At 41.4% G+C, this 142,721-nt stretch overlaps 11 protein-coding genes across 15 annotated transcripts; 6 read left to right on the top strand and 5 right to left on the bottom strand.

Moving 5' to 3' along the window:
- Positions 1-44,920: 44,920 nt before the first annotated feature.
- LOC122028226 (BTB/POZ domain-containing protein At3g50780-like) lies at positions 44,921-47,388 on the bottom strand. The gene is made up of 3 exons (XM_042587256.1): positions 46,982-47,388; positions 46,106-46,869; positions 44,921-46,043 (listed from the first exon to the last, which is right to left on the bottom strand). Exons 2-3 carry the CDS (start codon positions 46,745-46,747, stop codon positions 45,096-45,098), a joined length of 1,590 nt encoding a protein of 529 aa, XP_042443190.1. The 5' UTR covers positions 46,748-46,869; positions 46,982-47,388; the 3' UTR covers positions 44,921-45,095.
- Positions 47,389-49,040: 1,652 nt separating this feature from the next.
- Positions 49,041-50,618, top strand: LOC122026936 (pentatricopeptide repeat-containing protein At2g15980-like). Its single transcript, XM_042585691.1, has one exon. It carries the CDS (start codon positions 49,070-49,072, stop codon positions 50,603-50,605), a length of 1,536 nt encoding a protein of 511 aa, XP_042441625.1. The 5' UTR covers positions 49,041-49,069; the 3' UTR covers positions 50,606-50,618.
- Positions 50,601-53,342, bottom strand: LOC122026935 (BTB/POZ domain-containing protein At5g66560-like). The gene is made up of 3 exons (XM_042585690.1): positions 52,757-53,342; positions 51,360-52,676; positions 50,601-51,292 (listed from the first exon to the last, which is right to left on the bottom strand). The coding sequence occupies exons 1-3, from the start codon at positions 52,862-52,864 to the stop codon at positions 50,792-50,794; spliced, it is 1,926 nt and encodes a 641-aa protein (XP_042441624.1). The 5' UTR covers positions 52,865-53,342; the 3' UTR covers positions 50,601-50,791.
- Positions 53,343-57,229: 3,887 nt separating this feature from the next.
- On the bottom strand, positions 57,230-60,200 carry LOC122028206 (wall-associated receptor kinase-like 14). Of its 2 annotated transcripts, none has more exons than XM_042587235.1 (3): positions 59,206-60,200; positions 58,680-58,739; positions 57,230-58,586 (listed from the first exon to the last, which is right to left on the bottom strand). In XM_042587235.1, exons 1-3 carry the CDS (start codon positions 59,948-59,950, stop codon positions 57,397-57,399), a joined length of 1,995 nt encoding a protein of 664 aa, XP_042443169.1. In that variant the 5' UTR covers positions 59,951-60,200; the 3' UTR covers positions 57,230-57,396. The 2 variants fall into 2 exon arrangements, with proteins under 2 accessions (XP_042443169.1, XP_042443168.1); XM_042587234.1 differs by having other exon boundaries at positions 58,680-58,742; positions 59,206-60,198.
- An 8,113-nt stretch (positions 60,201-68,313) lies between these two features.
- Positions 68,314-70,017, bottom strand: LOC122026114 (protein JINGUBANG-like). The gene has a single exon (XM_042584757.1). The coding sequence runs from the start codon at positions 69,890-69,892 to the stop codon at positions 68,420-68,422; it is 1,473 nt and encodes a 490-aa protein (XP_042440691.1). The 5' UTR covers positions 69,893-70,017; the 3' UTR covers positions 68,314-68,419.
- Positions 70,018-77,818: 7,801 nt separating this feature from the next.
- LOC122026316 (nuclear pore complex protein NUP58-like) lies at positions 77,819-90,017 on the top strand. 4 transcript variants are annotated; one of them, XM_042584988.1, is made up of 5 exons: positions 77,819-78,274; positions 78,714-78,828; positions 88,682-89,095; positions 89,442-89,725; positions 89,854-90,017. In XM_042584988.1, the coding sequence occupies exons 1-4, from the start codon at positions 77,856-77,858 to the stop codon at positions 89,469-89,471; spliced, it is 978 nt and encodes a 325-aa protein (XP_042440922.1). In that variant the 5' UTR covers positions 77,819-77,855; the 3' UTR covers positions 89,472-89,725; positions 89,854-90,017. The 4 variants fall into 4 exon arrangements, with proteins under 4 accessions (XP_042440922.1, XP_042440921.1, XP_042440920.1 ...); XM_042584987.1 differs by having other exon boundaries at positions 89,438-89,725; positions 89,859-90,017; XM_042584986.1 differs by having other exon boundaries at positions 89,438-89,725.
- A 1,827-nt stretch (positions 90,018-91,844) lies between these two features.
- On the top strand, positions 91,845-94,742 carry LOC122026315 (probable thylakoidal processing peptidase 2, chloroplastic). Its single transcript, XM_042584984.1, has 6 exons — positions 91,845-92,908; positions 93,059-93,127; positions 93,239-93,307; positions 93,415-93,501; positions 94,166-94,233; positions 94,357-94,742. Exons 1-6 carry the CDS (start codon positions 91,976-91,978, stop codon positions 94,460-94,462), a joined length of 1,332 nt encoding a protein of 443 aa, XP_042440918.1. The 5' UTR covers positions 91,845-91,975; the 3' UTR covers positions 94,463-94,742.
- A 5,753-nt stretch (positions 94,743-100,495) lies between these two features.
- On the top strand, positions 100,496-102,092 carry LOC122028058 (dof zinc finger protein DOF1.4-like). The gene has a single exon (XM_042587079.1). The coding sequence runs from the start codon at positions 100,814-100,816 to the stop codon at positions 101,909-101,911; it is 1,098 nt and encodes a 365-aa protein (XP_042443013.1). The 5' UTR covers positions 100,496-100,813; the 3' UTR covers positions 101,912-102,092.
- Positions 102,093-116,923: 14,831 nt separating this feature from the next.
- Positions 116,924-118,767, top strand: LOC122027442 (myb family transcription factor EFM-like). Its single transcript, XM_042586407.1, has 5 exons — positions 116,924-117,245; positions 117,359-117,576; positions 117,674-118,070; positions 118,170-118,246; positions 118,357-118,767. Exons 1-5 carry the CDS (start codon positions 117,032-117,034, stop codon positions 118,600-118,602), a joined length of 1,152 nt encoding a protein of 383 aa, XP_042442341.1. The 5' UTR covers positions 116,924-117,031; the 3' UTR covers positions 118,603-118,767.
- A 7,782-nt stretch (positions 118,768-126,549) lies between these two features.
- On the top strand, positions 126,550-127,822 carry LOC122028128 (zinc finger protein AZF3-like). Its single transcript, XM_042587144.1, has one exon. It carries the CDS (start codon positions 126,936-126,938, stop codon positions 127,644-127,646), a length of 711 nt encoding a protein of 236 aa, XP_042443078.1. The 5' UTR covers positions 126,550-126,935; the 3' UTR covers positions 127,647-127,822.
- Positions 127,823-128,210: 388 nt separating this feature from the next.
- Positions 128,211-135,136, bottom strand: LOC122026141 (QWRF motif-containing protein 2-like). Its single transcript, XM_042584783.1, has 6 exons — positions 133,306-135,136; positions 131,395-131,514; positions 129,641-129,757; positions 129,464-129,553; positions 128,599-128,706; positions 128,211-128,521 (listed from the first exon to the last, which is right to left on the bottom strand). The coding sequence occupies exons 1-6, from the start codon at positions 134,764-134,766 to the stop codon at positions 128,456-128,458; spliced, it is 1,962 nt and encodes a 653-aa protein (XP_042440717.1). The 5' UTR covers positions 134,767-135,136; the 3' UTR covers positions 128,211-128,455.
- Positions 135,137-142,721: the final 7,585 nt, after the last annotated feature.

The following is a 142,721-nucleotide window of genomic DNA, read 5'->3' as shown; positions in this document are numbered from 1 at the left end:
AAAAAGGAAAGTTTTCTTAAAATTTAAAATCCTCCTTTAATCAACAAATAAGGAAAGATTTCAAATTTTAAACTCTCTTTTAAACATGTAGATGATTTACAAATAAGGAAAGTTTTTACCAAAAATTAAAACCATCCTTTTAATCTACAAATAAGGAAAGAGATTAATCTCTTCTCTTAATCTTTTGTAGAAAGTTATAAAAGGAAATTTTTAATTTTTAAACTCTCTTTTAAAATCATGATATCCACATAAGAAATAATTTTAATAAAAATCCTTTTAATATTCTAGTGGTCGGCCACCTAAGCTTGGGACCCAAGCTTTGGCCGACCACCTACATGACTCATCCACTTGGTCTTGGCGCCCTAGCTTGGGTTCCAAGCTAGCTTGGCCGACCCCATTGGATGGGTAAGAAGGTGGGTATGCGGTGGGTATAAATCTCTATATACTAGAGGCTACGATAGGACCGAGAGGAGGAATTGGTTTTGGTCTCCGATGAAATTAATCCCGTGTTCGCCTTGAACACACAACTTAATTTCATCAATAATAATTCATTCTACTAAAGAACTATTATTGAACTATCGCACCAATCCCAAATTATATTTTGGGCTCCTTCTTATTATGAGTGTGTTAGTCTCCTGTGTTTAAGATAACAAATGTCCACTAATTAAATAAGTTACGACAACTCACTTAATTAATATCTAGCTCCAAGAGTAGTACCACTCAACTTCATCGTCATGTCGGACTAAGTCCACCTGCAGGGTTTAACATGACAATCCTTATGAGCTCCTCTTGGGGCATTCTCAACCTAGATCACTAGGACACGCTTCCTTCTATAATCAACAACACACTATAAGTGATATCATTTCACAACTTATCGGGCTTATTGATTCATCGAACTAAATCTCACCCATTGATAAATTAAAGAAATAAATATCAAATATATGTGCTTGTTATTATATTAGGATTAAGAGCACACACTTCCATAATAACTGAGGTCTTTGTTTCTTTATAAAGTCAGTATAAAAGAAACGACCTCTAATGGTCCTACTCAATACACTCTAAGTGTACTAGTGTAATTATATAGTTAAGATAAACTAATACCTAATTACACTACGACCTTCCAATGGTTTGTTCCTTTCCATCATGGTCGTGAGCTACTTTTTATAATTTATAAGGTACTAATAACATGATCCTCTGTGTGTGACACCACACACCATGTTATCTACAATATAAATTAATTGAACAACTACATTTATCATAAATGTAAACATTTGACCAATGTAATTCTTATTTCTAGATAAATGATTATACCAAAAGCTAGGCTTTTAGTATACACTCTAACAGCATGGACTTGTCTGGGCGCCCGAACTGTGACGTATCCTGACCAATCACAGTGTGCTACCTAAGCTCCACTGGTTGCCCTGTTCAGCCCTATCCCGGGTGCTTCGACCAACTTCGGGCACTTGGACTATGTCTGAATGTCTGGACACCCTTTTTCTAGACTTTTCATTTCCTGCATCACAAGGTTAGCACAAAAAGCAATGGAAAGAAGACTAGTAATATTTGACAGTCTCCAGACTGTCCGATCCTAATTTTGAGTTTCGCTAAAACTCTTGGTCGGATCGGCACATACTGTTCCCTCAATCGGGAACGCGTCCTCACTGGATCTCTCCTACAGTTACTTATCTTCACTTACCAATTACAAACTTCCTTGATGTAAGGTCCCTTGACCCACCAGGACTTCCTGTCACTTGTCAAGTCCATAGACCAAACTAGACTTCAGCCAACTGTTAGATCCCTCAAACTCAGCTGGACTTCCTGCCAGATATTAGGTCACTCCTTGACCTATCTAGATTTTGTGTCAATTATCATGTCCTCATACCTAAATAGGCTTTAGCCTGATGGTAGGTCCTCTAGACCCATCTGTTGGGGTTGTAAAGTTGTAAATATAGTCTTACATTGAAAACACATGGGAATGATCATAGGTTTATAAGAAAAATATATCTTCATTGGCATAAGGCCTTTTGGGTAGAGCCCAAGAGCAAACCCATGAGGGCTTAGGGCCAAAATGGATAATATTATACCATTGTGGGGATATCTAAATTCTTTTCAATCCTTCAATTAGTATCAGAGTGAGGTTGCTTTCTCTGGACTATTTGCTAAAAAAAGCACGAGCCAAATCCATGATCCAAGATTGAACCATGTAGGTGAAACCTTGAACAAAGTAGGGGAGGCTTTGAGCAGGTCAGTGACATGATGCTTGAGGGGAGTCCCTGAGCAAGTTAAGAGTGACCCGATACTTGAAGGGGATCCTATGGTCCTTTGTTTGAGGGGGATTATGGGGTTGCAAGGTTGAAAATATAGTCTCACATTGAAAACACATGAGAAAGATCATGTATTTATAAGAAAAAGATATCTTTATTGGTATGAGGCCTTTTAAGTATATCCCAAGAGCAAAACTATAAAGGCTTAGAGCCAAAGTGAATAATATCATACCATTGTGGAGATATCTAAATTCTTTTCGATCATTCACCATCAAGTCCTACATACTCGGTACAAAGGTTAGATAACCTAACACCTAATTTTAATCCATTTGTGTGTTGTATTCATTTCGAGCTCAAGGGATCCTTTTATAGCTCTGATCAAAATTGACTATTGGCTGACGTGACAACTATGGTGCCTCAGTTATAATGGAAGTGCCTCAATTGTGCTGAATCTGATTCACACGTAACGACACTTTTTTGATTTGGTAGCATCGGAGGTGCCTTGATTGTGTTGAGATGGATTCTGCGCTTATCTCTGCGGCAATGACTCCTGCTCTTTGGGGGTGCCTCAGTTTAGTTGAGGCGCCTCGGCTCCTATTAATTCGAGGTGTCTCTAATCAAATGGGACATCGTAGGTCTTCATATCAACATGACACCTCCAGTTAATGGAGCGTCTCGAATGGTCAACTTTCAAATTGACCATTTTTTATTTCTCTCTCTGAGCTTGTTGGAGCAATCGGTGTGACCATAGGTTTTGATATTTGGGTAAAGATCTAAGTTAGGTTATTTGTTGTATTTGATATGCGTTGTTAAGTGTGCAGGTGACATGTACAATAAGTGAAGTCTAAGTATGATTTTGGCAAAGAAAAAGTCCAAGTGTGATTTCGACAACATAAGTCCAAGTGTGACTTGGTAAGGATAAAGTCCTAGAGTGAGGAGCTCTTAGTAAGGTTGAAGTCCCGGAGGTGAGGAGCTCTTGGCAAGATTGAAGTCCCGGAGGTGAGGAGCTCTTGGCAAGGTTGAAGTCCCAGAGGTAAGGAGTCTCTTGGCAATAGAAACCTCGACAATAAGGACAAGGTCGAAGGAACCTCTTAAAGGCAAAGCGTGAGGGATGGGGAAGCATATGAGGGATGCAAGACAGATGGAGGAGGTTAGAAGGCAAGGTCAAGTTGTGTGGGTGAGGATTAGTACTGAATGATTGTACTCGGAATAAAAACCTTAGTATTAGGATTTACCAATCGACTATTATATGTCCCAGTCGTTGGTGGTTGAGAAACAACAAGTGTGAGCTTCTATTTGCTCAGCTTAGGGTGATCGGTCGACTGGTATGTTCTTTAGTTGATTGGTCCCAGTCGACTAGGAGAGAACAAAAACCAAAGTGGACCAATTAAATGGTATCGAGCCATTGGGGTGTAACGGTCAAGTTTCCACATAAGTCAGTCGACTAGTGACTTTACCAGTTGACTGGTAGCGAGAAAATAGCTTGAATATTTTTTCCCAAACTCTATATAATAGAGACTGGGATAGCTAGTCCAGGTGACGAAATTAGAGGTGGCTAACCCCTAATAAGAATATCCAAAGCTCTCATTGCAATTCAAGATCTTGATTGAGTTTGTGGTGATGTTTCTCCACCGACAAGGAGGATTGTGCTAGTCGAAGTTCTGGGGATTGATCCACCGATAGATTAAGGGATCATCCATCTTATGGATACGTCATGGAGTAGGAACATCATCTCCGAACCACATTAAATGAGCGTGTTAGAGTTTGTTTATTTTCACCATATCTTTATTGTTTCTAGGGTTAGCTTTCTACTTATTGTTTTGTATTCTACTATGCTAACAAGTGTAAAAAAGCGAACGACGTGGATGACTGTCTATTTATTCCCTTCTAACAAGTGATCAAGGTCCCAACAGAGCTCTCCCGAACCTAACTCTGGTCTTCTCCTTGAGCAGGCTTCCTCTCAACTTCTCATCCCTCAGATGCACCGCGTGAATCCTTCATGCTCAACCGATGTACTATTTCGTAGCTCATTGATAACCATCATTTTATCATGACATTTTGATTCATATAAGCATATCATTTGATCTTCTTAGGTGTTAATTCTATGTTTATATTACATTTCATGAGTTGTATTCATTTGTAGACTTAATTATAAATTATCTTATATTTATGGTATTTGATGCTAATATTTGGATATATTCTTGGTAGGTATCGAAGGGTCATGGACTCGATTAGATCAAACCAAATTTGGGCTCAAATCTAAGCTTAAATGAAGAGATCAAGCTCTGGAGTAATTTGGATCGTCCATCCAAGACTTGAGGAGATCTGAGCCATTTATCATGATCCGGGCCATCCAACTTAAGGAGGAGTAGATCTAGACCTTTGATGAAGATTGACACCTTTGGATAGGATTTAAAGCAACTTCCCACCGTTTATCAAGATCTGAGTTGTATACAGTCGTCTGATCAGTCCACATCTGATTTAAATATCAGATGCTACAGTGAAATGGGACTTCACTTCTTTGTTCGTTAACTTCTACAGATGGAGCACGATCGCGCAAAGTAGAAGAGAGCAATCTCTTTATGATATTCCACTGCCGGTGATCTTCTGAGATCAAGAGCACTTCCCTTCCTCCAGTCATCATCCTATCTGTTAGTGCAACCTTAGGTCAAGGTTGACCTGGTTAACCCGACTCGAGTTGACCTGACTCGAGGTATATTTTGATGTTTGAAAAAAATAGGAAAGTTCTATTCTGATGTTTGACGAGAGTAGAAAAGTTGTATTCTGATGTTTGACAGAATACAAACTTGGGAGATTGTGGGTGCAATCTTTGGTCAAGGTTGACCTGGTTGACCCGAGGTGAGTCGACCTGATTCGGGAAATCCTGGTAAGTGAAGCCAGGTGAAAGTCCTGGTGAGTGAAGCCAAGCAAGGGAAAGTCCTGGTGAGTGAAGCCAGGCAAGGGAAAGTCCTGGTGAGTGAAGCCAGGCAAGGGAAAGTCCTGGTGAGTGAAGCCAGGCAAGGGAAATCCAGATAGGTCAAGGTTGACCAGACATCTGGTGAAAAGTCCAAGCAGGGTGCTTGGCACGAGAAAAGTCCAAGTATGGAAACTTGGCACGAGAAAAGTCCAAGCAGGGAGCTTGGCACGAGAAAAGTCCAAGTATGGAGACTTGGCACGGAAAAATCCAAGCAGGGAGCTTGGCACGAGAAAAGTCCAAGTATGGAGACTTGGCATGGAAAAGTCCAAGCAGAGAGCTTGGCACGAGAGAAGTCCAAGTATGGAAGCTTGGCATGGGAAGTCGGAGAGCGCTCGACAGCTCGTTCTCCGGACTAGGTCAGAGAGGGCTCGGGAGCTCGTTCTCTGGACCGGACGAAGTCGGAGAGAGCTCAGTAGCTCGTTCTCCGGACTAGGTCAGAGAGGGCTCGGGAGCTCGTTCTCTGGATCGGACATGGAAGTCGGAGAGGGCTCGGTAGCTCGCTCCCGGACCAGGACGAGGCTCGGAGCTCGTTCTCAAGACCGGGAAGGCCTTAGGATTTAGGGATGGGAAGCTCTAAATCCACATGGGCATGGATCGGTCGCCAGACCGATCCAGGTGATACTATTTTCGATCGGTCCGGTGACCGATCAAGAACCAAACAGTGGCTCATCAGTAATCGATCGGTCACCGCACCGATCGTGAAACGATCGAGGTCGAGAAGGTAGGGGATCGTGGACCGATCCATTTATAGATCGGTCCACGCATCGATCGAGCCGTAACCGACACTCACAGAGTTGGGGATTGGTCCGGGACCGATCGATAGGGCCTGATCGGTCCACAGACCGATCAGGGACCTCCTGGACCGATCAGGATGGAGCCTGATTGGTCCAGGCTTAGCCGTTGTGACTCAACGGCTAGATTTCTGTGTTGTTCTTTGTCTTCTTCTTCGCAGATGCAGATATAAATCAGAGGCTGAGCGCCTCTACAGTAACTCTTCTTCCTCCTAACTGCGATTTGAGCTTTGCTGAGCTCCTCCTTGCTGAAGCTTCGTGTAAACTTCCCTCGACTGGTTGATCAGCTGCTGTTGGCATCATCCGTGAAGTTGCTGCTTCATCAACGGACTCCAGTCGACGAGAAGAAGGCAAGCAAACTTGGTAGAGTGTATTTACATACATATTATCCATTGTTTCTTGCTTTATTTCTTGTACTCCTTTATTGTTGTTGCAAAAGAGTTTGTGGCAAGGTTTCTCCACCCAGAAGGAGTTGTTGTTAGCCGGTTCTCCGGGGTCTCATCCACCGACGGATTGATAGGCTTCGTCTACCTTACGGACACGCCGAGGAGTAGGAGTATCATCTCCGAACCTTGTTACATCATCATGTTTGAGGTTTGATCTTCTCCATTTTCGTTTCTATCTTTTATTTACGCTGCGCTAACTCAAATTGTAGGAAGAAACGATAATTTGAGGTCGGCTATTCACACCCCCCTCTCTAGCCATCCGAAGGTCCTAACAAGTGGTATCAGAGCAAGGTTGCTCTTCGTCGGATTAACACCCAAGGGAGCACAAGCTAGAGAATGGATGGATTTGGAGAAGACGTCACGATTCCACCCTTCTACGATCGCGACGAATTCACGTTTTGGAAGGTAAGAATGAAGTACTTTCTTATGACTAACTTAGTTAATTGGAATTGTGTACAAGTAGGTTTTGTTCCTCCAGGGGATGAAGAAGGAGAAATTCTCGAGAAGAAGAAGTGGACGAAGGAACAAATCCACCAATCCACAATCAACGACGAGGTAACGAAAATCCTTGAATTTTCATTACCTAATGATGTCTTGCATAAGATAGGTGGATACAACAATGCCAAGGAGTTGTGGAACAACTTGGCCAAGTACCATGAGGAGGAGAGTTCTTCATCAAGATTGGTGCAAGAACAAGTCTCTACCTCCGGAAGGGATGAAGAAGAGAGTTTATGTTCATCCTCAACCCTAGGTAACTCAAGCAACTTAATTTCAAGTAAATTACATATAATGTGCTTTGAGTGTAGGGAATATGGGCATTACAAGAGTAAATGTCCAAAGAGGATTAGGAAGACTCCACCGACACCAAAAGTCAAGGAAGTCAGAGGCCCGATACGCAAGGGCAAGGAGCACGTGGTGTGCTTCCAATGCAAGCGAAGGGGACATTATAGGAGTCAATGTCCAAGGGGGAAGCAACCTCACAAGGACAAGAGACCAAGCACATCTATGGGGGGAGCTAAGGCAAACCCTAAGGTATCTTTTAAGGCACATTATCGCAATTCTAATAAGAAACATGCTAGTAGCCTTATTGCAATTGCCAATGATGATAAGCATGATAACCATAGAAACCGATACATGTGCTTAGGTGCCAAACATGTTAGTCTAGATAAGAACAATACTAGAAGTACCAATCCTAGAATTAACCCATCTAAGGTTAAGGAAAACCTAGGTAGGAATCCCAAAACAACAAGACATATGCCTAGGAATACCTCAAAGAAAAATGACAAATTAAAACTTGAGGTATTAGAGAAGGAAAATCAAGTCTTGAGGTCAAGACTTGACACCTTAGAAAAGACTCTTAAGAATTTGGAGAAGTCAACTCTAGGGTCTAAGGGTCAAAAGAAAAAGCCCAGGAACATGAAAGATTTGGGTCACAAACCTAAGACTCAAGTGGTCAAGCCCACTTATCATAATGTTCCATTCGATTATGGAACAAGACCTAGGGCTAGAAAGACCATCACCAAGGTCACAAGGGGAGTCACCCCTAGAGTTGATCTTGATGAGTCCCAAATGACCAAGGCTTTAAAGCCTAGGAGGGTCATTAGGAGGGTTGCTAGGGAAGCCATCCCTAGTGAATATTTAGTGAACCCAATGAGCTCCAATAGGTATTGGGTTCCTAAGAGCGTGATTCCATCACGCTAGATGGTTTAGGGTGTGCCAACCTTACTTGAATAGGTAGTTAACCTAATCATGGCAAAAGGTGGCACTTCAGGAATTTTCAAGGTGTAATCAAGCCTTGAAAATGAAATGGAAAGTTATTCCTAAGGTGATTAGGATGTGCCAAACACATTTGAGGAGTTTTCTAGAGTCAATCTAATTGGCACATAGTGATCTAAAAATCTTTGGTATATGATTTTAGGTCTATTACACTTAGGAATATAGAACCTATGACAAAATGATCAAAACTATCAAAAATGGCAACTAAGGCTAGAATTAGGTATCTTCTATACCTTTACATGTTATTTGCCATACATTGTTTGCCATATGCCATGTCATGACATCATATTTAATTTATTATCATTTGAAATGTCATGATAATGCTTAGGTTAGTTATATGTCATGCTTTATTTAAGTTTCATACTTTATGACATGACATCATGACATTGACACATGTTTTCACTTATGATATTATTTTATGCCATATCATCATCTCTTGCATTAATGATCAATTAAATTGATTTAAGGATAAAAACTCAATTTGATATGGAGATCAAATTGTTGTCTAGAAAATGCATGAGAACTTAGCTTAAGATGACCTAAACCCATATCTCACATCAAATTTGACTTGGATGTGTTTGATACACCTTAGATGTGTGTGAGATATTAGGATTATGAGTTATGATCAAGGTGCATAGCTCTTGTACCTAGATGAGCCTAATTCTAAATTGAGGATCATAGGGAAAGCTTGTGTACAAGTCATGTACATTTAGCCCTAAGATTGTGGTCCTAAATTGAATGGTTTAAAATCATTTCAAAATTGATTTGAAAAACCTTGATGAAGCTTTTCTAGTTATAGCATTCATCATTGAGCAAGTTGATACAAAGTTGAGGTAAACTTGGACTATTTCAAAGTTTTTAAACTTTGTATCAAGATTTGAAAATGGAAGTTATTTTCATAGAAAACTATTTTTCCATGATAGTATATGTTATGAGGAATGTATCCTCAAAATTTTATAATTTTTAGAATTTCCTGTAATTTTGTAGGGGTTTCTAAATTTCGGGAGGAAGAAATTCAGAAACCAGACATGTGTGACCGATCAGGAGGTTCCCTGATCGGTCCAGGGGATGCTGGATCGGTCACTGGACCGATCCAGGGAGATCCTGATCGGTCTGGTGACCGATCGGGCGTGCCAAATTCTGTCTGAAATTTCTGAAATTTCAGCTGAAAGTTAAAACACAGTTTGTGTTTTGGATTTCTAAAGGTTTGACACTCTCCGAGACATTGTTGGTGCAATGGTCAAGGGGGAGTTGACCTTTAAGGGGAGTTTTACCTATTGGTCAGGCGGGAGTTGACTTTTAGGGGGAGTTTTTACTCGTCATGATTAGTGATATGGGGATTATCACTAAGTTGATTGTTTACTTTAGTATCAAGGGGGAAATTAAGGGTTTCAATGAAAGGTATGAGACTTTCATTAGGAAGAAACTCTTGACCTTGAATCACTCTTTTTGATGTGTGTCAAAAAGGGGGAGAATGGGAGAATGTCCAAAGAATGTTCAAGGAAGAACATTAGAGTTTGGGGAGAATGTTCAAGGAAGAACATTGGAAAACCTAAGTTAGGTTATCGGGTTAACCTAACTTGATTATGGTTTTTGTCAAACATCAAAAAGGGGGAGATTGTTGGTGCAACCTTAGGTCAAGGTTGACCTGGTTGACCCGACTCGAGTTGACCTGACTCGAGGTATATTTTGATGTTTGACAAAAATAGGAAAGTTCTATTCTGATGTTTGACGAGAATAGAAAAGTTGTATTATGATGTTTGACAGAATACAAACTTGGGAGATTGTGGGTGCAATCTTTGGTCAAGGTTGACCCGAGGTGAGTCGACCTGATTCGGGAAATCCTGGTAAGTGAAGCCAGGTGAAAGTCCTTGTGAGTGAAGCCAGGCAAGGGAAAGTCCTGGTAAGTGAAGCCAGGCAGTTGGAAAGTCCTGGTGAGTGAAGCCAGGCAAGGGAAAGTCCTGGTGAGTGAAGCCAGGCAGTTGGAAAGTCCTGGTGAGTGAAGCCAGGCAAGGGAAATCCAGATAGGTCAAGGTTGACCAGGCATCTGGTGAAAAGTCCAAGCAGGGTGCTTGGCACGAGAAAAGTCCAAGTATGGAGACTTGACACGAGAAAAGTCCAAGTATGGAGACTTGGCACGGAAAAGTCCAAGCAGGGAGCTTGGCACGAGAAAAGTCCAAGTATGGAGACTTGGCACGGAAAAGTCCAAGCAGAGAGCTTGGCACGAGAAAAGTCCAAGTATGGAGACTTGGCATGGAAAAGTCCAAGCAGGGAGCTTGGCACGAGAGAAGTCCAAGTATGGAAGCTTGGCATGGGAAGTCGGAGAGGGCTCGACAGCTCGTTCTCCGGACTAGGTCAGAGAGGGCTCGGGAGCTCGTTCTCTAGACCGGACGAAGTCGGAGAGGGCTCGGTAGCTCGTTCTCCGGACTAGGTCAGAGAGGGCTCGGGAGCTCGTTCTCTGGATCGGACATGGAAGTCGGAGAGGGCTCGGTAGCTCGCCTCCGCACTAGGTCGAGAGGGCTCGTGAGCTCGCTCAAAACCGGGAAGGCCTTAGGATTTAGGGATGGGAAGCTCTAAATCACATGGGCATTGGATCGGTCAGACCGATCCGGATACTATGGGTTTTCTGATCGGTCCGTGACCGATCAAGAACCAAACAAAGGGCTCATCAGAGTAATCGATCGGTCACCGACCGATCGTGAAACGATCGAGGTCGAGAAGGTAGGGATCGGTGCGTGGACCGATCCACTGATCGGTCCACGACCGATCAGGCTTTGGAACCGACACTCATAGAGAGTTGGGGATCGGTCTGGGGACCGATCAGACTATGGCCTGATCGGTCCACAGACCGATCAGGGACCTCCTGGACCGATCAGGATGGAGCCTGATCGGTCCAGGCTTAGCCGTTGTGACTCAACGGCTAGATTTCTGTGTTGTTCTTTGTCTTCTTCTTCGCAGATGCAGATATAAATCAGAGGCTGAGTGCCTCTACAGTAACTCTTCTTCCTCCTAACTGCGATTTGAGCTTTGCTGAGCTCCTCCTTGCTGAAGCTTCGTGTGAGCTTCCCTCGACTGGTTGATCAGCTGCTGTTGGCATCATCCGTGAAGTTGCTGCTTCATCAACGGACTCCAGTCGACGAGAAGAAGGCAAGCAAACTTGGTAGAGTGTATTTACATTCATATTATCCATTGTTTCTTGCTTTATTTCTTGTACTCCTTTATTGCTGTTGCAAAAGAGTTTGTGGCGAGGTTTCTCCACCCAGAAGGAGTTGTTGTTAGCCGGTTCTCCGGGGTCTTATCCACCGACGGATTGATAGGTTTCGTCCACCTTACGGACACGCCGAGGAGTAGGAGTATCATCTCCGAACCTCGTTACATCATCGTGTTTGAGGTTTGATCTTCTCCATTTTCGTTTCTATCTTTTATTTCCGCTGCGCTAACTCAAATTGTAGGAAGAAACGATAATTTGAGGTCGGCTATTCACACCCCCCCTCTCTAGCCATCCGAAGGTCCTAACACTATCAACCGCCGACAACGCCACTTCATCCCTCTAATCTAGATTTGGAAACCAATTTTGTCACGACTTTAGGAGAAGAAGAAGAAGCGGAGAAGAGAATAAGCAAACAGATTCGACCTAGTTTCTTCGCCTTCTAGCCGGTGATCTTCTTCCTTTGAAACTCTGACCACAACCCAATGGCGAGAGGCACTCCTTCCTGTTTCCTCCTCTGATTTACTGCTGTATTTTACTGAATCTGCCATATTAGAGTTCTTCCGATCAGTTTTTCTCCGATTGCAATATCTTGACATCTTTGTCAAAATCAATGAGTGCTTGGGGTTCCCTCAACTTACTTGGGTCTATCTCCTTCCCTAGATTGTGATTGTCTCTGTTCTTTCTGATTTCTAGCTGAGTTGTCTGCTTTCTTTACTGTTCAGTTTCATAGGCTTGAATTAATTGAGTTAGATAGAGTTTTAGATATGTTTTCTTGTCTTTAAATCATCTGAATGTTTGCTGATTCCTTGAGTAGAGATCTGATCCAATGTTTGTGCTTGGTTCTTAAGATGAATTCAGTCACTGTTATCTGAATTTGAGTTCTGTTTTCAGTAATGGATTGAGTTCGATTGTTCTTGTTATGCCTTTATTTAGTTTCCAATATGCTTAGAACTGTTAATGGTGTAATCCATATTATAGAGTGATAATATGTTATGGGTTCATGATTAATAGATAGTTAGGATTTCTTTTATTGCATTAGATTTACTTTCATTAAATGCTTTATTATTTCATTCCTTAGTTTAGCTCCATTTATGGTGAAATTATAGTGTAGAGTGACAATACGTTGTGGGATCACTATTAATAGGTAGATAAGATGTTGTTCATTTCATTAGATTAAATTTTATATGTATTTTGCTATCTCATTTGTTAGGTTTACAATCAAAACCCCAAACCCAAATTTCTTATCAAAAATCTTAAAGCAATAACAAATCAATCCTAAAATACCATCATTGTTACATTCATTGGGAGATGACCCGAGTCATCTCTATGCTACATTAGTGTAGAATGAATTCGGTCACTTAATTCTTTTGATACCCATTTCACGACAAAAATAGGTATTATCACTCATCGTTCCTCAGATGCACCGAACCCGTCAACTTTCTGAAGGTGCTGGAATTTCGTTCTGTTTAAATTTCCCTGTACAAAAACTATATAAGTACAGAACTTTTCCTAGTAACCCGCATGTTCGATCAGACATGTGTTTGATCAATCAAGCAAGTTCTTGAAGGATCAAAGCACACCTTGATCAAAGTACAAGATCGTTGGCATATTGTGTTGGTATTCAAAATCGATACAAAGAAAACTAAATTACGCAGCAGAATTAAAGAACTAGTTGTATCTTTCATTTGTAGCTAAAGACCTCTTGATCTTCTGATGTATTCCTCTCCTCTTCTTGGACGTCGTGTATGCGACGATCTACCAAGAAAACAACCACCCTTCCCTTCTTTTCTTCCAAACCGCCGGCCATCAAGGAGAGCAAGAGCCGCCGGCCCCTTGCAAAGAGAAGATGCGCCGCCTACTCCCTCTTTCAGCCCTTGTCGCCGGCCCTAGCAAGGAAGAGAAGTCGTCGACCCTTAGTAAGGAGAAGAGGACCGCCGACCCTAAGCAAGAAGAAGAGGACCGCCGACCCTAAGCAAGAAGAAGATGCGCCGCCTACTCCCTCTTTCAACTCTTGCCGCCGACCCTATGAAAGCAAAGAGGCGCCAAAACACACAACTACTACTGCTTGGATGGGTGGATGTGAGGCTTTATATAGAAGCTACAACAGGGACTTAGAGGAGGAATTGATTTAAATCTCTTGATGGACTTGAGCTTCCTGTGTTCGGCCCGAACACCCAACTCAAGTCCATCAATAATAACACATACCACTAAAGGATTATTATTGAACTGCCACACCAATCCCATATTATAATATGAGCTCATTCTTATCATGAGTGTGTTAATCTCCATGTGTTAAAAAAATTTCATGCATATAAACTAATTAAGAGTATTATAAATTATATATATCATGAATAAAATTTATATAACTATGTAAAATATATGGAATTATATAACCATGGATATAGATTGCTATTTAGATTTAGTATTAAGTTTTACAAAAATAATATATTACGTGATATATAAGGTATAATTACAAAGAATAAATAGAATTAAATAAGGAGAATATAAGAGAAATATATAAAGAAAGTGCACTTTGTAGGTGCAGCGGAGACCGGCAAGAGGGGGGTGAATTGCCTGCACAAATTAAAACTACCCTCCTCGGATCTTTCAACTCGAAAGTGCAATAGCAATAATAAAAAGTAACTAAAAACAATAAAGCTAAACAGAAGGACAGAGAAGACCGGAAGTTAACCTGGTTACAACCAAGAAGGTTGTTAATCCAGGGCGATGAAAAGCGCGCAGTAGAAAAATCTCCTGCTCTAAAGGCGGAGAAGCCTTTTACACTCTTACAGCTCAGAACTATTGCTAGGAATTGATTACAGAGTTGATGGAACAGTTTATATCTAATTCCTAGTTCCAGAGGCCTTTATATAGCCTCTAGAAATCCTATCTCGGATGTCCGAGGCGCCTCCATCGAGAGAGTGGATAAAACTTTATCCAAAAGCCCAACGTTCACTTCTGCCAGGTCCGAGGTGTCTCCAACAGGCATTGAAGGCGCCTTCAAGCTGGAGGCGCCTCCAAGCTGGAGGCGCCTCCAAGCTGGCTGGCAGCTTTTTCCAGCTTGCTTGCTTCTTTGCTTCGTCTTCCGAAGTCCCGTTCTTTTGGGTGATTCTGGCCAACCGAAATAGGACTCACCCGAATCTAATTTTCGATCTTCTCCTCGAGCAGCCTTCCTCCCGGCTTAACATCCCTCGAACGTCGTGCACGTTCTTCTCGCCTACCGGTGTACTTTTCCGTAGCTCTCTCATCCTTCGGACGCACCGAACCCATCGGCTCTCTTCCCGTGCCGTCCTTCTCGTTAGCTGTGTCTTCCGCTCGACTTGCTGTGCTCCTGCACACTCAGATACAGGGGTCAAATACAAAGCAGAACCTAACCAACTTGGTTGATCACATCAAAATATCCGCGGGGTCCAACAATCTCCCGCTTTTTGATGTGCATCAACCCAAGTTCAAGTTAGGGTAAAAAATAATCAAATAGTAATTTTAAAGAGAATTACTAAACTAACATTTTAAGCATTAATTTGTAATAAGTAAAATTGCAACTAATTAAAAGTTTAAGAGAAAATTTTTTTTGAAAAAATTATCTCCTCCTAGACTTGTACTAATCTCTCCCCCTTTGATCACAACAAAACGGGGTAAGAGTATGATATTTAAAAATATTTAGAAGATTTTTAAGTTAGAAGAATTTTGAGTAGGATGAATTTTCCAAAATTTTCTAAACAAAATAGAATTTCAAAATAATTTCTAAGTCAAAATTATTTTTTTGAATTTTCAAAAAAAAATTCTAAGTAAACTGAATTTTTAGAATTTTTCAAAAATGTTAAAAAAACATTTTATAACATTTTATTTCTAATACTAATGCCTTTTCAGAAAGTTAATTAAACATTTTATTTCAATATTTCAGCTTCCAGGTCGTGGCGAGGCACTAGACCTTCTTGGTTATTGGAGGAACAATCACTTCCTTAGACAAAGCTCCATAAAGAAATTCTTTGTTTAATTTTCTCTCTTGAAAGCCTTAATTAAATAAATCAATTTAGCACAGATTTCGGAACCCAGTAGAGGTTCCTTCCTACAGGATTATTCAAAAATTTAGGGGTACATATTTCTTGGGCACTCTTCTAAGTTGACCCTAATGGTTTCTAATGTACCAATTCAATTTTCCATAAATTTTAATTTTTTATTTTGGAAATTTATTTAAACATGCATTATTTTTTAATTTTTCAACTTCAATTTTTCATTTTTTGATTTTAGATTATCATACATCTCAAGTGGGCATGCTTTTTCTAATTTCATTTTCAATTCAGTATTTTATTTTTCTAATTTAAACAAATCTTTAGAAGGAGATTTGATAAATTTAAACGACTGAGTAGGGGTTAGAGCACGTACCTTACTTACCTGATTTGGTGATGCTCCCACTACAAGAAAAAAGTCAAACAACAACAGTTTTTCATCATTGTCGTAGCCTCTTTCGGACTGTTGTTAAAGGCCGTGTTGTTAAAAGGGGTACCCAAAGACAACAGTTTTTAACCGTTGTCTTTGAAGGCAAAGACAACAGTTTTACAACGGTGAAAAACCGTTGTCTTTTCCTTCAAAGACAACAGTTTTTCACCGTTGTCTTTGAGCGTCTACCTTTAATAACAGGGTCTTCAACAACAGTTTTAAACTATCTACGACAACGGTGAAAAATCGTTGTCTTTTTTAGATAAAAAATAAAAAAAAATTAATACATAATTTTTTAATATTATAAATCATTCAAAATACTAAATTTCAAAATAAAATTTAATATACAATTTTCTAACTTTCAAAAATAATATCTATAACATTCTGAAGAAATTTCATAAGCAACCAACAAAATTTCATAAGTAACCAACAAAATGATAACACTATTAAAACAAAGGTAGAACAATATAACACGAGATTTTCTAATCTGTTTTGACTGTTGAACTTTTGCTCCTAATTTGTTTCAAGGACCGCAGCGCTGCTACGGTGCTCTTCATGTATAAGCTATGCATATATTTAATCTCCTCCAACTCCGGAACCCTCCCACCTGATTGTGCCGGCTTTGGCACTCCATTTTGTCCGTCGCATTCTGCTGAAATTGACAGGTTGTTGCTGGGGAAGAGGTGGTCGAGCATAGCCACACACTCCTTCACGAGTTTGTATAGGAGATCAGTTGTAAAGAATGGCTGCTGCAGCACCTTTTCGATGAAGGGATGCCTGATAAGTGCTCCTGTTCTCTTGTCATACTTCTTCAGTATTTTCACTAGACCTGAATTCATCACAACAAGAATAATAAACCATCTAAATGAGTGCACAAATTTAAAAAAAAAAAGAACCAGAAGAAAGGACAGGAAACTAGAAACTGAATTATAATTCGATACTGCTCATGCTATTCGAATACTACAAGTGTATCTAACAAGTAGAGAATTGCAACTAGCTGAGCATGCTATAAAAATAAAGCAAGGAAATTAAACTACAAGATAAGCTTAATAGCTGTTCATGTTCAAGAAATTCAAGAAACTAACACTACATACTTTAAATGAAGGTTGTTCTTGCCTTTCTAAGTAGCAGGGAAAATGCTAAACCCATTCTAACTAAATAAAGGGATGTTCTTGCTCTTTGAATTGCAAGGAAAATACTAAACTTATTCTAACTAAATAAAAGGGTTGTTCTTGGATAAGAAATTACTCAAGCTTACTTATGAAACTTTCATGCTTAAAAACAAAGCCGTGAAATTCTGAATTTCAGATTGAAATGCTAAGGAACTAAGCAACTGAAATGCCAAGCAACCAAATACTAGAATGCTAGAAAAATAGCACAACAAGCTAACTCCAAATGATAAAAACAAGGCTATTCATGTTAAACTAAAACTAAACAAGGTTGTTCATGTTAAACTAAAACTAAACTTGACATGAAACAAATTCTAAAGGAATAGAGTACTGCCCGATATATGAAATCTGCACTTAATAGGTCTACACTCCTAAGTTATTTCCAACAAAGCAAAAACATAAAGAAAGGATGATTTCTACTGTAATCAAAAGTTAACACATGATATACTAAAGCATATGCTGTTCATGTCCAGTTAATAGCATAGATCAACCAATTCCTAATGGTCACTGTAAAGAGCTTCTACTGTAAACCCAAGCCACAATTGCTCTTCACGCAATGTGCCACGACAACAGAAGGAAACAGGAAGAACAATGCTAGCTTCCATACAACCCAAACATGCCAACTAAAATACTAAGTGCAAGCCTGAGGAACAATTCCTCATGCTCTACACGAAGCTTTACATGGACTGTAAAACTTAAACTGTAAAAATTTGAAACCATAACACTCTACACGAAACAGAGCATCATCATCAAGGTCACAACCTAAAAACAAATACTTCTTAAACATGATGTGCTTAGCAAAGAAACCCAACCGTAATGCTTAAACGAGTCAATGAGAATCTGTTCACGCTCGGCAAGGAAAAGAAGGAAGTAAAATTTCGGAACTACTCCTACCACAGGTGAGTAGTACTTACCGGGATTTGCTTGGACTTACAACCGAGAAGAGAAGAGGCTTCTAGGGTTCCGACGAGACTCGAAATCGCAGCGCCTTCTTCACGTCTATGTGCTCTCCACGTCGAGAAGATCACGAGAATGTGAAGGATTCTTGGAGACAACCCTCCGCCGACCGCCGGAGAAGAAACTAGGGTTTCTTCGGTTTCACCCGAGAAGAAACGGCGCACTCGAGGAGGAGAAGAAATGAGATTTTCCGGATTCGGGAAAAAATTGATCTTCTTAAACTAGGGTTTCCATTATACTATACCTTAAATATATTTCTCCTCATACTTGGTTAACAAAGCGTGCGCAGCCCAGTTGGTTGGTTGTGTCCGGTTAGGTCGGGTTCGGCCGGAGGTCTTGGGTTCAAGTCTCATTTTTAATGATTTTTTGGTCAAAACTTCTTTCTTTTTTGTAAACATACTAAACGACCTCTAAAAATTACGTAAAAATACTCTAAAAATTTCTAAAAATCTCTAGAATATTTTAAAAGTATTTCTAAATATTTTTAAAGACATTTAGTACTCGAAATAGGGAAAATTGGGTCGTTACAGGCAGCATAAAGACTGTTGAAGAGTCACAGAGAAGTGGAGGGGATCGTCTTCGCCGTCGGCGGAGGAGGCGTCAGGGTGCTTCTCGGTGAGGGCGCGGTGGGGGAGTTGCGGCTGGCGGTTGAGAAGGCGGCATATGTTTTTTGGCCGGACGGATCTGTAATAAATGATCACACAACCAAACTCAACATCCCAAACAATGTATACAATCAAGTCCACACAAATCTAGCACTAAAAATAACTTACCCTCGAGCCATATCTGATATCTCTCTCGGAGGGCTCGGGAGGTTATTGTGGCGGTGAGCTGGGATAGAGGAATAGGGCAATGCCAACACTAGAGTAAAGATCGGTTAGAGCAAACCTGGTTCGATCGTCGAAGCTGCGATGTGTAGAGAGGCGCCGCAGGAGGTTAGATCTAGGGTTCAAACCCCTCTTAATCGGAGATCCACCAATGCAGGGTCGGCGACTCTAGGAGAAGAGAAATCTCTGGATGGACTCCAGTGATCAGTGGAGAAGAGCCTTAGCCGGCGGTGGACGCTTGGTGCTAGCGCGATCGATTTCCTGGTGGCTCCAGCATCGGGGAAGAGTTAGGGCTCGGCGACGGCAGCTATGGCGTTGATCGGAGCAAGGCACGACTCAATGAGGCTTCAGCCGGCGTTGAGTAACTCTTGGCTGGTGGTTATGTATGTGGGGAGAAGAAGTATCGGCGTCGATAGGCGGCGAGGATCAGCGTCGGGTTGGGAAGGAGGGGAAAGGGGAATCGGCAGTGGTGACCTAGCCTCACGCGAACAAAAAAACTCTTTGTTCGTGAGTTTTTTTTCGTGAAGTTAAAAAAAACTATTATTTTTTTGGATTCAACAACATTCAATAGACAACAGTTTAATAAAACTGTTGTATATTATTATGTAAGCAACGCTAAAAGATAATAGTTTTTTAAAACCTTGTCTTTGACATACATTAGACAACAGTTTTTTAAAAATCGTTGTCTTTGACATACATTAGACAACAGTTTTTTAAAAACCGTTGTCATTTAAAAAAAATTATGGTGAACAACAACGGTTTTCAATAAAACTGTTGTTAAATGGCAAAAAGACAACAGTTTCTCGAAAAACTGTTGTCTATTAGGTGTGGTTAAATCTAAAATTTCTTGTAGTGTCCCCCTTCATCGCTACTTTCTTCTTCTAAGGTTTCTCCTCCTTCATCTATGCTCATCTCTGAGCTTGAGTCGTCTTAGAAGAGATGGTTGGCCATTAGCGCTAACCCTGAGAATTCTTCGAGGTCTGATTCGGAGGATGAGTCTGACCATGTCGCTTTCAGGTTTTTGTATTTGGAGGATTCTGGCTTCTTGTACTTTACCTTTTCCTTCTCTTTCTGTTTGCTCTTCAATTTCGGGCAGTCATCCTTGATGTGCCCTTCTTCGTTGCAATTGCAGCAACGTACTGTCCTTGTCTTTTGTTGACGTTTACTCGATTGCGATCTAAATTTGTTAGATTTTAAAAACTTATTAAAACGTCTTACCATTAACGTAGCTTTGTTTTCGTCAATCGATGCGTCAGAGTCAGAAGCGTTTGTTTTTTACTTTAAGGCAATGTTCTGACTAGTCTTCTCTACTCCATTGGGCTTTACAACTCGAGATTCGTGAAGTTCAAAAGTAGAAAACAAATTTTCTAAAGTACTTACTTCGAAGTCCTTAGAGATGTAGTACACATCTACTAAGGAGGCCCACTCTGGAGTTCTGGGTAGAACTTACTTCGAAGTTCTAAAGTAGAACTTAGAGATGTAGTTCAAAAGTTCTTACTTTTGAAGTTCAAAAGTAGTACACATCTACTAAGGAGGCCCACTCTGTAGTACAAAAGTATAAAACAAATTTTCTAAAGTACTTACTTCGAAGTCCTTAAAGATGTAGTACACATCTACTAAGGAGGCACACTCTGTCTTACCATTAACGTAGCTTTGTTTTCGTCAATCGATGCGTCAGAGTCAGAAGCGTTTGTTTTTTCCTTTAAGGCAATGTTCTGACTAGTCTTCTCTACTCCATTGGGCTTTACAACTCGAGATTCGTGAAGTTCAAAAGTAGAAAACAAATTTTCTAAAGTACTTACTTCGAAGTCCTTAGAGATGTAGTACACATCTACTAAGGAGGCCCACTCTGGAGTTCTGGGGAAGGCGTTGAGCGCGTACCGGATTGAGTCCCGGTTCATTACTTCTTCTCCAAGGTTGGTTAGTTGAGTTATTAACTCCTTGATCCTTGCTTGGAGCTGCGCTACCTTCTCGTCGTTGTTCATCCGAAGGTTCGTTAACTGGGTCCGGAGAATGTCGCGCCTCGCTAGCTTAGCTTTCGAGGTACCTTCGTGAAGCTCTAGGAATTTTTCCCAGAGATCTTTCACGGAGTCGTAGCTTCCGATTCGACTTACCTCTTGTGATGGCAGCACACTAAGCAGGTGGAATTCTGTCTTTCCGTTGGCGACAAAATCGGCTTGCTCCTTCTTGCTCAACGTGTTTTTTTCTTTATCTTTTGGAACTGCATAGCCATATTTCATAATTAAGTAAATGTCAAATTTTGTCTTGAAAAATACCTCCATCCGGTGTTTCCACGTCGCGAAGTCTCCGTCGAACTTCGGGGGATGAATATTCGCTCTGACCATCGTCTTGATCGTTGTGCTTCAGTCGGCGGTTAGTCCTTCTGAGGCAACCTCGCTCTGATACCACTTGTAGGTGCAGCGGAGGCCGACAAGAGGGGGGTGAATTGCCTGCACAAATTAAAACTACCCTCCTGAGATCTTTCAACTCGAAAGCGCAATAGCAATAATAAAAAGTAACTAAAAACAATAAAGCTAAACAGAAGGACAGAGAAAACCGGTAGTTAACCTGGTTACAACCAAGAAGGTTGTTAATCCAGGACGATGAAAAGCGCGCAGTAGAAAAATCTCCTTCTCTGAAGGCGGAGAAGCCTTTTACACTCTTACAGCTCAGAACTATTGCTAGGAATTGATTACAGAGTTGATGGAACAGTTTATATCTAATTCCTAGTTCCAGAGGCCTTTATATAGCCTCTGGAAATCCTATCTCGAATGTCCGAGGCGCCTCCAATAGGGGTCCAAGGCGCCTCCATCGAGAGAGTGGATAAAACTTTATCCAAAAGCCCAATGTTCACTTCTACCAGGTCCGAGGCGCCTCCAACAGGTATTGAAGACGCCTTCAAGGTGGAGGCGCCTCCAAGCCTGATGGAGGCGCCTCCAAGCTGGCTAGTAGCTTTTTCCAGCTTCTTTGCTTTGTCTTCCGAAGTCCCGTTCTTTTGGGTGATTCCGGCCAACCGAAATAGGGCTCACCTGAACCCAATTTTTGGCCTTCTCCTCGAGCAGCCTTCCTCCCGGCTTAACGTTCCTCGAACGCCGCGCACGTTCTTCTCGACCACCGGTGTACTTTTCCGCAGCTCTCTCATCCTTCGGACACACTGAGCCCGTCGGCTCCCTTCCCGTGTCGTCCTTCTCGCTAGCTGTGTCTTCCGCTCGACTTCCTGCGCTCCTAAGCTCCTGCACACTCAGACACATGGGTCAAACACAAAGCAGGACCTAACCAACTTGGTTGATCACATCAAAACACCCGCGGGGTCCAACACACTTGGTAACCAATTAAGAAATTATAGTATTATAAATTATATATCATGAATAAAATTTATATGACTAAGTAAAATATATATGGAATTATATAATCATGGGTTTCTATCTAGACTTGGTATTATGTTTTATAAAATAAAATAAAATAAATGACTTAGCATTTATATAAGTTACGAATTTATATGTGGATAGATATGGAAATAGAAATTGAGACCAATTCCTAGTTCTCTCTTTTATTTAAACCCTCAACTCCCCTTTGTCTTCTTGTTGCCACCGGCCTAAGGAGGTTTCCCTCACCTTTTGTTTTCGCCACCGGTGCTAGAGTTTCAAGGGAAGACAAGGAGTAATAGCTAAGTACTTAAGGCATGTTCTCAACCATGTTATTGTTTAATTAGGCTCTATGTTTGGTGTAGTTTCAGATTTTTATAGCTTGTAAGGTTGTCTTGTTTCCTTGCTATGATATCATGTTTCAGACCATATGAATTGGGCATGTTTTCAATTATGATAATCCTTTATATTAGCTTCTATGGCCTTGTGAAGTTTTAGATTTGTATAGCTTGTATGGTTGGCTTGTTTCCTTGTTGTGATATCATGTTTCAAACCGTATGAATTGGGGATGTTTTCAATTATGATAATCCTTTAGATTAGCTTCTATAGCCTTGTGAAGTTTTGGATTTTTATAGCTTGTAAGGTTGGCTTGTTTCCTTGCTATGATATCATGTTTTGGACCATATGAATTGGGCATGTTTTCAATTATGATAATCCTTTAGATTAGCTTCTAGAGTCTTGTGAAGTTTTAGATTTTTTATAGATTGTAAGGTTAGCTTGTTTTCCTTGCTAAGAATAACATGTTTCGGCCTAGATAAATTGTGCAAGTTCCCTACCTTGATTCAAGCTCTGGCTAGTATGGATTTCATATTCTAAAGATTTAAATTTAGTCGTTGATTTTAGGGGATAGTTCATCCTAATGTTACCTCCAGAATGGCTCCATTTTTTTCTATGCATTTACCCTAGAAGGGGGAGTACCTTGTATGATCAAATTATAGAGTAGGACTCCCATGTTTCGGGTGGTTTGTGGTGAGTTTTAAATTCTGTCTAGAACCTTAGTCATCATGATCTTGCTCTACAAGTTGTTCCACATTCTTTCTATTTGCATACTCTTGGGAACTAGGGAATTGTGCATGCTCGAAACAAGTTATAAACCTTGCAAGTTCGGACATGATAAAAGTAGGTTTAAGTTTTGCTCTCAAGAGGTATGTATATGGATGTTGCATTACAATATGAGCCATACTTTTAGTTGCTTTCCATTAGAAGATAGGAAACTTTCCCATGCTTAATTTGACTTACAAAATCAGTAAATTTCAAATTCATAAAGGTAGGTTTAAATACTGTTTTCAAGAGTTATGTATATGAATGTTGCATTACAATATGGGTCATACTTTTGGTTGCTTTCCAGTAGAAGATAGGAAGCTTTTTTATGCTTATTTCAACTTATAAAGATTGTAAATTTTAGATTTATTGGAGTAGATTAAATTCTGTTGTTGGAAGTTATATAGTTTGAGGTTGCATTTCATGTTTGTTCCATGCTTCTAGTTGTTTTCCTTTAGAAGATAGAAGATCATTTGATGCTCAATTCGAAGTACAAAACTTGTAAATTTCAGATTTATAGGAGTAGATTAAATTCTATTTTTAGAAGTTATATAGTTTGATGTTGCACTTCATGTTTGTTCCATGTTTCTAGTTGTTTTCCTTTAGAAGATAGAAGACCATTCCATGCTCAATTCGAATTGTAAAACTTATAAGTTTTAGATTTATAGGGGTAGACTAAATTGTGTTTTAAGGGTTTAATCATCATGAGGTTTCTCTACAATGATTTCATAGTCTTCAATTTATTTTTCATTAGAAACTAGAGATCTTTGTATGCTTATGTTTAGGTTCACGATTATGCCCTGCTTATGTTGCTAAGCATGCACATGCTAAGTTGATGTACAAGTCTATACTTAAGCTTATGATATGAAATTACATGTTTATGTTTAGGTTCATGATTATGCCATGCTTATGTTGCTAAGCATACACATGCTAAGCTGATGCATAAGTCTATGCTTAAGCTTACGATATGAAAATTACATGCTTACATTTAGGTTTACAATTATGCCATGTTTATGTTTATGCATGCTCACACTATGTTTATTCATAGAATTACGTTGAAATCAATGCTTAAGCTTATGTTGTGAATTTGCATGTTTGTGCATAAATTTATGTTCATGTCTCTCTTATGTCTGATTACGATACCTTAAAATGATAATGATAATGATAATGATTTAATGAGGATATCGTAAGGGAAAAGACACCAGAGGGAGCCCGTTTACGGGAAAAGACCTCAGAGGAAGCTCAATATTGGATAAGTTGAATATAACAAAGTGATAATGATTATGATAGTGATAATGATAATAATAATGATAAAGATTTAATAAGGATACCTTGAGGGAAAAGGCCCTAGAGGGAGGTCGTTTATAGGAAAAGGCCTCAGAGGGAGTCCAATATCGAGTAAGTTGATTGTGACAAAATGATAATGATTAGATGGGAACACCGTAAGGGAAAATGCCCCAGAGGGAACCCGTTTACGGGAAAAGACCCAAGAGGGAGTCCAATATCAAGTAAGTTGACTATGACAAAATGATAATGATTAGATGGGAACACTGTAAGGGAAAAGGCCCCAGAGGGATCCCGTTTACGGGACAAGGCCCCAGAGGGAGCCCAATATCAGTTTTCCATGTTAGGTCATGGCCCAGTGACGAGAGTTGCTGACACCCCATTGCCAGGTACAATGATTTTACAACTGAGATTGATCAATCGATCATATGATGATAGCTAGTCACTTTCAACGATCCTTACCTTAAAAAGATTTATGATATATTATGCTTACGTTATGCTTATATACATGCTCAGGATTATGTCTGTTAGTATGCTTATGTTTATGCTTATGTACATGCTCATAATTATGGTTATTCGTATGCTTATATTTATGCTTATATACATGCTCATGATTATGTCTGTTCGTATGCTTATGTTATGCTGATGTACATGCTCATGATTAAGTTTGTTCGTATGCTTATATTTATTCCCTCATGCTTATGTCGATACCTATGTGTATGTTCGTGATATGTTAGTAGGAAGGTCTTTAGTTACTTAGAACGTGGTTTCCCTTAGTAGACTAGATTATAGGCGTTAACTGTTACATGGCATGATTTTGAATATGCTGAGTCTCTTGACTCATAGACTATAATCTTTCTTTTTCAGACAATGGAACAAATGAGACAGGAGATGTTGACCAGTGAGCCAGCTCGGAACAATGGTAGTACAACCCGAAACCTTCCAGTGTAATTTTCACATTTAACTGTGTTATTACTCAAACTGTCTATGTAATTTTATTTGAACTAAGAAACTGCTATGAAAGTATAAGTATGTGGCGTCCACAGTTGATGTATTATTAAAAAAAAACTAGGGGCGTTATACTCATTTTAATTGGTTGAGCTTCAATAATGCATTTACTACCACATCATATTTATTCTTTTTAAAATATGTCTTCGCTTGCTAAACAAATGCATACAAAAGCATGCCATTGAGGATTAACAACTATAAAAATTAACTACAATCAACCCTACCTTCAATATTTTGATTTTGACCTTCTGAATATCAGCAAGCCTCATTTGTTGATTTGATGAAACTGTAGCAGCTTTGTTTGATGAAACTATGGCAGCTGTGTTTGATGGGATAGGGGCTTCTATAACGTCATCCTGAATAATCTCCTTGTCTTTCTCTTTCCCCCTGGTTATTTGTTTTTTTTTTCTCAATTCTCTTTTTCTTGTTAGCTGGAGGAGTTTTAATAGTTCGTAGTGACTCAATACTCTTTCTAACACACCTCTTCCTTCTTATGTGTGTTGGTGGATTAGTCTCTATGACCTCTTTATCCCGGGTAGGGGTTGTTCTTGTCTCTTTTTATACCTTGCTCTGTAGCTTACTTTGGAGCTTTATAATTTTATTTTCTTGTTCAACTATGATTCTGTCTTTTATAGCTAAAATGATGTCCTTTTCACCAATGCTAATTTTAGCATTACCATTCCTATCTAGTAATGCAGATAGTTTCATTATTTTTGTATTCATTTATTCAATACCCTTGCTCAACTCAGCAACTAAAGCTTACATACAACAAGTTGATCATCTTTTACTTTGCAGCATTGACAGTTTACTTACTCCTGAACATCCTCTACAGTTTACTCCTAAACATCCTCTGCTACATGCTTTTGAATATCCTCTGTTTGCTCAGGAAATGTTTCAATAATACCAAAGTGTTATGTAATTTGATCATCAATTTGCACTTCCACATCTACTAGGAAATTAATTAATTGCAGATGTTCCTCTAAATCTATTGAAACCAAAGTTGCTATTATTTTTGATAAAGGTAGTTGGGCAATCATCATCTTTATTATAGATACACGTGAGATTGTCCAGTTCCATTGACATATTCTTGGAAGGACAAAGTTCTTATGTGGATGTATGATTCTAATATATTCACACATCCAAACTTACAATACAATAAGATTATAAATTTTGAATCAATGAAGATATAGTATAATTTAACAACTTACAGCAAGTAGATGCAAAACCTTTGAGCATTGGAGTTTTATTTCTCTCAAGGCCTGGTGGCTTAGGTCTCAGTAAGAGCATCACACCAATGTCTTCCATCTGTGGGGTGATATAGTCATATACAACCTTACACCAATTATATCTACCAATATTTTCAAAGTCATCTACATAATCAAGTAATAATTTTACTAGTAGTTTAGATATTCTTCTAGTAGGAGTAAATAACATGCATATAACAAATACAAAATAACAAGTTGATAAAATAAAGTATCATATTCAGGAGATGGTTCTAGTTGTTTGCTGATGTTGATCAGCTTATTCTCTACTTCCTTCTTTGAACACTCCTAATCTATTAAATGTTGAAGGTGGAGCGGATGGAGTCGACATCCAAATGCAAAGGAACTTCATCGCCATGATCTGGAAGTCGTAGAATAAGTGCAACATTTTTTGTATGAATCTAATCTTCGGATTTTGAAAGATGAAACACTTAGAATGAACAACTTCAACCAGAGGGATATTACTTTTCCATTGTATTTTCTTACGGTATGCATGAGAAGTAAAGCTTTTGTAGGACGTTGATGCCCTATACGTCATTTAATTCTATAAAATGATATATTACCGTGTGTTAGTTTTGAACAATAAAATAATAATTCAGCTAGTTTTGATGAGAACGCGCTGGTCACACCACATTGTAGTAGCTACTAAATCGTAACTGTCATAATGTGGTGTGGCCAAAACGTTGTAGTAGCTACTAAATCGTAGCTGCTACAACGTGGTGTGACAAATACGTTGTAGCGGCTACCAAATCGTAGCTACTACAACATTCTTATTTTAGGGTTTCCACCTTGTAGAAGCTACCAACATCATAGAACAAGAATGTTGTAGCAGCTACCAAATCGCAACTGCTATAACGTGTTAAACCCTAAACACTAAGATGAGGCAAGAGCATAGAGTTAAAAGATAGATAGTAGAATATACGGCAATTTACCAAAAGGCATACTTAGGTTTTTGAATTTACCAAAAGAAGCATACTACTTTAGCATTTACCAAATGGCGCACCATTTTACAGTGGTCTTCCCATTCTACCCTTCTGAGAAATTTAATTGATTTCCTTTTTCTTTTCTTTGTCATTTCTCTCTCTTCTCTTTCCTACTATGCATGCAACGTATCTTCTCTTTCCTTCTCCTTTTTTATCTTCTCTTTGTTTTTCTTTTTTTTTTAATTTTTTTCTCAAACATGTTATAAGAGATCAAACCCACGTTGGACTTGATATCTCTCCATATCAGGCCCAATGTGGGTCTGATATGGAGAGATATCAGGTCTAACAACAGGGAAAAAAAGAAAAAAAAAAGAAAAAAAAAAAAGAGATTTAGATTTTTCAACACCTCTGGTCCACTATTAGAAATGTCGAAAATAACAATGGAGAGCATATTTAGACTCCTTGTAATTTTAGAAATCTACAGGATCTGAAATGATTATAATCTGAGGCCTCTAAGTTGATCAGTGGATTTTGACCAAAACTCACTGATGGACATAGAGATCTCGGATTGTACCCATTTTAGTTCCTGTGGATTTCTAAAATTGCAAGGAATCCAAATATGCTCTACATTATTATTTTTGACATTTCTAGTGGTGGACTAGAAGTTTTGAAAAACCTAAAACGTATGGGGAATGTTTTGCTGATTATTTCTTATTATATTTTAACATCTTTAAGAAATTAAAATAAATAATAGATAACATATTTTAACTCCTTGCAACATTAGAATTCCACAGAAACTGAAATGGGTACAATCGGAGCTCTCTAGGTCCATTAGTGGGTTTTGACCGAACCCCACTGATGGACCTAGAGAACTCCGATTGCACTCATTTCAGTTCCTGTGGATTTCTAAAATTTCAATGAGTCCAAATATGTTCTTCATTATTATTTTCGACATTCCTAGTGGTGGACTAGAATTTTTGAAAAACCTAAATTTCTCTTCTTTTTTTTGTTATTAGGCCTGATATCTCCCATATTAGGTCCACGTTGGGCCTGATATGGGGAGATATCAGGCCCACATTGGGCCTAATATGAACAAATATCAGGCTCAACGTGGGCCTTATATCTTTTCATATCAGGCCTAATAACAAAAAAAAAGAGAGAGATTTAGACCTAGAAAGCTCTGATTACACTCATTTCAGTTTCTGTGTATTTCTAATTTTGCAAGGAGTTTAAATATGCTCTCCATTGTTATTTTTGGCATTCCTAGTGGTGGACCAAAGGTTTTGAAAAACCTAAAATGTATAGGGACTATTTTGTTGATTCTTTCTTATTATATTTTAACATATTTTAGAAGTTAAAATAAATAATAGATAACATATTTTAACTCCTTGCAATATTAGAAACCCACATAAACTGAAATGAGTGCAATCGGAGCTCTCTAGGTCTATCAGTGGATTTTGACCGAAACCCACTGATGGACCTAGAGAGCTCTGATTGCACTCATTTCAGTTCCTGTAGATTTCTAAAATTGCAAGGAGTCCAAATATGCTCTTCATTATTATTTTCGACATTTCTAGTGATTGACCAGAGGTTTTGAAAAACCTAAATCTCTCTTTTTTTCTTTATTTATTTATTTTTTTTGTTATTAGGCCTGATATCTCCCATATAAGACTCACGTTGAGCTTGATATTGGGAGATATCAGGCCTAATAACAAAAAAAAAAAAGAACGGCAGATTTAGATTTTTCAAAACCTCTGGTCCATCAATAAGAATGCCAAAAATAATAATGGAGAGCATATTTGGACTCCTTGAAATTGTAGAAATCCACAAGAACTGAAATGGGTGCAATCGGGGCTCTCTAGGTCCATTAGTGAGTTTCGGTCAAAATCCACTAATTGACTTAGAGGCCTCAGATTGCAATCATTTCAGATCCTGTAGATTTCTAAAATTGCAAGGAGTCTATATATGCTCTCCATTGTTATTTTCGAAATTTCTAGTTGATCCTGTCCGAGCGCTGAGTCGACGGACGCTGGGAACGTGACACGCTCCGCTGTCTCCGGATGGTGGCGTAGCTCTCCGACGATCCTGCAAAGAAGCCGAACCAGGAGGGGTTTCCCGGCGACGGCCCTCCGACGCTCAAGTCAAGCAACGAGAGAGGCAGCGTAATGTAGCTACAGTAAAGAGTTACCCATACCTTCGTCGACGTCTGAGGGTCTTTATATAGGACCCCGGGGGAGCGCGGGCACGCTTCCCGATGCATGCACGCTTCCCCAAACATACCTTAACGAGCCTGTGTCAGAAAAGTACCTCTGGCGCCATTCCACAATCGTCTGAGCATATCCCGGATGTGATGGTGGAAGCTTCCGCCGTATGATTCTGTGTACGGCTCGGCCGCCAACTCTACTGCTTGTCGGCGGCAGGTGTCTCGAGGATGATGTTATCCCCTGTCTCCGTTGTCCTCTTGCGTTCCCTGTCTGTTCCAGGGCCGAGCGGATCGGCCGCTCGGCAGGCATATCACTTCTGCATCGGTCATATGCTCGGATGAGACTGCTCCTGCCTGTGTGCCTTGTGCACCGGCCGAACGGACAGGCCGCTCGACCCTTGAAACCTTTTTATCTTGAGCATCGGAAACCCGACCCCTAATCGGGTTGTTTGTCATTCGGTTCGGGGGATTCATGGCCGGTCGGCACGCGGTGCCCGGTCGGTGGGCCAGCTTCGTCCGGTCGACCGGTCTCTGGGTTGAATCTCTCGACCTTTGACATCCACGTGTCGTTGACCCTCCGCCAACGAGGATCCTCCGTACTTATCACCGGATCACATGCCTCCCCTTCAAGTCTAGTCGAAGGAGGCTCTGAGTCCGACTGACTGAACTATGAATTTGGTCGAGCGACATTCACTTTGCCGCTCCTGAAAGTGTATTCCCGATCGGCCTTAGGAGGCCTCTTCGGCCGATCGGCGAGTTGATGGCCATGCCTTGTAGTTTTGATTTCCATTCGCTGCTTGTTGCGCTACTGTTTAGGGGGCGGTCGGTGTCGTCGAGTCTCTTCGGAATTCATGCCAATCCTTATTAAGTTGCCCATGCGCGAGTAATGGCGCTCATTAAATGCCGCCCAACCGCTGATCGCCACCTGGCAAGTCCGTCGTCATCGTACGGCGAGGGCATCAACTTCGATTGGACAGGCGACGGTTCAAATCTGGCGGTCCGATGCTAACGTTTGTTTCGATGACCTGGATCGGACGGTGGTGGTGGACTGAGCCCGGGGTTTATGAAGCATCGACGCTGACCCCCCTTCCATCGCTCTTGCCTTCACATTTTTGGTGCTTCCTCTCGCAAACATCTTTTCGACGTTCGCTCGCCTCGGTGCTCCGACGAACCTTCGACCTTCTCCTTCACGCTTTGCTCTCAGTAAGCTTTCTCCTATCTCTATTTTCTTCTGTTTTCTCCCTTCTGGTAGTCTTTGCATTCGTTCAGTGTAGTTTCAGCCTCCTTCCTCAATCCTTCTATTTTCCTTTCCTCGGTCCTTCCTTCCTTACTACTGTTCCGGCGATGGCTAGCACCTCGCAGCCTTCTGATCCTTCTCCTGGCCTATGGTATATGATCATGATTAGCCAGTTCGATGAAACTGACGCGGGACGCTTCCTTAACGAATTTGAACTGCCTCCTAACCATAGACTAGTTTTAGCCACCTCTTCCGATCGGCCCCATAATCCGCCGATCGGCACTCGGCACTGTTTGCTTCTTCCGCGACCAATTCGTGGTCGGTCTGCGCTTCCCTCTACACTCTTTTATCCGGGAGGTTTGTAATTATTTCCGCATCCCGCTCGGCCAACTTGTCCCCAAATCTTTTAGGTTGTTGTGCGGCGTAGTAATCCTTTTCAAGCTGCACGTCATTCCCTTAGTCCCCAGAATTTTCCATTACTTTTACTACCCAAAACAGTCCGAGTGGGGTACTTTTCTTTTCCAGTCGCGGATTGGCCTTGTCTTCTTCGATAAGATGCCGACCTCGAACAAGCACTGGAAGGAAAATTATTTTTACCTTTGCTTTCCCGAACTGCCATCCTTTCGCACCCAGTGGCAGACCACCGTGCTGAGCCAGCCTAACCTCGGTAAATACAAGAGCCAGCCGGATTATCTTCATGCAACCAATCTACTGACCGGCCAGAGGTTCAATATTGATAAACTACTTCACGAGGGGGTATTGTACATATTTGGCTTGAGCCCGATCCGAACGAAGCTTCCGAGCAGCATAGGTAAGCACTTTCCCTGTCCTTTTTCCTTTTGGTCTAACTGATTTATTCTCCTGTTATGCAGCTGACATCATGCGACGCGCCAAGGTTGCTGAATGGCTGAAGCTGAAAGCCGCCTAAATGGAAGCGGTGGTAGCCAAGGAGATGACTGATCTAGGCATCGCGCCGGTCGACTCGCATGAAGGTGAAAGCGAAGGCACTCCAACTGAGGCCCGAGGGTCTGCCGCTCAGGTTCCTACAACTGGAACGGCCGGGGATGCTATCTCTTCAGCCGGTCAGCAGCCTACATCAGAGGACGCTGAGCGTTCGGCGGGTGATTCCCCATTGATAATACGCAAGCGGCGCCGGACGGCCAGTGCACAGGAAGAGCCGGTGATCGGGCCAGTCGACGCTCCCCCAGAGGCAGTCAACCCGCTACCCGCAGCGCATGAGGTCATTTCGTCTGATCGGACTCCCTCCCAGCTCGACCAGCCAGCAGCTTCGACTGGAGCGCCACCCGTTAGTTCTGTGCCCCGGGTCCACCTTCGGCTCAAGCGCTCAGACATCATTTCTGCACCGCTTGGCGAGTCGTCCAGTCGAGCCGTTTCTTCCCAATCGAATCCGAACGGTCGTCGAGTGATCAAATTCGTCCTCCATCTTCCCACCGAGGAGTTCCTTTTAGCGACGGATCAGCCCACTACTCCCGAGCATCAAGTTACTATTCGAGGGCCGCTTGCCAAGACGTGGGAAGATGCGAGGGCTCGGGTTGCCCTGATGACTCCCGGTCAGCTAGCGGACAACCATATGCAGCAAGCCACCGGGGTATGTTTCTTAACACACTATTACGACTACTTCACCTGGTTCCTGACATTATCTCCTCCGAACGCAGCAATGGGTGGAGAACATTGCAGTCAGCAATCGTCTGGCCGAACTGGGGGAGGAGTTGAAGAAACTCCAAATTTCTGGAGGGGAGGAGTTGAAGAAACTCCAAATTTCTGGAGGGGCGCCAGCTGAAGGGCCCTCTTATGCTACGCTTAGGTCCGAGCTGACCCAGATAGAAAAACTGTTAGAGGTCGAGCGGCATAAGTCTTCCGGCCTGGAAACTAGGGTGGCTGGACTTGAAAACCAAGTCAAGTCCCACGACCACCAGATCACTGTGGCCACCAACAGAAAAAATAGGGTCGTTGCTGATCTGGATGCGATGAAGGTACAGGTCCAAGCACTGGATCAACGCGTTACTGAATTGACCGACCTGCTATCTGCTGAGAAAGAGAGCCGATCTGCCACTGAAGCTAAACTGCAGGCAGATAAGCAAGATCTCCAAGGAGCTCTCGACGCCTCCCGAGCGGCGCTCAAGGAATACCAGGACGGAGAAGCTGACCGCTTCAAGGTGATGAGACAGAACTACCTTCGATCGGACGCATTTAGTGAAAAGTTTAGCGATCGGTTAGTTCTGTCCTTCGAAGAGGCTATCCGAGCGACCACTGTTTACTTGAAGGCCAAGGGTCATCTCCCAGAGGATACCTCTATTCGCCCGAGACATGGTCGGCCTGCTGGAAGTCGTTCCGGAGCCCATCTTCGAGCCCCTGGAGTGAGGAGCGTTTATGATTTTCTTGTAGTGGTTTTTGTAACTATTCCGATCGACTCTAAGGGCCGAACTTTTTTTAATGGATATATCCCGTCTTGTTATTAACTTACTTTGTCAATACTTGTGTCCTACGATCAGACCGCGAACTACAATCGTTCATGTCTCCTCCTTCTTTCTTTTCTTTAATCGTTTCTCGTCTCGCCCGACCTTCCCAAGGAATTTTTAACGAAGTATTCTTTATAACTAGGCCGCTCGGTTGGACACCTCCACTTATAATGGAATTCTTGTTAGATGTTCACGAAGTACCTTTGGTAACATGGCCGATCGGCATATCGAGTCACAAGTCGACCTCTTTATTGTCTTTTTCCGACCGGAGGGTTTATAGTCGCCGGTTCGATTCTAGAGTTTAACGTCGCCGCTCGACGGTCTTCAAGCCGGGGGGTTTATAGTAGCCGGTTCGACTCTAGAGTTTAACGTCGCCGCTCGACGGCCTTCAAACCGGGGGGTTTATAGTCGCCGGTTCGACTCTAGAGTTTAACGTCGCCGCTCGACGGTCTTCAAGCTGGGGGGTTTATAGTCGCCGGTTCGACTCTAGAGTTTAACATCGTCGCTTGACGGTCTTCAATGATGAGCTTATAGCTCGGATAATATACTCCCGGCCTAACGGCACGGGTTCCTCTCCATCGAGCATTTGGCTCGAATAATACACCCCCGGCCGAACGGCTTGGGGTCTTCGCCATCGAGCATTGGGCTCAGATAATATACTCCCGGCCGAACGACACGGTGTCTTCGCCATCGAGCATTGGGCTCGGATAATATACTTCCAGCCAAATGACACGGGGTCTTCGCCATCGAGCCTATGGCTCGGATAATATACTCCCGGCCGAACAGCACGGGGTCTTCGCCATCGAGCCTATGGCTCGGATAATATACTCCCGGCCGAACGGCACGGGGTCTCTGCCATGGCATCATGCTGCTACTCACTTGGTGCGCCAGAATCATGCCTTTGTTCTTATAGCTTTCATTCCTGCAACCAAATAATACATCCGAACAGAATATTCAAAATATATTACATCAGCCCACCTTTCATCCAGCCCGATAGGGCTGGAGGTGGTTTGCGCTCCACGACCTCTCTAGCCTTCGTCCATCCTCATCTTCCAAGTAATAAGCTCCCGATCGGAGCTTCTCGATGACTTTGAACGGTCCCGCTCAGGGAGCCTCCAACTTGCCTACATCCCCGACCGGCTTCACTTTCTTCCAGACCAAGTCGCCCACCTGGAATGCTCGAGGAATCACGCGGCGGTTGTAGTTCTGCTTCATTCTCTGCCTGTAGGCCATCAGCCAGACGGACGCTTTGGCTCGCTCCTCGTCGATCAAGTCCAATTCTAGCTGCATCCGCTCGGCATTATCTTCTTCCTAGCTCTGGATCCAGGCAGACTCTACGCCGACTTCGACTGGGACGACCGCCTCGCCTCCATACACCAGATGGAAAGGTGTTACTACCGTTCCCTCTTTAGGGGTCGTGCGGATGGCCCATAAGACTCCTGGCAGCTCGTCCACCCAGCTTCCTCCCATGTGGTCGAGCCGAGCCCAAAGAATTCGGAGTATCTCCCGGTTGGCTACTTCGGCTTGACCATTGCTTTGGGGATACGGAGCCCAAAGAATTTTTTGACCATGTGCTCAGTTATTTTGGACAATGGCTCAGCCTCCACCCACTTGGAGAAGTAATCTATTGCCACCAATAGAAACTTCCTTTGTCCGGTCGCCATAGGGAAGGGTCCTACGATGTCCATGCCCCACTGGTCGAATGGGCAAGACACGGTGGACGTTTTTATTTCCTCCGTCGGCTTATGCGAGAAATTGTGGTACTTCTGACAGGAGAGACACATTGCGACGGTCCGAGCGGTGTCCTCATGTAGCGTTGGCCAGAAGTATCCGGCCAGCAGGATCTTCCTAGCCAAAGATCGGCCGCCCGGATGACCTCCGCAAGATCCTTGGTGTACCTCCTGGAGAATGTACTCTGCGTCTTCTGAGCTGACGCATTTTAGCAACGGTCGGGAGAAAGCCTTTTTATAAAGTTGATCTCCGATGAGAGTGAACCGGCCGACCCTCCTCCTTAGTAGCTGAGCTTCATCCCGATCGGACGGTGAGGCCCCTGAGTGCAGGAACTCCATGATGGCTGTCCTCCAATCGCTTGGGAATGTGAGGCATTCCATCCGGTCTATATGCGCTACCAAGGATACCTGTTCGATTGGTTGCTGGATGACGACCGGCGATATCGAGCTTGCGAGCTTGGCTAATTCGTCTGCCGCCTGGTTCTCCGCTCGGGGTATCTTCTGGACCACTACCTCGGTGAAGTCGGTCTTGAGTTTCTCAAAGGCCTCTGCGCACAATCTGAGTCTTGCATTGTTTATCTCAAAAGCGCCCGTGAGTTGCTGAGCGGCAAGCTGGGAATCCGAGTGGATCACGACCCGACTGGCTCCAACATGCCGTGCGGCTTGCAATCCGGCTATGAGGGCTTCGTATTCCGCCTCATTATTAGTTGCCCGATAATCTAGCCGGACGGATAAATGCATCGGCTCTCCCTGAGGCGACAGTAGCATGATCCCAATCCCACTTCCGAGCCGAGTGGACGATCCGTCCACATATATTTTCCACGTAGCTTCGGGCTCGGGCTTTTGTACTTCGGTCACAAAATCTGCCAAGGACTGCGCTTTGATTGTCAAGCGGGGTTGGTATTGGATGTCAAATTCGCTAAGTTCCGTTGTCCACTTGATGAGCCGTCCGGATGCTTCAGGGTTCAAGAGTACCCTTGCGAGCGGGCTATTTGTCATCACAATAATGATATGCGCCAAAAAGTAAGGGCGCAACCTCCGAGCGGCGAGTACCAAGGCGAAAGCCAACTTCTCCAGACCGGTGTAGCGAGACTCAGCATCTTTTAAGATATGGCTTAAAAAGTACACTGGTTGTTCCTCACCGCTCGACCTTACTAATGCTGAGCCCACAGCATGTCAGTTGAAGATAAATAAATGCGGAGCGGCTCACCTTCGACTGGTTTCGCCAACACGGGTAAGGAATTCAGATAAGTCTTCAATTCCTCGAATGCCCGATCGCATTCCTCGTCCCATTGGAACTTGGTGGCTTTACGGAGAATCTTGAAAATGGCAAGCTTCGGTCGGCGGTCTTAGAAATGAACCTTGACAGCGCCGTTATCCGACCGGTGAGGCGCTGTACCTCTCGGAGATTTCTGGGAGGCGGCATGTCCTGCAATGTCTTTATCTTGCTAGGGTTCGCCTCTATACCCCGCTCGGTCACAATGTAGCCTAGGAAGTGCCCGCCCTTTGCCCCGAACAAGCACTTCTGAGGGTTAAGTTTGACGCCATACCTTCTCAATGTTTGGAAGGTCTCCTCCATGTCCACGTAGAGATCGGCTGCCCGGAAGGACTTGATAAGTATGTCGTCCACGTACACTTCCAAGTTGCGTCCGATCTGCTCCCTGAAGACCTTGTTCATCAGACGCTGGTAGGTGGCTCCCGCGTTCTTCAGCCCAAACGGCATTACATTGTAACAGTAGGTGCCGTCCGCCGTGATGAAGCTAACCTTCTCTTGGTCTTCTCGGGCGAGCGGCACTTGATGGTAGCCTTGGTATGCATTCAGCATGCATATCAGCTCGCACCCGGCCGTGGAGTCTACCATCTGATCGATCCGGGGAAGGGGGGGTAGAAGTCCTTCGGGCATGCTTTGTTCAAGTCTCGGAAGTCGATGCAGACTCTCCACTTGTTGCCCGGCTTGGAGACCAAAACCACAATGGCCAGCCAACTTGGGAATTGCACCTCCCTTATGTGGCCGGCCTCTAGAAGCTTCTCGACCTCCACCCGGATGATTACATTCTGCTCCGCGCTGAAGTCCCTCTTCCTTTGCTTCACCGGACGTGAAGTTCATGCTACGCTACGCTCGGCGAGACTCCAGGCAGCTCATGGGTCGACCAAGCGAAGACGTCGCAGTTTCGCTGGAGGCATTTGACCAGCTTCTCCTTCTGCTTTTCCTCCAGATCGGATGCTATGAAGGTGGTGGCCTCCGGTCGGGTAGGGTCAATCTGCACCTCCTCTTTTTCTTCATAAACTAAAGAAGGTGGTTTTTCAGTAACAGTATTTACCTCGACTCGCAGCATTTTCTGAGCTGACTTAGATTCTGCTCGGACCATCTCCACATAGCATCTCCGAGCCGCCAGTTGGTCTCCCCGCACCTCCCCTACTTGATCTTCCACCGGGAACTTAATCTTCTGGCAGAAGGTAGAGACGACCGCCCGGAACTCGTTGAGCGCCGGTCGTCCCAAAATAACGTTGTATGCAGAAGGAGCATCAACCACGATGAAGGTGGTGGTCCTTGTCCTTCTGAGCGGCTCCTCGCCCAACGAGATACCCAGCCAGACTTGTCCGACCGGCAGGACTTCGTTCCCAGTGAATCCGTAGAGGGGGGTCGTCATTGGCAATAGTTCAGCTCGGTCAATTTGTAGTTGGTCGAATAGACCTTTTTGAATATTATGTTGATCGAGCTGCCTGTATCGATGAAAATACGGTGAATAGTATAGTTAGCTATTACCGCTAGGACGATCAGGGCGTCATCGTGTGGGACTTCGACTCCTTCGAGGTCCCTGGGCCCGAAGTTGATCTCGAGTCCGCTCGCCCTCTCCTGGCTGCAGCCTACCGTGTGGATCCTCAGCTGCCTTGCGTGTGACTTTCTGGCTCTATTGGAATCTCCGCCGGTCGGGCCTCCGGCGATGATGTTGATCTCTCCCCGAGATGCGCTGCCCCTATTTTCCTCCTCCCGAGCGGAAGGTCGAGGTCGCTCATGCGACGCTTGATGGTGGGCTCTGTGCTGCTGACGATGATGCCGCTCGGGGGATCACCTTTCTATCCTTTGCACGGGGCTCCGTTGTCGATGTCGCTGGTCTGGTGAAGGCGATCGGCAGCGGTAGCTCCTTGGCACAGGATGAGCGATGGGGGGTAGGCTCCGACAGTCGCGGGTATTGTGAGTGGCCGACTGATGGAGTGAACAAAACATCGGGGTCCATACCTTCCCCTTGGGCTTGGGTCGATCAGCCACGACTTGCTGGATGGCTTGCGACCGAATATGCTGATGAGGACGGACGGCTTCGGTTCTCGGTCCTCTGGGTGGCTGGTGACTGACTGGCTGCTTCCGCTCGACGGGAGCCGGTTGGTCACTCTGGGCTTCCTTTCTTCTCGCCGTCTGGGCTTCCTCCACATTGATGTATTCGTTGTCTTTGTGCAGCATGTGGTCGTAGTCCCTAGGTGGCTTCCGGATGAGCGATCAGAAGAAGTCACCGTCCACGAGCCCTTGCGTGAACGCGTTCATCATTGTCTCCGAGGTGACCGTTGGAATGTCCATGGCTACCTGGTTGAAGCGCTGGATGTACGCTCGGGGCGGCCCCCTAGCGCCTTGCTTGATGGCAAACAGGTTGACGCTTGTCTTCTGGTGGCGCCTGCTGCTTGCAAAATGATGGAGGAACGCCGTTCGAAATTCCTTGAAACTTGTGATGGATCCGTTCGGCAATCTCCGAAACCACCGATACGCCGATCCGGAAAGCGTGGTGAGGAACACTCGGCACTTCACGCCATCTGTGTTTGATGCAGAGTGGCGGTGCTGTCAAACTTACCCAGGTGGTCGTCTGGGTCGGTTGTCCCGTTGTACTCCCCGATCACGGGGGGTGCATAGTGCTTCGGCAGTGGATCGCGAAGAATGGCGTCTGAAAACTGTCGGTTGATCCGCTTGGGTGACGAGTCCGATCGGGGCGCCTTTCCTTTTCTGACGTCCCGGACGGGTGCTTCGTCCGATGAAGATCCCTTGTCTTGATTGGCTTGCGCTACCTCCGAGGGCGTCTGGAACAGAGCCCGATGGAAAGGTATCGGGGCGGGCGGTGCCCCCATCTGAGTGCCGGCCGACCCCTTGTTTTGCCCCCATATTGAGAGCTGCTCCTGCCTATCTTCGAGTGGGGCTCGGCCCCCCGAGGCTGAAGTCGCTTGTTGTGCTGCCCGCTCGGCCTGAGCTTTCTGCTGCTGCTCCACGATTTTTGCTACACGCGCTTGGACGAGTGCTTCGAGCTCTTCAGGAGAGAGCGTTACCAGAAGTTGACGTCCAGCTTCTTCCATCTTCTCGACTCGGATTCAGGTGCGTTCCCACAGACGGCACCAATTTGATCCTGTCCGAGTGCTGAGTCGACGGACGCTGGGGACGTGACACGATCCGCTGTCTCCGGCTGGTGGCGTAGCTCTCCGACGATCCTGCAAAGAAGCCGAACCGGGAGGGGTTTCCCGACGACGGCCCTCCGACGCTCAAGTCAGGCAACGAGAGAGACAGCGTAATGTAGCTACAGTAAAGAGTTACCCATATCTTCGTCAACGTATGGGGGTCTTTATATAGGACCCAGGGGAGCGCGGGCACGCTTCCCGATGCGTGTACGCTTCCCCAAACATACCTTAACGAGCCTGTGCCAGAAAAGTAACTCTGACGTCATTCCGCAATCGTTCGAGCATATCCCGGATGTGACGGTAGAAGCTTCCGCCGTATGATTCTGTGTACGGCTCGGCCACCAACTCTACTCATTGTCAGTGGCAGGTGTCTCGAGGATGATGTTATCCCCTGTCTCCGTTATCCTCTTGTGTTCCATGTCTGTTCCAGGGCAGAGCGGATTGGCCGCTCGGCAGGCATATCACTTCTGCATCGGTCATATGCTCGGATGAGACTGCTCCTGCCTGTGTTGCCTTGTGCACCGGCCGAACGGACAAGCCGCTCGACCCTTGAAACCTTTTTATCTTGAGCATCGGAAACCCGACCCTTAATCGGGTTGTTTGTCATTCGGTTCGGGGGATTCATGGCCGGTCGGCACGCGGTGCCCGGTCGGTGGGCTAGCTTCGTCCGGTCAACCGGTCTCTAGGTTGAATCTCTCGACCTTTGACCTCCACATGTCGTTGACCCTCCGCCAACGAGGATCCCCTGTACTTATCACCGGATCACTAGTAGTGGACCATAGGGTATTGAAAAATCTAAATCTCTTTATATATATATATATATATATATTCCCTTTATTAGGCCTGATATCTCTTCATATCAGGCCCAATGTGGATTTGATCTCTTATAACATGTTTGAGAAAAAAAATTGGGGAAAAAAGAAAAACATAGAGAAGATAAAGAAGAAGAAAAAAAAAAGATACGTTGCATGCATAGTAGAAAAGAGAAGAGAGAGAAATGACAAAGAAAAAAAAAGAAATCAATTAAATTTGTCAGGGGGTAGAATAGGAAGACCACGGTAAAAAGGTGCGTCATTTGATAAATGTTAAAGTAATATGTTTCTTTTGGTAAATTCAAAAACCTAAGTACACCTTTTGGTAAATTACCGTAGAATACGAGTATGTACATACAAATGAACAGTCGTAGGCAGAAAAGGTGAGATGAGTCGACACTGAGGGAGTTGATCGACAAAGACGGTGAAGGACGGCGTGAGAGAGCTCGAAGGAGGAGGGTTGTAGTGTTTAAGTTTTTGAGAGGGAAAAAGAAGACGGAGGATTTGAAATGTTTAGGTGCGTTTGGTTTGTCTCATTTTTATTTTCATTTTCATTTTATGAAAAATGCGCGTTTTTCGTTTTTCAGAAAATGACTTTTCCGCGTTTTTCGTTTTCTTAGAAAACGCTCTCTCATTTTCTTAAAAATGAATGTGGAAAACGTAAACCAAACGTATTTTTCATTTTCTCAGAAAATGAAAATAAAAAACAACGTGAAAAACATAAACTTAGATTTTTGAGAGGAAAGGAGAAAGGAAAGGAGAAGATGAAGAGTTTGGGGGGTTTTTTAATTTTTGATGGGATGGTGCTACAATAAAAAAAAAAAAATGACAAAGTACTACTACAGCACACATAGACACGGAGCAAAGACTATTAAATCATGCATTTTGATTGTAATAAAGCAAAAGTGAAGCAACAGTTGCTACTTAAATGATTTCGCCCACGCTGGAAGCGCTAACTTAACATAATTGAAGGAAAAGAGGCTAAAAGAAAAGTTCATTAATCAGTGAGTTGGGTTTGCTCAGTGGGGAGGAAAAGAAACTGAAGGTGACTGAGCAGATTCCAAGTCAAACCACAATGATACTGAAGTTGATTCTTTAATATATATATTTTTTTCTTTTTCTATAACAGGTCATATGCGGATCCATGCCAATTTTTATAAAAACTTTCTTGTTTGGATCTGTGGTTTAAGTAGGTAGCTAATTATTCAGTATGAAATGTCTAAGGAGAATGGAAATACATTCTTTGGAATCACAACTCCAAGTTCAACAAAGAATGATTTGCCTCTTTTTTAAAAGGAGTTTTTTCTTAAAGAAAAGGGCAGAAATCTAGAACGTGTTATGGTTTAAAGAGAAGAAAAGGACTCACGCTGCCACCATTTCCGCTTGCCTCCTCATCTTTTAGAATGATGGTATTGGTATGGACCAGAGTGCTCGATCTGATGCCGCAATGAAAGTGGAAGAGTAGTTTTTCCATCATTCTCCAAGACATTCACGCGAGTCCTGCATGAATATAATATCGACTCCTCTTTTGTTTTCCCCTCAATTTAAATTTAATCTTCGTTAATTTTTCTATAAGAATAGTAATAAGAATAATTAATAATAATCCCAGCTACAAAATTTCATTATTGTTGCCTTGCACATGGTGTGATGTTGGACATTCCTTAATGAAGTTTGACGCATCATTATTGATACGGTGCGTGAGAAGGGGGTCTGGTGGATGACGTGGTCAAAGGTCAAGCCCATGGGATGGTCAGAAGTCTAGCCCCTGTGGAGGTCAGAAGTCAAGCTTGTGTGACCACGATCAAAGTCTCAGCTGACGGGGCAGTCAAAAGATAAGATTACAAGTTGGACAAGATCCAGTCTCGATGGCAATTAAGGGCAGGGCCCACAAGCAGGTCGGTATACAGACCGGGCGTATAGGTCGGGACATACGAACCATGGATTACAGAGGACAGAAGCAGGACGGAATATAGACCTGGCGTACAGGTCGGAACGTACAAGCCATGGATAATAGCAGACAGAAGCAGGTCGGAATACAGATCTATCGTACAGGTCGGAGCATACGAACCATGGATTACAAAGGACAGAAGCAGGTCGGAATACAGACCTGGCGTACAGGTCGGAGCATACGAACCATGGATTACAGAGGACAGAAGCAGGTCGGAATACAGACCTGGCGTACAGGTCGGAACGTACAAGTCATGGATAACAGTAGATAGAAGTAGGTCGGAATACAGACCTGACGTACAGGTCGGAACGTACAAGCCATGGATAACAGTAGACAGAAGCAGGTCGGAATACAGATCTGGCCTACAAGTCGGAACGTACAAGCCATAGATAACAGCAGACAGAAGCAGGTCGGAATACAGACCTAGCGTATAGGTCGGAACGTACAAGCCGTGGATAACAGCAGACAGAAGCAGGTCGAAATACAGACCTGACGTACAAGTCAGAACGTACAAGCCATGGATAACAGCAGACAGAAGCAGGTCGGAATACAGATCTGGCGTACAGGTCGGAACGTACAAGCCGTGGATAACAGCAGACAGAAGCAGGTCGAAATACAGACCTGACGTACAGGTCAGAACGTACAAGCCATGGATAACAGCAGACAGAAGCAGGTCGGAATACAGATCTGGCGTACAGGTCGGAACGTACAAGCCATGGATAACAGCAGGCATAAGCAGGTCGGTATGCAGATCGGGCGTACAGGTCGAGACGTACGAACCATGGATTATAGAGGACAGAAGCAGGTTGGTAGGTGATGTCTACCAAGGCTACGGGTTGAGACTTCTAGCCTTGCAGCTCAAGATACGTCGACAAACGTATAGGTCGGGAGTGTGCTTGCCAAGGATACAGGTCGAGACTTCTAGCCTTGCGGCTCAAGATACGTCGACAAACGTACAGGTCGGGATTGTGCTTACCAATGATATAGGTTGGTACTTATATCCTCACGACATTGGATAAAGGGATCAAAGAGTACAAGTCGGAACTCAAGATAAGCAGAAGCAAACCGATGCATACGGGTCAGAATTGATAGCCTTATGGCTCAGGATACTTGGATTAATGAAACGTGCAGGTCGGGATGTGTCAGCTAAAGATGCAGGTCAGGATTCATAGTCTCCTGGTCCAAGGTAGGCAGAATTAGATGCAGGTATACAGGTCGGATTGGATAAAGTCAGACGTACAGCTTTGAAGTCGGGATAAACAGAACCGAACTAAGGTCGGGAGGCGATATCAGATCGGGGTTAGCAAGATTTCAGATCGGGGTTAGCGAGTGCAAAGACCCAGCTTAACGATCACGAGCAGAGGATACCAGACACTACATGATAAGCAAGCAAGAGAATCGTAACTGTCTGTCAGAGAATAATCAGAGTGTCAGGGAATATGCCAACAGTCGGGGCTCATTACCCCTGCGGTCCTTCCGCCGGCTTATGAGAAGATGCCGCATGTCATTCACCGCCAGACAAAGTCTGACAGCCGACATTCCCTGACACCCGCTAGGCCCCAGAAACATCCGATGCAGTATAAAAAAGGATGTTTTGTCCCTTACGCAGGTTCGCTCACTCGCCATTTCTTACTCATCTTTACTTTTCGTCCTTTCTCTGTGCTTCTGGGGAAAAAATACCTGACTTGAGCGTCGGAGAGCCTGACCCGGGGAATTTTTCCCTAGTTTCCGGTCTCTAACGACTCGTGGGCTCGTCTGAGTGTGCGTAGAGCCCTAGCGTCATCATCCTGGTCATCACCCTTCATCATCCGCCCGTGTGAACCCTTCTGGCGAGTGCCAGATAAGATCGGGCGCCGCAACGACTTTCCGTCAACGTCCAATACATCGAGGCCCGCCTTCATCCGACTCAACTTCCGGACGGGATCAATTATCATACTTCATTCAAATCCATTTAGAAATCTCCAAAATTACAATGTCGTGATAAGAAATTCAAGTTATCATCTATGTACTCATGGTTCGATCCCCAACTATAATATATTTATAATAATTTTTTTTCAAATGAATATATAATTAAAGGATATTGGGCTCTTAGACTACCCATAACACGTACTTCTCAATTTATGGACTAACTGGATTTATATATATATTTTCCAATCCCATCCAGAAGAATTTACAAGGAAGGCCCATTTCAGCGTGTGTAGAGAATACATGGGCCAATTAATTGCAAGACAATATAATATAACAAACAACCCACACGAAATGCCATCGCCAGATGAAATTTGGAATTTTGTTTGACAGATATTTTAAAACAGGAGGAACAATCAGAAAGCGCCTACCTTCCACAAAGTGAAGACAATCGACTTGGTGGTAATCCAATCACTTCTCGGTGTTAACCTACAGATCAAAGGGTGGAACTGAGGAACTTTTAAAGCCTAAAATTAAATTACAGGTCAAGTGCTGTCTGCAGATTGCAGAAGGCTTCCATGGTGTTCGACGTAAGGCCTTATGAAGGTCCTCCTCCACCACACCTCAAACGCCCTCTGCAGATTGGGGCAGTTGTCGCCCGACTTCAAGAAGATCCCCAGCCAAGATAGCAGGATGCTCTGCTGCTCCTCCAGCGGCAGCGTCAGGATCGTCCGGCCGATCCCTTCCTCGACCACCTTGCGATCGAAACCCCTGCTGCCGTGCTGCAGCCAGCCGTAATCGTCGATGAGAGGCTGCAGCCAGACATGCAGCAGCAGCTTGCGAGTGTCCTTGGAAGGGAGCATCTCCCCTTTGCCGATGCCGACGAAGAGCCTCGACGTGATGCGGCTCACCAGGTGACGCGACGTGACGGACACTCTCGAATGCAGCTCCGCCAGCTCTCTCTGGCTCGCCCATAACGAAGCGAACTCGTCGGAGGCCTGCCGGTCGACCAAGATCTCCACGAGCCAAAGTAAATTGTCCGCCGTCAGACTGATCTGCCGCATCACCGGCTCTCTGATTTCCAGAGACTTGTCCATGAAGCCGGGCTCCGAAGCATGCCCGAAGAGATCCAGCAACGAGCCTAAGCAGCGCCGACACGAAGTGTACAAACTCTGAACGTTGATGTCGACTGATCCATTCGCCATGATGTTATTCTCCTTGAGGAGCTTGAGGACCAACGATTTCATTTCGCGTCGTCCTCTGTCCTCTCTGCTCTCCAGGACCAGCTCCATTATTTGAGAGAGCGTGTCGCTAGGTGGGCGCGAGAGATCAGAGGCCACTCGATTAAGTATCGGGCTGATGCCGTAGTTACCATCCTGAAAATGTCGGATCGAGGACACCACGTTTTCCTCTTCTTCTCCTACCCAAGGCATTGCCTCAAGGTAATCCAGACATGACTTGATGCATGCATGGAAGCCGAGCACTTCAGCAACCTGTAAATTAACCGTTTTTTCTTAAAGCAAATGTGACAGTTAAACCACAAAGTTAAACCGACCTTTAAGATTCTGAGAACGCGTGGAACACTCTGCTTGATCAGCCTCTGCTTCACGTCTTTAGTGTACATGAACCCCACGGTCTCGACATAAATCTCAACGTCCTCGCACGCGTGAATTTCGATTTGGGGCACGGGAGATTGCCCGGAGAGCTTCTCGGCGAAGAAACTGCTGTACCCTGCGAGAATGCTCTTGTGAACGCTCATTCTCACCGAAGTGCCGCTCTCACCGTGCAGCATGACTTTGAGGTCGCTGGTCTCCGTCTGACCAAACCCAACGGATATCTTTCTCGGGACCTCGACGTTTTGCCTGATCTGTGGCCTCTCTTGGCCCTTGGATGAAGCTGGGACGGCGATGCCGGAGTTGAGGCATCTCTGGTCTTCGGCAATGAGTCTGGATCTCAGAGAAGTGGAAGCGAGTCGTTTCTCCACCGGGGGGAGGGATGCCCTCTGTACGGACGAGGCCTTGGAGTGAGGTGGAGATACTGCGGATCTCTGCTTGTCTTGAAGATTTTGGTTCTTGACTATTTTCTGGATGGCTGCGGGAGAAGGGCAGCACCAGAATCCTTCCGGGGTAACCGCGATCGGCACGCTTCTGATCCTCGCGTGCCCTTGTTCGAGCCTTCTTAGTGTCAACTCTGCCATTCTAGCAATGCCTGCTGAATTGTACGTTTCCAAGAGGGAAATAAATCATAGAAACCTTTCAAAACCCGAACTCCGAGCTATCAACAGTTAGTTCATGGCGTCATTCGTAGAAAACTCGGTTCCTGTTTATTGGTCAAGGTTTCAATGCACGAAAGATTCGAACTTTGTTAAGGACTGAAGAACAATAGCATGGCATCAGAAGAACAATAGTAATAAAATGGAATTTCAACATACCTCATCTATTCGCTTCGCTCAGTCCCTCCTTCCCCCTACTTTTCTCTACTTATCTTCTTCCTCCGGCTGGGCATGTAATGATGGTGAACCGAAGCGAATGACAAGCATGGAGGTAACAGATGGATGGAGTTGCAGATGACAATAAAAGCATTCTCTCAAACAATTCCCATCAAAATTCAAGTGGTGGAAAAGATGATAGCTTTAACTTTTTATAAATGAGAGTGTCCCCTTGTTGTTCCCGGCCATCATATTTTCTCTCAGACATAGAAAACTCCTTTATTATAGCATGCTAAAATAACCATCTTTCACATACCCTTAATCCTCCATTTATCCTTCTTCAATTTGGATGGAGGTTTCTCTATAAAACAAGTTTACAACATTGCTTGAAATGTAATCGCTGTGCATAGATGTCCAACTCTCATGTTCCAACAACAACACAGAAACAAATGAATGAAATAAGGCCACAGACAAAAAAGAGACCCCATGGTTGTTACTGTCCAAAGTTATGGATTAAGTAATTAATCCTCTTTCGCTTCTTTGCTTTTGTAGGTTTCCAAATTATTGAAGATCAGAACTTAGTTAGGTTAGGCTAGTGGGATGGGTAGAGTGCACATGCTTATGTGGTGTTAGGGTTTAGAAATGAAGATGCTTTCCCTAAAATATTTCTCCTTTGAATTATTGGGAGGTTCTCAAAAACACTGTTAACCTTTATCACAAGGAATGATCTGTCTGATGAATTAAATAATCCTAAAATTGCTTTGGTTTCTCACAAGTTAGTTTGGATGTTGCTCCTAATTTCTACTCCATTGTCTTTATTCAATATGGACTACATGTGTTTGTTAAAGCCTGATAATCAAATCATTAGACGGCATTCAAAATTTGTAACTTCCAAGTCGGGGTTTTCATATTAATATCAAGTTTAAAGATAATGGACAATTAAATGCGTGGATTCTGTACTTTGAATAGGGAGAAATTGTAGAAAATGTGCAGCAGTGATTAAACTCTGGTGAAAGCTTGTGCGGGGCTTCAGAATTATCCATGTATCGGATGGAGCTTGTGGGCTCAGGTGGTGTGGTGCAACAACAAAGCAGTCATTCCAGTCTGGAATCTTCAATAAATGTCTGGTGTTTACAGTAGTCTGTATGTCCAACAGACTGACGTTACAGTGAAAGCTGAAGAGGAGAACTCGGTAAAACCAGAGCGTTGGAGATTGGTACCACTGCACGAACGATACTTTCTCTTTTGACATTGTGTGTTTTTTGCTTTACTTTGAGCTCTTTCTGTCATGCCTGAAACAGTATGCTCTTGCAATGTGGAGGTGTGCTTACAATTTTGTAAAAAATAAATAAATGTTTTTAAATTTTTACCCAAAGAAAATCAAGAACTGGTTAGATGACACAGTACTGGTCTGGAAGTTTCACAAACCTCGAAGTTTATTGGAAAGAAAAGTTGTCTGCGATAGGAGCAAATGACTACATGAGCACATGAAATTTCACGGATCTGACGACCAACCTTCACCGTTCAAAACTTTAGTTGGGGCAAGTGCCGAGCATGCTGCAGTAAGGCAAATTAATAAGGGCTGATAGAACGAGGACAGTAGCATTCTGGTGGCCATGGAAGTCAAAGAAAGAGACGAAGACATGAGTCCCCTGATTACACTAACAATTTGTCTAATCTAATTAACTTATTTGATCCACCCAATGTAGCTTGATAGTTTATGAATGTAATAATGGCCTCAAGAAGACTATAAAGTGATAAGCTAAGTTCACTTTTAGAGTTGTTAAGCTCACTAAAACAATTTTGTGTTCACTTGACTACTCAAAAGTCATTAAACTATTTTTAAAATTTTAAAACAATTTAAATAACTATATAGGTATATCTTGTAGTACAAGGAAATCTTTTAGGACAAGGATTGAACTTATTTAATTTTAGTTTTTAGTTTTCTTTTTTTTTAGTCCTTATTTTTTACTTATTCCACCGCGTCTACGATCCTTTATCTGTTTCCTCTGAGTAGGCCCATTAAGTAGGCCCGTAACGGCCCATTGAATATTAACATGCCAGCCCCATCCGGCTCGTAGGGGCGCTCTGATGGCGGCGGCGACGCTGGCGAATGGCATGCGAAGGACGAAGCCTCTTCTCTCCTCCCCCACATTTCGTAACGCCGCCTCCGCCGCCCCATTCACGCCATCCCGCTCTCTGTCCTCGCCGGCGTACGACCTTCCACTTCTATCCGCTGATGACGAGGCCGTCGTATCTTCGGCCTTCTCCATTCTGCGGGAGCTCCGCTCCAAGCGCCGCTGGACTTTCCTCAAGTCCGTCCACCATCCGACCGGCTTCACGCCCGTCCAGTTCGCCCACGTCCTTCTCCGCCTCCGCAACCACGCCCGCCTCGCCCTCGGCTTCTTCCTTTTCACCCGTCGCCACTCCCTCTGCAACCACGACTCTCTATCCTTCGCCGCCGCCGTCCACGTGCTCGCCCGCCATCGTCGACGCGCTGATGCCCTCTCCCTCCTCCAGGCGGCCATCCGCTCCCTCGACACAGCGCGCTCCTCCTCCTCTGCAGCTGCTGGTGACGATGATAGCCCTCCGGAGATCTTCAAAACCCTAGCGAAGACTTACCGGGTCTTCGACTCCGCCCCCTTCGTGTTCGACCTGCTCGTACGGGCTTACCTCCAGAACAAGCGACTCGATCGAGCGACCCACATCGTCCGGATCCTGATGTCCCGTGGCATCCAGCCCTCCATCAGCACCGCCAACGCACTCATCCGTTCGGTGTCTCGCGCGAACGGCTCCGATGCGGGTTTCCAGGTTTACAGTCAGATCTTCAAGCCACAGGCAGTCTGCCATGGAGTCAGCATGAAGGTTAGGGTTTCTCCAAACCCAGGAACCTTCAACACCCTTCTCCTTGCTCTCTATCGCGAGGGAAATATGGAGAAATCGATAAAGATCAGAAACGAAATGGAGACTTTTGGTTGCGATCCCACGGTCTTCACCTACAGCATTCTAATGTCCGGATTTTGCGACGAGGGCATGATGCAGGACGCAAAGAAATTGTGGGAAGAGATGGCGACGAAGGGAATCAAGCCTGACATCGTCGCATTCAATACACTGATCGGCGGCCACTGCAGAGCCGGAGAGATGGAGGCCGCCGAAGATCTCTACAGGAACATGACGTTGACCGAGATCGAACCTACCGTCACCACGTTCGAGCATTTGATCGGCGGCCACTCCAAGGCCGGCTGCGTTGATTCCGCTCTGCTTCTGCATCAGGACGCGAGGAGGAGGGGATTTGGGTTGCAAGCCTCGGTCATCGACGAGTTGCTCTCGGCAGCACGCGAAAAGGGAAAAGTCGCTGAAGGGATGAGAATTCTGAGGGAGGAGACGACGAGAGAAGGGTTTACACCGAGCAGGAGGAGCTACGAGGTGTTGATCGGAGGACTCTGCGAAGAGGGGGAGGTGGAAGAGGCGGCGAAGCTTCAGGCGGAGATGGCTGGTAAAGGATTTGGGAACAGCTTCGAGGTTTACAATGCGTTCGTGGAGGGATACAGGAAGCGAGGGGATATCGAGAAGGCGGAGATGTTGAAGGATGAGATGATTACGATGGGCATAACGATAAAAGTGTAGCAAGTAGTCTCTTGTGATTGTGATTATGCTTCTTCAGCCAAGCATCAGTGAGATCATACAAATTCCTCTCCGTAAGCTCAAAGTATGGATTAATACATCAATTCGACTCAACTTTTTAAGATTTTCTCACCATTTACTCTGAACAATCTCGACACTGCTAATTGCTTCCACAATTCATGTCGCCCTTCAAGATTTCCTCGGCCGCGCCACCGTCCCGTGGTGCGGCACGCACACCTGCGTGCCGAACTTGCAGCCGAGCCGCCGCACTAGCTTCCCCCTGCTGCTAGCCGCCGGTCCTCTGCCCATCCTCTCAATCGCCTTCCGCAAACTGGAGCACTCGCGCTCCAGCCCCTGCACCCGGCTCCGCATGCTGTCCATGTCCAACCTCAGTACCTGGTTCTCTCGTATCGCCGACGATATCCTCCACGTCCCCGTCTCCCTTTTCTCCTCCGTGGCTGACGCCAGAGTTCCCTCTTCCTCCTCGTCCTCCGATGCTGCCGTCGCCATCAGCGTGCCGGCGATCGCCCGCCGCAGCTGCAGCTGCTCGAAGAAGAGCACCTGCACCACCGTCCGCAGAGGCAGCCGCTCGTTCTGCGCCGCGTGTGTGCACGCCTCCAACGTCAATTTCTGGCAGTCCATGGCCCCGCACACTCTCTCCCTCTCCTCGTCGCTCATCCGGGGATGCGCCTGTGGTACGAGTAAATGCCATTCATCACATTGACATATGAACAAACGCCTTGCGTGGTCGCCGTACCTTGAGGTAGACGTCGACAGCGCGATAGAGCCCGTCGTCGAACGCCCTTGCCTGGTCCGGCAGCGCCAGTGCGAGATCGCAGAACTTGTCTGGCTTCAGGTTTGCGTCGGACGCGATCTCCGAGAGGAACGAGTCCACCAGCTTCCCTGCCATTAACATCTTGTTCTTATCAACACACGGGGGTGATTCATCCTCGCAGAGCGCTGTCGCCTCCATTTCCTCGAGGAAGTAGCTGATGATCCGCTCGATGCAGTCCACGTCGTAGAGCGTCTCGACGAGGTAGGAATAGCTCGGCATCAGTAAGTCGTCCAGCGTTGCGTGCTCGAGGTGCGACGCTATTTTGCGCTCCAGCACGCTCCGGGAATCTACCGACGCGCGGAGGATGTTCGCCGTGCGGAGGAGACCGAAGAGGAAACGGGTGGTGATCTGCCCGGAGGAGGTATTGTTGATCTTCTTCTTGTTCGAATCTGGAAGGTTGCTGATGACGGTCTCGAGGAGCTCCTTTTGCTCCGCCTCCGATGGCATTGGGTGAGAAGCGGCGGAGGCAGCTGTCTTAGTGTTTGTTTGATGGTGATCCGAACGCGAGAGCCCCGGAATCGACCTCTTTGCGTAGGAGATGAGGGAGCCCTCGATCACCTCGGCACTTAGATCCTTGTCTTTCATAGCGGCGATCACTCGCTTGTAGAAAGGTAGGCCGAGGGTCGCGAGGTCCTCGAACCAGGAGTCGGCGACCGCTAGGGCAGATGTCACGCCGGATGAGCGGACGCCATTGCGCCGAATCCCGTTCCATAGGGCGGGGACTGCGGAGTGGGAGAGTTTTGTTGTCTCTGTCCTTCGGCTGCCGCCGTCGGAGACGGGCCAGTCGAAAAGGGAGCTAAGATTGGCGTCGGCGGACGCGTAAGCAGTAATGGAATCGACGCACCGCTGGACCAGGCCGAGATCTTCGGCCATAGGGAGCAGATTCTCGCAGGCCTTGAGGGCTTTAATCGAGTCTCTCAGGCTCCGGAGCACCGACTGGGCAAAGAACCGCTCCGTCCTAGCGACCAGGTTCTCCTCCGCGAACTCCTCCTTCATCTCCAGGTACTCAGCGGCGCAGCGGACGGCGGCGACGTTGCCGGCAGTGATCTCGACCTTGACTCCGTAGCAGAATTTGGCGGCGGCCTCGAATATCTCTGCTCCGCCGGGGCAGCCCGGTAGCGCAATGCGTTGGAAGTCCTCGTCTACTTCGATCTCATCTTCCTCTCCACCTGCTGCGTTGTTCTGATGTCTCTCCGCAATCAACTGGTGAAGCTTTCTACTTTTGGACATCAAAGGAAACTGCTAACAAATCAGAGTTAGATGAAAGAAAGAAAGGAAGGGAAAAAAAACGATAAGAATCTTGAGGAACAGCACTTCACCTTGTGCAGATGAAAGCTCAACTCACCAACTTCGATCACAATATCAGTAGGCAAACCAGTAGTGCAGAACCATGCTTGGCCACTGGAGCAAGCTTTCTTGGCTGCCATTTCTTCCCTGTATCCAAATCTCCCTCGAGTCTTCCAATCGATCAGTGGAGTTTCAAACTGTTCGCAATTCTCTGCAAGATCCAATCTTTGGCTTATCGCACCACTGTGGTTCAAACCGGCAAGGGGCCTCGGATATAGCAAGCAGGGGGGAGGCGAAGATTAAATGCTGCTCCTAGGTCAGCAGGGGATTCCAAGTGGGCGAGATGAACGAGGAGCATTTTAACAGAGTTTTACCTCAAAAGTAGTTGTCTTGCCCATTTACTAATACTTTCGCACTTGTTTAATTCCAGGCTTTGCCTCATAATCCTCAGCAGAATCTCACTACGGTGAGGGAGGCATGGGAGGTGTTTGTTTAATGCCCCATATAAGTGGCTTTATGTTCTTTCTGATTGGCAATTCCTCACTACACAGCTCCTTCTTAGCCTCCCTTGGTTCTCATCCTTAATGACCATGGAACCTTTTGCAGGCACGGATCAGAGCTCATCAATGTCCATCCACCATTTCGCGTTCCAGTATACATTGACCGTTATAAATGCTATGCACAATTCTATATCCTAAATGGACTGCAAATTTGTATTATACTTTATTGGTATATGCTTGTCTATAAGCATTTGCACAAAATTCCCACGAGATGGCGAGCAAGAACAAACACGCATGTTGATGGCATCCTATGCTAATAGCCAACTACTCTTCCCAATCTAATCCCACTATTTGGATTAACTGTGTGAAGACATGTGCATATAATGATAGGATAAGATTATTATAAATACGAGAAAGTAAGAGACGGGCAATGCCAATGTCAGGAGCAAGATTTGCATGGTCTAGTTAATAATTCTGGGAGCATATCAAGCAGTCCATGGCTTATGTTTGGTCTATAGTAATAAACACAGGTTCATCACTGAGAGAGCAGATTGCTGACTACGTCCTGCTTGTGTCAAGTGGACCAACAAAAGTTACAGGCGCACGCTGCTTTGGGGGACAACTCAATGGCCTACGGCCACTTTTGGTGTTGCTGATGCAATCAGCTTGACTTGGTGATCATCTGAGTGCTAGCTTTTGAAGCTTTTGGCACGATCAGAATGCTACTAGTCTACCTTGTCATCATGGTGTTTCTACTTGTAGCTTGATGTCTGACTTGCTAGACATTCGCCAACATGTATGAGTATGTCACGCCCCCAGAAGAGTCCCTGTCCGAGAAAATTTCGGCAGCATCTCCCCTGTACGACGGACAATCAAAATTTTCTACAAGCACTAAATACTCAGCCACAGGCGGCTGGAATAATAACAGTAATGAAAATCAATCACCACGCAGTTTATATATATATATTCAGCCTCTGGCTGACACAACCACGCAGTAATAATACTCTGACTCGAAATCAACCCTACTCAACTACACTCGTAAAGCCAAATCCGATTTTTTTCTTACCTCTTCTGCCGTTCAGGCAGGCATGTAGTAGAGTAAATTCAAATCATACGAAAAGTTCATCCAACGGAAAGATTCCATACAATATCCATATGTAAGTCCAAAACAAAACTAAAATAATGTCTGATAGCGAAAAGCTAAAATGAAACAACTCAAAAACCAGCAGCGGAGTAGCACTACGTGCAGTGGGGACTAGCGACTGGAACTCCCTAGCATCAACCCGAAAATAACAACAATGGAGGCGGGGTGAGTCCAACACTCAGTGCAGTTGATATGCAAAGTAAAGAAATAACACCTAACACTAATCATGCGTGCCTGATATAAGAAAGATATATATATGCATCAAGTAAGCAGGAGAATCTTTGTACTAACCAGTCCGAGTATAAGGTCAAGCGGTCAGGGGTATAGGAATCCTGTATGCATGTCAAACATAGGTATCCAAACAATATGCGGCATATAAAGCAGCAACCACAAACAAGCAATAAATGCATCATGCATATGATGCCAATGATGCGTCCTGGTCACCCCGACGCCACCGATCATCTCATACAAAAGTGAGGCCGAGTGGGTAGGGTTATGACAACTCACTACTCCTGATGGGTGACCGAGTGGACGGGATCTTGTCGAGTACACCTATCCTCCTACCCCAAATCATAGATGGGGGCGCAATGCTCTCAACTCCGGTACTCAAAGACGGGGAGGAATCCTGCCGGATAACACGTTGTGTCACACTACCCATGAGCGGACCAGCGGTGCCTAACAGAGTCCCTGCTGCAACACACTCAGCCTGAATCGACCACTAACCCATGAGTGGTGGTGTGTGCAGATCCATGTAACTGGCGATGTGCTCAGCAATAATGGAGCGGACTATCGCACAGCATGCAATCATGCAAATGATGCATGGCAATAACCATATAAATATCCTGACCTAATCCATATATATAGAAATGTGCACCCTAGGTCAAAGAATCATATCAAATCAAGGTACACAGAAGGTATAAAAACCTAGGTCCTGAACATGGTCAAGCATGGCATATCACTACCCCTATAAGCATATATAAACAGGTAAAATATACCTGAGATGCAAAACCAATCAATCAATCAAGCATGTAAGATTTGGGTAGTGATTAACCGAAAACAGATAAGAAACACAATTAATGCAGCATGTTAATTTAATTACTAAGCATATCAAATGACATAAGTCAAAAGTACCCGCCTCCAATCGAAATGGTCCAAATCTGACTCCGAGATACTCGTCTCGCGTCAAAGTCCTGTGTCACCAATGTATACATTTTTATTTAGCTAAAAAATTAAATGAATAGCTAAATAAAATCCTTAATAACAATTTAGGGAAAAACCCTAAACTATAAACCTCAACCTACCTAAACAAAGTCTAACGATAAATTAGGGTTAGTTACCTAATCCCTAATCCACCATTAGATCAAGAATCCAAACTTAATTCCATTTACACATGATTAATCATCTATATAATCAATCACCTAATTCCATTTATACACATCATGAAAACTACATCACACCTAATTCAAATACATAAACAATTATGTATGTACTAATTCCTTCCTAAATCAACATGTATCATAATCATGTTCCTTACCTAGATTCACAGCTATAACAATGTGGGCTGCTGGAAATCCACCTCACCGCCCTAAAGCTTCCGTCGACAACTACCTAAAGAACAACAAAACATACATTACTCTTAGAATCAGTCCAAACAACTGAATTACAGCAAGTAAACTTCTGATACTCGAACCTTACCTCAATTCACAGCCCCTCTTGATGTTGGAACAAGGGGAGCTACTGACTGGAGTGCTGCCGAAACCAAACGAAGACCCCACAGTGAAATTAGGGCATGGAAGGGGACACCAAGGCTTGGGTTGCTGCTCCTAACCGAAGACCTACCCAAGCTTCCAGATTCCGGCGATCTAGGGCAAGGAGAAAGGTTGTTGCCGACGGAACGAAAGAGATCGGCTCTGCGCCGACGACACCGAGCAAAGGAGATGAGGGTCAGCGTCGGGCAGAGGAAATCACGGCCAGTGCTAGAGCAAAAAGGGCGTCGGCGGCGGTGGAGATGCTAGGCCACAGAGGGATGGCGGCCGACGCTGGGGAATCGGTGCCGGCAGTGGCGTCGGCTGGCTAGGGCACAAACGGCGGCGCTGGTGTGGAGAAGGAGAAGGAGATGAAGTAGGAGGAGAGGAGAAATCGCCGCGGCCGGCGGTTAGGGCAAGGAGGAGGGCGTCGGGCGCGCGGGGGAAGGAAGAAGGGAACGGCACAGTAACGAGGAGGAAAAGAAAATAAATAAAAAGAAAAGGAAAAGCAAGGAAATAAATAAATTAAATTCTTCCTCGCTTAAATAGGTAGCCTAAACAGGCTTTTCCCGGCTCCATTTTTTTTATCCCCGTTAATTCGTCCATACGAGCTCCGAAAAATTCCCGAAAAATTTCTAAAAATTCCGGAAAATTCCCTTATTAATATTCGCCTATTTTCCGGTATTTTACAGAGTAGCTTTGATGCTGCAAAATAATTGTCTTAAGCTGGCGCCTTTTGGTCAGACTAAGCACGCTATTTCCTCAGCATCAGAACGATAATGAACAGTCGACTCATAAGTTGAAAGATTTTGTTTCCAGTGAATCGAATCCGGTGAATATAATCAATTAACCTGGCCCATGTTTAACTCTATTCATTGAAGTGATCCAGCACATGGCATGATGGCAGCTCCAAACATGCTCGGATGTCAGATTTGATAAGCCCACAATGTGATTTTTTGTGTTGGTGTTTCATTCTCTGATGCCACATGATAATTAGGTTAGTCAGGGGATTGCTTTCCTAGTATGCATATGAACAAACAGGTGGTGGCTAAAATCACCATAGCCTCGTGCCATATGACACAAGAGTCATCTGACATTTCCATAATGGTACCTCGAGCTTGAGATTTAAAAGGCTAAATAGAATTTTGCTCAACTTACTGAAGAATACTGAAAGTTGAAAAATAAACAAGATGAAACATATTCTCCAATGATTTGCATAGATCACTAAACATAAATATTGTAACAAAACTAAAAAGAAAAAAAAAATCTTATTAGAAGAAATCTTAGTCTTTTGGATTGCTCATGGTCATGGAGCCATTTGAAGAGCAGCTCTGCTCGCTACTGCCCAATTGGTACTCGTGCACTGAAACCGGAGATGCCAAAATGGCCGATAACTCGGCCTTCTCCACCTCCATTCTCTCCGAGCCGCCCGCTTGAGACCTCTTCAGCCCCTTCCTAATCCTTTCCAACTCCTCCGCCACCTCCGCCATTGACGGCCTCACCTCCTGATGGAACTCCAGGCATCGGAATGCCAGTTCCGCAACCTTCCCCATCGAGACCTTCGTTGCATCGTCCCAGTTCCCTTTGATGAACGGGTCGACGATGTCCTCCACCTGCCCTTTCCCTATGGCATTGACCGCCAGCAACGCCAGGTTCACCTCCCTCTCAGGCACTCGACGAAAGTCCACGACCTTCATGGCCGTCAGCATCTCCGCCAGCACGACGCCGAAGCTGTACACGTCGCTCTTGTCGGAGAGGTGGAAGTTCTGGTGGTACTGCGGATCGACGTACCCCGGCGTCCCCTGCGGCGCCGTCGAGATGTGCGACGGCAGCGATTCATCCTCCAACGGTATGCCCGCCCTCGACAGCCCGAAGTCCGACAGCTTCGGCCGCAGGTCGTAGTCCAGCAAAATGTTGCTCGACTTGATGTCCCGGTGGTAGATCGGCGGCCGCACGGCCCCGTGGAGGTGCGCGACGGCGCTGGCCGTTTCCGCCGCGATGGAGACGCGGGCCGGCCACGGGAGGCCCTCGCCGCGTTGGCGGTGGAGGTGCTGCGACAGGGTGCCGTTGGGCACGAATTCGTAGACGAGGATGTGCTCGCCGCCTTCGATGCAGCATCCGAGAAGGTGCACGAGGTTGGGGTGGGCGACGGAGGAGATGAGCTTGACCTCGTTGATAACGTTCTCGGAGTTATCTACATCGGGGTGCTTGAGCCTTTTGATGGCAACGAGGCCGGTTTGGGAGAATTTGCCGACGTAGACAGTGGCGTAGGCGCCGACGCCGATTTTGGAGGCGTCTGAGAAGTTGCCGGTGGCGGCTAGGACGTCCTTCAGCGAGTAGACGGCCACGTCGCAGGATGTTTGGGAGAGGAGGCGCTGCGTGGTTTCCTCCCCTTTGCAGATCGTAAGGCGCTGCCGGATGCGGCGGCAGAGGAATGCTAGGCCAAGTAACAGCGACACTCCCGCCGCAATCCCTGTAATTAAGAGGATATTAATTAATTAAAACATTTTAATATATAAATATTATTTTAAAATATTCACTACAAAAATTAAAGTGGGGAGCTTACCTCCCACCAGAACGCGGACGTTGGAACTGCCCTTGCAAGAGCCTGGAAGACTGCACTTTTCTACTGCCCAAAGTAGCCAGAAATTAATGAGCAAGGCACTGAAGAGCGAACAAATTCTGATTAAAATTGACAGCTTTACACAGACTAGTGAGTGACTGGGGAACGTTAATCTGAATGTCGATAATATGATAAATGACATTGAAAGCTAATATCCCACCAACCAGTGAAACCTACACGACCAACAGTCGGGTAGCTCAGCTCTGCCTCATGTCTTGCTCGATTAATTAATGGGCACGGTTGGGCAGCCGCAGTTGGAGTCGTAAGTCATAAAAGTTCTATCAATTTCAACTACAACTTGCAGATGCCATTAACAACTATATAATTATGAATTATGAAGGTCAAGGGAAATTCTTATCTTAATCGTGAAGCATGGTGATAAGAATGATAAGTTTGAGGATTTGTTTCAGTAAATTCTGATGGTAATTAATTACTGTATTCGAGCAGGCGACGACGCGACAGGACTCACCTCTTCTGCAACCATGGCCTTGGGCGAATCCGTCACCGATGAATCCCTCGCGGCAACTGCACCGAAAGCCTTTGGACTCCCTACCTCTGGTCGCGGGCTGTGGCGGACGCACGCGCGTGCATCCGGCGTTGTTCGCACAGCTGCACTCGCCGTCGAGCCACCATCCGACCTCGACCTCGCCGAACACGAGCGAGTCCTGTCCCACGTCGTCCTTCTTGTACCGGACCGCTGTCAACAGGAACTTGCAGTTTCCCGTGTTCTTGGTTAACTCGTTTGTCGGCAGGAGTTCGTCGATCTTGTTGCTGGGGAAGCAGGTGATGTTGTCGCCCTGAGGGCCGCAGCTGGGCAGGTTCAGCCGGCGCGAAATGATCTCGGTGGAGATTTTGCAATCGGCGCTGCCCTCCGTCTGGCATCCCCGCAGAAACAGAGCGTTGTTGGAAGTGGCGGCGTGGTGTCTCCCGAAGAGCCCCCTGGCAGCGTCGCCGACGGAGCGGTTGCAGACCGGGGGCACGTCCAGTACGACCATCTCGGACGTTATGTTTCTGACGCGATATCCGCCGAGCTGCATCTCTCCGGCCGCGGAGCAGGTCAGCCGAATTGGGCATCCCCTGGAAAAGCCAAAGGGGAAGGAGACAGACGAGTCGGCGCATGTCGGTTCGCACTTGGAAGCTTTCACGGTGGCATATGAGGAGACGAGTACTCCAAGGAAGAAGAAGAAGCCATGATTTTGATAGGATGAATCCATTCTGCAACCTCTTCTACTGATCAAGTTGAATTCAACATAAAAGATCTAGCAGAGGATTCACTTCTTTGATTTCCATGGGTAATGGTAGATATAATAATTGGCATTGGGTTGAAACATCTGCAATGGAGAGAGGAGAGTCTTGAATTGATGGATGGGCTGCCGTTGAGTTCGTGGTGGTTGTTAAGCCGCCAGGTCGAGTATTGAATGCCAAGGCGGACAAAGTGCCAAGAGGTCAAAGATTGCATTAAAATTGGTCACTGGAGTAAGACGCAGTTATTTGGATCGATCAAATTATACGTAAACCACCCGGATATAATAAAAAATAACTTAAATATTATTTTATCTTTTTTGTGTTTTTTTCTCGCAAAAGGACACTAACCCTTCGAATACCCTTCATCCCGTCTAAAATTGATGAAGACAATGAGTTAAAGATATAGCTCTATCATGATCAAATGAAGATTTCATACGATCTTGTAACATAAGGAGTATTAGTATTAGATTAGGGAAAAGGTCTTCGGTATTAGTCTTCCGACACTTAAGTCGGCATTCAAGTGATGAGAAAAATAGTGGAAAAAATTATAACAATGAACGTGTAAAATTATCGAGTATCGTATACATCCACCTATAGATAGATAACGTCATTGTTGTGTATACACACATATCTCAAAGCACTTGCACACTTCCCAAAGTGTTCCTAAGAAAAGACATAGCATAAAGTGTTTTTGACATTTCTCCGTGATTTAATAAATTGGAAGTTTCTAAAGCACTATTTACTTGCAGGATATTCTTTGTCCTTTATAGTACAAACTTCCAAAACAGTACGACAGAGTAAGTACATGGGGTCCACCTTTGGTCGATCGATCGACATTTAGGAGGACTGTCAACTTGGCCTTATGGGTCGACCTGAAAAACTTATTTGATTGGCCTACATCGTTGATCAACTGAAGACATCTATCGAACTACTCAATACTCAGCAAATGAGGATGATCTACCTGTCCCGAGTTGCGGCATGAAGTTCGATCGAGTGGGACGCCCCATTAGACACCCCACATCCGACCGGTCATGTGGCTAGTTTGGGCACACTCTTATTTATTGTTGGTGCCTTTGACCTCTTCGTGACTTTGACTGCCACGTTGGGCCGGTCTTCCTCATTTTAACACGCTTTTAGGGGGGGTCCATCTTTATCATCGTATCACAAACCTCCCCTCAAAGTCTAGTCGAATAAAGCTGCAAGTGCGATTGACTGAATCTTTAGTATTATTTATACTCCTCCTTTTCGATCGAGCGCTTCGCTTTCTTGGCTGTCGCTCGGTCTGAACAAACGATGCTTTTATCCATAGTTGCTCTGTAAACTCTTTACTCCTCGACTGGAGGCCTCGTGGGGTGGCACTGCTCGACTTGCCTATTAGTAACACTTGGTTGTTTATTAGCTTTTGGCTCTCTCTTTTTCTGAGCAGGCCTTAGTTCTCCACAGTACCTTGGGCTCACTACTAACATCATCTTAATTTTTTGAAAATTGATTAAATCCTCTGCCATTAATGAAAAGCATGCCGAGCATGATTTTTCATCATGAGCCCGCTGATTATCTCCATTCCTCATAAATGCCTCCTATGACTGATCGTCATGTGTCACACTCTCGTGTCGTCGAATGTTTGATAGATGACTGTTAGGATTCGATGTGATGGCTATCTATTCGAATTTAATGACCTAGATTAAATCTCTTTTCTCTAAACCTTTGATCGGACGACCACGAATGACTGACCCTAGGGTTTTTAAGACTCTCTCTTCTTTTTTTCTTTGCATTGTATTGCTTCCGCTTTTGTTTTCATCTTCTTCCTTTTCTTTTCACTCTTTGTTGGCTACTGTCAGCGAGCTGTTCCTAGTAAGTTTCATCCTTCTTCCTTTGACTTTCGATCATCCTCCTTTTCCATGGTTGTTTCCCCTTCTCCTCCTCCTGATGTCCCCGGCCTATGGTATATTTCCAGTTCATCGGATTTTAACGGCGATGAAGTGAACTAAATGAAAATGACCTACCATATTTCCGACGATCATCAAATCTCTATCCCCTCGGGCTATGATCATCCTCACACACCCCTGGCTAGTTTTCTTACTTTTTTCAAAGACCAACTTTATGTCGGCCTTCGTTTTTCGATACACCCTTCTTTCTCTGAAGTCTGTTGATATTTCTACATCCTATTACAACAACTAGTACCCAATTATTTTATGTTTCTGTTTGGGGTCGTGATATTATTTTGTTTGTACAGAATCCCTCTTCTCTAGGTTGGCCTCTATCCCTTGCTCAGTGACTACGGAGCTAAGGAAGCGTCTACTCTTGACGTCGAATAAACACTTGGTTGGTTCAACTTGAGGTCATACCTTTGCAAAGTGTTGCATGTCTCCTCCACGTCGTTGATTAAGTTATCAGCTCGAGCTAACTTCATCAGGATGTCGTCGACATAAACTTCGACGTTATGGTTGATTTGGTGCTTCAAAACTCGGTTCATAAGTTGTTGATAAGTGGTTCATGTATTCTTTAATCCAAATGACATAACAGTATAATAGAAAGCTCAGTCATAAATGATGAAACCAACATTTTCTTAACCGTTGGTAGCCAAAAGGGATCTGATGATACCCTTGATTAACGTTCATCATGCAGATGAACTCACAGCCCGAGGTTGAGTCTACGAGTTAATTGATCTGGGAGAGGGGATAATAATCTTTAGGTCAAACTTTGTTGATATCACAGAAATTTTTGCAAATTCGGCATTTATCTCCTTGATTGGGTATCAGGACCATGTTAGCCAGCCAAGAGGAGAACTAGACCTCTCGGATGTGTTTGCTTGCAGAAGTTTGATAATTTTGGTGTGGATCAGTTATCTTATTATGGTGTGAAATGTTGCTTCTTCTGCTGAATCGATTGAGATGCAAAAAAGATGTTGAGTCGATACTGCATCAGAGTGGATGTCACTCCCGTGACTTCATGCAGTAACCAAACAAATATGTCATTATTCCGAACAAAACAGACAAGTAGTCTTTCTTTTAACTCAGGTGCTAAATATAATTAATTGCTATCTGAGTGACGCAGTCAGGCTGACCGGGTATAATGGAATAGTTTTCTTTTTCTTTAACTGGACGAGGCACAAACACATCCTCCATGGAATGTACTTCTCTCTTTTGGGTTCTTTGTACTTTCCAAAGATCGGTTTGAATCGTATCCACATAAAATTTATGGGTAACCCTCTAATCTTTGCTGATTGAATCGACCCAATTAACAACTAGGAATTTCAATTTCTGATGAAAGTTAAAGACCACCGTGCCTAATGAGTTGAGAGTTGACTTTCCAAGGATGACGTTGTAGGAGGATGGAGCTCAACCTCTATGAGGATAATATTTCGGGTTCACTTCAAAGGTACTTCACCTAGTGACAAGGAAAGGCAAATCTGTCCGAGTGATTGTAATTCATGATTGATAAACTCAAACAGGGTAGTCAACATGGGTTTGTAAGTCATCTTGGTCAATTTGTACCTAATCAAAAACTTCTTTATATAACACATTTACTAACGTTTGGTATCCACAAACACTCTAGACACATTGTAATTGGCTATAAAGGCATGAATTACTCGGACATCATCATGCAAAGTGACAACTTCTTTTAAATTTTGGAACCTGAAGCTTATAAGAGGATTATTTTCTAGACCTCTGCTAGTATCAACACTACAATTTTTCAACCTTCGTCCGTGAGTTTTTTTTCCATTATTGAAATCATCATCGATGGAGCCACTTGAGACCTTGTGGATGTCACATTAGGGAGCAGCATTGTCATGGTCATCTCGGCGATGGTCTCAGTAATGGTCTTGGCGATTATCTCGGTCGTTGTCTTGATGATTATCTTGACAATAATCTCAGTATTCGGGTGGCTGATGTCGGGGGGATTCTGGCCCCGTCTTAGGGGCCGAGTTGTCTCTATGCCAATTTAATCGATTGCCTAGGTCATTGAGCCGAAGGTACTTGACCAGTGAATGTCGGACAACAACAGACGATGTTCTCTTGCCTTAGTGTCACTGATTTATGACCCCAACTAACTTCTTGAGTGAGTTGCCGACACTCCTAGGTGCAATGTGAGTGTGATTAGTGATAAGTACAAAAATGAACCATTCCCTCTTAAGATAGTTGGCTCAAGCCTCTTGTCAATGTGGGAGCCAAGTTTACATCTTGCATCAGTCTCTCTTCTTTGCAAACCAGGACATAGTTGAGGGGTTAATACAAGATCTTATGGAGGTTGAAGAGGCTTCTTGTCCTGTTAAGGGACCGGGATCGCCTTGCATTTATACACGAGTTGAGCTTCCTCCAAGTGTTTGTATTTCTTGTTTTGTTCCAACAGTTTTTCATAGTTGAAAGATGACTTCTTCACTAGGGATTAAAAAAAAACCTTCATCTACCAAACATTGAGAAAAGACGCTGCTTAACATTTCTAAAGTAGTGGACAAGATGTCCCAAACGACTCGATTAAATCGCTGCAGATATTCTCAAAGAGTTTCCTGAGGCTTTTGCTTCTCGTAAATATATTAAGGGCGTCTTTTGATACTTCTTGTTGTCAACGAACTGGTGGAGAAAATGACTTTTAAGTCGTCAAAAGAGATGATGAAAGAAACTATGAGTCAGTTAAACAACCTTCGAGCCGGGCTGATAAAGTAGTCAGGAAAATTCAGTACTTAACATCATCTGTGTATTCGTACAACAGAGAAGCATTTTTGAATCGACAAGGATGGACTTCTTGGTTAGATAACCCTATGTATTCTCTCAACTGTGGTTGCCAAGCATTTTGAGATAGTTCTTGTTCAAGAACTACTCGAGAAAAACGCGTTCCTTCGATGCATCCTTCATTGGAGGCAGGAGCTTTTCCTTTGCAATCGCGAGGTAGGGTATCTCTTGCTCGCGATTCATACGAATCTTTGTCAGGGAGTTCTGCAGCTCGGTTGATTAAGATCACTGTTGGATTGAGACGCACGTGAGAGAGGGTGAATCACGTGGATTTAAAAAACTTTTCTTTTTCTTTTAAAATATGCAGCGAAAAAACTAAGCATAAAAGGTAAAACAAAAAACTCAAACTCGGTCGATTTTATTTAGTTTGGAGCCTTCGGCGACTCCTACTCCAAAACTCAGGTCTCGCGGACCTATCGATGGATAATCTACTAATAACTTCTTCAAGAACTGCCAGAAGAGGGGATCAAGTATAAAAAGAATAGGAACAAGTGTAACACACTACACTTTCCTTTTTACAATAATTAAGTACAGAATTGAACTTTGTTACCCATCACTTTTGAAGATGATCGAATTAGACTTGGTGTTAGACTGTTTCTCAGTGGTAGTCGGGCACAGAAATATCGTAGCAGAGTAGCAACAAGAAGTTGGAGCAGTCAAAACGTCAAACGGACGCGTAGAAGATCATAGAAGAGATGTGTTTGAGTAGTTGGTCGAGATGCTCTATTTTTAGTGTTCAAGGAGTCTTTCATAGTACCGAAGGCGCCTTCAACCCAAAAAGTTTATCTCGTAACTTTAGCTTCTTATCTTCACTGAAATCTTTTATGTTATCCAACTAAAGGTGCCTCCCGAGCTCCCTAAGGCGTCTTCTATGAATAATACTCAAGACGCCTTCCATCGCTTGGAAGGCGTCTCGAGTGATGTTCACCCGAGACCTTTTGTCCTCTTTTATCCTATAAAATGTGTTAATCCAACACAAACAAAATATACCATGCAAAACAAAGTTAGCACAATAAAAATAAGCAATAATAATTAGTTTCTATCCTTCAAGACCAGGGACTAGTCAAGGTCTCAGTTTAGGGATCTAAAATGGATCTAAACTGTACCGACGCCTACTGTTCCTTCAAATGGGACGCACCCTCACTAAGTTACTTTTTTTCTAGTACTTACCTCCACTTATCTACCAAACATCTAATATTTCAGACATATTCGGACTTTCTCTTGTCTTGCTTAATATCTGACCAAGCCGATCTACTAAGACTTGCCTGCAACACTGAATTAGCACAATAGATATAAAATAGTGAAGAAAGATAGTTTTAGAATTATTAATAATTCGCTGGTTCGATCAACCGCAAGCAGTCAACCGAAAACTAATCCATCACACATGCTCGGAGTTTACTCCTCAAAGATTTCTCATTACGTAGGATTACCTTCTCCTATGATTGTCTAGCTTCACTCACTAGGACTTTCATTACTTGGTTTCACTCACCAGGACTTTCACCACCTAGTTTCACTTACTAGGGCTTGACTTCACTCACCAGGACTTCCATTACCTAGCTTCATTCACTATGACCTGACTTTACTCACTAGAACTTCCACTACCTAACTTCACCCATTAGGACCCGACTTCACTTACCAGGACTTCCCTTTGCCTAATCTCCAATTAGGACTAGTCATTCAGTAAACTTCTCACCTGCCTATTCTTCGATTTGGACTTACCTTTACTAGTCATCTAATCTTGACTAACTTATCTTTTCCAAATATTAAGTTATGTTTGGATTAACCCTGGGTTAAACTGACTAGACTTAAGTACATTGTCAAATTTTGAAATCCTAGAGGTCGATTGCACCAACAATCACAACCGATGGACCCCCTATGAAAGGCGAGGGCATCCTACCTAGGGCGCACTAGCTAAGGGAGCCAGACCTCCTGCTAGTAGTGGTTGTAGGAATGAGTGTTGTTGCAGGAATTCCTGCAACGCCCTGGAGACCATCTTATTAATGTTCTCTTGTATGATGGTTGTTGGTTTGCTATGGCTTCTCTCTCCTATGGAGTCATAATTGTTAGTAGTCCTTCTAGTGTTAACCATCTCAGTGTTATGGCTCAGAGTTCTTACAGAATTTGCATCAATTTGTTACAACCAAATATAGTGGATAGTGGATGGTTAAGCCATCAGATAGCAAACGTGTTGACGCGCGCCTTCCCCTGAGGTCCTCGGAGACTAAGATGAAAGGGTCTGAAACACACTTCAATAGATGGTTAGATTACCGTCGGGGAGTCTCGACACACCACTCCGACGCTCAAGTTAGGGTTTGTTTAAGATAATATCTTGAAAGGAGAAGCTCAATAAGGGTAGAACCTAGTAGAATTAAGGAGAAATCAGACCTCTTGTGATTAGTTATATCATTTGCGAGTGTTTATATAGTTGTCAGAATAGGCTCTTCACGTCAACCGAAATATCATCATTGTATAAGCTAGTAAGAGGACGAGATCTGACAGTTTTTGGTTGCCTCCTCATTCATCTAATGTCACATGTTAGTAGGAGACATCTAGGAGATCAAATCTAATAACCTCATAATCGCTCTCCCATTTTTAGGATATCATGCTTCTTGGAATATTTGGAGTCGTTGTTATAGTGCTTGTGCAGGGCATAGGCTTGTCTTGAGGGTGAAAAATGTAGCATTGATGTGGAGTGACCTTGAAAATAGACAAAGTCAGGATCTGATACTGCGAAAATGTTGAGATTTGACGTTGAGAGAGGATGTCGGTGATTGGGCCCAAGACAGAGATGATGTCGACAATTGAAACTGAAATTGATAAATGGTGCTAGGACTTGGGGCTAAACTAAGAGGATAGGTGCAATATTGGAAAGTGAGACTGAGATATAATGTCATAACCTAGACTTGAGCTAGGATAGATGCCAGGATCGAGATCTGAGATTAAGATATAATGTTGAGATTTGGGGCTAAGTTAGGGTAGATGTCGGGTTTGGGAGCTGATACTGAGAGATGATACTAGGACTTGAGGCCGAACCATAGTAGATATCAGGATTAGGAGTTAAGACTGAGAGATTATGTCAAGACTTTTGGTTGTGTAAGGGTGGATGTCGGGATCCGGAGCGAATACTAAAAGATAATATCAGTGTTTGAGTTAGTCTGATTGGATTTTAGTCTGAACTATATCTGCTCATCTTTAAATTATATCTGATCACCTTAACTCTAAACATGACCTGACCCACGAGAGTGCACAACAGATCAATTATTGTAGGATAACACATTGATTCCATAAAAGTTTGAGTAATGATATGCATAAGAAAAAATCTCAAGGAAAAGTTCAAGGATATACATATAAATTTATGGTCCACCATTTTACTTTTTGTGGGTCTTGTCATTTTATATTTTTATGTTTGAATTTTTTCTTGAGATTTTTTCCTTGAACATATCATTTTTCTAAAAAAAATTTTAATGTGCGAAGTATATAATTATTAAGAAATAATTTATTTAGTCTAATAAAAATATAATCCACACATTTGTTTACAATAGAACTTATTCTTTTAGCGCGCATATTTCCGATTCCTTCTTCGGGTTCCATAGGCAAATTCGGACACATGAACTAATATTATAATAGTCCACATTTATCACGTGCTCACCAACAATTCTGTTCGGCTTTTGCTCGCACAAGATAGTACGATAGTATCCTCTACGTATTTTACACGTGCGCCTCGAACAACATCCCAACACTAGCAGATCGCTGGGGTACGCAGTGGCGGATCGACGACGAACCCAACCCAATCACCTTCTCCCTATTGCGGTGCCAGGTACCGTCGCTCGCGTCGGTCTTCACCGACAACGACGGCCGCGACTCCTCTTCGGGGACCTCCTCCGCCGTCACCTCCCATTCGACCACCTGCCACACCTTGACTGACTTGTCGAGGCTCCCGCTGTACACCACGTACCGCGGCTCGTCCGACCGGTCGCCCTCCTCCTCCACCACCAGGCACTTGACGGGGCCCTCGTGGCCCTTGAGCTCCGCCATCATCGAGTACCGCCCTCCGCCGGTCCCCTCCTCCCTCCTCCACACGCACAGGGTATTGTCAGCGGACCCGCTCACCACCAGGCTACCCTTCGCCGCGAGGCACAGGACCGCCATCCGGTGTCCCCGGAGCGCACCACCGTAAGCCAGCCGCCGCCTCGCGCCCTCCCACCTCCAGTAATGAACCGACCCGTCCGACGAGCCGCAGTACACCGTCCCCGCAGACTCCGCGACCGCCACTGACGTTACCGCGCTCTCCTGCTGCAGCAGCGTCTGCACCAACACATGCCTGGTGGCTCCCGTCTTCCCGACCGCCTCCCTTCTCCACACCTTCATCGTGCCGTCCGCCGACCCCGTGAACAGAATTCCCCCGAACCCGGTCGCAACGGAGTTGACGGCGTCGTCATGAACCTTGATGGACTCGAGGCACTTGGAGTCCGATATCCGCCACACCTTCACCGTCTTGTCCCACGACCCGGAGTATAAGACGCCGGCCTTCTCGTCGAGGCTTAAGCACGAAACCGCGTCGAAGTGGCGAAGCCACACGGCTCTGCGGTGGCGGCGCACCTCCACGTAGTTGCTGGGGTTGATGGAGCTCCGCAGGAAATCCCTCAGCCTGGGGAGCGTCCCCACGCGCTTGTGTTCGGCCGACGCGGTCTTCCTCCACACGCGAATCTTGCCGTCCTGATGCCCTGTAAAGATCCTTTCGCCGGCGAGTACGATGGCCTTGACGAGACCGCTACTGGACTTGAAGCCGGAGAGCTCGCGCTGGCCTTTCCAGACGCGGACGTTGCGGCTTTCGGAGCCGGCGTAGAGGAGCCCTCCGGCGGCAGCGAGGGAGTATATGTGTCCCTCCTCACGCACAAGCGATCCGACGAGTCGAGCGCCGGCGGTCTCCTCCGCAGAGACGGGCGCGGGGAGGAAGGCCCACGGTGACTTGGCGAAGGGGGATGCGCAGCCGGGGCTCCACGGGAAAAGACCGTTAGGGGAGGCCTCGCCGCTGGGCGGCCGGGTGTCGGAGTGGTATCGGGGGCTGGAACCCCCGTCGCTACAGCCGCCGCCACTCGGGAGCTCGTCGTCAGATTGAACCATGGCATCGGCCCTGAACATTTCAAGCAACTTTGAGGCATGTAGCGATCCTTCTCCCATCTCCGTTTAAATTCCTGTTTGAAGCTTGGAGATTAAGTCTACGAAGGACCGAACGAAGAATATTTCGTCGCGAAGGAAGCCGAAAGTATCGGAAAGTAAATGACAAGAAGAAGCAAAGAAATCTAAAGTACAACGAAGGGGCCATGCCAGATGTGATGTATAAATAACCCATTCGAAGGCACAAGGAGTTGCCACGTGGAAAATAAGCCATGCCGAGCCTGTTTTCATTGCGCAGACCATGTGCAATTCAATCACATGTATCTTCCGTCACAGCCAACACCAAATCGTTCCCTTGTACGAATGCCATGCGGTCAGCCATACCAAATCTCCAGAGACAGCTCCAAGCTGTTTCGTATCGAACGCTCAACACGCAATCGTCTGCCAAGTCAAGGCTGGCACAAAGCCAATGACTTTGACTGTTGGGAGGAAGCAAATTAGGTTTCTATTAGATTGTAGCGTCGTTCAATCAATGCCGCAATGACAGATGGTCTTTAATGGATAAAAACAAATTGACGCACAGTAGAAGAGAAAGGCAAATAAAGAACAAATTGACTCATCAAACCCTCCAACGGATGCCACAGAATGAACCCGACCGGCTAAAAAACCGGCTCAGTCTGTAACTTGCCGGTTCCGGTTCCGTCCGGAACCGGCCTTCACCACGTGTCGTGGTGCGTAACGGTAGGTAAGGCCACAAACTCCACCCGAACCGATTAGCCGCCACGTAACAGTGATTATAACGGCTAAAGATGATGAACCTACTGGCAATGATTGGAAAGCCGAAGATGGTTGTCTGTTTCCGTCACGTGGCATCGCTCTACTGATCGATTGAATTCGCAGAGTGATTGATATATGAGAGATTTGTTTTTTTTTTAATTAGATTTTTCGGTGATTAATTAATCGGGGATATAAAATATTTCATGATCATGGCCACTACGTGGCTTTCTGTTCAACGGGCGCTGCACGTAGCTAGGGAACAGTAGGCATAGGCGGGAACACGCACGCACCGATAATCAGTAATTAATCGCGCTCGCAATTAACTAATCGGGGCTGCACCAGGCGTGGCATTCTGCAATATGCTTAAATTGAATATTGTTCTTCGGTAGTAATTGTATTATTGCTGGGTGACGACTGCAGATTCATGTCGAAGTGAAAAAAACATGGGCTGGGCATTTTTTAACGTTATCTGACGAAGAAGATTTAACCCGTAGTGATCTTTTTCAGCGACGTGTTTTGGATAGAGCGGTATTCTGGGATACGGAGATCTATCTGCGGTTCCGTAATGATGGTTATGGTGGATGGATATGCACAGGCGACGTTTTCTTAAGACATGTCTAATTAAGCTTATGAGAAAATGACGTTGCGTGTCTTTGCCATACCTTTTTTAGGTCGAGTTTTTTTAAAATAAATATTAAAAAAGTACGTTTTTAATATATTAAAAAATAATTTTAAAGTGACGTCTCTCGCACGTTAAAATTAGATGGTTTTTTTAACTTCGATGCTTAATTAAGATAATTATCAAATCGAGTTAAGAAGTCTGTCACATCTTCAAAGTATAATTCTCACAAAGCACACCAAACTATCAAACTTTCAGATGCTGAACGACAAATTTATTTTTTATTTTATCTCTTTGTCAATTAATATATATTGTTTTAAAAAATATATTGATGTTGAGTTTTTAAATATTAATCATCCTGTCCGAAAGTCGATGAGATAGATGCTGGAGATGTAGCACTTCCTCTGATCTCTTGTGGACTTCGTTTCGACTTACAACACAATTGACGTCAGTGTAGAGTCAGGGAAGGGGGTCCTCAGCGATGACCCTCCGCCGATAGAGAAGAAGAAGAAGCAGTAAGCAGAGCAATAAGAAGATTATAGCGTAACAGCAAAATATCGCATACCTCCATTGATCCTTAGACTCTCCTTTATATAGATCTCCGGTAGCGCGTGTACACGCTTCCCAAGGTAAACATGTGTCTCGAATCATTCCTTGAAAAGACTTGTCAGTAAAGTGTCCCTAACAAAGTACCTTAACATGCCGAGCATATCTTTGAAGTGATAGTGAAAACTTCTGTCGTACGATCCTCTGCCTGACCATACCTTCTGTCAGCGGCACTAGCTCCCAAAAGGATGTCGAAAGATAGTCCGCTGTGTCTGTTACTTGGCCGAGCGGAATAGCCGTGTAACGCCCGCCCTCCCTACTAACCCTAAGGGACGGGGCTACGATACTCTACGTACATATTACAGCGGAAGACTTAAAATAATTTTTCTTAGATTAATAAAACTTTTCTTTTGTTTGCATATCCGAACTACACTAATATGATTTTCATAACATGATAACAAGATAAATAGAAACATAACATCAAGTCACCCATTTAGTACTACAATTTATGAAACCAAAGCGTAATTCTTAAAAGTTCTTAAAGCAGGTTCTTATTTGGTTGCCTAGCCACAGCCACACACATCTCCTTGCCTCTCCTGCTGCTCCTTTAGCACATCCAGCTTTTTCCTTTATCTGTGGTACAAGGAAAGTAAGCTATGAGCACTCATGGCTCAGTAAGTTCCTTTCCTACTCACTAAAACCGAAAATCATCACATAATCAAAGAATGTCTCAACATAACATGATCTCAACTAATCATGGCATAACGTATCATACTCTTTAAGCATATCATGCAACATAACATAATCATATTTAATCATGGCATATCATAGTATCATCATGAGATGGCATGACACATCAAGCTCTTAAAGCATAGCATGAAACATAACATAATCATAACTAATCATGGCATATCATCTCTTACAGCATAGCATGAAACATAACACAATCATATCTAATCATGGCATATCATAGTATCATCATGAGATGGCATGGCATATCAAGCTCTTAAAGCATAGCATGAAACATAACATAATCATAACTAATCATGGCATATCATCTCTTACAGCATAGCATGAAACATAACACAATCATATCTAATCATGGCATATCATAAATCAAAGTATCATCACAACATGATCATAAGGTATATGCAATATGATTTTGAAAACATGTATCCGAAAAATATGTGTATGTCTCATGATCTTTAAAACCATTTCCTCTTACATATATACTTGAACATAATATCAACATATTCAGGGCCCCGACTTTATACCACTTACATATTGCGCGCAACCTATGTAGGTCCAAGGTAGCAAGTCTTGAACCCTACAAGGCAAACATACTAGGCCCGAGTCTTACTCCATCGACCTAGGGGCACTTAGGAGCCCATCCTTAATGAGGCCCGAGTCTTATTCCATCGACCCCGGGGCGCTTATGGAGCCCACCCTTGGTACAAGCCACATAAAGTAAAGTACATGTCATACTTATACATATCATACATCATAAAAGCATGCATCACTTAGGCACACATCATATCATAAAAGTATGCATCACTTAGGCATACATCATGTCATAAAAGTATGCATCACTTAGGCATACATCATGTCATAAAGATATGCATCACTTAGGCATACATCATATCATAATATTATGCATCACTTAGGCATAGATCATAAAAACATGCATATCTTAAGCATAAAGCATATCATCAAGCATGCATAATTTAACCACATAGCATATCATGAAAGCATGCATATTTTAAGCACTTAACACAGCATCATAGCATGCATAATTTAACCACATACCATATCATGAAAACATGCATTTTTTCTAAGCACATAGCATATCATCAAAGCATGCATATTTCTATCCACATAGTATATCATGGAAAGTATAAATCACAAGCATACATGTTTAAGCATAAGGGTGTATCATGTGATTATACTAACATAAGAAACATGGTAACATAGTTAACTTGGGTTCTAAGCTTCCTAATCCCTTGGGTTCTTATCATGGCCGAACCCCCTTAGATCTCAATTTAGGTAAAAACAACCTCCAAGCATGTGGAACCTAAATTATCATCACATCAATTTCATAGGAAGCATTATAAGCATGATTAACTTGGTTTCTAAGTTTTCCAAGTCCCTAAACTCATGTGGCCGAACTCTATCAGATGTGAAACAAGGTCTCAAATGTCATGAAAGCATGGAAACCTTAAACCATATTTATAGCATTTTTTTCCAAGTAACATAGTAAGCACATTTGAGCTAGTTACTAAGTTCTTCAAGCCCTTAACATATGTCATGGTCAAACTTTTAACAAGTATTCCTTAGGGCTAAAAACAAGTATACAAGCATGTAAACTTGAACTAACATCATGTATAAATTCATAATAAGACATCATACACTAGGTATGGCCGAAACTTACCCTAACCTCATTTAGGTCACTAAATAACATATAGCATGAGAACTTTGGTTTTCTACTTATCATATTTCATGTAGAGTGACATAAGCATATTTAATTTTTGTTCTAGGGTTTCTAGGGCATCTATCCCTTCATGGCCGAAACATACAATGGTCCATTTAGGTAATGGAAAAATTATACAAGCATGTGACACAATCAACATATTATCATATTTCCATAAGAAGCATTTTTAACACCATTGGTTTCAATTCTAAGGCTTCTAGGTCTTTTAAACCCTACTTGGCCGAGACTCATCAGTGTATAAACTTGCTTCAAATAGCCTAAAAGCATAAGAAGTCTTACAAGTTTCATAGCATATATAAAGACAAGCATAATAAACATACATGTGAATTGTGTCTTAGGCTTCCTAGGTTTCTTTCCCTTTTTCTTTTATTTTTCCTCATCGCCGAAACCTATCAATCCCTAAACTAGGTTTTAAGTGGCCTAAAGCATGGAAAACCTAAGTAAGTTTCATGGTAAAAATTACTAAGAACATCATATACAAAGTTGGTTCATAAACAAGCTAGGACCCTTGTGATCTTACATGTCATATATCATGTAACTAAATTTTCTATACTCTAATTAAGCATAAGAGCATCAAACAACTTCCATATCATAATATTACAGAGGTCTTGAGCATGTTAAAATTTTGTTTAAGCTTTTCTAAGCTATCCATCTTATCATGGCCGAAAATCTAAAATAAGAGTTCATGAATTTCTAACAATATTCAACATGCAATTCTTTAAGAGAACTCTATATTCTATCATACAAACATGGTTACTTAAATTTAAAGGTCTTCCTAACCCTAAGCACTTTTCTTGGCCGAAACATATGAGTGGATTTCTTTTGGTTCCAAGTAACTTTCAAGCAAGAAAACCAATAAAAGACCCTTAGTAGTTCATGGGGGAAATCTTGTACTAGTTTGGTTAAACAATGATTTATCCAACCTTTTGAAAATATTTTTGGCCGAAATTCTAGGGTTAGGTACTCCTCTGATCAAGCATCATATAGGTATAAAAACATGAAAGAAAAACCTTCCTACATAGTATAGAAAAATATCATGAAATGAGGACTTGTTTAAACCTTCCTAGATTTGAAAACTCTTCTTTGGCCGAAATTTCTTAAATTCTTTTCTAGGTTTTATAATCCTCATAAAATCCGAAAATCACATAAAAAGCCTTGTACCACAGGTGAGGGGAAGCTTACATCCTTTTCGCTTGTGGATCTAAGGTGTGGTGATGGAAGAAGTAGCCTCTTCTTCTAGTTCCTTTCCCTTGATTCCCTTGCTAAGTCCTCCTTGTATCTTAGGCTTTCTTAGGAGAAAACCTTGGCTTGGGGCCGAAGATGGAGGAGAGGGAAGTGGTGTTCGGTGAGGGAGAGGGAGGATGAGGAAATGAGAGAAAAATAACCTTCTCTTTTCTTGCTCCCTTTTATGTTAAGGGGGAAGAGGTAGCAAAATTGATTTTTTGCTTTCCTTCTCCCTTAACCCATTTTCTATTTTTTTCTTTTATTTATTTTATTTCCTAATTTATTCTCACCATTCATGATGAAATAAGGGGGAATGAATCCCTTTAATTCCCTCTTAAATTTTCGGCAAAATGAAGAAAGAAAGAGGGAGAGAAAGAAGGAAGGCAAGTTGCCTTTCTCTTGCTCTTTTCTTGTTTTCTTTTGGCTAACTTTTACTCTTACCCTTATCATGAGTTTTCCTCCTTTGCTATCAATATCTTCTCTCTATCCCAATTGGTTTATACTAATTAATCCTATGAATTATAATATAAGAGGTTCAAGGTTCAATCCTTGACCTCCTCTTCTTTTTGTTTCATTTTATTTCTTTTTGCTTTAACCCACTTCTTATTATTTTTCTAAGGTAAAAATCCTACATTCATATGCTTATCTTAAAAGCTTAGTGGGTGTTACAAGCTGCTCGGTTGGAATTTCATTGTCCACGTGCTATCCATTGTCGGTCCGAGCGGGATAGGCGTCTGGTCGAAAGTCCACTGTCTGCATGATTTGTGACTGGATCGAGCGGGATAGCCGCTCGGCCGGAAGTCCACTGTCCGTGTGCTCGGCTGATGTCGAGTCTACCGCTCGGCTCGATTTCTGCATACTATTCCTTTTGTCGTCCTCTTATTTGAGCGTTGAGCGATCGACACATGGCCGAGCCAAAAGGTGACACCGGATCGGGCCTTTCGCTTCCCTGTCGGGACATACTCGCGCCAATCGACCAATGGCTTCTAAGCGTTGACTGCCTTAACTTTGACCTCCACGTGATAACTATTCTCCGAGAGATGGGGCCCCTCCTCATCACCGTATTAAGTAATAAAAAGATTTTATGGTCATGGTCACCCAGATATATAAGTTGTCCTCGTGTTATATAAAGAGAGATAAATTATGAAGTTAATTTACAGTTGACCATCAAATTACTAAGAAGTAGAAAAAATTTTCTTCGAGGAGATACGTCCGTCAGAAATTAATCCATGTCTCATTATAACAAATCTAGGTGTTAAATTTTCAAATTATAAATATTACGCTCATATGAAATGTCCCTCACAGTTTGTACTCATATTATATGAAGTGAGATAAATTATATGATTGAAATATTTTTTTCTGAGAATATAACTCCGTCGAAAATTGATCCTTATTCTATTACATCAAATGTGCCACCTTCTAATAAATTGTGCATCCCATGGACACTTATGTTAAATTTTTTAAAAATAATATAATTGTAATATTAACTTTTAAAAATTAATATCTGATTTTTAAAAAATAATAATTATAGTAGTGATCTATTTTAAAAATTAGTTGTTGATTTTTAAAATACAGTAGACTACTGTTTTTAAAATCCAACACATTTTTTGAAATCCAATATGAAAGTGGTGTTATTTTTTAATCTAGCATCGTAGTCATTGGCAAAAGTTAAATGAAAAATAAATGCACTTTTGACAAATCTAGGTGGGTTTTTAGGAATCCGGCAACTGCACCCTTCGGTTAACTGTGCTATTTTTAAATTTCAATTCATAAAATTAATAATTTTTCTCCACCGAAGCATATTAAATTATGCGGCACCGTACTGATTATCATTTACAAATTAATACGCAAGTACCAAATAAAAATAAAATAAAATTTGCCAAGAAAAATGAGACAGACTTTTCGGATAACACGGAATCACACTATTTATTAATTAATGCGATCCTTGTGAGATTTAGAGCATTTTAAATATAATTTGCCTATTTTAATTAGTTTGCAGGTATGCGATGAAGCACGCAGCAGGTTTAATTAGTGGAAACAGTGTATATAATTAATTAAAATTAATCTTATATTATTCTCGTCGATGACATCACTAATTGCTATGTGTCTTTCGATCCTGCAGCAACTTGGCACTTCGATTAAATATTTTCTTAAATCGTTTTAATATTTTATGTAAATGATTTAATAATATTGCAATATTCATCGTTTTCTTTGGTGGGCTTCGGAGGAGTTAGCCCAAAGCCGACGGACTGCTTTTCGAGGACGAAAAGGCCCAAGATCATCACGGAATTGAAGCGAGGGCTTGGACACTTTGGGTGTTCGTCAAGGGCATCGTCGTCCATTCGGAGCTTTAGGAATCTGGTTGGGCCGCCATGGCGGAGACAGATTCCCCTGGGAGTCCGATCTCTACCTTCCCGTTCTTGTTGCCCTCGCAGTACTCGCCCGACACCCCGAGAGGGCTCCCCCTCTCGCCGCTGAGCTCGACCTCAACTCCTCGACCGTCGAAAACTCGATCGCGCCTGCGTGCGGGGAACAAGGCGTTGCTGCAGCCGCGGGCTCTATGGCCTTCGGACATTCCGGAGCCTGAGCAATCGGTCTTGCAGTTACAGAATCCGAACCCTCTGGGGCAGCAAGTTCTCAGGAAGCAACTTGCGGGGGCAGCGGTGGTTGTGCCGGGTGCGCAGTATCATCCGCAGGCGTTGCTGCTCGCCACAGATGGCGAGCCTGCGGGATACGACTCCAAGTTCGAGGATCTGCATCCCGAATCGCAGAATATTCTACTGCAGCTCGAGTATGCCAGTTTTATCTTTTGACTCTTTTTCTGTTTTGTCTCAATTTCCGGAATTTTGGTTCAGTGTACGTAGCTTCTTTACTGCGTTAGTTGTTTCTAACTTATTTATCCTTCGGCTGATACTGGTAGCTTCTAATTAATCTGTTATTGTTGTGATATTAGCATTTGATCTCCATAGTGTCACTTGTTCTATTTATCTTTTCTTGTAGATGAGTTTAAATGTTTATTTTTTCCCCATTCTTGTTGATGTCTATTGAGTCGATCGACAAAGTTACCTTTTTCTTCATTTTACCGATTGCAAATACATTTAGTCTTGTGTATTTCTATCTCCATTTGAAGGCAACCAAGTTATGTTTAATAGAGACAACGGTATACGAAGTCATGTCTCTTCAAATCTCGATTTTATTGTTACACTTGCATGTTTTGATATTGCTTGTAGGGCGTGGATTTATGAGTACAAGGCTGAAAGTAACAGATTGGATCAATGCAGTCGGCTTTTTGGTTCATCTGCGTTAATTGATGCCTTTGAGCTTCACTCTAACAGGACTTTCAAGGTTTTGTCATTACTTATTAGCTGCACATAGTCCTCCATTTATACATCCAAGTATAGTAGTCACTGGCACTACCGTCTCCATCTCTACAAATAATTGTCAACTCCTTTTCAATTATCAAAGGTTTTAATTAGTTAATACACAAGATGATGCTACATTTATAGTTTCTTTCTTGGCAACTAACCAACTGCTGCACATGATGTGACTAATGTTTATGATACATTGGATCAACTTTATCTTAAGCCTATAAGAATTAATAGATTTGTTGTCTCTCCTTAAAATAAGAAGAGATGGCAGCACATTTGCAATACATTTGCAGGGGGAATGAGATACAGTAAAGAGATGTAAGTTAGGCTAGTCTTATCTGGTGCTGAAGTTAGCTACGGTTAAATAGAGCAAAATATCAATCTATACTGCCAATAAGGGTAAGGGAAAGGACTGTGAAAGGATGTTCACCATTTTGAAACTTTTGAATCTTCCATTAATGCAAAGTTGTGTAATTAGTTCACAAACATTCTTCCATCAATTAAAACAATAGAAGTATATGGTCCACATACTTTTTGCCAATTTTAATTATTTTATATGAGCATTATCCAACCAAGTTCCTGTTGAAATTTTGATGGATCTAGGATGGGGAAACAAGAATGTAGGAGAGATTTTGTAAGAAAGTACGGGGATGGGGGAGAGACTCTATGAAGAGGAATGTTTACTACATAGTATTCATCATCATACAAGGTCCTTATTTATACACTTAGATTCATGCTTCCACATCCTTCTACAATTAATACATCATATCATTAAACACAAGACAATTAGATTTTGTTCTTTTCTATACTAATGACTCTTGTCATAAAGAGTTTCATTGAACCTAGTAAGATAATTGAACTTTGCTTAGTTGATGAAAAGTCATATGAAGTCAAATTGATTTTAACAACCTCCTTGCATAGTTGATGAAGTCAAGTTGTTCTTGACATTGTTCTTGCATAATTGAAGAAGTCAATTTGTCTTTGGAATTAGTTTACATGCCAAAATCTGAACTCCCAACAAATTCCTTAGGTATTGATAGGGGTGTAAATGAGCCAAGTTGCTCGTGAGTTATTCGGGTCTCGACTCGAAAAAAAGTTCATTTGAGTTCGTTTGATTAAATTAATGAGCCGAACTCAAGCCTGATTTTGAGCTCGAAAACATTATCGAGCCGAGCTCGAGCATCTTACTGTTCGGCTTAGCTCGGTTCGATTACACCCCTAGGTATTGAAAAGCTTCTGCTTTTAGAGGCTTTGTAAATATATCAGCTACTTGATCACTTGACTTCACATGGAACATTTCTATTTCTTTCGATTTAACATACTCCCTTATGAAATGAAAGTGAGTATCGATATGCTTGAATCTTTCATGATGAATTGGGTTTTTGGCTAAAGCAATTGCTGATTTATTATCCACATAGATCTTGGTTGTTGCTTCTTGCTACAATCTAAGATTCTGGAGTAATCTCTTTAGCCAAATAGCATGACAAACACAAGAGGTTGTAGCAATATACTCAACTTCACAAGTTGATAGAGCAACAATTGATTGTTTCTTTGTAGACCAAGTGAATGCAGCATTACCAAGATAAAACACGTATCCAGTAGTACTCAATTGATTGTTTCTTGCGATCATCATAACTTCCGGCCCAATCGCTATCACTGAAACCAAAAAAACTCCATATCATTCATTGATAAATAGAGAAACCCATAATCAATTGTCCCTTTGATATATCTAAGAATTATCTTAGCTACATTTAAGTGAGAAGTTTTTGGAGTTTCCATATACATGCTTACCAAACCAACTCCAAATAATTTATCAGGTCTTGTATATGTCAGATACCTAAGGCAACCCAAAAGACTCTTGTAATAAGTTGGATTCATAAGTTTGCCTTCTCCCCCTTTAGTCATTCTAATGATGTATTCAACGGGCGTATTCATAGCATACCAATCTTCCATTGAGAATTTCTTGAGAATCTCTTTGGCATATTTTTCTTATGATACAAAGATTCCCTCTTCTCTTTGTTGTACTTCAATGCCGAGGAAGTATCTCATCAATCCTAGATCTGTCATCTCAAACTCCTTCTCCATTGATTGCTTGAATTCTCTAATTATGCAGATATTATTACCTGTAAAAATTTTATTATCTACATAAAGACATACCAACAAAATATCTCCATATAAATTCTTCTTCAAGTATAAAGAATGCTTATAGGGACACTTTGTGATGTCTTCTTTTATAAAGTGCTCATCAATTCTTGGGTTTCGGGCTCTAGGGGCTTACTTGAGTCCAAGCTTTCTTTAATTTGTATATCTTTTCTTCTTGTCCTTTGATGATAAAACCTGATGGTTGTTCGATATAGATCTCTTCTTCAAGATTTTCATTTAAGAAAGTTTAAAGCTGGACTACTGGTGTGAAGACTTCTTCATAGTCAATCCCGTAGTTTTGCTTGTATCCTTTAGCAACCAACCTTACTTTGTGCCTTTCAACTTCTCCTTTTGCATTTGTCTTTGTTTTAAACACCCATTTGACTCCAATAGCTTTGTGTCTTTGCGGAAGTGAAGTGAGCTCCTATGTATTATTTTTCTTTATAATATGAATCTCTTCTTCCATTACTCTTCTCCACTTTGCATCCGTAGAGGCTTTTTCATAAGTTATAGGATCATATCCTGAACTCCGCCCATGATGACCGGTCATGGCCGGTCCCAAGCCCGGATAAAGGAGGAGGGTTGCGTTAGGTTGCCAGCCAGCGTCAAATTATGATAAATATTTCATGAATGAATCCATTAAACTATTGTGCTAATGCTAGGTTGTTCCCCGGAAGGAACGCATTGCAGGGTCCGACTGTAACGTCTTGGCAAGGACCGCTACATCTCCAGAACTCGGGTGTAGTGATAAATATGCAAGAGTTCGCGTTACAGGGTCCGACTGTAACGTCTCAGCAAGGACCGCTACATCTCCATGAGAACTTGGGTGTAGTGTTAAATAGGCAAGAGTTCTCACACCATAGGTTAGATAAGAACAAATATGATAGGAAAACTAATAATCTAAGATTTGGAACTTGGAACATAAGAACTCTCACTGATAAATCAATGGAGGTAGTAGATATGATGATTAGGAGAAAAATTAATATTTTGTGTGTACAAGAGACAAAATGGACAGGTGAGAAGGCAAAGATGATAGAGAACACGAGTTTTAAGTTATGGTACACTGGAAAGAGTAAAACAAGAAATGGAGTGGGTATTATTGTAGATAGTTTGTTAAAGAATGAAGTTGTAGGAGTAGTTAGAAAAGGGGATAGAATTATAGCCCTTAAGATAATAGTGGCGAAAGAAACTATGAACATAATTAGCGTATATGCACCACAAGTAGGATTAGATGAAGCTACCAAATCAAGGTTTTGGGAGGACTTAGATGAAATATTACAAAATATTTCATCAAATGAAAGGATTTTAATAGGAGGTGATCTAAATGGACATGTCGGAGTGAAAAATGAGGAATATGAGAGAGTACATGGGAGTTATGGGTTTGGAACGAGGAATGAGGAAGGGAAAATTATATTAGATTTTGCGATAGCATATGACCTTATATTAGCTAATACGTTTTTTAAGAAAAGAGAAGAACACTTAGTCACATTCAAAAGTGGGAATAATAAATCGCAAATTGACTTTCTTATGGTTAGGAAGAAGGATAGAAAGATTTGTAAAGATTACAAAGTCATCCCTGGAGAAAGCTTAACTACCCAACATAGGGTAGTAGTGTTGGATATTCTTAAACATTGATAGAAAGAAAATATATACAATTCCTAGAATTAAGTGGTGGAAGTTAAAGGATGGGAAGCAACATATATTTAAGGAGAAGGTAGAAGTACAAGCATTAGGTGAAATATACGATGACTCTAATACAACATGGGATAAGATGGTATCAAAGTTGAAAATAGTAGCTAAGAGTGTCCTCGGTGAGTCAAAGGGGCATGCACCGCTAAGTAAAGAATCTTGGTGGTGGAATGAGAAAGTACAAGAGAAAGTGAAGGAAAAACGAATAGCTTATAAGGAATTATATATTTGTAAGAATGAGGAAAACTTAAAAAAATATACAATAGCCAAGAAAGAAGCTAAGAAAGTGGTGAGTGAAGCAAAAAATGAAACTTTTGAACGGTTATATCAAAAATTGGATACAAAAGAAGGAGAAAGAGACATTTATAGAATAGCTAAAGTGAGAGAAAGAAAAACAAGAGATCTTAGCCAAATAAAATGTATTAAAGATGAATGTAATAGGGTATTAGTAAGCGATGGAGAAATAAAAGAGCGGTGGAAGAGGTATTTTCATCAACTTTTTAATGAAGGTTTAGGAGACCAACTTAACTTGGGTAATTTAATTAGGTCAAATGAGCATCGAAATTTTAATTTTTATCGTAGAATTCAAACTTCAGAAGTAAAACAAACTTTAAATGAGATGCACAATGGAAAAGCCGTTGGACCAGATGATATTCCAATAGAGGTATGGAAGTGCTTAGGGAAACAAGACATTGAATGACTTACAAAATTATTTAACATGATATTGAAAACGAAAAAAATGTCTGATCAATGGAGGATAAGTATTGTAGTTCCCTTATATAAGAATAAGGGAGACGTACAAAATTGTGCAAACTATAGGGGTATTAAACTAATGAGTCATACTATGAAACTTTGGGAAAAAGTAATAGAAAAAAGATTAAGGAAGGAGACAACAGTGACAGAAAATCAATTTGGGTTCTGCAAGGTCGACAATAGAAGCTATACATCTTCTTAGACAATTAATTGAAAAATATCGGGAGCAAAAACAAGATCTACACATGATATTTATTGACTTAGAAAAAGCTTATGATAGAGTTCCAAGAGAAATTATATGGAGAATTTTTGAAAAGAGAGGTGTTAGTGTAGCATATATTGAACTAATTAAGGATATGTATGAGGATGTAACGACCAGAGTAAAGACTTCAGACAGAGTAACTGAAGCATTTCCAATAAAGATAGGGTTACATTAAGGATCAACTCTAAGTCCTAATCTTTTTACACTAATTATGGATGAACTCACTGCGCACATTCAAGACACAGTACCGTGGTGCATATTGTTTGCAGATGATATTATCTTGGTAGATGAAACACGTGAAGGAGTAAATACTAAATTAGAATCTTGGAGAGAAATACTAGAAGGGAAAGGTTTTAAGGTTAGTAAATTAAAGACAGAATATATGAAATTTAAGTTTAGCAATATTAGAAGTAATGAAACAATTGTTAAGATAGGAGAGGACGAGTTGCCTGGAATCGAGCAATTTAAATATTTAGGATCATTTTTACAAAATGATGGAGGGATTGAGAGAGATGTCTTACATAGAATACAAGCAGGATGGGTGAAATGGAGGGGAGCGTCGAGTGTTTTATGTGACTGTAAAGTACCTCTTAAACTTAAAGGTAAGTTCTATAAAACCGCAGTTAGACCTGCTATGTTATATGGACCTGAATGTTGGGCTATGACTCGAGCACACGAGCAGAAGATGAGAGTTGCAGAGATGAGGATGTTAAGGTGGATGTGTGAGCATACGAAGATGGACAAAATAAGAAATGAGAGCATTAGAGAGAAAGTCGGAGTTACATCTATTGAGGAAAAACTCCGAGAGACACGTTTAAGATGGTACGGACATATACTTAGACGACCAATAAATGCTCCAGTTAGGCGATGTGAAACTATGATAAACATGCATATCAAACGAGGAAGAGGAAGACCAAAAAAGACTTGGTTAGCAACAATAAAACAAGATAAAATTTATTTAAATATAGATGATGATATAATAGGAGATAGAGCTCAATGGCGTAAAAGGATTCATACAGCCGATCCCACCTAGTGGGAAAAGGCTTGGTTGTTGTTGTTGTATGGGATCATATCCTGCAAATAGGCACAAATTATTATGAGCAAAGTCTGCATCAATCACTTGGCTGAGTCATATATGTCTTGGATGTTCTTCATCTTTTTTACAATTGGACTGTGTGGATCATTACTTTTTTACTGAGTATCAACTTGTTGGGGTGATGATACTTCTTCACTCTCTCCTTGCTTGTCTTTCTTCTCTTTATAATCTTCTTCAAATGAGATTTGCTTCATGTCATCATTATTGTTATTGTTATTGTTATTGTTCCAATTCCATGCTTGTTCTTTATCAAATTCCACATATCTTGATACCACGAGCTTTTTAATTATGGGATTGTACAGTTTGTACCCGCTAGCATTCTCGCAATAGTCCGAGAGAATATACTTCTAACTTTTATCTTCAAGTTTTGTCCGCTTCTTTTCTTATACTTTTGCATATGCTACGCTCCCAAAAATGCGAAGATGATCCACCCTTGGTTTGTGTAAACTCCAAGCTTCCTCTGGGGTGATGTCTCTAATTCTTTTAGTGGGAAACATGTTCAATAAATATACAACGCAAACAATAATATTTCTCCAAAATTCTTTTGGGACATTTTTCTCTTTCAACATATATCGAATCATATTTAGAATAGTTTGTTTTTTTCTTTCTGAAATACTATTTTGTTGTGGTGTTTGGGGCATAGTGAGTTTATGAAGAATATCATTTTCCTTGCAAAAATTTTCGAACTCCAACGAGGTGTACTCACCTCCTCGATCAATTCACAGACATTTTATCTGATATCCACTTTGTTTTTCAACTAAAAATTTAAATTACTTAAATTTGGTGAAAACTTCTTTATTCTCTTTCAACATATATACCCAAGTTTTTTCACTATAATCATCAGTGAAAGTCAGAAATACCTAGAAGAGATAGGTTTGATGGATCCACAAACATCGGAATGCAAAAGTTCAAGTTGTGAAGATACTTGCCTCATATTGTACTTTTTGAATGACTTCCTCTATTGCTTTATTATAACACACATTTCACATACATGGTTGGAACTCTCAATCTTTAACAATCCAAATACCATGTCATTTTTTGAAAGTAGCTTTAATGCCTCAAAATTTAGATGCCCATATCGAAGATGCCAAAGAGTAGAACTATCCATAGTGCTTGTCTTGAAGCAATTTCCTTCATTGATGCTTAACTTCAGTGGGAATATTTTGTTCTTGGCCATTGTGACATGAGCACTAAGATTATTACTCTTATCACGAATACTAAAAGTCAAATCCCTCATTTATGTATTATATCCTTTCTCCAATAGTTGATCAATGCTCAAAAGATTATTTTTTATATCAGGAACATAATAAACATCTGAGATGCATACCTTCTTTCCATTTTGCAATTCAAACAGAATGTCACCTTTTCCTTTAATTGACCTTTGTGAGAGATCTCCAAAGGTGATATTGCGTATTGGCGTCTTATCAAGCTTTGTGAACAACTCCTTTCTCCCACACATGTGGGTTGATGCTCCTGTGTTTAGGAACCATGTACTAGGCTAGACAGATTCTGGCCCATCGCATGCCATCAACAATAATGGTCCTTCATTGTTCACCTCTTTATTAACAAAGTTCACTTTTTCTTCTCCATTGTTAGTGTTATATCAACACTCATTATAGTGATAATCATACTTCTTGCAAATGCGACATTGAGATTTAGTTTTATCATACCTCCATCCGATGTTTCTACCTTGTCCAAGGTCTTGACATCGGCTTCCACCATAGCCTCTTCCATGTCCTTTTTGATTATCTTTATTTCTATCATTCTGATTTTGAGTGTGCCAATTTGAGTTAGAAGTACGACCACCTCTTTCTCTCCATGTAGAAACCCTTCCTTGTTGAGGAACCCTCTGAATGATTCATTTTGCTTGAATGATAGTTTGGCTTGGAGTGTTTGCTTTAAAGTTCTTCACTTTTCTTCAATATTCTTTGTTCATATGCTTGAAGGGATCACATAAGCTCTTCCACAGCCATCACCTCCAAATCTTTTGATTCCTCGATCGCCATAGCTACGAAATCAAACTTTGAGTCTAAAGACCTTAAGATCTTTTCAATGACCCGAACATCTTTTAGTTCCTTGTCATTTCTTCTCATTTGATGAACAATGGAAATAAGCGGCTTCATCTACTCCTTGATAGATAGTGAATAAGGCCTTCTCTCTTTTCTTCATCGCCCTATGAGCTTACTCATTCCCATCGCTTGTTTCGGCTATAGTATAATCGGTCTTCACAAGGTCCATACATCAAGGGAACCTAATAGAGTCTCCATTTGTATACTCCACATTCTGTAGTTGTCTTTGGTTAACTTGGCACTTGGAGGGAGCTCATTGAAGCTATTGGTATATATGGCTCTGATACCAAATTTGTTGAAATTTTGATAGATCTAGGGCGAGGAAATAAGAATGTAGGAGAGACTTTGTAAGAAAAGTACAAGGATGAGAGGGAAACTCTATGAAGAAGAATGTTTACTACATATTATTGATCATTGATCCTGTCCGAGCGCTGAGTCGACGGACGCTGGGGACGTGGCACTCTCCGCTGTCTCCGACTGGCGGTGTAGATCTTCGGCGAACCTGCAAAGAAGCCGAGCCGGGAGGGGTTTCCTGGCGACGACCTTCCAACGCTCAAGTTAGGCAGCGAAGAAGCAGAGTAACGTTACTGTGGCTACAGTGATCAAGATTGCATACCTCCGTCGAAGTCTGGGGGTCCTTATATAGAACCCCGGGGAGGCGCGGACACGCTTCCCCAAACATACCTCAGTAAGGTTGTGTCAGAAAAGTACGCCTGACGCCATTCCGCAATCGTCCAAGCATATCCCGGATGTGACGGTGGAAGCTTCTACCGTACGATATTCTGTCCGCTCCGGCCGCTAACCATGCTGTTTGTCGGCGGCAGGTGTCTCGAGGATGAAGCTACCAGCTGTCCTTTTTGTCTCCTAGTGCTCTTGTCTGTTCCCGGGCCGAGCGGAACGGTCGCTCGACGCTCATGTCCTCCAAGAAGCCCTATTCACGTGCTCGGCTAGGATTGCGGATTACTGTCCTGCAGCTTGGCCAAGCGTCCTGGCCGCTCGGCTTAAAGACTCTTTTACCTTGACCATCGGAAACCCGTCCCATGGTCGGGTTGTCTTTTGTCCGGTCGCCTAGGAGACCCGGACCGGGCGCCCGGTCGGTCGGATGTCCGGGGATGGTCCGCCAGTCCGCTCGGCACGACCTTGGTGTTGACCCTCTTGACCCTTGACCTCCACATGTCGTTGACCTCCTGCCAACGAGTGATCCCCCGTCCTTACCACCGGATCAATCATCCTACAAGATCCCTATTTATACACTTAGATTCATGCTCTCATATTCTTCTGCGATTAATACATCATATCATTAAACATAAAATAATTAGATTTTGTTCTTTTCTATACTAATGACTCTTGTCGTAGAGGGTTTCATTAAACTTAGTAAGATAATTGAACTTTGCTTAGTTGATGAAAAGTCATATGAAGTCAAATTGATTTTGACAACTTCCTTGCATGGTTGATGAAGTCAAATTGTTGCTGGCATTGTTTTTGCATAGATGAAAAAGTCAATGTTTTTGGAATAAGTTTACATGCCAACAGTTGCACCTATGATGCGGATCAATTCTTAATTTGATATGCTCTAATATTCTTTAATCTGCTCATCGAGTTTTTCAATTTCTTGGTGCTAATTGAATTTTATCTATATAATGTTAAAAATTTGTCATAATGTTTCTGGTACTTCTACAAGAGCTACGGACAAAAAAATCTATTGCTGATTATTCATTTTAAACATTCTTATCATTGTAAATACAAATTGGTAGCTATGACTGTGATCTAATTTTTTGCCAAATGGTGAGAAATAGTAATGACAAGTTTTCTTTTTCAGGAACTTGGGGTTATTTGTGCTGCAATAGAAGGGCAAAGAGTTTTATTGCAAGAAAAATTGGCATTTGTGAAAAGAATGTTGCTGGATGCAGAAATTGTTGTCCAGTCATTTATGCTTCTTAGCCAATTCTTCTTTCGTCAAAATGTTTTGACTGTAGGGCATATTTCTCATGAGAATATGTGGAGTGTAGCATTGATTTCTGGTTTCAATAATGGAGTTCCAAAAAAGCCTTCAACTTTTATGGTGAATACAGTTGCTAGACAAGAGATGTGCCTGAATGAGATTTACCAGTGTGTTGAACATTTACACCAAGTGCTCATGAATGATACTAGAATGACACTCTCAGATGCTTTAAAGGCTTTACCAATCACTATCTCTAATACACATGACTTCTTCGTCTACATAGTTTCCAAGGTTAGAATTTAGGTGTGTTTGTGACTGGTTTATACTATTTTTGATTATGTAATTATTCATTAAATTGCTCTTTCATGCATTGATTTCATCATAGAATACATTGCACATTTGCTGCTTAAAAATATCCGTAATCAACTTTTGATATAGATATACTTTAAACACCATATATTGACTGAATACTGTCCCAGTCTAAGAAAAGTTACACAGGGGTGCAGATGTCTGGTTAGGATTACGCATTTGTCTTGAATTTAGTTTCTCTAACTAGAAACCCTTCAATCAGTACAAACAACTATAATATCAGTACAAACAATTATACACTCACATGTGGCTTGTCTGTGCTAGGTAGAAAGACTTCATCACTGTATTGAATCCATGAAAGAAGCATATCTTGCTCATCAGCATCAAGCAGGGGAACAGAAGTGATCCATTTCTTGAGGCTATGAAAAGGGAAGATGCTCCCAAACTAGTTCATTCATCAGTTGCTTTTCAACTTCCCCACAACCAACTATTCAACTTGTTGGAACCAGTGCTGTGTAAGCATTCCACAATTGTTTACTTTGTACTAACGTTTGCAATGACAGCTTCTACCCAGCCTTAGTTTTCCCTTGAAACATCAGTCTCTTGCTACAGGTATCTTAAAATCTTGGAAATTTCATTTGACTAATTACTTTTAATTTATATTTCTTGTGATTGAATATGAACAACTTTTTAATTTATTTGCTTGTCTCTAACATGTGTTTCTTATTAATTTCACAAAGTGCAGAAAAGTTGCAGGCAAGTAGTTGCAGTAGCATAAGTGAATATGTCGTCAGCTAAGGCAAGATGATGTTTCTACGTTCTTATTCACAACTTTCTCTTAAAACTTTTCTCTTTGTAGATTGAAGTAACAATTTGTTAATTTCAACTAAAGACGTTTCGTTGATATCTGTGTTAGAAGCGGGACTCTAGCATTTTAACCAATTAATCCAAATTCAAATAGAAGTTTAAATTAAGCTATACTATTTATAAATTCAAAAAAATAAAATAAAATCAGGCCTAGAATTTATTTGTTTGAAGCTCTGAAATTATTCTCTTGTAGGGTAAAGGATATGATAGTTTTTTATGGCCATGAATCCTCAAAAGAATGAATAGAAGCTCCATGGAATTCCTGTTGATGTTCTAATCTAATGTTGCACTCTTGTAATTGAGCACCTAAAAATCTAGTTTTCTTAATCAACCATGTTGTGATTTGCTTAGCTCTGTTATTATTGTAATATGGAAGCTTAATCCTTTGTTTATTTCACGTATTGCGTATGTCCTTACATCATCATCATCAGCTGGTCGTTCCAGATCCAAATAGATCATCTTCTCTGACCAAATCCGATATCACTTTTAGTTGTCCACATGCCGTGGTTTGTTTTTTTGTCTAAACAGATAACATCCAGTCAAAGTCTACATTCAAGAGTAGTGGTTTCAAGGGTTTGATCAATCAATTTTTTTTAAATTAAAAGAAAAGTAAAATATTTCAAGTCAATTGTTCAATAAACGTAAACAATTAGGATAAATTGTGCATGTGGTGTACCTATAATCTCTGTGTATACCTAAAATTAAAAATAATAAACAAAGTCCTCGGGAAATAACGCAGCAGGTGCCTTTTTAATTTTGAGTCCTAATTAATGGATGATTTTTTTGATTGACTGTAGAATTAATGGATTATTGATTATGAGTAACTTTTATTTATTTAGATAATTGATGGAAAACTTTTATAGATGGGTCATTTTAGATTAATTAATTTTTTATTAAATTACATAAGTGATTTTCTGGATCATTTTTTGGTCCAAAGGACTCGTATTTGTGGTCGGATCACGGTCACGATTCGGTCGTAAATAGTTGCGATCCCTTCCTGGATTCATCGTCCCAACCAGGTTATAGTTTTTGTTTGGAGCGGACGGTCGAAGGTCGCTCGAAGGCCTCCGGTGGTGAATAAGTGACTAGGTTACTGGGCGTCGAGCGAGAGTGTCCTCCGGGAGTTTTTTTTCTTGATTTTATTAAAATTTAAATTCATAATTTTGTCTCATACTAAGAGCATCCATATTAGTTATCCTATTAAAAAATTTTACCCTAAATTTTTAATAGATTAACTAAAAATCCTCTGCATCAGTTACCCTATCCATTCTCTAAATTTAGATTTGATGAATAGTGATTCTCTAAATTTAGGGTATGAAACCTCTATCCTAAAAATAAAATAATATTTCTTTTTAATCTTTCTCCTTCCACTCATTCCATAAATATAATAATAAAAAATTAAAAAAAGAGAAGAAAATAATAAAAAAAAATAAAGATGATAAAAATTTTAGGGTATTTGATGTAGTGCACAGTGAAAAATGATTATCTAAATTTAATAAAGTGAATTATTTATCCTAAATTTTAGATATAATAATAGAGAAACTGATGTGGTTGCTCTAAATATTATAGAGGAGATATATGATGTATTAAAAATAGATATTCAAATTTAATAAAGTAATTTTTGTACTCTAAATTATATATTTTAGATATGAAAACTGGTGTGGATGGTCAAGTAACTTAGCTCCGGAGCATTTAGTAATTTTAAAAACTTATCAATGGTTCAATAAAAAACTGTGAATTAATCGATTTGGTGAAAATTTTTTGCAAAAACAGTTGGAGTAATAAGACAAAGTGCTACATTTTATTGGACCGGAGGATTCCGGTTCGGTTTATTGTAAATGGGAACCGCATATAAATTCCATGATCGGTTCGACGCTTCTTCTCGAGTCTCCCTTTCCTTTGGAGCTCGGCTCCTCCCGGAAAGGCTTCTCTTCCCAAATCGTAACCCTAGTTCTCCCTCGATCCTTTCGACGGGGATCGCTGAATCTCGCGGCCATGGCAATTCGACAGACTGTCTATCTCTCCGGCTACCTCGCGCACAACTTCGCCTCCGCCGCCGGAACCCATTTCCGATCAGTCAACCAGTCCGTCGGTCGTCCTCTCGCCTCCCTCTTCGCCGCTCAGTGCGCAGAGCATGATTCTTCTCTCCAACCCGGATCGAGGAGGAGCCGTGATGTCACCGATACACGGTCTGCTGTCGCCTCCGCCGCCCCCTCATCAGCTCCCGCGGCCAAGGATCAGTCTGCCGGTCGTCCCCTCGCTTCTCTCTTCCCCGGTCACGGTGCGGAACGTGAGTCTTCTTTTCATGTCGTATCGAGGAGGAACCTGGACGTCCCCCTTGCGACACCGACTGCTGTCGCCTCTGCCCCCTCATCAGCTTCGGCAGCTAAGGATCCGATAACTAATCTGACAGTTTGCTTGATCTCCGTCTTCGCCTCTGGATCTGGATCGTTGACCGGCACCGGCGCCCTTGGGGTCGCCTCTTCGTTGTCGGTCGGGTTCAAGCCATCTTCTTTCATCCCATTCTTCCAAGCATCAAAGTGGTTTCCTTGTAGTGACCTCCTCCCTGGATCAAGTGTTGGCCCGGAGGATAAGAAAGAGATAATTACTTTACATCCTGCTAGAGATGAGAACAGAGGAGGAAGAATAGTTTCTTCTGCACATGCGAGTGAAGAGAAAAAATGCTCCTCCAAAGCCTCCACAGTTTCAATGATGGAAAGTTTTGATGTCAAAGGAAACAATGGGGCTAGTGTCGCAAATCATTGGTTCTCTCGCATGTTTGGCTCCTGTTCGGAAGATGCAAAGGTGCTAATAGCTGCTGTGACAGTTCCTCTGTTGTCTGGATCACGCTTGGCGGAGCCTAGGTCGATTCCCACAAGGTCGATGTACCCAACGCTAGATGTTGGAGATCGGATTCTTGCAGAGAAAGTAATAGTCTTCAACAATTTTTTGTTTTATTTCATGTATTGATTCATTTATTGTATTCTTTTGGTTATTTCGTTTGTAAGAAAAATTTCTGACTTGCACAGCTATATTTTGGATATGTTATTTACGATTGTTTTTTTAATGTTGCTATAGGTTTCTTATTGTTTCAGAGAGCCCGAAATTACTGATATTGTTATCTTCACTGCTCCTCCAACTCTCGAGGTATGGTTCATTCTACTGTTGCTAGTAATTATTTTTGCCAAAGAAGTATATGAAGCATCTTCTGTTTATAATTAGCTTTTCTAATATAAAATCATTGTATCTCGTATATAGCAACATGGGTATAACTCTGCTGATGTCTTTATAAAAAGAGTAGTGGCCAAGGCTGGTGACTATGTTGAAGTATGCTTCTAGCCTCATTGTGGCAATTCACGTGCTCTTGAAAAATTTTCATTTGTAGGTTATAGGTTGCTTACAATTTACTATGATTATTCTCGTTTCTCATTTAGGTCCGTGATGGTAAACTATTGGTGAATGGTATCATCCAGAATGAGGAATTCATTCTTGAGCCTCTTGATTATGATATGGAACCAATGGTATGATCAATTAATTTGATTTGAATTATTTAATTTTAGTTTTTAAAGTTAGTCTGATTGCTAGATGAGCACTAAAATTTTTTCACAACTAATGTGTTTCCATGCTATAGATGATGGTACTATACATTAGAATAATTCTTTCTATCCTAGTATATATGTCTAGTCAGGTAGTCACATTCCCTAAAACTTTTATCAAATTTTTATAGTGTTGATTGCTAATGCTTTGGTGTACTATGTTCACAAATTTTACTAGAAAGAAATACATGTGTGCCAATTTTTAACCCTCACAGCAATGATTGGAAGGATTTCTATTTCATAAAATAACTCCTTTCTAATGAATAGAAAAAGGAAATATTCACTATAGACCTTGTCTAAGTGAATAGAATTTGAGTCATCATCAACATCAACATCTATCGTGTTAGTGCCAACTATTTGGGAGTTACTATATGGGTCTTACCTCTCCATTATCCTTTATGCAAAGTTGCATCACTAGTATAGTAAATAACTGTAGGTTTCACTTAAAATGATGACCATCATTGAAATGAATATTATTAGATAGGCTTATTAACCTGCAGATCATGTAATGATTTTTGTTTTTATTTTGATGCATATTTTATAATTCTTCTTGTAGTAACTAATCACTGCTTTTTTCTTAAATAAATAGCTTATTCCTGAGGGCTATGTCTTTGTTCTGGGGGATAATCGGAACAACAGCTTTGACTCTCACAATTGGTGAGCCTTCTGAGATAAATTTGATTGGCTAATTAACTTGAGTTTTTCTCCAAAATTGTAAAATTTCTCATTCAACACTAATTAATATTGGCCATTGTCTTATAATTATTCCTCCCTATGCAGGGGACCGCTCCCAGTTAAAAACATTCTTGGAAGGTCAGTTCTGCGCTACTGGCCCCCTTCAAAAATTTCAGAAACCATAAACGAGCGCACCAAATGCAGCCCATAGTGTGGCTTAGTTATCTCTAGGAGGGATTCATTTATTTGTCAAATAACAGAATTAACAATGCAGTCTATGCATCCTTCTGAAGTTGCAGGAGTAATACCACGGTTCATTCGATGAGTAAAGTGGATGTAGAATTGTAAATACGATGTTTAAGAGGATCATCATGTACATCTAGAACTGTTCCGTTTTTTGTATGTGCTTTTGTCTATCCTGAGCTTATTTATGGGTAGGAACAAGACCGGAGGTGTACATGTTCAAAAAATTATAGAGCTGCATTTTTTAATTATGGTGGCGTAATCATGCTACAGAAGGGAAGTTCTTGTTGCAAACCAGGAATGGAGGGGAAACATATTCATCATGCATTAGAACTGCATTATTGCTCGGCCAAACCGACATTGGGTACAAGAAAATCATAGAGCTCAAGATTTTGCATCTTCACAGTTCACGGAGTAGTCAGATTGTATGCTTTGGTAGTTTGTTTGTTGAATTATTTGTCCTTAATTCCTTCCATGAATACCCTACTTTCGCAAAATCCAATTACATTCTTGATCATTATCTTTGTTTTGGAGACGACAAATTCTGCACTTCTTGAAGAAATATATTGGAAAGCCATTTAGCATTCTGGCACAGGTTTTTGACAAAATTAGTAACTGTAGGAGTAAGTTTCTGAGTCGGAGTACTCTTGTATTCTCTTGTCGTTTTACTGTTACTGTACTTAACGAGAGGTTATGCTTTGTTTCAAAAAGTGTCACGCCCTTCAATCGTGGCAATTTCTGGATTCTTGCTTATCAAAGTGGATAGCATAATATAGGAGTTGCATAATTGCCTTTGAAGCGTCAGTTAATGGAAGAAAACATGAGTTTAAGGTAGGAGTTCTGAATTCGTTCGCTGCCTTGTGTATCTACTGACATCCGAACAAAGATTGATAAAAGCTAGAGCAATCTCTTAGTTTGTTTCAATATGATTTACTAATTATTATGTTTGAATCTCTCTTTCACAATGCAGTTTAAGGATATTTATCCATTATGATTTATTCATTAGAATTTCTTCCATTCTAATTCTTGTGCTTTGTTCTCCTGAAATTTTACCTTTAACTCGAATCCATGTATCTGGTAAGCACTTTAATTTAATCAACTCACTATCATAATGTTGTCTGTGCCTAAACTTTGGTTGATGGCGATATGAATCAACTTATCATTCTAAAATATTCTAAATAAGAAACAATGGCTCAATATATTTAATCTAAAAAATAAAATTTAGATATAAAATTGCACAAAAATGCTCAACAATTTGATAGGCAAATTAGTTTGTTGCATCATTTTCAGCTGAAAAGTTGTCTATGGCTTCTTTTGCAATTGGAAAGCTAACTTAATAATCAGAGAGACATTTTCAATTATGTACTCCTGTAAATTGCAGACAATACTCCTGAGCAAATGAACATTCATAGTTGAACCACAAAAGAACATATTGGCTTTGCAGTTGTTTTTTTTTGAAAAAAAAATTACATAAAAATCGTGGCTGGTTCATAGTTTATCATCGTTCATAGTATTTCACCCTATAGTTTATTGTTATTGTCCAGTAGAAGAAGATACTCCTTATTCTACAAAGAATTCATCACGTTGGAATATAAATTCTCGACTACCGATGAGTATTAGAATCTGATTCATTCCGACAAAACCTGAACAAACAATGCATAGCCGATCAACAAAATCAGAGGAGACCAAGATCTTCATTATGGGAATAATCTCGTGAAACTGATATATATTAATTTAGTAAAGATGTCTGATGCATAATCTAAACATTGAGCATCGAATCTTGCGCCCAAAATCTTGGTCACGCATAGGGCCCTCCCCACCCTGTTGGACACAACAATTCTCCCCCACCTGTCATGACGAATCTTTCCCCTCTTCCCCTCCAATGGCAGCGCCCTAACATGCCCCTCCTCGCCACTGCCAGCTACGGATCTGCCTACCTATCTACCTAGTCACATCCAAATTCCTATGCCACGAAATTTATTTATTATATACAAAGCTGCATAATTATGATTAGATTTATAATTCGGAGTTTAGGAAGCTTAGGGGCTAAGCAAAGTTGCAGTGGAGATCGGCCATTACGAGTATGAAATCATGAATCTTTCCTTGTAGTTAGGAAATCTAGCTATGCGGCAGCATGCACTCCTTTAAGCCTTTTGTAATCGACGATCGATCAGGCGCAGAGAGAGAGAGACGGCTGTGGAGATCGAGAAGGACCATTCCACCCGCACGAAAATCCACGCAGACCATGGGCACCAAACCGGAGCCTGATGTTTGTTTATACGTTCAAATCGATCGCCACCGCATCGACAAATTCCATGTCCGTTGTGTTGCATGGGATGGCGATGGATTCGTGAAGCCCTAGGAAAGTCGCAGCTGCCTGCTGCTGAGGGAGCAGACCTCTCCGTCATGATCAGTGATCGTACTTACTGCACACTCACTAAAGAAGCGAGATCGTGAGAATTGAACGGATGATGGATGCATGGGATGGGTATGTTCCCCATGTCATGTCAAGTCATGCATTGATGTCGTATCATTATGTCATATCGTGGCAGGCACTGGCATCGGCACTGACATACATGCATCACCCACCTTCCCCTGCCTGCTCCTCCTCGCTCTGTTCCAGCTCCAGCGTCACCAGCCACTGTTGCATGCGTTGCATGCACCATTAACACCCATCGATGCCTTCTCGTCCCAGCTTCCATTACAGAGCCATGAGCTAGAAAAGAGAACCCAAGGGAATCTATCCTTCTGTCTCCCCGCTCTCTTTCTTTTCTCGCTTTCCTCTTATCAGCAGCATGCATCGCGCCAGTACTGTTCCTGAATTGAATAAGATTGGGGAGCGTGGGAAAAGAGCGTCCGATTTGGGACAAAATTAAAGCAGCGGGAGAGCCCGGATTCCGAGGGGTCGATTCAGTGACTCCACTCCTTCCCTCCTCTTGTCCGTTATCTCTTTTTGACGGCGACCGCGGTGGGTTTGCGCGAGCCATCTCGCTGCCCGCTTCAGCGAAGCAACCGTCCCGTACGGCTCGGGCCGTGGCCAGTCCACGGGGGAGGGCCGTGCTGTGGTGCGTTGCTGGCGGTGAGCCGTCGCTTTCGCTGCGGTCTCGGCTTCCCTTGTTCCCTGACGGCACGCGCACTGACCGCGCTGCCTCGGGAACGCCGCGGCACCGCTTCCTTGCTTGCGCCATCTGCCATCACTCCCTCCGCGTCTCGGCTCAGCGCTACGCACCCAACCGCGCTACGCGACGCGACCGTCGTGGAGCCCACGTGCCAATTTTGTGGACTGGATTCTGACCGAGGCGAGGAGGAATAGTACGCTACGGCTCGTTTCTAAGCTTCCAAAAGGAGAAGACAAGATCACGCCCAAACAAACTATAGATTGAAATCGACGAGAATTACTGATCTGTTTAATATTCGTATATTGATCATTTATACACTGAAAAGTGGCGAGAATTTGCCGGAGGAGATCGTCGAAATCTGTGGCGCGAGTTCCGTGAGTGGGATTACGTCCTCGATAATAAACTCCAACGTCTTGCATGGGAAACGTGCCTACAATTTATCCAGACATAGATCGACACAAAGGGGACATTCCCTTTGCACTCTTTCCGAAGCAATTAGCCTGCCTTCGTAATCATTTTCTTTGAATCGTGATTAATATAATCGATTAGATGACGGACAATGACTGAGGCCAGCTCACACTCCAACATCTTTAGTACCGTTTCCTTCCAAGATCTTGAACAGGTAGATTCACTTGGACCGGATCGGATTTCAGTCGCCTTCTCATTCTCATGCTTCTGACAACGTTCCTGGTTAACTTAAACGGATCGGCTTTGCAGGAATCTTCCTTCGATCCGATTAGAATAATGGTAAAGAAAGAGTTGGAGCACCGGCTTTGAGCATTCTCGATGTCGTTGTCACTGTTGAATCCAATGAAGGGAGATGATGGCGTTCCAATTTGTATCTACTCTCGAGGAACATGACAAGATGCCCACTGTCCCCGGCCATTTCCATACTTGTTTATGTTTTGCTCCAAAATCTAACCATCATGTCTCTAAAATCTAGGGCTCTTAGACTAGGGATTACGCGCGAGGACCCTATCCTTCGTGCCCCAGTTGCATTGACTAAGATTTCATCCACAAACCAAACCACAAAGTTATCAAGCACCGACAGGACGATATGGCTCGGTTAATTTATATTAGTTTCAGTGAACGACTCATTCCACGAACGGATTTAATTAAAGATGCAGGACGAAATATGCTCGGCTGGGGCGATATGTGATTGGGACATTGCATTGACTGAATGATTGAATTCTACGGAACGCAGATAAAGTTTGTGATCGATTGTGAGTTGGTGCTTTTTGGATTAATTATGGAACATATAAACAAATTATATATATATATTTTGTCTTTTTTTTAATCGTCCGAGCAGAGCTGTGTGCTATACTCTTCTTGAAAACATATGGCTGCTGTCATGAAATGATACGGCTTCATATATATGATTTCAAAGATAATATGGGTCGATATATGATCGATAATTAAGATATGTTAAATTAGTAGTCAAAATTAAAGTATAAATATCTGAATATATCATTTTTAATGGGACTTAGTTGCCTATTTCTTGTGAGCATGAATTTCAATGTAAATTCCATCTATTCTAGAGCCGGTCAGATATCTGGATTAGTTTTCGATTTTTACTGTGCATGACTCCTAATTATAATCCGATTGGTTCCAGAGTTGATTGGACCTTCAGGGCTCAGTGTGCCACTCCTCATGGACATGACTCCAAGTATAAACTCGACACGCCCTAGAATCGACGGAACCTCTGGGCCTCGGTTCTCCACTTATCATGGACATAATTTCCAATATAAATCCGACCGACCCTATAACCAATCGAATATGCAAAGCTTAGTTCCTCATTTCTCATGGATATAACTTCTAACATAAACCCAACCAGTCCTATAATTGGTCGGATCTTCAGAGCTCAGTTCTCTACTTCTCTTGAGCATAACTCCCAACATAAACTCAATCGACTCTAGAGCCGGTCGGACCTCCAGAGCTCAATTCTCTACTTCTCATGAGCATGACTCTCAGCATAAACTCCATCAGTCTTATAGTTAGTTGGAGCTTCGGGACTCAGTTCACCACTTCACATGAACATGACTCTCAACATAAATCCGACCGGCCCTATAATCAATCAGACCTTCGAAACTTAGTTCCCCACTTTTCATGGATATAACTTTCAGTATAAACTCGACCGCCCTATGCCAATCGGACTTCAACTGGGCTTGGATCCCTACCTCACATGGCATGACTTCAAACATATACCTAATTGACTCCAAGCTTGATCATACTTCCTCTAGAAGAATGTCTTGTTATGAAATCATAATCACATGTCTGTTACTCTAACATATACATGCAACAGAATCTTCTTCTACCTAGGAGAAGGTCACTACCCTATATATTCTGACACTTAATATCCTTTAACGCCTTATTATTGTGGAGGGATAATATGAAAGAGGATCATTTCCGTTGATTAGGTACACGTAATCTTGTTCTTCATTTTACTCGACTGTCATTCTAACTTGAACATCAAAATACCTGCACCATGACCTCTCCTTGATTCTTGCCCTAGCGTTTCTATCGATTTTATCTATAATATGCGTAAGTCCATAACTCCTAGCTCTAGATCTATAGTTCCTGGTTCGAATTATTTCCTCCGTCGATATTCTAACTTCCGGACGGAATCACAACCCTGTGATACATTTAATCACTATGTATGTTATACATTTAATCTCTAAGTGTTTATTCATTATATGCCATCACGAAAGAGTTTGCGATGACGATAAGAAGCTTAAAATTGGATCTTACAAGGGACGTAAGCAGAATTATGTCAGTGTGAATTAATAGAATTTATATTACGTTTTTAAATTTGTACGAGAAGTGAGAAGTTAAGTGGTGAATAATAATGAAATAAATATGAACATCGGCATCGGCCATCGGCCATCGGCATGATAAAATACTGCAACTTTGCAGTTCCCCAAAACCTCTCTTGGTCTGGTTTGCTTGCTGAGGGACAACAAGTGCATCCATGGCAGTTTCTTTTTCCCTCTCCTCTCTCCTATATAATCCACCTTCCACAATCCACTCCACGTTATTCGATCTCTCCATTATCCATCACTCTCATCCAAACATAACCTCTCCTTCCTTTTGAAGGATCCTTCTTACTCACCAAAGCCACTGCATTTCTTTACCTCTTCATCTTCCTTTTGCTCCTTGTTTTTTTTTCCTTCTGTTCAATTGTCTTTCTGTCGATCGAGAAAATGATCCAAGGGTTATTAGGCGGAGTCGTGGAGGAGAGGAAGACGATCTCGCACCTCATCGACCACTCCCCTACCTCCTCCAACATCTCCTCCCCTTCTTCCTCGCTCACGTCGGCGGCCGCCGCCGGAGATCAGCAGCAGCAGCAGCAGCAGAATCTGCGGTGCCCGCGGTGCGACTCCACGAACACCAAGTTCTGCTACTACAACAACTACAACCTCACCCAGCCGCGCCACTTCTGCAAGACCTGCCGGCGCTACTGGACCAAGGGCGGCGCCCTCCGCAACGTCCCCATCGGCGGCGGATGCCGCAAGACCAAGGTAGTCCCCGCCATCGCCGCCGCCGTCTGCAGCCCTAAGCCTGCGCCCAACAAGGCCAAGCCGCCGGCCGCCGGCTCCGACCTCCTTCTGAGATCCGGTTTAGGCGGCGCCGGCGGGCTAGAGAGCGATCTCTCCGCCGCCGGCCCGTTGCTGTGGGCTTCGCCGCACACTTCCCATCTGATGAGCCTGTTGAGGTCCGGCGCCGGCATGCAGATCTCCGGCACGCACTGCGGCCTCAACCTCGGCTCGCCGGCGGCCAGACCGAAGGAGGACCGCTCCTTGCTCTGTTCAAACACGGCGGCCGATCTAAATGCCCATGCCCTGAGCTTGGATCCCCTGAACCAGCTCGGTTTGGGCGCCTCTCTGTGGAAAAACCACCACCACCACAACAGCATCAACCACAACTACTACCACCAACCGCAGTCACGGCAGCTGCCGCAGCAAAATGGCAACCACCTGCAGGCTATAAGCGACATGCCGAGCTCTGAAATCCAAGACCTGTACCAAAAGTTCAAATCCTCAACCAACTACTACAACGAGCCGCTGCAAACGGTGATCGGCAACGCCAACGCCGGATTTGAGCATTCCTCTTGCAACGGTTCCACCGCCCCGAGTTCCATGTTTTCGAATTCCGCCATTGCCGCCGCAGCTTCTGCGACGGCGACCATCTTAGAGCCAATCCCACAGCTCTCTGCTGCAGCCGAATTCGGTTACTGGAACAACAACCCCGCACTGGCGGCATGGTCCGATCTCCCAACCCCGAATGGTGCGTTCCATTAATGATCAGGAAAAGTTAGGACTCACTTTTGTTCTGTTGTAGTAATTTGTGTTTAGGCTTCTTAATGTCGTCGTTTGTTCATGCTGGTGAACTGAGATGATATCTTCAGTCAAATTATAGATATGGGAAATGTGATGGACGTACTGTTAGGTTTCTCTTTTTTAATCATTGTTGTGTTTTTAAGGGCGTGTTTACTTTGTGTATCATCAGCTGCTACATCGAGATCGATTGATAATTAGATGTAGTGGTTAGTCACCCTTTTCTTGGTCTCTGTCTTCTGGTGGCCTAATTCTCAAAGAGAAGTACGCAATGTTCGATCGTGACAAAAAGAGGAGACGTTGATTTCAAATCGATGAGTCGATCGGATGGAAATTGAGATGTGGATCCGGAGTGTGAGTGTGATGAAAGTGGGGAAAAAGAGGAGATATGATGGGTGGGAGATTCCTTCTTGTTGTTAAGTGAGAAAGTGGAGAGGTAAAGAGGGAGGATGGCAGCCTTTGGAAGGGGGTGTGGCCTAAACGCAGCAGGCGAATTAGATTCTTCCCCCACCCAACACACGCACTGCAGCCTTATGTTTTTAGAGACAGCAAGAGAGAGAGAGAGGAGAGAGGGAGAATTTGGCCTCCTTTTCTGATTTAGTTTCATTTAGAATCTATCTATATCCTTCCAACTGTTGAATGGCTAGATTTTGGAAATCATTATTAACATTTTTTTAGTTGAATTTAAACCGTGCAAAATGATTTAAGCAAACAAAGGCCCATATAAGGACAAGAACGAGTCCATGTAATTAAAGCCCAAAATGAACCTCTGATGGAGGCCCAAGTTGTTAGACGGCGAGGTGGACATGGCCTTCGTCGTCGATCTTTCCGGAGAGAAGGAAAATAGGCGGAGGACGATGGTAGGAGCATCATGTGGGGTAGAGGAAGATTGGAAGAGCGATCGCGAAGCCGCGTTGATGAAAGGTGAGAACTTACTCATTGCTTGTGTTAATTGAAGGATGCATTTGATGGATCAAGATCGAAGCTTTATCCGAAAACCACCCTCTTTCTTGTTTCATATTCTACTCTTTTTCTCAGTCAGGTATCCTTCTCGTCGTCAAGTTAGTGACATATAACTAACTGGAGCTATATCAGCGACGCAGAGAAAATCCACTGTTCATTTTTCTTTCTTTTTTGTTAGAAATTTATTGTTTACAAGTTACAAGGAAAGCTGTCATAACAGGAGAAGTGAGAAATGTCAGTACTGTGGGTTATATCTAGTGAACTGGTGGATCAATGGCTGAGTTGCTCTTTGGAAAAAAAAAAAAAACTAAATTTGCAATTTGTATCTATGATTTTGCTGATACGGTGAAAGAAGGATGTGTTTGTGGAGTTCCATCTTGAGAACCAGGCAACTTCATACCATTCGGCATGGAACAATATGATTACGTAACTGCTGGTAGTAATGTGGCATGAACATGTCCACTGAGGTCGAAAATTTGGTGGCTTGAAAACATCGTTAGTATAGCATAATGATGGAAGTGCCATCTGACATTATCATGAGGCAACATCCTATGGGCATCACATGGGTTGTTTTGAAGGATAAATTGAGTGAAAGTGTGTCATCTAAGTTCAAGAATGAAAGTTCATGGAAGAGATTTTCAATGTGACAAAGTTGACACCATTAGTCTGTGGAAAAATGTGCTATAGAGCCAATTGAACCGCGTGCATAATGAAAGCATGAACTCTATCATGGGGGTAAATGAACCCACAAATCATTGTAACTCTTGGGCCCCCGGATAGAAGAAGAAGTGTCTACTGCATCTATTGTGTAAAGAATTTCAAGCAATCGACCAGAAAATTGTAGAAATGGTGCTTCAGAGTGAAAAAGAAAATGATTGCAGAGAGACATACGTTAAGGCATTGTGTGTATTGATGAAACTAGTTTCCTATCCATATCACTTTAATAACTGCGAATTGATAATGATCAATGCATGGAAGTGGAGTAGGCTTCAGAGGATTTGCCATAACTTTGTCCATCAATTTTGAAGCAAATTCAGACAAGGGCTCAAGTGAGACCAGAACATGTTTTGAATTGGAAGGAGACATTGCTTGAGAAGCCATGCATTCTAAAAGTGGAATGGAGGTTTTATTGCAAAATGAAATACTTGTTGGTTGTATAATGGTGTAATGTAGAATGAGAGATTGTTTTGAGACCAAGAGTAAATATGTTGTATGCATTAGTTCGTGTGTTTGCTTAGGAATTGACCTTCAATTGCAACGAATTCTCTGCATGAAAGTTTCTTTATTGTGCTAATTAGAAGATCAGAAATATTTACACTGGATGGCAGAGTATGTTAGGTGACCTTCAGAATGTAGTGGTTTGTTTGGGGCTTTATTTATGAAAGAACTAGTAGAGCCTACTCTAGCAAAATTCACCATTTAAGTTCCATAATGAAAATGTACAAGGGAACCGAATATTGCTCAATTATGACAATGCTGCTTTTGATGTTCTAAATGCTAAAGGTGTGATAGGTGATAAAATTTTCAGTTTTCATAATTTGGAATTCATATCAAGTCTTAGTTTCTTCAGTTGATGTTGATTTGAATACATTGCTTCAATCCAAAGTCCTACATATGATTCATTTGAAGCGAAACTGTATTACAATGAAATATGAGTGTGTGTGTGTAATTTTTTGGAGAATGGAAGTTTGACATCTATTTTCTTTGTTTTTTCTACGCGTGTAGCTTCTGTGCTTGATATACATACAATAATTGAATCTGCTCAATTTCATTGCTTACATAAATGCAATATATAATTACTTCTCGGAAAAATACAGCTTGATAAGGATAGCTTGCTGAGGATGATTAGTTTTTAAAATACTGAGTTTCCTTATGCAACTCATGCCCCTTCAGAAGCTACCAGATCAACCACTGAAATAGTGACAGCCACAAAATTTTCTGTCATGGGCAAGTGATTCACAAACTAATTGAAGACCAATAAAACTAACCGATGTGATTCAATTACCGTATGCCTTGATCTTATCTTTTCCACATCTTCCATACATCTTAAATGCAGATTCTTCCTCACTATCTACCATTTGTTTACTTAGACAGTGCGCTGCTTCACCATGAAAATGATCTTTTTGTCTCCAAGCTCTGCATATCTTGTCAGAATATTAGAATTTTGATTCTTCCTCGTGATCTATTATTTTTATTGTGACTGTTTGTTGCTAGCTTCATCATGAATGGATCTCATGTCTCCAACCACCACTGAAGGCAAAACCAGTGTCGGTATAATTCGTATTCTTCTGTCTAATTCATAAATCATTAAATCTTGAAGGAGACGAGCCATCTCCGCTGCTGGTTTAGTATTTAGTATATCTTTAATTAATTCTTTCAGGCTCATAAAGCATTCAATGCTGCATGATATGACGGGGGAGAGAAAATGCAGATTCCTTCCCATGTGAAGTGGGTCCTAATGGAATCAGCAATTTTCTTCAATTCTCTGTCTCGTGGGTACTTGCAAAAGGACACCAAAATTAAATGCATGACGATATACAGTTGAAAATCTGTTCAAGTTTATCCAGATCATTGATGGATGAGCTCCATTGGCCATTGCAAGGTAGGACAGATCATTATTTGCTTTCTATTCTTATGTAACTTGGCGTGCCCAATTCGTTAGTGTCTGAAAGAGATTTACAAGTTTCTGTTATATAGGAATAGATTAACAGTATATCCCTTTCTATTTGGTAATTCAGTTGTCTGAGCTTTACCGATTAATTCTGAAAGTAGTCTGGCTTTCCCTTAGCTTGTCTACTAGATAAATTTATAGCTTATACACATTCAGAAACAAACCTTTAGGATATTTGTCTCATTTAAAATTCAAACTTTGATATACTTTTATTGCTCCTCTAAGCATTTTTACTATTGTACTACACTTGTGGGGGCAAGAATTATTAGATCACACCCTAATTTTTTATATGATCTGATCACAGCCCCCCTACTCTATTCCAAATAATCTGATTCTTTGATCGGCTTGCTGAATCATTTTGAACTAAAACTTCGACGTGTGAGTTCATTATGCCTGAATGTGAATTATGGGGTGTAAATACATGGAATGTTTAACAAGTTGATCAGGCAATCAACTTTTGACTCAGTTTGGGTTGAAATTTTGTGTGAATTTATTACAAAGTGATTCAAAAGGTTGATTTTAGAATCAGTTTGTTGACTCATATTGGGCTGTTTAAGACATTATAGGACAGTAAGACTTAAACAGTATAACATTTTTTAAGATGTAAATGGTCTCGCACTAGATTTTAATCCAAAATAAGTCAATCTACTTGTTTGACAAAGATAAAGGTATCTTAGAGGGGCAGTGCGGTGTGATTCCATCAATTTGGAAAATTGGGGCACGATCTAATAAAAACTGAAAATAAAGGCCGAGATCCCATCAAATGCTCTTCTTATCTTAACAGCTGCTATTCCAGTCCACGCTTTTCACGAGCGTCACAATTAAAAGCAGTATCTTTCAGATGCAGATCATGAGAGGGTTACTTTACTTATGCAGTTATGCTTGGGTTACTTTACTTTAATTTCAGAAGAAGAGATCAGCAGCAGTAAGCTTGTTTCAGAGCTAAATCTAGAAATTTTGAGTACAAAAATTAAGCAGTGATTTGGTTGAATGAAATGAGAACGCTTGAGGACGATAGGAAAAAACGCACAAGCAAAAAAGTTTCACATAATCTGTCTTCTGGATAAGATAGAGCCTGATACTGGTTCCCACTTTTTACACCATTGATCATTTTTCCTCTTCCAAAAGGCAAAAGCCAATGTTAAGAGTCAAAAAGTAATATCATGCAGATACTCCACTGTCATCATACCAGGAATCGAGTGCAAGGCCAGGCTTAATTAGTTCCCTTTCCACTAAGATTTTACATTGTTTCTATTAATTGTATTTCTGATCGAATCAAATTGTAGGCTTCCTTTTTATGTTATGATTCATAAGTAGTATCTGTTGTGGCCTATTACTAATGGTAAATAAGATACTGTTTTTTTTTAGTTTGGACTAGGACTGGTTTCTCTAACTCTTATTTCTTCATTGTATTATCTTGGTGTCTGGAAATCTTTGTGCATTTTTTTTTTCAGAATTCAACTTTTGCAGTGACAGTAAGCATATCTGAAGGTCCAAGTTCAGCTACACTTGTTCCCACTTCGAAAAGCCAGACAGTGAAAAGGGGTAATAAAGTTCTATTTATTTATTTTAACTCCATGCAACTTTGTCTTCATCTTGTGATTCCTATTTCTTTTAACATGGGGCATTATTAATTAGGTTCCTTAATACACATCCGAATCCCTCGGCCTGAGAAATGATTGAGATATCCACAATGCTGTGTGATTCCTTCTCAGTTGGAGGGCAGCCGTATACTTGATTGTTCACCACACTTTAAGCGTGTCTTTTTCCAGAGGCAGGCTTAAATGTTCTCCTTTTGATAAAGGGGAGCCCGAATATTAATTTGATGGGACTCGTCCATCTTCTGCATACGAGGAGATGAGTGAGAGAGAATCTTGTCTTCTTCTCCCCACTCAGAGCAATTTTGGCACATCACTTGAATCCAATTCTTCAAGTTCAAGGAACGAATTTGTTCCGGTGCCTGTTTGCTCACTAGAACCTCGACACATAATCCTCCAAACTGAGTAGCAGAAACAAAAGGATTAGATTTTGGAATTTTTACACAGAAAATGAACGTAAAAGTGGGTGGACAGTGGGGCAGGGAAGAAAGCGAGAATCCCGGGGGAAGAGTGAAGAGTGAAGGGAAAGGAATAGAAGAAGAAAAGAGAGGTTGGAACTTGGAATAGAACTAAAGCGGTGGAGAATGGCGACGAAGGCAGGCGCGCGGCGGGACGTCATCTTCCACGAACACCACCCAATCCACACCACGCTCTTCTCTGCAAGCTCCTATATGTTTTATGACAAACTTATTAAATTTAAAACTTTATTATAGAGTTAGGCTCTTCCATTTGTCGTAGATTGATGTGCCGAATATAAAAGTCTTCATGTGGTAAGATCATGTCTGTAAATCGTAAAGATGGAATTGAGTCCTGATATGTATCAGATCAAGAAGAATTCTCAGGGTTGATACTTGGGATCGATTGAAGAAGAAAATGAAGGATCAATTTCTTCTGAGTAATACCTCGTGGATTGCACGAAATGGGTTAAACCATCTCAAACAGAATGGTTTGTGAAGACAATGTCAAAGAATTTAGTTTTTTGATGCTGAATATTCAAAATATGTTCGAGGAGGATAAATTGTATAACTTCTTGTATGGTTTGCAGCCTTCGGCATGTATTGAACTTCGGAGGCAAAATGTGAAGGGCTTGGCTAGTGCACTTGTTGCTGTCGATGCCTTAGTGGATCTTCGCATGAATAAAGATAATCTTAAGACTTCGTCATCTTCCAATCCAATTAGATCTGAAAGGATAAGAAAAGAGAATGAAAGAAGGATGATAAGAAGAATGGCAAAAAGAAGGATACAGGGAACAACCAATGGAAAGGAAGGATTGAACATCTAGTCGCTTGAGGAAAGGATAACTCGAAGAATAAAAAATGTTTCTATTGGTCCCGTGGCAGCCGGTTAGAGGAGGGTGAATAGTTTGAAATAAAAATAAAACCTTTCTCGTCTTTTCAAGTTAAATTAAGAAACACTTACATAAAAAGAAACTTAATTAAAGAAAGAAAGAGGCAGAATATTTACTTGGTTACAATCTAGGTGGTTATTAATCTAAGGCAAGTAAAGTTCACTCAAGTCTCCTTTAAGTGGAGAAACTTCTTACAACAGTTGAACCACTCAATTATAAAGCTAAACAGAAAGAGAATTGATTACAAGTGTTGTTATATGGCTTTTGGGATCAAGGCTGTATTTATAGCCTTGATCGGGACACCTAGAAGGATTCCAGGCGCCTAGATAGAATTTTATTCAAGTCGCAACGGATCATGTCATATCGCATTGTGATAAACTTTCAATTCCGGACGCCCGGACGGTGCTATTCCAACTCCCCTGGGACGAGGCGAACTGAGGGTGCCAAGGTGATCCGAGCGTCCGGACCAAGTTAACTTCCTTGTTGACTTCTCGGTTCGGGCCTTCCGCTCGCTTGGATGATTTCGACCATTCGGAATAGGGCTCACTCGAACTCATTTTCCGGCCTTCAAGCAGTCTTCCACTCCGGCTTCTCATCCCTCGGAACCATATGCGCTTCCTTCTCGTCCGTCAGTGTACTCTTTCGCAACACCTTGATCGTCGAATGCATCGAGCTCGTCGACTCTCTCGTGTCATCCTTCTCGCTAGCTGCATCTTTCACTCAACTTTATGTGCTCTTAAGTTCCTATACACTTAAACACAGGACATCAAACACAACAGAACCTAACTCTAACTTGGTTGATCACATCAAAACCTATACAGGGTATTTATAATATCTCCATTTTTTATGTGAACAATCAAAGTTAAGTTAGGCTAAAAATAACACAAACAACTAATAACTAGGTAATAAATTTTGCAACGTGCAAAAATTAAATGAATGCCCTCCCCTTAAACTTGACCTCCATTTCTCCCCCTTTGATCACATATAAAATGAGATACTTTGAAATAAGTTTAAAACAAAGCCTAAAGGAAAATACTATTATAACGATTATCTAGGAAATCATGAAAGTTTAAATTTCGACAAAATCTTGACTTTAATAAGTTATAAATGATTTTTTAAAAAAATAATTTGAAAAATATTTTTAAATATTAAAAAATTCTAAAATTTTTAATAGAGTTTGAATAGACATATATAAAGTAGATATAAAATTTTGTACAGTTAACTTAAGTAGAAATAAATTCTAAAAAAAATAAAATTTTAAAACTACCTTTTTGAGTAATTAATAAATATTTTATATTGGACAAATTAAAAAATTATAACAATTAACTATTTAACAGTTAGTCTATTAAACATTCATTTCAATAATTGTTTCCAAGCTGTGGCGAGACACTAGACCTTCTTGGATATTGGAATAACAACCACTTCTAGACAAAACTTTTTAAAGAAATTAAACATTTAATTTTCTTTCTGCAAATTATAACTTTCAAAAAAAATTTTAATTTATTTTAAGCAGGATTTGAGAACCCAATATAGGTTTCTTTTTACTGGATTGATCAAGTATCTTTTAGAAATATATTTTAATGATAACTTTCTAATTTAACCCTTATAGTATCTAAAATATCAAATTAGTTTTTGATAATATCTAGAATATGAGCATGCAGAATTTTTTAATTTTCTATTTGTTCTTTTAAATTAGTATTTTTAATTTTTAATTTATCAAGCTCCTCTATTAAGTAAGATTTTACTAAAATTCTTTTTATTTCTAAGTTTTCTTTTTTCAAATTTTCCTTTTTGGTTTTTGATTTGCATATTAATTTAGTCATAGATTTAATGTCAAAGTAAAGTTGATCAGGAGATAAGAGATATACCTCATTTACCATGTCAGATATGAAGTTTGATTCTCCCCCTTGTTTCGTTGCATTCGTCTGATGTCGCTCCCCTTCATCGATGTTAGCTTCTGAGGAGCTTTGTTCTTTGTGACTATCCATCAGCGCTAGTCCGCCGTATGCTTCTATATCTGACTTAAATGACGAGCTTTCGTCCCAAGTGGCCTTGAGATTCTTGTGTTTATTTTACTCAGGGCCTTTGCCTTTTTCCTTTTTGAGCTCTGGATAATCCTCCTTTATGTGACTTTCTTTTTAACACTGGTAGCATCGAACCTTCCTTCTATTTTTTTGTTTTTTTTCCTACAATTCTTTAAATTTATTAGACTTAAATTTTTTTAAAACTTTCTTACCATGTATGCTTCTTGGTCTCCTTCCAGATTTGAGTCTAACTCGGGTTCTTCCTTCTTGGTGGCTCTTAGTGCTAGATTCTGGTTTGACTCTACTGTTGTACCTGCACATCGAGTCTCATGTAATTCTAAAGTTGAAAACAATTCCTCTAGGGTGCTTATCTCCAGGCCCTTTGAGATGTAGTAGGCGTTTACGATCGAAGTCTATTCATGGGTTATGGGGAAGGCGTTTAGTGTGTAGCGTACCGAGTCTCGATTGGTTACCGTTTCACCGAGATTGCCCAGTCTGGTGATCAGCTCCTTGATCGTCGCTTGCAATTAGGCTACCTTCTCATCTTTTTCCAAATGAATATTCGTTAACTTGTTCCTAAGAATGTCCCATCGTGCGAGCTTCTCTTCGGATGTTCTTTCATGGAGTTTTAGGAATTTCTCCCAAAGGTCTTTTGTTGATGTGTAGTTTTCTATACAATTTATTTCTTGAGGCGGTAATACACTTAATAAGTGATATTACGTTCTACTGTTGGCTACGAAATCACTTTGCTCCTTCTTCGTCCAGAGATATTTTTCTTTTTCTATGCCTTACTGATCTTTGGGAACTACAAAATCGTACTTGATAATTAAAAGAATTTCAAAGTCGATTTTTAGGAATACCTCCGTTCAACGTTTCTAGTGCGTGAATTGCTCCTCGAACTTTGGTGGAATGAGGCTTGGTCCGACCATTAGTTTCTTTACTTCAGTCGGCGATTAGTCCTGAAGCGTCCTTGCTTTAATACCACTTGTTGGTCCTTTGGTGGCTGACTAGGGGGGTGAATAGCTTGAAATAAAAATAAAACTTTTCTCATCTTTTCAAACTAAATTAAGAAACACTTGCATAAAATAAAACTTATTTAAAGAAAGAAAGAGACTGATCGTTTACTTGGTTACAATCTAGGTAATTGTTAATGCAAGGCAAGTAAAACTCACTAAAAGTCTCCTTTAGGTGGAGAAGTCTCTTACAGTAGTTGAAGCACTCAATTACAAAGCTAAATAGAAAGAGAACAAAGCTCACTAAAAATCTCCTTCAGACGTATTCTCTACTGTTACACATTTATGTGGAAATGAATGGGAAAAGTGTGAATGCTATAGTTGACACAAGGGTTATTCATACCTTTGTGTCGGCCAAATTGGTGAAAAATTATGGGTTGTCAATATGCAAATGCCCAAGATATATCAAATCGGTGAATGCCAAGATGTAGGCGATTGTATCTATGACTTATAATATTTCTTTAACTATTGACACTTGGGTTGGAAAGGCAAATATGATGGTGATTTCACTTAAGGATTTTTAAATAATCATGGGTATTGATTTCTTGCAAAAAAATAAAAACAATGCCTATGCCTCACTTGGACGAAGAAATGGTGATGCATAAGTTAAGTTCTTGCTTTGTTCATTGTGTGTATCCTTATGACAAGGGCCAGAACAAGCGGAAGACAAACATCATATCTGTCGTGTCACTAGAGAAAGACTTAAAGTGGAGTAAAACAATTTACTTGGCTACCTTAATCGACATCAAACCTGACAAGAAGGTCGAGTTGCCTGTTGATGTCAAAGAAGTTATGATTAAGTTTGAAGATGGGATGCCAGTGGAGTTGCACAAACACTTGCCAACAAGGAGAAATGTCGACCACAAAATCGAATTGGTTCTTGGTGTTGTCCCTCCTGCAAGTCCCCTATACCGTGTCTCCTTTTGAACTTGCTGAATTACGCAAACAATTAAACGAATTATTGGAGATAGGGTATGTCTGACCGTCCAAGACTCCATTTGGCGCTCCATTGTTGTTTAAAAAAAGCAAGATGGTTGCTTAAGGATGTATGTGGATTATTGGGCATTGAACAAAGTGACGGTAAAGAATAAGTACCCTGTTCCTTTGGTGCATGATCTGCCGGACAGATTAAGTACGGGAACATGGTTCACAAAACTTGCGATCAGGCTATTGGCAAGTAAGAATTGCGAAAAGTGATGAAGAACAACATGTGTGACTCGTTATAGTTCCTATGAGTTTCTTGTCATGCCATTTAGTTTGACAAACACTCTTGTTACCTTTTGGAATTTAATAAGTAAGGTGCAGTATGACTTCCTTGACAATTTTGTTGTAGTTTATTTGGATGATATTGTAATTTATAGCAAGTCGCTGGAAGAGCACTTGGAGCACTTGAAGATGGTGCTAGATCGGCTGAGGAAGTATCAACTCTATGTAAAGTGGAAAAACTGTGAGTTTGCTAGCCAAGAAATAATGTTCTTGAGAAATATAGCCAGCAATTTCCCTGTTCAGATGGATCCAAAGAAGGTGCACGCTATTGTTGATTGACAACCTCCTTCAATAGTTTATGAACTACGATCATTCTTGGGCTCAGTAAATTACTATTGTAAATTTATTGTTGGTTATTCAAAGAAGGTTGCCCCATTGACAGACTTATTGAAGAAGAATGTGTGGTGGAAATAGTCAGATGCATGCAAAGAAGCTTTTGAGAAATTAAAGACGGCTATAACATCTGAGCTAGTGTTGCATTTGCCAGACTTTGAGTTGCCTTTAAAATACATATTGATGCTTCGGATAAAGCAATTGGTGGTGTGGTGCAAAAAGACCATCTAGTTGCCTTTGAAAGAACAAAACTCAATTCAGTTGAACAGAAATATTCTGCACATGAAAAAGAGATGGTTGTTGTTGTTCATTTCTTACAGGTTTGGAGAGTTTACTTGTTGAAAACAAAATTTTTTTATGAGAACTAATAATGTGGTTGACACTTTCTTTGCCACTCAAAAGAAGTTATCCCCTAAATAGACTCGTTGGCAAGTGTTTTGGCAGAATATAACTTTGTGTGGGAGCACAAACTTGATAGGTATAATCAAGTTACAGATGTATTGAGTCGGAAAGAAGTTTTCCCCACTTTCTACTCTATCACAAGAGTAGAATCAGATATGCTGAAAGGATAAAGTCTATGCAAATGATATATCTTATGGGAAGTTTGTGTAGCAAGTAAGAGATGGGACAATATGGTGGTAATGGATCGAGGATGATCTCCTGATTTACAAAGGGGGGAATCTTTATACCTACAGTGGACAGTCTATGGAGAGAGTTGCTAAAGGAAACTCATGATCTTTAATGGGTTGGTCATCTCGGTGTTGAAAGGATGTTTGTTCTTTGGGCCCATTCTTACATTTGGCATAAGATGGAAAATGACGTGGAAGCTTATATGAAAACTTGTCTAGTGTATCAACAAGACAAGATTGAGTGAAAGAAGGAAGCGGGATTCCTCCAACCATTGCCTATTTCAAAAAAAAAACCTTAGGTTTCAATTTCTATGGACTTTATTAGCGAGTTCCCAAAGGTTGATGCATGCCTTCCATCATGGCGGTGGTGGACAGATTCTCTAAATATATAGTATTTATTGTAGCTCCTTCGGCTTGCCCTTCTAATGTTGTTGAACTATTCTATTGCAACATGGTAAAATTTTTTGGTTTGCCTAATGATATTGTGAGTGACAGAGATATGAGATTTTGGACTTCCTTGTTCAATATGATGAGAACCGATCTCAAATTCTCTGTCGCTAAGCATCCACAAATTGATGGACAGATAGAAAGAATTAATCAATTAATCATGTACTTGAAGAGTACTTGTACCATTATCTTACAACAAGTTAGAAAAATTGGTAAGGGTTTCTAGACAGTGCATAATTCTGCTACAATTTGCATAAGTCTTCAGCCACGGAAAGGAGTCCCTTTGAGATGGTGTTGGGAGAGCAGCCAACAACTCCTACGGAGATAGCCAAGCAAAAATATGGAGGGAAATGCCCTGCAACATATAGATATGCAAAGGGAAAACAAGAGTTGCTTGAGGAAGGCCAAGACAGTTTGAAAAAAGCTACAAGAGAATGAAAAAATATGTTAATCAGAGGCGAAGACCCTTAGAATTCTCTGTTGGGGACAAAGTGTTGTTGAAACTCACTACTCAAATCTAGAAGAGAATTAGTAGCAAAAATACTCATCGAGGACTAATTGCCAAGTATGACTGACCCTTCGAGATCGTGGAGAAAGTGGGTAATGTAGCTTATAGGTTGAATTTACCTAAAAGACTAAAGGTACATCCTACATTTCATATAAATTTCTTGAAGAAATTTCATGCAGATGAAACATATCCACCAAAAAACAGTACCAAGAGAGCTCCACTAGTTGTGAGAAATTAATTCACCGATGATGTTGGGGAGATCTTGGACCACAGAACATTCGGAATGAATAAGAAAAATACAAGGACAGATTTCTTGGTTCTTTAGAAGGGAAAACCTAAATTGGAGACTACTTGGGAAAGGGATGTTACACTTTGGCAATTTGAAAAGCAAATTGAGGCATACATATAGAAGCGTTCGACGAGGACGTCGAGTTCTTCTTTTGGTCGACGAGGACGTCAGGTTATTCTTTTGGGGGGGGGATTGGGGTTGCTAGCTCCTTAACTCGTTGGCAAGGCTAGGCATAATAATTGACTTGTTACTTCTTTAATCCAACTTATTGGGCATGTGCGCAAGGCATGCTAAGCAACGATAGAATTTGTGATAGTGCGTGCGGGCTGTCCAAGAACAAGTCAAGCAGGAGGTCGACCTGCTTGACTTGGTGATGGCGAACAGATGCAAAGATTGGACATGCGGAATCTAAGCATTTAGCCAAGCAAGGCTTGCAGAAAAGGTGAGTCATGGCATGCAGTGGGCGCATCATCGCATGGAATGCAGCACAAGGGACGTAACACCAAGAAGGCTATTTTCGCCTAAGTCCGTGGTGCAAGACTTGGGCCATGCATCAGGCGTGCCGGGTTGCATTTGATATGGTGTCAAAGCAACCAATTTGTAGAGCCAGGCCTGGGCCAAACACAAGGGTGCAGGCTGATGATTGGCATGGTGCTAAAGCAGCAAGTGATGTGGACAGATAGTTGGGACATATGACATGATAAGTTTACGAAACTGCTATGCAACCGCTTGTAATTGTCAAGCCAACTTCTACCTATACATTATAATTAGGTAATATTGGACCATGACTAAGCAGAGAAGAATGTGTGAGCAATTTGTCAAGAGCCCACTTTTTAATCTTTTATTATGAATTCAAAAGGTTTGAAAGTTTTTTCTGTACGTGTAGCTGGTTTTGTATCTTTATCTTGTGCATTCTCTTATATTTTGATGGTGTATTAGTAGGCTATATCAAGTGATAGATATGGTTGCCGCACAGAAAAATTTTAAGATAGAAATTATCCCTGTGACACTAGGCTGTGCATTTGAATTTGTTTTCATAATCTCTCCTTGAGCAATTTTCCCCCGTTGATCCGTCAAATCGCGATCCCAGATCGGATCGGAACATAGATATTTAATTTTACAATTATTTGGCGCGTGGTTGGAAGAATTCCAACCGATAAGATATCGAATCGCACTGGGGTCAAACAAGCACTTGCAATGCGATGAAAGTCAACTAAAAGCACTGGAGGATTTTTTTAAAGGTGGGTTCTGGTCAACCACCCAACGGACGGAGGTCCTTTGCACAAACGACGAGTAGGACACGAAATCACGGATTTAGGACACCAAGGACAACTTTCTCAGTGGTAGGAAGTTGCAAAGAAAGAAACTAAACTCTGTCTAAAGATTTTTATAGGGCTAGGCTTCGCTATATTTGAATTAATTAAATATGTAAATGAGTAACATGAATTCACTTAAATATATAACCAGATTCGTCCACCACGTGCCGAGAAGAGGGAGAATCCATGACTGTCGAATAGGTATCGTAATTTATTTATTTATTTGTTTGTTTTTAATGAAGAGTTAGTAAAATTAACAATTTGGAACGTGGATACCTAAACCCTAGCGGGAGATCTTTTCCAAATCTTTATTCCATCCCAAAATTAAACAAAAGATTTAAACGGAATATATATAAATATAGAAGGTGTGTGTGGGTCGATGAGCACCAGCCAATGGAAAATATGACGAAGATTCCGTCCGGTCCAATTCGGCGTGTCGCCTCGCCGCATGATGCGGTACGCGATGAGTCGTATTCGAATATTTTCTCGGCCTTTTTTGCCCTCGCTCGGTTTTACTGAACCGGGTCGCCCCGTTCGTCCTCTTATCCATTCTTGCGTATAAAAATGGACGTCTCCGCTGTCCTCTTCTCTGCGGCTTCCGGCCTCCTTCGCATCAAGGGGAGAGAGAGAGAGAGAGACCGAGGAGCAGTGAGAGGGACGGGGCGGTTTTGAGGATAGGATGGGATCGACGACGCAGATCGTCCTGGATCTGAAGGCTTTCGCCAGGAGAACAGTCGGTGGGTTCCTCGACGACGCGGCGGAGGCGGAGCTTGGTGCGGGAGATGGTCGGATGACAAAGATGAAGGAGTGCGTGAGGATGCTAGAGGAGGAGAGGACAAAGACCGAGGCTTTCAAACGCGAGCTCCCGCTCTGCATGCTTCTCCTCACCGAAGGTTTCTTTTTTTTTTTTTTAATTCCCTTCTCTTTTGAGATTCTTGATTCGGCGTGGGTTTTGGTTAAAGGTGTGATTTTTATGCTGTTTTATCCGAATAATTTTATGATACAGTGATCGAAGGGCTGAAGATGGAGATGGAGCAATGGTCGTGCGAGAGATCGGAGCGCCCGTTCGAGGAATTTATTCCGACTAGAAGTCGGTGCAAGGAAGAGAGAGGGGAGGACGAAGCGGATTTCAAGGATAAGATGAACTGGATGAGTTCTGTTCAGTTGTGGAGTGATACTTCCAGCGAAGAAAAGAACGATGATGACAACAAAAATTCAACAGAGGTACGAAGCAGAAATTTGAGCCCTTGTTGTTTTTATTTATTCCTCATTCCTCTTCCCTAAACCGATTTTTCTTTTTTTTTTTTTGTGCCGGCGACAGAAAAATGGAAGATCAAATCGCCTGGTCGAGGAACGACAGAGCTTGTTCTTCAAGTCTACTACCCGTGGGGCTAGCTTTTTGCCCTTTAATGGCACATCAGCTCCTACAATGAAATCCAAAGGGGAGCTGAAGCAGGTGTCGGTGTCTCCTGATCTCTCCCTTGTGCCGACTGCGTCAAAGAACTCACCTTGTTCGCTTTCTTCTGCCGCCGAGGAGCATTCTAGCGGTGGGTCGGGATGTGAGGGAGTGGCTGGATCTCCGATGTCGGTTCCTGCTTCTGTGGGCGCGCACCTAAGCTTACAGCTTCAGCCGCCGCCAAGGAAGGTCCGGCGATGCTGGCCACAGGAGCTGCATAGCCGGTTTGTCAATGCTCTCCAACAGCTTGGTGGAGCTCAAGGTGAGATCAAATTCTGACCTTTGTAGTTTTTCATATCTGTAAATGGTGGTTTGAAGTAATCAATACACACTGATACATCTCCAATTGGTTCCGATGCAGTGGCGACCCCGAAGCAGATAAGAGACTTAATGAAGGTGGATGGTCTCACCAACGATGAAGTGAAAAGCCATCTGCAGGTACCCACTAAATTCTACATCTGCTGCCTTGTGCATTCCTGATCACTAATCTTTTGTTGGTTCATGATTGTGGTATAGCATTAACACGATCTTCCTATCTTTGATTTCAGAAGTATCGATTGCACACTCGAAAGGCGCCTAAAGTTTCTTCTATCGGTGGCCGACCGATTGCTGTTTTAGGGGGAGGTATGTGGGTTCCCCAAGAGGACTGCACCTCTTCACCTCAACAAAGTGTCTCACAATCTGGCTCTCCTCAAGGCCCCCTTCAGCTAGCCGTTTCGAATAGAGCACACTCTTTTGCTGGAGAAAGTTGCGGGGAAGAAGATGAGAAGTCAGATAGTTATACCTGGAGATGAAAAGTTAAGAAAATTTATAATTTTGTAGGTTCATGAGAAGAGACCGGCATATTTTTAACTTCGAATATATGCAAGGATATCAGATGTTTTGTGAGTTGTTGTATGATCATATTCAAAGGAATAGTTTATGCCCAGAGTAGGGGAGTCTTTGAGCTCCTCAGATGAGATCTTGGAGAGCAAGCAGATTTCTCCAACCAATTTTTTCTTTCATTTTATTTTTATTGTAGGATCAATTGAGGTGAACTAAGAAAATGTTCAACATCTCATAAGAATAGTTCTACTGGTGTTGGATATTGGATATGATTAGCCTTAATTCTGCTGAAGCTTGGCCTAGTGGGCTATCCCTTCTTGTTTGCTTCTTTTTGGTATTCTTTTGTTTGAAATGCGGATTTATTTGAGCCTGCTGTTTTGAGCCAATTCATGGATTTAGCGTGTAACTGATGGTCTGGTCTTCAAGTATGCTTTGTTGAATGCATCTCCAGCTGTTGATCAAACAACCTCATTCCACAGTTGATGTGTTGAGCCTTGTCGTATTCTTTGCTGTGGATAAGCATGAATTGCATACCAGTTCACGTGGTTCTTTTGTTCACGTCGTCGCCATCTGTTCAAACACAGATTCCACATTAGACGGTGAAAGGCACTTAGGTTGAGATCAAATTCACCCTTCAAATTTCTAGCATCCAGCCGTGGTTGCAGCTTAAATCAAATCAAATATAGATGATACGATGTATAATAGTGGGGTCTGATAAAGTTAGACAATCAAAAGTTAAGGAGATGTGGTAGTCAAAAGTCAAAGAAAGATGACAATCAAGAAATATGGAAAGAGGAAGTAGGACCGTGTGACGACGGCAGCAACATGATTCTCGATCGGATTCTCACAGGCCAGGACTCTACATCCGAGACACCTTGGCCACCCGATGGGCAGTCGGGGTAATACTTGACCTGGATCTGACTGGTCGAGCTCTCATGACCTGGTCGTATCTGGGCCTAGTTCTATTAGTAAGTCAATTTCCGGTCAGTCAACTCCCGATCAACTCTTTGACAATCTCTCCCCAACTCCCGACCCCCCCTGGGTCTAGGTCAGGTGTTATACCCGACTGATCATCCCGAGCGGCCTTATTCATACCCGATCGGGATAAAAGGTGTTACATGACAAACAAGGTTAGGGAATCGTAACCGTCTGTCAGAGAATAACTACGACGTGTCAGAAAATATGTCAACGGTTTACGGTCATATGAGAATGGAAGCTTCCTTCAGCCTACCGGAGGATGCCACGTGTCCTCCATCACTCGGCAAGTCCTGACACCCGACATTCTCTGACATCAGTCAGGCTCCAGAAGGTACGCACTGTCATATAAAAAGGGAGGTCCTCTCCCTTACACAGCTCTCTCGCACATTCGCACTTGTCTTCTACTTTCTTTTTTCTTCGTACATTATTATTGTGGGAAAAAAGTACCTGACTTGAGCGTCGGAGGGCTTGTTACGGGGATTTTTTCCTTGATTTCTGGCCTCTAATGTCTGTGTACTTGTCTGAGTGTGCGCAGAGCTCAAGTACCGCCGGCTCAGTTATCATCGTCTGTCAGCACCACGGGTGAGTCCATTTTTGGAAGCGCATACGAAAAAGATGTCTTAGTCGCCCCTCCGTCAACGTCAATAATAACTCATCCGACTTTCATCTGACTCAAATTTCAGACATGATCAATAGATTTTATGATCAAAATAATGAAATCAAAATGAAGATCAATGTAACTCACTACTCAATTCAACCCACCGGAGAAGAGAAAATCTAAAGAGAAAGGAGAATGGGCTCGAGGGGCTTGTTTGGAGGCCCACATCATACTTGAGAGGCTCAACAATTGTATCTTTGGGCCTCAAATCTTTCGGGCCCATAATTCACTTCCTTCCCTAGGAAAAATCTCAGCAATAATTAGCCTAAAAATACAGAAATCACCTTCTTTATTCCTGGAAGAAAACAAGTGAACGTAAGCAATGAATTCACAACACGGAATCGATGAAAAATAGAGAGTGCATACTTTTCTTCCTAGATGTTCGTAATCTTGCTACTGGATTTTCTAGCCAAATTCAGCAAGAGAAAGAGTAAGCGATGGGGCTGGAGTCGGTTCCAGATGCCGACCTGGAAAGGCGACTTTAAGAATCGGTCACCTAATTATATACGTGGGAGTGGCTTCGTTGGTCCAGCTGTTTCCATGGCCGCCCCAGCTTTCAGATTCCCTGTCTGTATTCCGTACTCGTATCATTCCACCGGGTGGGAGTGGGATCGAAGCGCACGGCGGCACGAGGTTGAATACAAGTGTGATCGACAATCGACATGAATGCATGAAACTGTTAGATTCATCAGTGTGTAAGTGTTAATGTCAAGTGCGACCGAGAGGAATTCTAGGAGGTCAACGGATCTTAAAAATTAATAATGAATGAAGATCGACAGGTCATCAAATCAAGTTTATAGATATTTAGATTTTTTTGCCGGTGCTGAATTCATCCACAGGTCATCCTCCACTATAAGCAATGAACATGCATCCACGCAGCGCCCGCCTCTCAATAGTAGAGTGAGACCTGTTCCCACGAGCTGTGAAGAAAGCGAATGAACGTGTGAATTATGCGCCACCTACGAAGTTTGAAAGGTATCAGAATCGTGTGCCATTACAAAGCTGTTGGGATTTTTATATAGAGGTGGATTTGCGGTGTTGATCTAATCGTTGGGTCTGGTTAGTTATCTTGATGATGAACGGATAATTTTAACTGGTTGAGTTTGATATGACGGACTTTGTTCCATTTAAACTCTTGACATCTCCATTTGGATATCAAAACACTCATTCGAGTAATAGGCATACCCTTCTAGGTATCATCGTTATTGACTTAATCTCATCGATCGTCGAGTTATCCCTTTAGATATCGATACATCCTCTTTGGATAAACTTATCTCAAAAAATAAGAGTATTAATTAAGGTCGAGGTGAAGGCTAGATCTTCTTTCTTTAAGATGATATTGTCCTGCCCAAGTGTTCATGGTTTGTCGACAATTATCTCCCAAGATACAACGGTTTATGTCTCAAAATAAGAGCACACCAAAATTTCAAATCATGTTGAATTTTTGAAACCTTGGAACTCTTAAAAAAAAGGAGAGAGTGGAGAACTCAAGAGGAGAATTCACAACTTGAGAATTGAGGTGGTGTTTGGTTGATAGGTTTAGGAGCGAGAGAATGAAATGATACTAAAAGATATTATTTGGATTGTGGATTTGGAATGACAATTTGAAAATGATTTCCAGATTTATGGAAATCAACCAAAGTCATATAACTAGGTGAGTTTCATTTTCATTTCTATTCTCATTTCACCTTACTATTAAATTCTTACCCATAGTCATTCCAATCATTTAACCAAACGCCACTTGAATCTTTTGAATCAAAAGAATGAGGCTCCTTTTATAGGGATGAAAGTTTTACTCCCAAAGGATGAAAAGTTTATTTCAAGAGATAAAAGATATGGAATGCATCTTTTCACTTAAACCTTATCAATAGGTGTGTCCTTTTACTTAAACTTTATCAATTATTATTAATTAATTCATAATTGATTATTTATTTAATCTATTATAAATATTAATTTTAATATTAAATCACGGTTAATCTTTTAATAAATTAATTAATCAATCAACAAAATTAATTATAATTTCACACCCTTCAATAATTACGTATACTCGAGTTAGCATTCATGTAATCTCATCCATGAATCCAATTTTGTATGTGAGTCAAACGTCCGTCCGATCATATCGGATCAACCCTTCATTAGATATTAAATTCTCATTCACTCGATGTATTAGTTTACAATGGTCTATTCATGAAATAACCGTCTTATCCCTATCTAATTTATTGGAGACTTTCATAGCAGGAGAGGTAGTTTGTGGCTTTGAACCTTCCATAGTGGAATATGATCGGATTTTCTTGGCTGCCCAATGATCGGATTCTTTATCGTGTCCGTTTTGGCTATGGACAAAACTTGAGATTCATAAGTGTTTTATTGAAGTGGTCAGTCTTCACACTTACATGCATAGGTGATCTCCTATTAAAAGTATTTATAATATTCTATTATACCCTTTGCGTTATAATATAGGAATCATTAAGAACTTCTGTTCATCCTTTACTTATTTTACAGGTTGCATCTTTTGTATCCATAAATGAGTTAGAATAATTACTATTAGGTGTCTCGAATCTTGTAGCATAATTGTCGCTTTTGAACCATGATCTTGGGATCTCCAGTCAACATGATTGAGCTACCATTACTCAATTTAAATGTTGAGGTTTAAACTCGTTCCTCTAGACATGCAATATAGTTGATTTCTCAATAGGCCTTTTTTAACTAGCAAATCTACACAATTCCACCACTAGAGATCTATTGCTTTAATGGTATTAAGTCTTTTCAAGTCTTACCATTTTACACTAGTGCTCTTCTCATAATTTCTTAGATACCATAATGTATAAGATATATTAGCATATATCGATGTATTTTATACAATTAATTCTCTGAGCTCCTAATTTGGATATTTATATCTAAATACCCCCACATTCATTGGTTCACCACCACATTTATAGTCTTCATTGGAAGGTTCATAACCTTTCAATGCCTTATAGAGATTTTTTTAATCTCACTGAGGCTTATAGTTTGCCAAGATGACAACTTCCCCCATAATTTTCAGATAAACCTAAAACTTATTAACGTAACTTTTATCAATTTCTCAATGTTTTAGCCATCATTGTTGAATTGTGGTAAATGCGATATAGTCAATTATTAAATGTTGTTCTTTCTTGAGAAATATTTCTTGAGCAATATCCTGCATTCTCTCCCTCAATCACCATAGATGATCTTGCTTAGATGATTTTTTCAACCACATTTCTAGTGTTTTAAAAACACTTCAAGGTACTCAATCTTCCTTAAAAGCAAGTCTCCATAACTTTAATTTTTTGATTTTACCAAGTTAAAACTGTGGTTGTCTAATCAGGATGATGATCAAGATTACACTTATTCTAAAAAATACTCAATCTAGAAAATATTCATCACTTGGTCTTCTAATTTTACCGAGCTAGAGCTATGATCGTTTGATTGGAGTATTGACTAAGATTGCATTTACTATTCAAGAGATACTATGGTTGTATGATCGAAATGTTGACCAAGATTGTTTTTACTCTTCACGAGACACTCAACTCAAGAAGTATACATCCCTTAGTCTTCCAATCTTATCAAGTTAAAGTTATGGTCGTCTGATTGTAGCATTGAAACTCTAAGAGAGAAGAGAGAAGATAACTCAAAAGGAGAATTCACGACTTAAGAATTGATTATTTTGAATCAAAGGAATGGAGTTTCTTTTATAGAAATTAAGGGTTACTCTTAAGAGGTGAACGGTTTTGAGGTGAAATAACATGAGGTGTATCTTTTCACTTAAACCTTATCAATATATGTGTCTTTTCACTTAAACCTTATTAATTATCATTAATTAATTCAATTAATTAATCTGACTAATTATTACTTAATCGATTATAAATATTAATTAATCAATCAATTAATATCACAAACAAATTAATCTTTTAATTAATCAATTCATTCATCAATAAAATTAATTATAATTTCACACCCCTCAATACTCCGTATACTCAAGTTAGTGTTCCTGTCAAGGGTGGAACTAGGATTCAAAAATATCTGGGGCTAACCGTCGATTATAATGGATACCATAAATTAATTAATTTTAAAATATAAATAAAATAAAAAATTATGTGAATATTAATTTTATAAAAATATGTAATAAAAGTATTTAATATTTAATATATTTAAAATCATTAAACAAAAATACCATTGAAATTGTGCTCTTATTCAACAATATTAGAATCAAACTCATTAATTATAATTTCATTATCAATTTTTTCAATTGACTCTCATTCAATGTAGATAACCATAGAATTTGCTAAAAATAATTCTTCATCTTATTACGAAGAACTATTTTACTAAGTTCTATAGTTAAAAATATTATTATGTTGTTACTATAAAAATGAGAAGAGTTAAAATAAGATGAATTAGCTTGTCAATTAAATAAATATATTAGATTCAGTATATAAGTAAAAGATATAATTATAATTATCAAATATCACACCCAATGAATTATAATGAATTATTTTCCTAAAATTCACAACAATAAGTTTTTAAGGCAAAATTTTAAAATTGAAAATTCATAAACATCATCTTCAAATATCATCACGACTCAAATAATCACATCTAAATATTCAACATAATTTTAGAGTTATCGTATTTTACCTCAAAGTCGCACAATTTAAGAATCTACAATAATAAACTAACCAATAAATAATATTAGCTTGATACATGAGTTAAACATCAAACTAAATCAAAAAGATAAAATTCTCACTCAAACAAGCCTACAAATCGAGTAATACAAGCTGGAATCAAGCTTCAAAACTCTTAAAACCACAGCTAAATTGATTAGGCAAAATTTCTAACAAACGGCCATATGAAAAAACTCAAACCAAGGATTTAGAATCGAGTTGAAAACTCCTCAAAAATGAAGCAAAATTAATTTGGATCATAATAAAGTGGTCACGCGATGGTTTTGCTAAAATTACGGTCAAAAATTAAACTCGAAGGGAGGTGATGGTTATGATTGGGTTTGGTCAGGAATTTTCTTAGGGTTCGAATACACACATCACATAATCCAAACTCTAGAAAATCACTGATTAAATGAAAGAAATCGGAGAACGGCTCACGTATGACCTGCACGAATTAAGGTTTATTTTTCACCATTTCTTACTAAATATTATAATTCAAACTCTTTCCAATAGTTTTTTTTTTATGGTAATTGATTGGAAATTGGGAGGGAGAGGGAGCTAATGGAAATAGTCCATGAGTTGTGGGGGGTTGGATAAAATATTAATCAAATGAGATGTAAAAATTAGGTTAGGTTGAAGCACACCCTAGCTCATGGGTGGCTCTGCTCCTAGTTTATGTAATTTTGTTGTGCCCAAAGTATGTTCATATATTTTCACAATGATATGATATTGTCATTTTGGGACTAAATTCTCATAGTTTTACTCTTAGACTTTACCTAAAAGGTCTCGTATCAATGAAAATATCTTACATTTTTTATATTTTTCAGTGGCACTTTGATTGTATCCCACCAAATCTCATCCATGAATTCAACTTAATTATGTGTGAGTTAAACTTTTATCAGATCATATCGGATCAACTCTTCATTAGACATTAATTTTTCATTCACTTGAAAAATTGATTTAAGACGATTTACTTCAAAATAGTCATCTTATTTTATTTAATTTAGTAGTCACTAAAATTAATTTTCCAACAAAATCTACCTTCCTCGATTGGACCACTTGCTATACAGAGGGCCGATCCGCATGTTGAATCAGAAAGATACTCTTCACTGAAGGAAGAACAACTTCATTAATTCAGAAAAAAACAATGACTTTACGAATTGGACCGCTGGGCGCTGGCAATTGCATTCAAGTGAAATCCCACCAACTCATGCAAATATATTGATTAATTAACAGAGGAGAAGATGAGGAACACGCTTCGTTGTTCTAATAAGCAGCTAGATAGCTCGCAAGCTTCCGGTCTGATTCTTCCATCTCGCCCAGCCATGCGTGCAACTGCAAGAAGAAGAAGCTGAAGAAATGCGCACTCAACGTGGTACTTTTAATTTAACGAAGCTTCCCAAATCTGACCGGGCGAGCCAACCGGCTAATCAAAAGGCTGACCGCGAGATATTGAAAAAGTTCGGTTCCCGCATCATCCCACGTCAGCTGCCCGACTCCCTCCCCGAGCAACCAACCTTCCCACCGATTCCATGGCGCACCCAAACCACACACGCAATCTGTCACTAGGACGGTAGTGCACTCTGCCGCGCTGTCGACTCTTCTTGGCCGCGCCCAACTTTGCACAGCAAGATTTCACTCCCTGCTTAGCTTTCGGTTGACTCTTCCTTTTCTTTGAATTCTCAGTTCCCTCGACCAACCGCCACTTGCTCCGCTTCTCCTTCACGGATTTTGGCTCGAGCTGCGTCATGAGGTGGCGTTGTCCATGGAAGGTCATGGGAAATTTGGCACGGCTCAGTTGGACTCGGGCTCTGCTCTGCTTTCTGGCGTGTTTTACCTTCGCGCTTGTGTTTTCCCTTCTATATATTGAGCACACTCCTCTTCACTCTCCCCCAACTCGCCTTCAGCTACCGCGAGTCGATCTGCAACCGCCAATCGCCTCAGAGTTTGCGCCTTGTTTTGGTTTTCTTCTTCCTTTGCGATAATTGAGATGGCTGTGGTCGAGGCCGGCGCCGCGTTGGTTCCGCCGCGAGGGGGCGTGGAGACGAGCGACGATGAGCTGCCGCCCGTGGAGGGGTGGGCCAAGCGGAAGCGCTCCAAGCGCCGCCATCCCTTCTTCGATCACCCGCCTACCGAGGAGGAGTACTTGGCCTTCTGCCTCATGATGCTCGCCCGCGGGGGCGCGGATTCCTCGCCTTTTGCCTCCTCGGCGTCTCCGCCGCCTCCGGCGGCGGCGGCGGCGGCGGCCGGGAAGGGGGAGTTCAAGTGTTCCGTCTGCGGGAAGGTCTTCGGGTCGCACCAGGCGTTAGGGGGGCACAAGGCCAGCCACCGGAAACTCAACTCCGGAGACGAGACGCTCTCTTCCGCGGCGTCGTCGGCTGCCTCGGCGTCGTCGTCTGCCTCGGCGTCCGGGAAGATGCATCGGTGCTCGGTGTGCGGGAAGTCGTTCCCCACAGGGCAGGCGCTGGGGGGTCACAAGAGGTGCCACTACGACGGCACCCCCGGCGGCGGCGGCGGCTCCGCCGCGTCAGAGGTCGCAAGCTCCAACCACAGGGCTTTCGATCTGAACGTGCCGCCGGCGCAGGAGTTCGCCGTGGAAGTCGCCGGCCGGTGCGTGGCCGCTGCGTCGGCGGCCGCGGCGGAGGAAGAAGTGCAGAGTCCGATGGCATTGAAGAAACCCAGATTCCTGATTCCGGCGTAGAACAAGACTTTGATCCCGTTTTCCGAGTCAACTCCACTCAGCTTTAAATTAAATTCGAGGGAAATTACGTGTTGTGTCAGTTTGCTGTACAGACAATTTTCATTCTTTGGGAAACTTGATATGTTCATTTCATGTCCTAGTTGAGGATTTCGAAGTCGAAATATTTTTCGCCACAATTTCTATCTCTTCGACAAGTCTTGCTCAATTTACAAGTAGTAGAATTAATTACAATTACGACTCTTCCTTAAGAGCATTTATTTATTTGTGTCTTGGATTGACTTCTAAGTCTCCATAGCAACCCATTTAGATTTGAATGAAAAGTGTGGATTTGCGTGACTTGTCCATAGAGAAAATTGCATGAAAAATAATAAAGCCAACGTTCCTGGGAACTTCCTAACACTCGGTTCATTGGTTGAATGGTCGGTGGATCTATGCACCATCTTCCTAGAAATTCAGCGTTACACGCACAGCCATATCTTTCCTTGACTTTAAACTCAGGACGAAGGAAGCTTTGTAAGGAATAGTTCAAAACCACGTTTTCATGGATCTTAAGACAGTCACATGCCAATTTTTTACTGCATATCAAGAAACCACAGTTACAGGAAACTTAGCAAGTTCTTACATATATACATTAGCTTAAACAGAGGGAGAAAGATCATAGAGGCAGTGGAGAACAAAATACAAACAAACTAATCTAATGTTGAACAAAACAAATTCATGGTAGGTAGAGCAATTGGCAGTCTCACCAAACTTCCTGATCTGTCAGCCTCTGCAGAGTTCTTCTGTTAGTAGTTAGTTGCAATTTCTCTCTATGGTTGAATCAGGCTTGGTCTTCTTAACTGTGCTATATGACCTAACAAGCTACATTGTTTCACCTGCTTTGAAATAATTGTTATTTGTATGAGTAAGTGGGATGCTTAGTAAAAACCAAACATACGGATTTTGTACTCACGTGCATTACTGCAACTGCAGATAAAAGATCTCTGCATTGATCCATCATGGCTTGTTCTTTGACAGCGAGTTCAGCTAGTTCAGAGACCATGGAACTTCTTCCTAGTACCTGCATAAAATGAAATTTATAGAATGTTGAGTGAAGGAGCAAAGAGTTATTGGTTTGCCCTCTAAAGGACTATTGAGAAAAGCTAAAACCGTAGGCTCTCAGGTAGTCTCCCACATGTGCCACGGAATCGAATTGATGTTCTGAAAGAAACTTTATGATGTAAATTGTACAAATTTAACATTATGACAATTGATGAACACGATGAATTCCTTTGCCATGCAGTTTGCGCAATGAGTAACAGGGCAAGCATATGAAGATATCTGAAGCTACTTAACAATTCTGAGACTTTCCTATGGCATTATCTGAATAAAACATATCTTCTGGAATTTTTTCCTTGATTAAGATAAACTGTTAATTCTACCTTAAACAGAATGTTTTGTTTCTTGTATGTTTCCCTATTGTAATTTTATACCTCAGTACAATAGAAAAAGATGCTGCAAATAATATAAATCTCAACATACTGCTACTGGTAAAGTTCTGTTTAAGACAAACTGTTAATTTTATGAGCAACGGATGTTTTGTTTCATGTGTCACCATGTCTTTTCCGTACTGTAAACTTATAGCTTGATGAAGTAGGAAAAAAAATCTCTTATTCTATATATTTGGCCATGCATTTGCCTGGTTCATGTGTGAATAAGGAATGCCTTGACTATGAGTAAACTAGAGTGACAGATTGGACACAACCAATAGTTAAAGCTTAAAATGCTCTAATGAAGCAAGCCAACAGAATAGAAAAGAAATAACAAACTCAGCAAACCTTAGACAATATAGCACAGATTGAAGTTCCCATTGCTTGCATCACATCAACTGCTGAACCAACAGCATTTCTCACTTCTTGAAAATCTGCCTGTTAAATAGAAGAACTACAATCTTAATTGTGAATTTTGCATGGTGCAAAAAGGGTGCCCAATTCTTATGGGCGGGAGGTGCAGACCTTTGCTCCATTAACAACTGGAAGGCGGATAGTACTGGCTTTTAGTGCTTCAATAGCACCAGATAAAGCACTTGTATGTTCTTTATCTACAAGAGACCATTCTTCTAGATAGATTATCTGCATAATCACATAGATTAGCTTGTCATCATTTTATTAAATTATAGCCATAATATTGTTTCAAAGCAATTGACCAACATTTTACATTAACTATTTCTCTCCCAACATATAATTAAAGCAATTCAATATTTATAAATAGTTGATTGATCGTGGGCAGAGATAACTGCAAGATATCCTTAGGTGTTTATGGTACCATTAAAATTGGCGCAATTTCAACAAAAGCACATCATCAAACTAAAGAGTCTGCATATAATTAGTAGATTGGTCTTTGACAAAGATAGCTGCAAAACATCCTAAAAGAGTTTTATCAGACCCTTGAAATTGGAACCATTTCAGCAAAAGCAGGTTGGCCATCAAACTAAAGAATAAGCATGACTAGCATCTTCATTAGGTTTTTTATGTTGATCCTAACACTGTAAAAACTAACTAATAACAACCACAGAGATAAAATCCAACATTAACGATCACTTTACATAAGAAGAAAGAGGAACTAGTTGTTAAATCAGAACATATTGCTATCAGACTTATTTTAAAATTGGATACAACATAATTAGAAAATTAATTTAGGGGAGCTAGCAGGGACAAATCTTAACTAGTACAAGATCCGTGAAACAATATTATGCTCATGGCATTAACCTAGTGCAAGAAAATACCTAGCAAGAAAATGCTACACAATCAAAGATTAAGATCTAGAATTGATGTCATATCATTACTTATTCAGAAAAGTCCACTGTTATAGTAGTGACATATCAACTAGGGATCAACAGTCTAGACTAAGGTTGGTTGGCTTGCTTGGCCATGAGGGATTGGAACAACCATGTGTGCTTTTTGACAATTCGAGGGATCTGACATATCAACAGGCAAATCAGTGTTAATCCTTCCTATCTGCTCAGAACTGTTATCCAACCATTCATAAATCTTAGAGATGGTAGGATAAAAAGCTTGTCTCGACAGCCAATCAAATTGGAATTACTACTTGCAAAAAGAATAAAAAACAGCACTACTTGTGGAGGGATCCTATAATAGCACTGTTTGAAGCACTTTAATTTTATTGCTCCTAAATGGGAAAATGTATTACATCCAATGTGGTGTGGGGAAACCTAAATTAACGAGGATTCACTTCAAATGTATTTTGACAATTATCTGGTCGAATGTGAGAAGGCTCCAGTCAAGGGAGTCCTGTTGAAAAAGCCTTCATGGATCAAAAACAGGGAATTTTCTCCATTATAGTTGAAGTCCATTTGAAGGATACTTGTAAGGAACAGATGTAAATGTATTGTTATCCAAATGTTCTCTGTCTACATTAGGTAAAGCTGAAAAATTATTTTACTACATTTGGAGAGGTTCTAATTAAATTGCAAGATTTTGTGAAGTAACAGGATTACAGATTTTGCATGAAAGCAGCCCGGAAAACACAACTGTCCAACGACCATGTTTCAGCTTATTGTAAACAAATTGTATTATCGTTTCTTAAATATCTTCATTCTTCAATTCTGTTCAAGGAGGTAGTCTATCTGAAATATATGATGAATTAACAAAACAAGATATTTATATGACCATTGAATATATACCTAGCAAATAAAATATTTGCCAGTATTCAACGTATAATATCAAACTATATAAGGAAAACATCTTACTTGTCCCTTGAGAATGGAATTGAGCTTCAGATATTGTTTCTTAGTCTGTAGCTGTAGTTTATTAACAGCTAAAGACTTGTGCACTTCGGAGGTAGTTATCCATGTGCCATATAGGTGTTTCTGATGAAAGGTCAAAAGACAAGGATCTTAGATTATATGATTCATAAAACATTCCAAAAAAATAAATCACGCTAGCAGATAAAATCAACATTAAAATCACATTTAACTGCAAAAAGAATGAGAGTAACATAGACACAGCCACACAAGATTTCAATATAATGGTTATGAATTAAGGGTAGCCCAGTGTACGAAGTTCCCACCAAGGTGTGGTCCCAAAGAAGAGACTATTGTATGGAGCCTTACCTTGTCTTGCAAGAGGTTGTTTTCAAGACTCGAATATGTGACCTCTAGATCACATGGCAGCAATTCTACAGTTGCGCCAAGGCTATCCTTTAATATAATGGTTATGAATTAATAAAACAAATCAATTTGGCATTAATTTTCTGCAGACAAGAAGTCTAAGCATGGTTATCTGCTAGTGAAGAGATTAGATATGTTAAGGAATACAACTAAAATGAGCAAATATGCAATTCATAACAATTGATGAATGTTCATCATATACATAACAGACCTTAACCGGAAATATTAAACCATTCTACCAAATAGGAATTAAAAGCTCTATCATGCCGTAAAATTTACACTACATAAATAAAGTAGGACATTAAATGGCTGGTGCTTTTACAATTTTCTCTATACACTTGTTTTAACATTTAAGAACCATCGACTGCATGGTTGCAATAACTGACTGGCTACCTCAAACTCTTTCTTCTGTTTTTCATAACTAATATGAACATTACATTCCCTTAGGCGAAGCAAATTATAGATCATCCATATACAAGAAAAGTATGTAATTAGTGATCTTTTTATGGAAAGGCGTACATAAAGCCGTAATCTACTTCAACACTTCTGGCCAAAACTTTTATCTGATTCTAAAAGAAAAGCCTAGAAGGAAATTGGAAAGTCCATTAATAAATGAAGTACAATCAGGACAAATGATAAACTCACACTTATAAAGAAAGATATTTTAAATGCAAATTATGTTCATATTCAAAAACAAAGTTGCATTGCCTAAATAAATGTTGAATATTATTAGAATGTGAAGCTTAGTCCAAAAGAAATCTAGAATTGAAAGAAAAATACTGGGAAAAGTGCTAGGTATCAATTAGTTCATTAAGCAGAAATTGCTGATGAAAAGCCAGTACCAATTAATGTAGTCATAATTATTATTTGCTATGTTAATTAGCACATAACCTCTTTAGCAATTTCATTTTCATGAGAAGGCATGTCTGAATCTTATTTCTAACTGATGAGTGGTTTAAAGATATTTAGACATGCAAAATATCAATGATTCACGCTGGATTGTGAGGGAGAGGCCAATTCTATGAATAGCTATAATGACCATCTATCTGATGTTCTTTAGTGAACTACAGCATTAAACCAAAATGTTAAGACTTAAACAACGCAAGACCTGAATGTAATGAAATTTTAAAGGTGTTTACTTGAAGGAAAGGAAGTAGAAGGAAACAAAATAGTTTAAGTGAAAGGACAATTGAATTGTATTCTCTTATGATCAATGCAATGATTCTTATCTAGGAATTACATGGAATTAATATAATCATCCTGTCTATTTACTTGCAAGTAAACAAAAGAAATTAATGATTTTGCTTCTTTTACTCTCTTTTCTTTCCTACTTTACTCCAAGTCAACCAACATAGAGCCACAAAAACAATGAGGGGAAAGTCAATTGTAAGATGCAAAACATAGCAAATACTCCTATAAGAAATCATATCATATCAAATTCAACGCACGATAATTCAATATGAGATCAAAATTCAAAACTGGAAAGAATACCTCAGCAGTTAATTTTTGCACAAGAAAGGTGTCCTTCAGTTGTGCATTAACCCACCGCCACTGCAATTGTCTGTTATTAAGTAACCTCAACCGATGTGCATCCTCCAACTGCCTTTCCCCATATTTCCCCCTCTTGATATCAGCAACCATGCCAAGCATTGATGACCCATTGGAAGACAATGGAACAGTGTCGGAGGAGCTTGTTATTGGGCTAATAGGAACTCGTTGAACACCAGGTGAGCCTCTTGGTGATATAATTGCCAGCTTACCAGGAGAAGAAGGCCTAGAAGGGCAATGTCGAGGAGAAGAAGATATCAAAGGAGATGATAGCAAGCCATTGATGAAGGACTTCTTTGCTGGAACAGGCTTCGAAGAGGCTGTGCACTTCCCTCCAGGTGATGGCTTCGGTTTGCCTCTCTCTAGTAAAAACCTTGCAGGCACATCTCTCCCACGCGGTGTCACTGGCCCTCTTGGTGGTAGAGTATTGAACTCGAGCAGCTCGGGATTGCCACCAGAAGACAAGCTATCGGTGTCAAATGACAGAGAAAATTCACCGCCGTCGAAGGAGGCCCTCCTTGCACCCTCGTGGAGCACCGTGGATTGTCTCAATGATCTCATAGCTGCCAAGACTGAGACATTCTCGGGGGCAGAGCAATCCAAGCTCCTTGTCAACGAAATGGATTGTTGTGTCCTTGCAGCGGGCCAGCGGTGGTGGTTCTCTAAGGCTCTGTAGCTTTCTGATTTAGAACTGTTCCTCGTCGGAGTCGAAGAGGGAACGATAGACGTCCGCCGTTCTGGAGTGGGCTTTCTGATGGGACAAGGGGATGCCGGTCTGGCCATGCTGGTCTGGTAGGAGAAAGACTCGCCTTGGAAGGAAACAGATAGACTCCGAGTGGTAGTACGGAGGGCTTTCGCCGCGGCGGAGGAAAGCTCAGTGGATTCTCGAGCGGGACGCCGCGCAGAGGTCTCAATGGGTCGAGTCCGGTCCACGGATTTGGATCGGGTAGGCAAGGAAGTAGGGGGCAATGCCATTGGTGACGAGGGTCGGGAAGCAGGGATAGGCGAACGGAAGCGCCGGTGAGAAGAAGTAGCGGTAGAAGAAGAAGACGACGAAGAAGAAGCGATCGACGTGGAACAAGAGGAAGAAGTAAAAGAGGTACCTTTCGAGGAGGAACGCGTGGGAGCGGACGACAGGGAACCACCTTTAGAAGCGAGAGCGGAGAAAGAGGACGGAAAGGAGGTTGCCAGGTAGCGGGAGTTGATCTCCTTGCCGCGGGGAGGCTTGGGGGCGGCAGCATTGTCCTTCTCGCAGGAAGACAGCGGCGCTCGGGAAGAGACTGAAGGATCTCGGCGGCGAGGGGAAGGCGAAGGGTTCTGGACCTTTTTCTGCGGTCGAACGCGGGATGCGCTTACATTCCGTGCGGCGTCGAGGGCGGAGACCGCCGGAATGGTAGTAGCCATTCTACGAAATCTCACTGTACTCTTCGGCGAGGACGTCCTCCTCCGCTGCTGTGTTCCTCCAAAAGCAGTAAGCAAAAGCCTCTATCTTCCGGTTGCGCACTTGAGCTCGCTACCAGTTGCAGGGGAGAAAGAATGCGGGCAGACGCAGTGAAAAAAGAGGCGGAAAATGAAGAGTGAGTGAGAAGAAATTGGAAAGGAAAGGCATCAAAGGAAGAAAAGAAAGAAGGAGAAGAAAAGGGGGAGGTAACGGAAGCGGGTTCGCGGCGGTGATGGGAAGGGAGGAAGAAGCGCAGCGAAAGCCGGCGAGGTGCTTGGTCATGGGGAGTGACATAAGCTAATGGCGGAGGTGAAGGCGGAGGAGGTGGTGTTGCAGTACAAGGGAAGCAAGGCCCTTTTATTAAGCCGTGGATAACAAAATTATTAAAACCCTACTCCATCACTCCTGAAATGATTCACGAGTGACGTGGCACTGGGACCCACAGACTCATCGCCATTAGATTACTAATTATTATTATTAATGTACTACTTATAATTTTTTTTTTGAAAAAGTAACTTAAGTTTTAAATTATCAAATTCAAAAATTTTCGGACTCTGGTTGCTTTACCATTTTTTTTTCTTTTTATTGTTATTCGATATATGGAATAAAAAGGATGGCAAATAAGATAATGGTCGAGTTCTCACTTTTACCCATTAACTGATGAATTTTTTTTTGATGGATAATTATCTAGATTGGAGTTTTAATTTCTCAGCTCGAATCCAGTTCATAATAAAATTAAATAGTTGATGAATGATTAATTTATATATATATAAAGAGAAATGTTCTCCTGCGGTATATTTCTTGTGGTTTAGTGCGGTAGAAGTGATTTGGCATTTCATGTCAAAGCCAAAAAAAAATTAAAAAACGTGGCATCATCTCTCTTCTCGTCTTCTTCGCCAACCTCGCCAAACGGCCACTGCAGACCTTCCGCTGGACGCCCGGCCATCATCAGTCGGATCGTGGTCGGATTCCGGCCAGATGGCTGCCGGAATCCGGCTGTTTCATGGCCAAATCTACCGCGACGCTAGCAAATGCAACGCTGCCGATTCTGGCCGCGATCCGGCCGGAATCCGGTCGTGATCCGGCCGGAATCCGGTCGCGATCCGGCCGGAATCCGGTCGCGATCCGGCCGGAATCCGGTCGCAACCGGACACGACCGGATTCCGGCCGGATCGCGGCCAGAATTGGCAGCATTGCATCTGCTAGCGTCGCGACAGATTTGGCCATGAAACGGCCGGATTCCGGCCGCCATCTGGCCGGAATTCGGCCGCGATTCGATCGAAATCCGGTTGTGATCCGGGCGAGGGGTGATCTGCCAGCGTCAAACACCGATCAGCGGCAAACGCCGGGAGAAGCGGAGAGATCGCGGCTGCAGTAGTGATTTTTTCTTTTTTTTTTTGCTTACGTGGCGCATCCAGCTCATCATAGCCGCACCAAACCGCAAGGAGAAAATCACATGCGAGCGAAATCGTGTATATATATATATATAGCCATTATGTCCACCCACCTAAAAAGAAGCCATCTGTCCTCTCAACTAAACCCTTCTTTTGCCAGGCCCCCTTTCTATTTCTTAGAGCTTTCCACTTGTCCTTCGCCAAGCTTTCTCTTTCCAGGCCCCTCTCTTTCTCTGCTTTCCTTCTCCTCCAAGAAAAGCTCTCTCCTCCTCCTATAAAAAGACCCCAAAACTCTCTTGCTGAGGCATCCACTTCCCCCACTGCACTCACTACTGTCCATACTCTTCCGCTGTTCTTCAAGTTTGCGCAAGTGTGTTTGTAAGTTCTCTCTGTTAAGTTATGTAAAAATTCGGTACTTTTATGTAATATATGTTGTCTTCTATGTAAGCTATCTTTATGTAAAAATTTTATGTAACTCTCTGTAAAAATTCTCTATTAAATAAGATCTATGCTTGTTGCTTGTTTTATACTGATAATCTAAGTTTCTGTCTCTCTCGTCTTGGTTCTTTTCCTCAGTCCTTGTCTTAGTAACCGATAGGTGAACAGTAACTGTATCAGGAATAACCAAAATCATATAAGAATTGTGCGGGCTAAGTAAGAAGGGTAGCAACCCAAAAACTTACGCATAAGTCGGGGCACTGATTGAAAGGTGAGGTCCTGAACAGGTGAGGCTCCCTGGAAAACAAACAAGAAAAGAAAGCAGTTTAGTTTAAAAAAAAAAAAAAAAAAAAAAAAGAGTAAAAATTTAAAAAGTCAATATATTTAACCATACCATCACGGTATTGTGACTATCTACTTTATTTCTGCACTTCACTATTACTGTATTTTTCTTTTACTATTTACTGTTTATTATTTACTATTTACTATTTACTATTTACTATTTACTGTTTACTATTTACTGTTAACTATTACTGTGTTACAATTACTGTTTACTGTCAAGTTATTTTGGTTTACTGTTAATCTACTTCTGTTATTATTTACTGTTAATCTACTTTATTTCTGTTTTAAAAAAAAAAAAAAAAAAATTTACTGTTTACTATTAACTATTACTGTTTTACAATTACTGTTTACTGTCAAGTTATTTTTGTTTACTGTTAATCTACTTCTGTTATTATTTACTGTTAATCTACTTTATTTCTGTTTAAAAAAATATATATATATATATAAATTTTGGTATTAACTATTACTATTAAATTTAATAAAAAAATATAAATTTTGGTATCAGAGCCTCAAGACCCTTTAGGACCCTATAATTTATGAACAAACTACAATTTAGAAACACTCATTACGAAGAAGCTATTGAGTTTTCCCAACAATTTGCTAAAAGTAAAGAAACTAGTTACAGTAACGTCTCACTAGTAAATCAAGGCGACCAAGTACTAGTACAACAAAATAACACCATACTAGCATTACTTACTTCTTTACATTATCAGCTTACGGTATTAGAAACTCAACTACTTACTCTAGAAAATCATATCTATAAAGATACTCACACAAGTAATCTAAAAGAAACTCTTGAAAGTATTAACAAAGACCTTAGTAAATTGTCTTTAGGAAAAACAGTTATCCGACAACAACCTACTACTTATAAATTTCTTACTTATAAGACTCACGATATCATTTCAAATGGATCTACAAACAAAGAAACAAACTGAAAGTTTTTCTGGTTTATCACAAACTTTAAGACAACCAAATAAAAACTTATCCATAATACCCAGAAGGTCCTCAACAAATATTGCCACTTATCAATTAGAAGAACTTATAGACATAGAACAAAATTTAGACACTTTTTCTAACGAACAATTAAATACCTTAAACCCCAAAAGAATATATAATCAAGGACTATTGTCCTTCTCGACATCACTTTATAGACATCACAGAACACAACCACTTCATCTACCAGATGGAGGTGAAGAAAGATTTACACTCATGACAGAAGAATCGGCAAGAACACTTTTACAAAGAAAACATCACTACATACATCTAGGATTAATAGTATTTGGACTAAGAGGACTTACTAGAAAAAGTATAGGAGCTAAAGTATTTTTAGTCCTTTATGACTCAAGATTTTCTGACAATGATAAGGCAATTATTGGACTCATTGAAGTAGATATGAATAGCAATTTAGGAATTACCTATTTCTGTCCAAACTTCAATATGACAATCCCAGACTTTATAGAACATATTAAAATTTCAGTACAAGCCAGAGGGTATGGAGACTTTCAAAGACATAATATTCAAATAGACATAATCTTTCTAGGGAAAACTATGACAAATATTAACAATAGTTTTAAAGTTCAAATTACTAGTGTTATTGAAACCCTTACGACAAAAGGCATTTATTTCCACAAACCTAAGGACTTCTCATCAACATTACTTGCAGGATTGGACTGGACTCTTAATTTAGAATTAAACAATAAACCACAAACCTTACAACCAACAGAATCCATTATTTATAAAGATAGACATGGAAGCTCTATAGTAAGATTTCATAATTATAAACCTTCAACATCACAGGAAGAAGATAATGAAGAAACTCAAACTAACATGAATTTAATGAACATTGAATATAGCATACTTGACACTCCTATAAACAATAATACGGAAAGTAATTATTTATTTTATGACGATCTAAATGAATATGTTTACATTCCATTTGAAATAGCCAATTATTTCACTAAAGAAGATTTAAAAGAATTAGAAACTTTTGACCTTTTACACCATAAATTAGAGCCTGACTGGATGTTATATTTCGACGAAGAGCATAACATAATTGCTAAAAAACAAGATTACTTCTCAACAGTAAATCTAATGAATCCAGCCGAATCTAGTAGCACTAGTAACTTCAGACCACAACCGCTACAAGTAAGATACCCTGAAAGTTCTATGAGAACTATGGATTATGGGGAAGGACATCCCCCAAGAACAAAGATTACCCCATATACTAATAATAATCCTTTATTACGAACAATAGGAAAAAGAAGACCACCTGAAATTACTTACTTTGGCAAGAATTCGGTCTTGTTAAATATTGGAGAATGCGATGATCCGCAACTTTATGATACTTATCTAGAACAATGGATAGTCTCTGTTAAAAGAGATTATCAAGCTAGACATGAACTAGACATAGAAACAGGAGAAGCCATGATAAGAGTAGGAGAAAATTACCTAGGTGATGTTGCCAGAGCAGCATGGGAAGCCTATAAAACTACATATCCCGAGGAAGTAGCCAGGATGGCATCACAAGGAAATAACATACTCAATTTTTGCTATACAATTCATAGGTTGTTTACTGCCAGAGATGCTAATACTGGATTAGATATAAGACAAAGAGAAGCTATGAGAGACTTAGAACAATTACAACTCTTTAGTTGGAACTGGATTAAACCTTTTTGTAATGACTTTCTAGCATTAACAGCAGTCTCGGGTAACTATTGTAACCCTGAACTAGGGGAAAGACTTTTAGCAAACTTCCAGGAGATTTAGGAAAGGAAATACATAAAGCCTGGACAGACATGAATGTAGCACCACAATACGATAATATTGGAGTAAGAATTCAACACATTATTTCCATACTTAAAGAAAAATGTACCTATATCCATATACAAAAGCAATTAAAAAATCAACAATATGGATTTTGTAGTCAGATATATACCCCTCAACAATATGGCCTCACCCAACCTAAATCAAGACTAAATCATTCATCAAGAACACCCAGAAAATTGGTAACAAGGTCAAAGGCAATAAAACCTAAAAAGACTTATTATCTTAGAAAAAGTAGAGAAAAGAAACCTTACTTAAATAAAGAAAAACATGTACGGAAGTTCAAACCAAAGAAGACATATGCCAATACTATCACATGTTTTGCCTGTAATGAACCAGGTCATTTATCCTCTGCCTGCCCAAATAAAAAGAATTTATATACCCGAGAAGCAAAACTAGTTACCTGTACAAATCTAGACTTAATAGAAGTACAATCAGATGTTTCTGATACATCCTCTATCTACTCTATTGTTTCTGTAGATGACATAGAAGAAGTTGTTCCTTCTTCTGATTACAGTCTTGTAAACTCTTTCTTGCAACCCTCGCATCAGCAGTATAACCTATATCCTGAAAATTACATACCCTATGATACATTAGACAATCTAGATGAATTATGGGAAGACTCTCTATTTCCAGATACAAATCTAATGTTTAAACAACTTAACAATAAGACTACAGAAGAACTTAACTGCATACATGAGTGGATACTCAAAACAGGAACTGATAACATTCCTTGTTTCTTTTGTAGTTATTATCCTTCTTTAGACAAAAGAGGAACCTGCAAAATATGTAAAAAACAAGCCTGTAATCTTTGTCTTCAACAACTATTCTCTATTACGATACCTATAAGCCAGCTCTCTAAAGGAGGAACTAGAAATTTTTTATTAGAAACAAGAGTTTCTGTATTAGAAACACGTATTAATAAATTAGAAACAGAAATTGAGATCCTAGATAAACAAATAAAAGAAAATTTTCCTCCACATTCTTCTTCTCAGGTTACCCTTGATAAAGGAAAAGGTTTACAACTTATACCAACAGATGTAATAGATCGAGATCTAGTCTTTATAAAAGCCTCTAGTATATGTAATACAGGAAAAACTTTAGACATTAGAGTCAAATGTCTAGTAAATATCCATGGCCATGAATTCACCCTACATGCCTTTTTAGATAGTGGAGCTACCAACTCCACCATAGATGAAAATACACTTCTTTCTCTTACCAAAACTTTTATAAAAAGCGATCACAACCATTACTAAGTACACAATTTGATGGCCAACAGTTAGCTTGCACGCAATTTGTTACTAATACCCATCTAAGATTTTATGACAACTGTGGTAAATACGGCACACCACTCTCACTTCCTAAGCTATGGATTAAGCCACTCTTACATCCTAATATTCATTTAATACTAGGTTTAAATTTTCTGGTAGCATCAGATAGAGCTTGTCTTCTAACTAAGGATTATGCTCTTTTCTTTTCCTCACCCATAATATCTCCAATAGTATCAGACTATCCCTCTATTGTCCATCCCTTAAATACAAAATCCCACATAGAACTTCTACCTTCAGAAAACACATCTTGTCAATGTTCTCCTAAAAATGCCTGTAAACAACCTAGTAAGAAGACACAACCGGATAACCAGACCTGTGCCCTAGCTTTTTCTGACTACCAAGACTCGGAAAACTAGCCCCACTTGGCTGGTCAAGCCCTATAACTGATGACACCTGTATCCCATATGATCTTATACTCCCACAACAGTTACTTCAATTAATAAACACACATAAACCTGATTTAGACTCTCTCATTTCTAGATTAGAAAAATTAGAAATAATTGGAGAAAATCCTACTAAATATTGGGACAGAGATAAAGTATACTGCAAGCTATCAATCATTAATCCAGACCTTACAATTAAGACCCAAGACTTAAAATATACAAATTGGGAAACTGAAGAATGCAAAATGCATATTAACCAACTCTTAACTTTAGGAGCCATTCAAAGGTCTACATCTAGGCACCGAAGTCCAGCTTTTATAGTTAATAAAGGATCAGAACAAAAACGTGGCCAATCTAGAATGGTATTTAATTACAAGAGACTAAATGATAATTGTCAAGAAGACGGTTATAAAATTCCCGACAAAGACCAACTCTTAAATAAAATCCAAAACTCAAAATGGTACTCAAAATTTGACATGAAATCAGGATTTTGGCAAGTTAAAATGCATCCTGAGTCCATTGAATGGACAGCATTTTCCTGTCCCGAAGGACATTTTGAGTGGCTTGTTATGCCTTTTGGCCTTAAGGTCGCTCCTCAAATATTCCAAAGGAAAATGGATGACATTTTTCGAGATTTTTCTCTCTTCACTTGTGTGTATATAGATGATATTTTAGTTTTCTCTAAGACTAAACAAGAACATTATGCTCATCTTCATATTATATTTAATTTATTTGAGAAACATGGTCTGATTATTTCTCGAAAGAAAATGACAATAGCCACTACTCATATTGATTTCTTAGGAGCAGAAATAGGACAGGGACAAATAGCCCTTCAACCTCATATCTCTGCTAAAATCCTTGCTTTTCCAGATAAGATGGAAGACACTAAAACTCTAAGAGCCTTTTAGGACTCCTAAATTATGCTAGACCTTATTTAAAAAATATAGGAAAAATCAGCGGCCCCTTATACAACAAAACCTCCTTAACAGGACAAAAACACTTTAATCAACAAGATATAGCACTTGTAAAACAGATTAAAGAATTAGTAAAAACAATTCCCATGTTAACACTACCACTTGATGCTGACTACTTAGTCATCGAAACAGATGGATGTGAAACAGGATGGGGAGGAATTTTATTTAGAAAAACATCCAAGTATGATCCTAAAACTACAGAAACCTTATGCAGATATGCCTCTGGAAAATTT

This window comes from Zingiber officinale, chromosome 10A (assembly GCF_018446385.1).
Source record: "Zingiber officinale cultivar Zhangliang chromosome 10A, Zo_v1.1, whole genome shotgun sequence".
NCBI classification, from domain to species: Eukaryota; Viridiplantae; Streptophyta; class Magnoliopsida; order Zingiberales; family Zingiberaceae; genus Zingiber; species Zingiber officinale.
This window is presented reverse-complemented; position numbering and strand designations above follow the sequence as displayed.

What these genes read in the sequence shown, in the direction of transcription:
- LOC122028226 (XM_042587256.1), bottom strand. Translation starts at nt 46,747, where the DNA reads ATGGCAGAGTTGACACTAAGAAGGCTCGAACAAGGGCACGCGAGGATC. An exon ending in GCGTTCTCAGAATCTTAAAG is followed by an intron (nt 46,044 to 46,105) that starts GTCGGTTTAACT and finishes GTTAATTTACAG; the next exon opens with GTTGCTGAAGTGCTCGGCTT.
- LOC122026936 (XM_042585691.1), top strand. Translation starts at nt 49,070, where the DNA reads ATGGCGGCGGCGACGCTGGCGAATGGCATGCGAAGGACGAAGCCTCTT.
- LOC122026935 (XM_042585690.1), bottom strand. Translation starts at nt 52,864, where the DNA reads ATGGCAGCCAAGAAAGCTTGCTCCAGTGGCCAAGCATGGTTCTGCACT. An exon ending in TGAGCTTTCATCTGCACAAG is followed by an intron (nt 52,677 to 52,756) that starts GTGAAGTGCTGT and finishes ATTTGTTAGCAG; the next exon opens with TTTCCTTTGATGTCCAAAAG. An exon ending in CTGTCGACGTCTACCTCAAG is followed by an intron (nt 51,293 to 51,359) that starts GTACGGCGACCA and finishes CTCGTACCACAG; the next exon opens with GCGCATCCCCGGATGAGCGA.
- LOC122028206 (XM_042587234.1), bottom strand. Translation starts at nt 59,950, where the DNA reads ATGGATTCATCCTATCAAAATCATGGCTTCTTCTTCTTCCTTGGAGTA. An exon ending in AGGCCATGGTTGCAGAAGAG is followed by an intron (nt 58,743 to 59,205) that starts GTGAGTCCTGTC and finishes TACTTTGGGCAG; the next exon opens with TAGAAAAGTGCAGTCTTCCA. An exon ending in CGTCCGCGTTCTGGTGGGAG is followed by an intron (nt 58,587 to 58,679) that starts GTAAGCTCCCCA and finishes TCTTAATTACAG; the next exon opens with GGATTGCGGCGGGAGTGTCG.
- LOC122026114 (XM_042584757.1), bottom strand. Translation starts at nt 69,892, where the DNA reads ATGGGAGAAGGATCGCTACATGCCTCAAAGTTGCTTGAAATGTTCAGG.
- LOC122026316 (XM_042584987.1), top strand. Translation starts at nt 77,856, where the DNA reads ATGGCGGAGACAGATTCCCCTGGGAGTCCGATCTCTACCTTCCCGTTC. An exon ending in AATATTCTACTGCAGCTCGA is followed by an intron (nt 78,275 to 78,713) that starts GTATGCCAGTTT and finishes TATTGCTTGTAG; the next exon opens with GGCGTGGATTTATGAGTACA. An exon ending in TCGTCTACATAGTTTCCAAG is followed by an intron (nt 89,096 to 89,437) that starts GTTAGAATTTAG and finishes TGTCTGTGCTAG; the next exon opens with GTAGAAAGACTTCATCACTG.
- LOC122026315 (XM_042584984.1), top strand. Translation starts at nt 91,976, where the DNA reads ATGGCAATTCGACAGACTGTCTATCTCTCCGGCTACCTCGCGCACAAC. An exon ending in AGGCTGGTGACTATGTTGAA is followed by an intron (nt 93,308 to 93,414) that starts GTATGCTTCTAG and finishes TTTCTCATTTAG; the next exon opens with GTCCGTGATGGTAAACTATT. An exon ending in AGCTTTGACTCTCACAATTG is followed by an intron (nt 94,234 to 94,356) that starts GTGAGCCTTCTG and finishes CTCCCTATGCAG; the next exon opens with GGGACCGCTCCCAGTTAAAA.
- LOC122028058 (XM_042587079.1), top strand. Translation starts at nt 100,814, where the DNA reads ATGATCCAAGGGTTATTAGGCGGAGTCGTGGAGGAGAGGAAGACGATC.
- LOC122027442 (XM_042586407.1), top strand. Translation starts at nt 117,032, where the DNA reads ATGGGATCGACGACGCAGATCGTCCTGGATCTGAAGGCTTTCGCCAGG. An exon ending in ACAACAAAAATTCAACAGAG is followed by an intron (nt 117,577 to 117,673) that starts GTACGAAGCAGA and finishes TGCCGGCGACAG; the next exon opens with AAAAATGGAAGATCAAATCG. An exon ending in ACAGCTTGGTGGAGCTCAAG is followed by an intron (nt 118,071 to 118,169) that starts GTGAGATCAAAT and finishes GTTCCGATGCAG; the next exon opens with TGGCGACCCCGAAGCAGATA.
- LOC122028128 (XM_042587144.1), top strand. Translation starts at nt 126,936, where the DNA reads ATGGCTGTGGTCGAGGCCGGCGCCGCGTTGGTTCCGCCGCGAGGGGGC.
- LOC122026141 (XM_042584783.1), bottom strand. Translation starts at nt 134,766, where the DNA reads ATGGCTACTACCATTCCGGCGGTCTCCGCCCTCGACGCCGCACGGAAT. An exon ending in ATTCCATTCTCAAGGGACAA is followed by an intron (nt 129,758 to 131,394) that starts GTAAGATGTTTT and finishes GTGATTATGCAG; the next exon opens with ATAATCTATCTAGAAGAATG. An exon ending in CTGCAGTTGCAGTAATGCAC is followed by an intron (nt 128,522 to 128,598) that starts GTGAGTACAAAA and finishes ATTTCAAAGCAG; the next exon opens with GTGAAACAATGTAGCTTGTT.